The sequence below is a fragment of the Tursiops truncatus genome, chromosome 8 (assembly GCF_011762595.2).
Source record: "Tursiops truncatus isolate mTurTru1 chromosome 8, mTurTru1.mat.Y, whole genome shotgun sequence".
Taxonomy (NCBI): Eukaryota; Metazoa; Chordata; class Mammalia; order Artiodactyla; family Delphinidae; genus Tursiops; species Tursiops truncatus.
In genome coordinates, this window is record NC_047041.1 from 84,710,839 (window position 1) to 84,853,232 (window position 142,394).

The window sequence follows — 142,394 nt, forward strand, 5'->3', positions numbered from 1 at the left end:
CAAAGTGAATCAGCTGTACGTATACATATATCATCTCTTTTTTGGATTTCCTTCTCATTTAGGTCACCACAGAGCAATGAGTAGAGTTGCCTGTGCTATACAGTAGATTCTCATTAGTTATCTATTTTATACATAGTATCAATAGTGTATATATGTCCGTCCCAATCTCCCAATTCCTCCCACCCCCCTTCCCCCTTGATATCCATATGTTTGTTCTCTATATCTGTGTTTCTTATTTTTAGGGGGTTTTTTTTTGCATATCTTACCTGATTTTTAATAGTGAAGTTTTAAAATTTTGGTTGACCGACTCCCACCCTTCACCATTACATTGTTTTGCATTTGGTAGGACGATCAATTGAGATATATGTTTCATAGTTTAATTTTCCATAAAACTCCAAGCTAAGTTATCTCCCTGCAGGAGGGAGGAGAGGGAAGAGCTTGGCCTCAGTGAGCTGGAGCTGCAGGCTGAAGATGGCTCGGGGAGTTGGCTGCTTCTGTCCACTTGGTGTGAGGCCAGATCCTCGGCCTCCCTTGCAGGTGGGGCAAGTGAGAAAGATCGTGTGTGGGGCATTGGGGGGAGGGGAAGGTGTGCACCAGAGTTCGCTGGGAGTCTTTGGTTTAAACACTTTTCCAAACCCTGGCTTTCTGGTTACTTAAACCCAGAGACAAAGACTGTGAATCTCCTGTCTGGCTTCGGTTTTGGTTACAACCCTGGGTATGTGTTCACTGACACATTCCGGCATGGACATACTCTTCACTAACCTTAATTGGAGCAAAGCTCAATTTTGCTGAAAGGAATGAATTTATATATCTATTTTTTAGTGAAGTATCTGGTATCAGTCTGAGTGAAGTATCTGGTATCAATCTGCTTTGCTTTCATATGCTTACGTCACCTCACCAAAGGACTGATTTCCTCAGCAAATAAGAACGAGTGCAGAAGACCCAAGTGCCCAGAGACTGTGTTTAGACCTCTCAAGGTATAATTAATAAAGAGAATAAAGGATCAAAGGTGATTTTCAACTGACAAGGCCAGGCCCTTCGAATTGGTGAAAACTGCCCAACTGCTTTGCAATATTTTCTTTGCCAGGAGACAACTCCTCTCCTAAATGTTTAAGCGACTTCTTGTTGATCTGGTTTCGGAGGATTAAGTTCAGTGTAATTTCATCTTTCCCAGGTGTGAGACACTTGTGTGTGCAGTAATATGATTCTGTACTGTCAGGGAAAACAGTGTGTCTTTGTCAGCACTGTTTGACAGAGTCAAACCCCTGAATCACAACCTCACTCTCGACAGGCCTGAATTCTGTGTGGTTACCACTTGCCCCTCTGCTGAACGCTGCGAGGCTTCGGCGGATTGGCTTGCGGTCACACAGGTCAACGGGGCAGAGGTGGTGTGTGCCGGCAGCCGGGCTGAACTTCAGAAAGCATTTCCTGTCTGATGCCTTTGGATTCAGCGTCTAAGGGCTGAGCGATACTACCTCTATTTTCATCAAGGGTTAAAAAAAATGCTCAGTAATTAATTTGTGCTTGTGCTAGCTAGTAGTGAAGTGAAGTATTTTTCTGATTCTTTGGGTAATGCTCTCAATGATGATTTCCTGATGAATGTTTGCATTTTTGATATGTAATATGCACCCTGATATAAAAAGTATTAGCTACCGTTTATTAATAATAATAGCTAAATTTTATTGAGTTCTAAGAGTCACGTACTGTTCTATGTGCGTACATGGATTATTGCTTTGATGCCCACCACTGTAATTATCATGTCTACTTTACAGATTGGAAAGTGGAATACAGGGAAAGTTAAGTAACCTGACCAAGAGCTCAGGGCTGGTAAGTGCTGGATGTGGAATTCGAACCCAAGAGTCTGCGTTTAGCATTTTAGCACATCACCGCAAAGCTATCTACCATCATTTATTATATGCCAGGCACATGACAACCCTGAGAGGTGTTGATTGTCATCCCCATTTTACAAGTGGGCAAATAGAGTCTCAGAAAGCTTAAATAAGTTACCCAGGTCACACAGGTAGTAAATGGTTAATGCTACCTAGCTGAGATCCAGGTCTGAGCTCTTAACACACAAATCATGTGACCAAGAAAGGCAAATCTCTTCTTGTCTTGGTCCACGTGGAACCTAGCACTTGCTATGGACAGACAGAAATGGGCCGTATGGCTATTTGTCTGTACCTGTCCACACAGAGGGGGAATTGGAAATGGGAGACAATTGTATTCTGAGCTGGGGATTACAGAAATTTATTTTAAGTCTTGCTGTCTTACAGGAGCAAGGAGAATCTTAAGGGATGGAACCTTAAATATCGTAAGTCAAACCCCACAGTTTCACAGATGAGGAACTAATGCTTCAGAGACAGAAAGCAACTTATACAAAGTCACAGAGGAAATGTTAGTGGCCTTGCTGGGCTTAAAGCCAAAGTCTCCTGACACCCAGCATAGGGGGTCTTTCTTTTACACTTCCACAGAGTTTTCCTGACTCTTGTCCTACAAAAATACTGTGTGGGCCTGGTTCCTCACTGTATGGTTTAAGGTCAGTGTGTTCCTCAACATTGCACATTACAGTTCCTTACCTGAAGTCTCTATATAGGCAGCCCAGTCCACATGAATTTGCTGCTTTTATGATTCAAAAAGGTTGAATTTAGTCAGCTTCTTAAGATTCTACTTGATGGGTTTTCATTGAGAAAATAGCAACTAGCCTCGTCTGCCTTGAACTTAGCACATCAAGAAATCATATTCTCTTATTGAATTACTTCTTTGTCCAAAGGTTGGTTTTGTTCATTCTGCACCTCTAGCACTTAGCACAGTGTGCAGCACATAGTAGTTGCTCAACAAATACATGTTGAACGAATGAATAAACAAAAATAAAACCATAATACTTTGTTTTATTCCTGTCCTCATCATCCAGCAACCTAATGTTAGAATGTTTTATTTAAATTTAAATCCAACAGTGGAAATCTATAGGAAGATCCCATCTTAATACTTTGAGAGGCTCACCTGTCCCATGCCAGCCAATGACCTATACCAGATATCAATGTATGCAGAAGGCAGCCCTGGAAAAGACACCCCTTGAAATTTCTTTGTATGGCCATGAAGCCTGTATGTAGATTTAACTTAAAATTTGGATCTCAAGCTTCAGAGGGCTTTAAAACCCATCAGCTAGACATCACCACAAACATTTGGTCATGATGCTTTCTCACCATTGCGGCGAATATTCTGGCAACTTCCCTCACCACCCTGACTGGCACATATGCACACACAGCAGGGAAAAGGCAGACCCTGTGGTAAATCCAGCTATGTAGACACGGGCTGGTAGAGCCAGTCCAGCAAACAAGGGCAGGAGTTGGAAGTGAGAGGAGGAGAAATGGAAGGTCCAGTCTCCCCCAGTGGAGTTAGACCAACTGGGGCACAGTGGCAGATGCTCTGGAATAGATTTGGGACGGGAGCCCAGTACTGTCTAGACTTTCTTTGAGAAAATGATCTTACCCTAGAGTTAATCCAAAGCATGTCAGTGATTTAGAAGACCAAATCCACACAAATAACCTAGATGTTGCCATACCTGCATTCCAGAGTAGGACCTGACGTGAAACCTGGTGTCACTGCAGAGACTTTTAGTGATTGTTTATTTGCCTAAGCTAAGGCATAGAAAGAATGATCTTTCCCCAGCTGGAACAAGGACAGTGTGACCTTGCACCATAACTACTCTTAACCACCTTGTAATCTTCTACTTACGATCAGTATCTGCGGGCTGGGCGTACTAGATGTCTTTCCGCTGACATCTCATCAGGGCTTATGACCCGCTCTGCTTCTGCAACTTGAGAAAGCCAGGCCCTGAGAAACAGAGACAGATTGCTTGCTTGAGAAGCCAACTCATCAAACAGGACTTGGTTTAAGTAATTGGTCTAAGATTAGGTTGAATTTGACAACAGCACAGCCAGAATTCTCTGTCTCTGTCTTTTTACTACTGAACTTCTCCAATTAGTGGTCTATGCCTGCTTCTCAAGGCCTTCTCCTTGACCCTGTGACGTTAGCCTTCTAGTTTTCAGTCTTCCCCAGGTTTGGCCATCTCCTCATTTGGATCCAGGCTTGTTGGTTCTTTCTACACTTGCCCCTGCTGTTTCTCTTAATGGTTCCCTGCTACTATCCCTGCCTCCAAAGTCTAAGTAAGGGCAAGAGAAAAATATTTTGTAAGCTTCTAAATTGAGGTGAGTCTGATGCTTGTTTTATTCATATGCTGCCCTGGTTATGAGAGACAGAGTCCCATTCAGCTCCAAGTTCTGAGTTGTGAGGGCTACTTTGCTTAAATTCCCCAGCGCTGCAACTGAGCACATCCCCAAAGTTAAAAGGTTGAGGTATTTGGGCACTGAATGGGGGACCTAAATTATTATTACAAATGTCCCTTTTATTGCCCTTCTTCCTACATCTTACCAGACGGGTGCATAGTGGGAGATTCTCACTCTGAAGTACATAGACACTGGAAGGGAAGAACATATTGAATTTTGAAGCTTAAGGACTTTAGTCAAATTTCCTAGAATGCGCCAATTCTCCTTTTTGCCAAATTCAAAAGTGCCCCCAAAAAGCAAAATAAAAAATGAAACTACTATTTATTAAGCAGTATACTTGACACTTTGCATACGTGATCTCATTTATGCAGTCCTTAAAGGAGGCATTTCCATCCCCACCAAAGGCACATCACCAATAAATGGTGGAGGTAAGACTCAGAGTTATGTATCTCTGAGACTAGAGTTCATGTTTTTAATAATATTACCTACACTTTTTTTAGCAGCAGATATTTTATCTTTTCTCTCCCTTTGAAACTCTCACATCTTAAACTAAATGTTATGCTCTTCTGGTTTTCTACTTACTTCCTCTTTTTCTATTTCCTTTGCTGGTTTCTCTTCTCTCTTTTACACTCTAGAATGTGCCCAAAGTTTAGTGTTTCTCCACACCCTTGGAAAGATCATCTATACTCATGTCTTCAATGAACACTTCCATGATACCATCAGAGTCTAAATACCAGGATATCAAAGACAAGATCTGTCTTATTCACCGGAAAATCTCGAGGATCCTGCAGAGTGCTTGACACACGGTAGATGTTCAATAAATATTGTTGAATAAATGAATGGATGAATGGATGGAAGAATCACTGATCTGCTGAAAATTCTCCCATATTCTTTTTCCCAATGTCTAGACCCATATCTCTGGCTACCTACTGGATATTTTCACCATAGTTTCCTGCCGTTGCTATGAAATGGCAGTAAGAGTTTGGTGGAGCCGTTGAGGGTTTAAACAATTTTCTGGGGCAGCCACACCAATTGGACTCTCTCACCGTTTACTATTGGAGGCAGCCGTATTACTGTAGTGGGTTATACACTTTCTACAGGGGAGAATAGAAGCTTGGTTCCTGCCAATGGTGTGGGTTTGGGCTCCTTTGGGAAGGCCCCAGTGCAGCTGCTGGGTGGAGTCCTTGCTAAGTAGATGTGGATGGAGAAAGATGCTGTATCTGAAGCCACTTGTAGCTCATTTAAGGGTGACAGTATCACCACACTCATTGGGTAAATGCACCTTTGTGTTCAGCGCCCAGGGAGACTAAATGCCAGGTCAAGTCTAGGCATGGAAGAACAATGAGCTTATAGCCACGAAGAGTCATGATCCTATCAGGGCCTTCAGATCTGACTCTTGGTTCCTCTTCCTGCTACAAGTCCTCAAATGTTCCTGTAAACCTTGGCCAAGAGTGCCAAAGTTGGTGGCTGTCCTTAGTTATTACGGGTGCAATCAACTGAAGATTTGTTTAGTGTGAAATAATTAATCAAATGACTTGTGGGAGGTGCTATCAGAGAAGCACATAGAAGCTGGATGACATCTACTGCCTGAGTTGTCCTGTCCACTTAATTGTCTCATACCTGTCCTACAGTACGTGCCCTGTGGTTGGCATTACCATGTGATTCAAAAATCTTTACACTTCATGCTGCTGTCATAGGTCTCTCCTTATGCTTCTACCTCAGATCAATTTGATCCCAGTTTTTCAGTCTTTCTGCTTCAGGCACCTGAGCAGCCAGCCAGGCCATTTGCCACTGCCAGTGAGTCTGTATATATTTTAACCTTGAGCCACTTCTTTTGTCCAAGCAAAGTGGGTGACCACATTCATCACCTGACACTCTCCCCAGGGGAAGAATCTTTGCCTCACCACTATTTTTCTAGGTTACCCCTGGGTGAGGATACAGTGCAGTCTATGGGTAATTTTGACTTGTACGCACATGCTAACTTAACCATACATAAGTCAAGCCCAGGCTTTTTCCTCCTCTGTCAGCTGGTTATGTAACTCACCACGTGACCATAGGTATGAGATAAGGGAGAAGTGCTTGTGCAACAACAAATGTATAAAAGCCTGAGCTCTCTGCTATTGCAACTGCCTCGTGACCTCTAGCCCAGCTCATGCTTGACTCCAGGGGTACCACTGCCACCTTATGAACTGTGGATGTGCTTAAGCGACGACTCGGTGGGTCTGACGAAACCCAGCTCATGATGATGATGGGTGTTCTGGATTCATGGTCACCTGATGTATCAGTCAGGGTTCTCTAGAGAAAGAGAACCAATAGAATGTGTGTGTGTGTGTGTGTGTGTGTGTGTGTGTGTGTGTGTGTGTGTATATATATATATACACACCCACACATACATAAACACACATATATGTATATACACATTATACATATACACACACACATATGGACATGGAGAGAGAGATTCATTTTAAGGAACTGGCTCACACAATTGTGGGGCTGTCATGTCCAAAATCTGCAATGCAGGCCAGCCAGCTGGAGACACCTGCTAAAGCCAATGTTGCAATCTTGAGGCCAAAGGTCTCTGGAGGCAGAATTTCTCTTTAAAGCACTTCAGTCTTTTCCCTTAAAGCCTTCAACTGATTGGATGAGGCCCACCCTTATGTGGAGGGTCATCTGCTTTACTCAAAGTCTACTGATTTAAATGTTCATCACATCTAAAAATTACCTTCAGAGCAACATTTAGACTGGTGTTTTCCCAGCCCTCTGAGCACCATACCCTAACCAAGTTGACACATAAAATTAACCATCATCCTTGGTGTCTCTATGAGACACACCCAGGAGCACACTGTGGTTTTTCAAAAGGCAAATAATCCTCCATTGCAGAAGCCCAGGACCCGCATAGTGATTCTCCCACTGGGACTTGCCATAAACTACACATGATATCTTTTTCTACCATGAATTCTCAAATATCATAGGGTCCTGTGGGTCCTATGGCCCAAGTAGCAGGGCTGCTTCCACCACAAGCTGGAGTTGCTGCAGAATTCTTTCCTACTCTGGGTGTCACTCAAAGCCTTCTAAGACAACCAGTGTATGTGCTGGAGTAGTATTCCCAAGTGTGGAATATGTTGCCTCCAGAACCCAAAGAGATCTATGAGGTATTGTGCTTCCTTCTTCCTAGTGGGAGGTATAAGATGCAAAAAATTGTCTTTCACTTTGGATGGAATATGCTAGCATGCCTCTGACCATTGGACCTTTAGCATTTTTCCTCATGTGGTAAGCTCCTGAATCTTCATAAGATTTATCTTGCACTGGAGCAGATGCTAGTTAGCTAGTTCTTGCTCACCTGGCTCATTTAGCATAATGTCATCAATGTAGTGGGTCAACACGATGTTCTGTGAGATATACAGAAAGTCCAGGGCTTCCCTGGTGGCGCAGTGGTTGGGAGTCCGCCTGCTGATGCAGGGGACACGGGTTCGTGCCCCGGTCCGGGAAGATCCCACATGCCACGGAGCGGCTGGGCCCGTGAGCCATGGCCGCTGAGCCTGCACGTCCGGAGCCTGTGCTCCGCAACGGGAGAGGCCACAACAGCGAGAGGCCCACACACCTCAAAAAAAAAAAAAAAAGAAAGCAAGTCCAACCCTCTTTGGACTATATATTGAGTGAGCGCTAACACAGCCCTGGGTTTGTGATCCTCTTTTCTGATATGGAAATTGATGGCTCCATAACGTGTATCTGAGGCCACGTTCATCTTCTTTAGCAAAGATGCCATATCTGTCATGGCAGCTGCAGTTGGGTTTGTGATAGTCTATTGTCATCCTCCAGGACATATGACTGATTTCTGTAGGGGTCCCAATGGATGAATTAGGTGGAGTTGAAATGGGGATCTCTACCATATCCTTTAGATCCTTAAGGGTGGCATTAATTTCTGTCATCCCTCTGAGGATATGAATTTGTTTTTATTTAATACCTTGGCCGGGAGCAGGATGGGAGTACGTAGCAGTTTCAAAGGCTTCTACTTGGTCTCCTCTACTCTGATAGATGGTTTTTACCCCACAGGCCAAGGATCCAGTGTGAGGGTTGTATCATCCCCCAACTATGTCTGTTCCAACTATGCATCTGGAATATACAATGGGCCCACAGTCAGCCAGAGCCTGTCAACAGTCTGTTTGTAGCCGGCTCTTCTGAACCCACTGTAATAGAGGCCATGATACTGTGGGTCTCTAGCTACCAATGTTACCTCAGACCCTGTGTCCAACAGTGGTTACGTGCTTGAGTATTCCCCCTTCTCCTGCAAAATAAACCAACTCTCCCATAACCAGTCTCACATCCCAGCTTTCTTTGTCAAGCACCCTTGGAATTCATTCCCACAAAACTCCGCTGGCTCCTGCTAGTCTCTGTAGCTCTGTGTTGCAACTCCTTGGGCATCCATTTCCTGTCTAACCTGACCCAGCAAAAACCCTGGCTGGGTTATTCTGTGACTTAACCCTACTTATGCACCTCGTGGCCAAGAGGCGAGGTAGGGACAAATCCTGGGGGATACTGTCTTGAGGGGGGAGAGGCAAGGGAGGAGTGCCAGCTCCTAAAAGGGAGGAGAGTTCACTTCTTCAGGATCAGAACGTTCCGGGTATCTGGGAATTAAAGATTTTCAGGGACATCACTACTGATTTCTCCACTGGATGTGTCGAGGTCCCATTCTTCCCTAACAAGAGCCTTCACCTTGTTATGGCAGACTGGCCTTAACTGCGAGTTGAATATTCTTTGAATCTGAGATACTCTGATAATTAAAACCTGGACCTGTTCTTCAGCTTGCTTTGTTTTGCTACTGCAGGAGATGAGAGTCTCCTGGCTACCAAAGAAACCCTCTGGCTTTCACCGTTGGCTTTCAGTTGCCTATTAATCACTGTCAGCATTTTGTTATCTTTCACTGAAGCAATTATCACAGTAGCCACCCAGTCTCATTGTTATGGTGACTATTTCCTCCATAATTTTCAAATGTCTGATATACCATGTGTGCTAGTGTTTTCTCTTCCTTGGTATGCAATCCTACTTTACCATTGGTGAAAGTTCACAATTGGACTGTCCCCTTGTGTCAGGGGCTATTTGCTCCAACTATCACTCGATGGGGTCAGCAATGCCAACGTGGTGGTAAGAGATTCAGCTCTAAAACTCTATCTTATACCTACTTTCTCAGATCACCCTTGCTACTAACTGTCACAGGCTGAGTACCACGGGAAGCAGACTCTGAGACTTGAGTTTGGTGTACAGGATATTTATTAGGTGGTGTCCTCAGGATCAACACATGTGGTTAGGGTGACAAATTCATCCTGGTTTTCCTGGGACATTTTTAATTTTAGCACTGAAAATCCAGCATCCTGAGAACTCCCTCAGTCCTTGGAAAACCGGGACTGTTGGTAACCCTACCTGTGGTAGAGAGGGGGCAGAAGCAGGGTTGAATGAAGGGAGAAGCCAAGCTGTAATCCAGGCCTGATGGCCTCAGCTAACCCCATAGACAAAGAATTCTGGAATTAAATTTTCGCTTCAGACATGTCCAGCATCAGGCTAAAATGGTCAGGCATTTATACTCCTGTTGCCTCAGACATTGAATGTGGGCTGCCCTGGGAAGGGCATGGCCGTGGGTGGGCAGTCTCTGAATGGGGCTGACAGCTAAAGCTATCTGCTGACAGCACTTCTAGGAGTCCGGGCCACAAACCCTTCCATGAAAAGGGATCTGTGTGTTGCATCCCTGTGTCTAATACAGATGTATGTAGATATATTCTTATATTTGCATAGAATATCTGTGGAGGAATGCACAGGAAATTGGTATCAGTTGTTACCTCCAAAGAGAGGATATAGGTGACCAGGAGAGCAGAGTGGAAAGAGGAAATGCTCTAAGGAGATAGTCCTTTGTACAGTTTGAATTTTTCTATCATGTTAAATGAATACGTACATTGCAAACATGAACTTGAGTTGAAATATCAGTAAATAAATAAAAATTGAAATAAATTAAGAAATAATTCAGAACCTAAGGAAATAAAATGTTTTGTTTCTAAAACACTTTCATTTGGCAGGTATTGATGGAATACCTATCACATGCCAGGATCCTGGAGACCCAAAAGTGAAATATAGACAAAACCCCTGTTCTTATGGATCTAAAAATATACCACATCCCTAGTTAACCAAATGGGTACAAATATTTAATTCTACCAAGTTTATATTCTTATTTTTCAATCCAAACCAACATATCCATTTGGGTTGTATGAATAGTAATATTAATAAACTGGTTTGTTATGGAATTGCCACCTGATTTTACACAAAATCCAAAGAGTATATCCACAACACAGTGTTTTACAACATTCGTTTTGTTTTAGCTTTAACATTAACCTTTGATGTTAATGCCTGTGTTTCTATTTCTTCCTTTCCCTCCCTGTTCCCCCACATCATCTTATTATGTAAATTTTATATGGTCCTGAATCTTTTTCAGAATGAGTGTGGGTATATATAAATGAAATATAAATGCTCTAACACCGTATTTATGGTCCATGCTGTGCTGAATATAATAAGGCATATGGGATCAACAAGGTTGAAGCAGAACACTAAAAATTTATGGTACCCTGTAACCAGAACACCAGTAAAAGCAATACTACTACTAATAAAAATGCTAGCAGTTAGCTTTCTTCCAGTATTTGCACCAAGCCTCACTGTTAATCATTTACTTCCTTACAATTCCATGGGGTTTAAGACGTAGGCCTTAGAGAGCATTTGCTTCTGAAAGACCCTGTTTTCAACAAATTTAGAAATCTGATCCAGTCTGAAGCCTTCACACTTATTTGTAAGTTTGGTGAGTCAGAATCACTGTAATTGCTAAATGGTAATTCTTATGAAGCTACCTGGGGGAAAAGTATTATCCCTCACATAACACAGCAAGGTTTTAATAGGAATTCTTGGCTGGGAAGGGACACCATTGGAAGTAAGAATTCAATTTTGCTTTCTGGATAAAAAGAAGTAAAGGAGAAAATTACGATAGGTTCTGAAATTTAGGAAAATGGAGGAAAGAAGTTGTTTCCAGAGACTTTCTATAAAAAGCACATGTGATTGCTGATATGACATTGATGAATATAGATTGAAATGAGTTTATTCACTCCATTTTGTGATGAGATCACTCACTAGTTAGAGATGCCATGCAATTAAATTAAATACAAACTTGCTAAAAACAAGGAAATTGAAAGGGCAGAATTCTACCTGACATCCCGTAACATGAATGGCTTTGAAAGTGTCATTGGAAAGCGTCACTTAGGTGCAAATCCTTAGAGGTTGGAATTTAAAAGAGAATGAACACATTTCTAGGTTACATGAGACAGAGGTTATCAGGATCCTCATACCCATGAAGAACTATTAGAAGAAAATAGAAAGGGAAGAAATATACAGGTTCATCAACTTGTATAAGTTCATTCTTAAATAACAATAGTAAATAACTATTCAATTAAAAAAAGGTTAAAAAAAAAGAAAACAGATAAGTCAATCTGAAAATGTCCCTATGTACATTATCTTGAACAATTAAAAAATTTAGGAATCAAATGCATATATCTACATTTGCTGAGAGATATTTGTTCATCCAGTTTGGGCAAATGTCACAGAATTTAGAGTCAAAGGCCTAGGACAAATTCCCACCTCTACCACTCACAGGGCTTGGACAAGTTAACTGTTTGGAACTTATGTTTTCATTTGTAACAGGGGGAATTCTTCAAGAAACAAACATTTTTGATCGCCTTACTACATGTGGGCTCAAGGATATGGAAATCCACAAGACATGACGTTGGTCTGCCAGAAGCTTGTATTCTTTGGCAGATGGTGATACTGAAATCACAGGATTGTTGAGATGACTAGAAGAGTGAAAGTGTTTGCTAAACTATAAGATTTTATGCAATTGTTATTAATGAATAAAGTGATTCATAGTTTGCTAATGGGAAGACATAAAAATTAGGCATTTAATAAAGAAATGTTAGATAAACTTTATTGCCTCACAAGATTTTATAATCCTGTTCTTCCCAACCCCTTCCTTTGCAATGTAATATAATACTGATTTGTTTATTTATAACTCTCCCTTTCAATTCTGTTCCAAACAGGGATTTAAGACTTTCCCAGTCCTACTCCATTAACCACCATGACCAACTATGTCCATAATATAAAAGCTAACATGACATTCATTCTTCCCAGGCTCAATTCTTTCTCTGTGGAATTGGGAGGACGAGGTGAGGCAGACATTTCATCTTACTCCTAATTCCCATCTGCTTTAATATTGCTGGGATGCGCAGAGTCATTCATTCAATGTCTCTTCAAATCTACTTACTATCCTAGGTTTGCAGCAGTATCATTTGAGGGGTAACGATTTCCCATTTGGGCAGGAACATTCAGTGCCCTGGGGATGTGTATTCCATTCTCTTGTCCATGGTATATTCTTGTGGCATCTTTTAGATCATTTATATCAAACTTATAAGCTCACTGATGGTCATCAGTGCTTCGACTGGGAACCTTACATTTGACACCAAACAACTGCCTGCTTCAGGAGAGTATTTGCTACCCTAATATGTTGTTATTTCCTTGGGATATGGTATTTTGGTTTTCACCCAGTTTTTTATAAAATAATATGAGCCTAAATGAGCATAAGATTTTTGTATTTAGAGCATGGGAAAGAAAAGCTTATTAATTGGAAAGCATGCATAAGGGAAGAGGACGGATCTTAGCTAGCCAGTGAGTTCCAATTATAGTGGTATTGAATCATGTTAAAGTTGACTTAAAGGGGTCATACACCAGGGCAATCCCCCCTTTTCCTTACTTATAATAAAAATGATGGATGCAGTGAAATCAAGAATGAACATTTGTGAAACCAGTGGAAACATTTGTGGGTAGTTTTAAGACACAGTGTTCAAGTAGTAGATAAATGTTTGGTGATGGCGTGATCAATATCCTTAAGAAAGGAAACAAGTAGGATTGAGGGCCATCGATAAACACGTACTATTGAAAGAATGAAAGAAACTAGGTTAAATTCACAAATTACATGTATAAGACTATATGGGTGATTTAAAGGATTTTTAAAGGTAATTTTGACTATTGGAGATTTTCACTTTACTCATTAACCTTCAAACCTAAGATAAAGCTCCGCTGTATACCAATACAAACAAAAAACAAACCAATTTCTTGGTCTTGTTTTCAAAGATGTGGCTCTAATTGCAATAAAAAACAATATCAAGCATGAAAATAAAAGGTACTTAGTAAAATTATAAGTAAAATAATGGAAGAGAATATTTTATATTTTAAAGGGTAAAAGTTAATCGTGCAGTTGAATAATAAATGGAAACCCAATGCATGATTAATAAATGGTCCCCGGGCTTCCCTGGTGGCGCAGTGGTTGAGAGTCCGCCTGCTGATGCAGGGGACACAGGTTCGTGCCCCGGTCTGGGAAGATCCCACATGCCGCGGAGCGGCTGGGCCCGTGAGCCATGGCCGCTGAGCCTGCGCGTCTGGAGCCTGTGCTCCGCAACGGGAGAGGCCACAACAGTGAGAGGCCCGCGTACCGAAAAAAAAATAAAATTAAATTAAAAAAAAAAATGGTCCCCAAAGAAATTTTGGGAACTATTAGGTCAGTAAAGCCAGAGAAGCTTCTTTTCCTAAGTCCCTAATGCCTATCTCAGAAGCTACATATGCTTAAGGAGGAAAACTCTCTTTACACCCATAAGAGCAATTAGTATCGTATTGATGAGATAAAACTGAGTTGACGTGGGAAAGTGCAGAGGGCTTGCTGGGTGGTCTTGGTAAATTTTTTACTTGGGTAGTTTAACCTCTTAATTTAATTTACCTCATCTATTAAATGGGGGTAATAATACCTTGAAGGGCTATTATGAGAATTGGGTGTAATGTATTTAAAGGTCCTTACCATAGTGCTTGGGCTCCTAAAAAGTAGAGACTGCTATGATTATTACATTAACAGCTGGCCTGGGCTTCCCTGGTGGCGCAGTGGTTGGGAGTCCGCCTGCCGATGCAGGGGACATGGGTTCGTGCCCCGGTCCGGGAAGATCCCACATGCCGCGGAGTGGCTGGGCCCGTGAGCCATGGCCGCTGAGCCTGCGCGTCCGGAGCTTGTGCTCTGCAACGGGAGAGGCCACAACAGTGAGAGGCCCGCGTACCGCAAAAAAACAAAAAAAACAAAAAACACCTGGCCTGGGCTGGGCACCATTATGATGACTTGAAGAAATTCATTCACAACCTTTACTTCTAAATCAGAAAGTTTCAAGAACAATCATAGAGGAGATTGATACAATATTAATTAATGCAATATTTAATCGTCTTGCTTATTCTCTGGTTTCTAAAATTCCAATAATAAAAAATTATAGAATTTTAAACAAGAAGAAAATAAATGGAGGAAAACTATATTTTTTTCTTTAGTCAGGTTTATTTAATTTTCAGAAAATATACTTTCAAACAATAAAATTACACGATTAGTGACAACTATGACAAAGAGATGAGCACAGCTTATAACTTATAACCACAAAAGAAGAATACTTAGTTCAGTGATTATCATCCGAAACGTGATGACTCAGTGATGATAGATTATAGGGCAATGAAACAAAAGCCAAATTCTGTTTGTCTTGTAGTGCTGTTTTAAAGAACTTTGGTGGGAGAATTCTTATTGCTTCTTGGAAAGTGATATCGATGTTATAAGTCCCATATCTGACTACCTTGACTGGAATTGCTGATGAGATATGGCAGTTTTCTTCATCAAAAGGGAAGTATTTGAGCCAGCTGAAATATAAGATGAAACTCTCCTTAAGGTTATGACTTTACTGTTCTGATTGTTTGGGACATTCTTTGGGGAACTATAGTATTTTGAGTTGCTTCTCACAAAAGAGAGCTGGGTTGGACCAGAAGGCTCTAAAATCATTTGAGAAACGAATAATATACTCTTGACTGAAATGTTAATTCCTTATTCAATCTGGGAGTGAATGGAATGTCCTGCACTTAATGAAATAAAAGTGTTTGATTTAGATCTCTTACCAGTTTAATCTTTCATTCATAACCCACCTTTCCCCTCCTTATTTAAAGAAGTGGGGATAATTGAGAGAAAAACAGTCATAAGGGCATGCAAAGAATGTCTATTGCTCCCTTCCACAAATATTCACTGAACACGCATGTGCCAGACGCTGAGAATAAGCCCTCCCTGAGCAGTATGTGTATCACCTTTGGACCTCAGCTTCTAACAATCACATTATAGGGATCATATTCTTCTTTAACAACAACAACTAACTAGGAGATACAGACTTCCACCAGCTACCTGTCCCCCCCACCTCTAAATCAGGTTTTGCTCATCTTTTCGGTGTGTATAGTAGTAAAAAAAAAAAAAAATACAGTCAGAGACAGGCTGTACTACAGCACAGCTTAAATGACTTACCTGCATTACAATTACCGCGAGGGTAGCTAAGTGAGGGGTGTTTAGGAAAGGAACTTTATAGTTTGAATGCACTTCTAGTATATGATAGGCACTGCGGTAAGCAGTTTACATCCTTTCTCTTAAATTCTACATATTATTCCTATCTGAGCTTAATTTCCTCATCTAAAAAAATGGGATAATACTTCGAAACCCTCTCAGGAGGATTAAATGGGACTTATAGAAAGGAAGGTAATTTTTATTGAATAACTACTATGGGTCAAGCCCTGCGGTTTGTTCCTTCACATACTTTATCTCTTTCATTAGCTCCATCTTAAGAAAATGAGGTTAAGCAGAAGTGACAAAAGCTATTTTTCCCCAGTAGAGGAACCTTCACCAAGAACCCAGAAAACACATATTTACGAAGTGCTTATAATGTGTCAGGCATTTTTCTTGGTTGTAGTGAACAAGACAGAGGTCTGTCTCAAAGAGGTTTGGCATACTCATTCAGAAAATGTTTGGGGCTGAGAGGGGGCAGATAATGGCTCATACAGAAGAAAAATCAGTGGCACTGTTTTGGGCCAAGGTACGTTTCAGATGCCTATTAGACAGCCAACGGGTGAGGCTAGGAGGTGGAGAGATACGTCTGGAATGTAAGGGAGACATCTGGGCTAGAGATAAAACACTGTGAGTCATCAGCACATAGATAGTGTTTAAAGCTATGGTGCTGAATGAGATTTCCTGGGAAAAATGTGTAGGTGGAGAATACCGTTAAGGGCAGAGAGTCCCGAGGCCCTCCAACAATTAGTCATCTGAGAGACGAAAAGTATTCAAGAACCACAGAAGTGACCAATGAGGTAAGTAGAAAATCGCATGAGTTCAGGGTCACGGAAGCCTAGAGAAAAGTTTCAAGGAGGGAGTCATCACCAGTGAGGCTACCTAAAGGTGCATAAAATACAGAGAACGGGCCACTCATTTTGGCAAAAAGCTACCGTAAAGGCGCATAAAATACAGAGAACTTGCCATTCATTTTGCCTTTCACTGAACAGGTATTTATTGAGTACCAACTCCGTACTAGATACTGCTCAAGGGACTAGATAACTGCTCAAGGGACTAGAGTAGAGATACACCTGTGAACAAAACAGAGGAAAATCCCTGTCCTCATGGGTTTCACATTCTAGTGAGGGGGGAAAAAGATAATTAAATTATAGTATGCTAGTTCATTCTGAGCCCTTTACAGGAAGCGCAAGCAGAGGCGAGCGCTCTGGGTACGGAGAGTGGGGCTGCAATGTCAAATAAGCACAGTCAGGCTCTGGACTGGGAGCTGGCACCTGTCTGTCGTTACATCAAGGAAGGAAGCTTCCCTTTGCTTCTGAACGGCACTCGGTCTCCTTCAATTGACTTGAAGGACACCGGGGTTGGGGGGAGCGGGCGGCGTGTGTGGAGTGGGGAAGGACCCTTACTGGGGCCCTACTTGAAAGATTCAAACTTAGCAAATGGAATCTTGCCTAGAGTGCTGGGAGGGCAAGCCCTCCTCATTGTGTCGCTGGCAGTCAGAGGAGGATCTAATTCACACAAGGAAGACCTTTAGAAGATAACCGTGGAGCCACACATGGGAAGAGCATCCCAGGGAGAGGGCCCAGCAAGGGCAAAGACTCCGAAGTTACGGAGCATTTAAAAAAATAAAAAATAAAAAAATAAAATAAAATAATCAGGGAAGACAGCACAGAAGTGATCTGTGAAGTCCTGAATGAGCAGAGGGAATGAGAGAGGCAGGTGTCTGGAGGAAGAGGTTTAAAGAGGGAAGAACACGTGTGAAAGTGCCTGGGAAGCTGTAAAGACTCAGGAGGATGCCAGAGTGGCTGCGGCAGAGTAGGTGAGGAGGAGGGTGACTGAATGAGGCGAGAGGGGATCGGAGCCTTCATTGTGAGACAGGAAGCCCGGGTTTTGAGCAGAGGAGTGCCATGCAGGCTACTGTGTTGAGCAGACACTGTTGGGACCAGGGATGAGAGTGGGGAGCAAAGGCTGAAGCAGGGAAATTAGTTTAGAGGCAATTGCTATAATTTAGGTGAGAAATGGTGGGCCTTGGGCCAGGTGGTAAGTGAATGCAATGAGAAGTTTAGAGCAGGGGTCCCCAACCCAGGTTCCAGTCCGCAGCCTGTTAGCAACTGGGCCACGCAGCAGGCGGTGAGCGGTGGACAAGCGATGGAAGCGTCATCTGCCGCGCCCCATCGCTCACATTACAGCGGCCTGAACCATCTCCCACACCCCGACCTCCTGCCGCCCCCGTCCGTGGAAAAATTGTCTTCCACAAAACCGGTCCTGGTGCCAAAACTGTTGGGGACCACTGGCTTAGAGACTAGTCTCAATGTTAAAGCTGATGGGATTTGCTGATTAGCTGGATGTAGCCTGTGAAAGAAACCGCCAAGCAGGATGCTAAGATTATCTGCCTGGGCGACTGGAAGGATGGAGTTAAGGTGGGGAAGACGCCAGGAAACTGGGAATTGTTTTTGGACTTGGGAGATCTACTGCTTAAGGGGAGAGGCTGGCCTCAGTGGGAGTCATGGCCAGTTCTTCACGAGAGTATCTGCAGGCAGAAGAGGAAGCAAGTTCTTTCTTGGTGGTTTCTATTTTTTTCAGTAACATAGCAGTCAAGGTCATCAGCCAAGAGGGAGTATGCAGGGAGGTGTCTGAGGTTTGAAGAGAGACACAGTTGTCGAGGGGAGGAGGGGAATGAAGAAACCGGGGTAACAAAGTAAAATTCACCAGCAGCATTAAAGGCCCACTTGACCTTGACGTGGTTGCGTTTCCCTTCATCCATATTAAGGTGCACAGGTATGGGTTTGGAGTTGCAAGAGAGCTGGAATCATCTGTGACTGACGGTTTGCTGAGTACAATGGAACAAGGAGGAGGGGAAAGACATTTAGAGTCCAAGGAATTCACTCACCTGACTGCCAGGGGTAAGAGAGGAAGTGAAAACAACCACCACTGACAGCTTCAGGGGAAACTGTATCCCCAGGGGAGAGACAGGATTCACTCAGAGCAAAGAAAGCAAAGGAAGCATTCAAAAGGATAAGGATGCGGGGGATTTCTTATTCTTGGTAAAGCAGTTTCAGTGGCCATGATGCCGCTGGATCGGAGTGGGTCAAGGAGCAAGGGAGAGAACAGAAGTTGACAGAAAAGCAGATCACTATTTCAAAAAGCGTTGCTCTAAAGGCGCTGGAGTTAGCTGAAGGGTGGTTGAAGGCAAGGTATCTGTGTGTATTTTAACGTGAAAAGTATTACAGCATGTTTTTATACCAGTGGAAGAGGGTAAAAAATTAACAATGCAAGAAAGAAATGGGATAAATGTGGGGATCTTTGCAGAAAGCAAAGCCCTTGAGAAGGTCAGCGGACATTGGATCCAAGGCATAAGTGGAAGAACGAACTTAGAATTCGGCAGAAGGAAAGAGGCAAAGAAAGCTGAAGGCAGGAAGGTTGATGGAAACGTGAAATGGGAAGATTTGTTAGTTCTTGGGAATGAATCTACTTATCTCTGAAAGTATGAGGAGGTTACCATCTGAGAAGTGATGGGGGGAGGAAGATTGGGTATTTGATGTCAGATAAATAGCTGTGAGGAGAAATGGTCACCAGGTAGGGAAAACGAACTAACTAGGGAAGTGTAGTAGGTTTGTTTGACAGCATGGAGTGCCCACCTGAGAGGTGTGGTCATAAATCTGAAGTGAGATCAGTCAACATAGTTGTGTACTTTTTCCCATCAGGCCTGGCTGCTTTGGTACAGGTGCCAAGTAACTGGCTCACAAGGACTGTGGGTTTTGCCAGGTGAGTATGATGGGGGGGGTAAGATACAAGGGGGTTAGGATGTTTCCAATAAAGTGGTGAAAATGCTGGGCCATCATCTATGCTTCATAAGGAAGGAAGCAAGGATATGAAAGGAGTCATGGACAATGACAAATGGTAAGATCAAGGGACTGGAAGTCTGGATGAGGTTAAAGACTTGCTGGAGTGAAAGAACTGGGGTAAATGAACTCAAATGGTTCAAGACGATAAACCGAGAGGGGGGTGTATGAGGTTATAATTTAGAAGATGGTGTATTAGTTTCTCTCCCAATTAAATAAAAGCATTAACCAAATAAAACCTTAAGATCAAGATGGTGTTGCTTTTGGCTACATTAAAAAAAAAACACTTTCTGATTACATCTCTGGGTTGGTCACAGTTTATTTGGCTAGGAGAGTTTGAGTTAATATCACTTGATTTGAATTTTACAACAGATCCCAATATAAGATGAGTGCCCTGGGTTACAATACAGGCAAGCACTACAGCATATAGGGGAAATCTATAAAATTGTTTTGACATCAACCTTGAGGGATATATATGTCCTTGACTTTTCATATAAATTTATGATATCAATATTAAAATAAGAAAATGCTCATTCTGTAATTAAGTAGACATTTTCCAATGAATTCTATTATCCTAACAACTTTAAAGAGTAATAGGAATTCTCTGGGAGTATATATAAAAAAAATTAAAGGAAAATATTTTGCTGTTAAGGGGTTTAGAAATAAACACAAAAAACATTCACTATAAAATTTTTATTCCATTGTATTGCCATTTAAAATACAAGAATAGGGCTTCCCTGGTGGCGCAGCGGTTGGGAGTCTGCCTGCCGATGCAGGGGACACGGGTTCATGCCCCGGTCCGGGAAGATCCCACATGCCGCAGAGCAGCTGGGCCCGTGAGCCATGGCCGCTGAGCCTGCGCGTCCGGAGCCTGTGCTCCACAACGGGAGAGGCCACAACAGTAAGAGGCCCACGTACCGCAAAAAAAAAAAAAAAAAAAAACAAACAAAAAAAACAAGAATATAAGCAAATATCATCCAGTTGTCAGAAGATCTGCAGCATTTAGTGACAAATCAATAGCTTCATGGAAATTTTCAATTCATTAAAAAAAATACCTGAGTCATTTAAGTAATAATTAAGATGAGCTTTGTCTCTACGTATAATAAACTTCCACTTGGCTTATACAATTCCATTTTCTCCAACGGGAAGCTGTGTAGGATCCAGTCCTACCTTCTTCATTGATACGGCAACATCAAATAAATAGTCATAACACTCACACCTGTTAAAAAATAAAAGCAAAAAGAACTAAAAGTGTTCAGTGAAAAGAGAGTTCTCCAATCCTAACAATCACATTTTTCCTCTGCATCAAGTTAACCCTGTTCCTAGCAGATTTTTTTTTTTCTTTCCTCAATTCTAGGCAAAGTTTCTCTTAGTCTGTCTCCAACATTATTAAAACACGGAATCATACTGAATCATGCCACCATACTATACACTTCTCAGGAAATAAAAGGGAGTTTAAAATATACTACTTATGTAAATTTAAATTTTTTATTATGTGCCATTTTTTGAAATAAATACAGCAAATCTTAATGCAACTTGGGTTAGCTTTATTCTAGCCCTCAACTCAGAGAACAAGATCTGTATCTCCTTCTTGGTATCAAAGAGCATAGTGCCTTGCCAAATAACAGCTCATCTGAAAAATATTTCTTAACAAAAGAATATATAATACAAATAAAATATCTAGAAATAATTAATGATAAACTATTTAAATTTAAACCAATTTGACCAGTAACACACAAAAAAATCATACTCCGTTTTCAATCATAAAACACATTTCATTCTCTTTTAGAGTGTGGTGACTTGCCCCGGACGTTCTTTGGTTTCGGTTTACACTTACATGCTTTTAGCCTTCTCCCATGTCTCTCCCCAGACATAGACTCCATGCCGTCTGACTAGTACTGCACAGGAGTCTGGGTAATCATTCATTGCTCGGGCCATTCGCTCTTCGAGGTCTTTCTCCTCAGGTGCATTCTCAATAATGGGTACTACTAACATATCATCATATCTATTAAGACAAAACAAGCCATTTGCTTTCCTTTTTAAAACAAAGGCATTCATATATAAAATTTATATTTCTCTCAAATAACAAGTTAGACGTTCTCTTTATATCTGAAAAGCCACTCCAAATTAGGAACAAGATGTTGCATGTTATTCTGTGTATCTTGTATAAACAACTGTATCAAGAGACACCTTGGGAATTTGGCAGGCGTTGTTACAATCCTAAGTATAAGTGGCAGAAATTTGTACAGGATACCAAAACCTAACAAAGAAATTATCAAGATCATACAAGTATTTCCCTGAAGGATAGAGAATCACAGTAGTTTTAACAGGAGATGAGAAATGATAAATTTCAGAATTAGAAGCATAGGAAGGATTAACAATTGAACTACGTATTAAGGCAGGAATTTCCCAACGATACAAAATCATTCTGTTCTATCTCTGCAGGACCCAAAAGTGTCTTGGATAGACAAATAAATAAATGCAGGTGTGGTTTATGGCCCTGGGATAGCAAAAACCTTTTGGAGCTAACTATTAAAGGTATGACAATATTTTCAGAACGTTCTCAAATCTGTGACATTAGAACTTCTTTACCTTATTTTTAGTAAGTACATGTGATGAAATCAGAATATGCATTTTTCATTTTTGTTTCTGCAGTAATATTTAAGCAAATAGCTTGTTACTGGTAAAACTATGTCTATTTGTGAGGTCATTTACAGCCAATCAAAACTCAGACATGTTTTCCTTTTAACATGAATTTCTCTTGCCTTGTTAATGTTACATCTGCTTTTCAACTACCTCTGTGATGGCTAAACTTAACCAAAATAAGTTCTATCCATATATTATCAGAAGTTACTACTTTAGGGAAGGTACAGACTGAGTAGCTGTCATGTGATAAAGAACCTGGCCAACCATTATCAGGAACAGTACGAGGTTGCCCATTACTTCACTTAAGTAAAATAGAGGTAATTATAAAATATCCTTAAATGTGGAAGGAATAAATTGCTAGTCCCAAATCTTTCCTAGTATTGGCCAGGAGAACCACAAACTTATATTTTCCTCTACCATATACCGAACAGTCAGAAATATCTCCAGGTGCAAAATAATTCACAGCAAAATAAGACCTGAGGAACAGAGCCAGGGTAGTCCTTTGACCATCAAACAGTATTCTTTTCATTCTACCATAGGCATGTTGCATCCAAAAGGTACAACAATTATAGTTAACATGGTAACCTCCCCCGATAAGAATTAGGCATTTGAAAGTTATTATAATTTTTTTTAAGATGGACTTAAAAATTTAAAAAGTAGAATAGAAAATGTAAAAACTCCATTCTTTCTTACTCATCCACCTTTTATTGCCCCTTCTTTTGACTGGACACTTAGGATTCTCCCCAAATACTGATGAAGTATCACTGCCCCTGAGCTGTGATAATGACCCTGTTACTGATTTCCCAGCCAGGTTCAAACAGAATTGCAAAAGCATGTCAAAAAACTTTGTACTCTTTAAATTCTGAGACATTCAAAATAATATATAAAGTGTATACATTGTGATGCATAACAAATGACATCTTTTCATTCATGGCATTTGTTTTTCCACAAAATTCCAAAGGCTCTCTATTGTGCTCCGCTCCTCTCCACCGTCTCACACGTTCTTCTGACTTTTTTTTTTTTTTTTTTTTTGCGGTACTTAGGCCTCTCACTGTTGTGGCCTCTCCTGTTGCGGAGCACAGGCTCCGGACGCGCAGGCTCAGCAGCCATGGCTCAGGGGCCCAGCCGCTCCGCGGCATGCGGGATCTTCCCAAACCGGGACACAAACCTGTGTCCCCTGCATCGGCAGGCAGACTCTCAACCACTGCGCCACCAGGGAAGCCCCTTCTGACCTATTTTTATTTCTTCACCAAAGCAATCAAATGCCGATGAAACTGATAGCACACATAATTGCCTCTCCTTCAAGACCCAGATATGGAAAAGGCAATATGCGGCTATGCTTTTTTTAGTATGTACACTTTCATAATTTAAATATTTAACTTTTGTAAATAGGTGTTTCCCAGTGCTGAGGAATGCTTTAGGCACACAATAAATATTAACTAAAATCAAGTCCAATTAACTTCTCAGCACACTAGTTTAAACACATACAGTCTATTATGTGCAGTAACAGTAAGATATTGATGTAAGAACACTTCAGAAAAACTGGCACCCTTTTCCTCTAAACAAGGCAAAGTGGATTCAGCCCCTTTAGGAAATTGGGAAGGGTGAAGGCTCAGGAACAAGAATGCCTGTACATTCAAACAAAATGCCGAGCCTGTCCCTGAGCCCTGGGAACGTGTTTCTTCATGTCACTACTCTAGATTGACGAATAATTGCTACATTTTTGTGGGCTGGTGGGTTTAGCTGATTTTATCCAGAAGGCCTCTATTCTATACTATCTATGCCAGTTTCCACACTGAAAAATTATAAATGTATAGAGATCTACTTAATTAAAATAATTATAAAACTTTTTTAAAAATGAAAATATTCCAGAAATACTACATGAGATCAAAATGAAGCATAAGATTTAGTCAGAGCTGAAACTTCCTGAAGACAAAGTGAAGGTGAGGAGAGCTTGCTCTTGGGGTTTTTCAATAAAGGAACACACTCTTTCCAGCTCTGTAGATATCTCAGCCAGGATTTTTGCATTTTACTCTGACAAACATTTAATTATTCATGTTGGCAATAATTTACCAAGGCTGGGTTGGGGATGGGGAAAAGGAGGGGAGGCATCTGATTTGTGTCACTGAGAATAGATCTGGAAGTATAATATTAAGGGGGGTACTATCTAACACAGATCTACAACATCTCATTAAATACATAAAAAGATCAGTATCCTGTTTATTACAAGAAGGAGAAATACTGTTCAAATTTTTTTTTTTTTTTTTTTTTTTTTTTGGTACACGGGCCTCTCACTGTTGTGGCCTCTCCCGTTGTGCAGCACAGGCTCCGGACGCGCAGGCTCAGCAGCCATGGCTCACGGGCCCAGCCGCTCTGCGGCATGTGGGATCTTTCCGGACTGGGGCACGAACCCGTGTCCCCTGCATCAGCAGGTGGACTCTCAACCACTGCGCCACCAGGGAAGCCCTGTTCAAATAATTTAAGCAAAAAATAGGGGAAAATACCTGTAATACCCTCCTGAGATACATTTCTTTATTCCTTTGATCATCTCTTGATGTGTAATTTTAAACTCCCTTCCTGGGAAAAGAAGGGTGGCCATGACAGCAGCTTTAGAGTGGGTATGAATCACAGCACCTGCTCCTGGAGGGGGAAGAATACAGTTATATGCTCAGTGAAAACTAAATTGCACCTTTTAAAGAAAAAAATATATACACATAAACACACACACTTATTTGTATATGGCTGTGGACTCGTTTTTCTTGGCATGGAATAATAAGTTGGCAGCGGGTAGGAGGGGAGAAAGGAAGAGAGGAAAGAGAACTACTGATAGAGAAGTCAGAAAGCACAAGGAAAAAAAATTAAGCTTTATCCAGCATCAGGACAACGCACGATACTTTACACATGCTCAAGAAATATCCTTTACATGGTCTGAAATACAACTATAATGACTGTGGAGATCATAATCATAATACTACCACCACTCAATTAGGGATTCCTATGTGCCAGGCACTGGGCAAATCCCCTTTATAGATGTTATCTCTTCGTATCATCACAACAACCATCTCCCCCATTTAATGGTCAAGGACATGAGGCTCAGAGATGTTAAATAATTTGTCCATGGTTATTTAACTACGTTGTCCAACTAGACAGTAGTTGAAGAACTTGGATTTGAACCCAGTTTAGTCTGTCCCTTAATCATCAAGATATGCTTCATAGTGTAGGCCATATCTTAGTAACATAAGGGGATGGTAGGAATTTTAAGACATAGATGCAAGGGATTTACCTAAAAAAGAATTTGTATGCTATAAAACTCAGTAATGGCTACTTTTGCAATGGGAAGTTTATTTAGCTTTTTGCTAGGAAAGATTCTTCATGCTGTTAGAATCTGTTGCTGAAGTTTCATCCTTTCAGTAGTAGCTGATAATGTCTGGGAACAGCACATGGCATGATTACTAACTCTATATTGATTTTATTCAGGGGCTATACTAAAGCATGGTCCTAATGACTTCATTGCTAAGGCTGAGCCAGTACTTCAGTTATACTTTCCTATTTTTACATTGTCCTCTAGGTTCAACCTTTCCAGGTTGGTTTTCTACCACAATTTCTGGGAATTAAAGTAAGAGTCCTATTTTTATCATAAAGTAAATTTTTCAATCACTCCTACTGAAGTGAAGAAAAGGTCATGATTTTCCCTCATTTGTATTTTGATTAACTTCTACTACAAGTTCCCAGAGATATAACTCTGAACTAAGAGTAGGAATTGGATTGTAAATATAATATTTAGTTGGCTAACTTGACAATCTAGTGGAATCATATTGATCTAGGTTGGAATTCTGGCCCCAATACTCACTGGCTGTTTATTTTGGGAAAATCTTCCCAGAGCCTCTGTCCTCTCATATATAAAATGAGGTAATAATGGACCTCCCACAGAGGCTGATGTGAGGACTGAATGAGTTAACATATTTAAAGTCCTTGCACATAGCAGGTATTCAAGAACTGTGAACTACAACAACAATTGCCATTATTTACAGGAGCCTACTCTGAAAATATTCTTTACGTTGAATACATTTTCTGCCTACCTCTCATTATGTAAGCATTCATGAAAAGAGGAGTACACTGGCTTTTTTTAAGATTCTTATATGGTGGAGGTCCACTTATGTCCTTTTCATTGATGTCACAAACAAACATGTCTTCAGGCTATTTAGAGGGGGAAAAAGAAAAAAAGAAGGCTTATACAATATCAATTAGAAATGTCCCCTTTCTTGTGTGTGTGTGTGTGTATATATATATATATATACACACATATACACAATCCCATTTATATATAGTATATATAAACAGTGCTAATATATATACATATTTAACTCATATTTTAAATATTTATATAATTATAGTTTCTCTCTCAAAATTTTTTAGCCATTTTGAAAAATAAAAAAATGTTTTCTACTAATAAAAATCATCTCAAGAAAGTTAAAAAAATCGACCTTTAGAATTTGAAGAAAAAAGTGATATGGAAAATTTAATATGCATGTAATGATGTTGATGTCATTTCATCAACTTAGTTTCTCAGCTTTGCCATGTAATTTCACAACTATATTTCAGAGAGACTATATATAATCATTTTAGAATGGGTGTTATAATTTTTTTCACATTTCATAATATAAGAGGAAAAATACAGAGTAAAATTTTCTTATCCCTTGAGAAACTTAACTGCTACTGAGAAATGTTAATCTCGATGACGTACTTTATTTTTAAAGTTCTAAGGAATTATGTAGATCCACAGGTTTTTCCTAGTAATACATGCATATCTCTGACTTGTAACTTTCGTTTACCAGAGTTTATTACAAACTACAATATAAATGTTTTATTAATGAAGCACTATGCCTTAGACAGAATTAAGTATTATGTGCTTGTTTTAACTCTATTCTGGGTTTATTCTAGCATTAATACAGAATGGGTCTTCTCAAAATGTTGATACAAAGTTTTATAACTTTAAATTGAAAGAGCTTTGCCATTATTAAATATGAATCAGTTTGGTCCATTTGAGACCACCAATCTGATTACCCTATTAGCCTGATAAAGATGGTGTTATAATGCTGCAAAGTTAGAATCATTTTTTATTATGACTTAAGATTGCACTATTCGCTTTTGCCCTCTAGAGGCTGAATGAGAATTCAAAACACCTGATTGCAAGCAGGATACTTAACACCTTAAAAAATTTTAATAGTTACTTAACAAATGTTTGTTGATTAGTATTTAAATCATCACAATATAACCTCCCTTCAAAACTAAGATTTCTTTTAATATTAATTCCATTTCACAAAACAGTAATCAAGTAGAGAAGAACAGACATTTGGGTTTAAGAAGTATCCCTTTACCATACCTGAATGCGTTCCTTTTGCACTCCTGAAGGAGCAATGTAGATTTCATTGCTGGTAACACAAAATACAGAAATTGGTATTTATTTAACTCTAACGTTCTGCTTTTGCAAAAAGAAAAGTATACCCTTGCAGTCCAATCATTAATGATCTTTATAAATCAAGTCATACAAATAGCTGCTTTATTTAATTAATGGTGTAGGCTGTATAGAAAGAATACCAAATTAATTTTATAATGCTGGTGACACAGTAAAATGTTGATAGTTGCTTTTGTTACATTTTCATATATATTTCTTTATTTCCTTTTATGGTGCAAAATCAATGGTAACCAGGCTTTTATCTGGTTAGGGGAAATACAAATCTGAAAACATAAGTCTTTAGCATCTTTAAGCATGAATAAGCAGAGTTTATCTTACTATACATGGAACACAGTTATTCTAAAGTCCAATCAGGGGAAATATGCTCACTTGGAGTAGATCTCTGCTTGCAAGAAATCAGGGTTAATTTTATTGTTTGAAATGCTCTTATTATAAAACATGATGCTCAGAGACCTCTGCTGGATGGTTTGTTAAATTACAGCATTAACACTGGGCTACTTTTTGGGTGGAACAGTATATGCTTCCTAATTGAAAAACACTTCTATTTTGTGAAAATATTTGGTAACAAAGCCAGAACAATTGCAGAAAGTTAGAAATATAAAAGGCATGGCTACATCTGGAGATCTCTGTGTTACACAGCACATTGTGCTAAGGGAGATGCTATAACAATACCACTTACCACAAAGTGCTTTCAAACTTGCTCTGGAAATTAATCTAAAATCTTCTCTAAATTCTCTCCACCCTCAACAAAGGTCCTTTGGCTCATGTATCAGTTTCAGTTGCTGCCAGAGGGCGTTAAAGAACTGCCACATAATGCAAATGAAGGAAATACCAGCACCTGCGCGCTCCAGCATCTGCCACCGAGGCATGGACATAGGGACACTGAATAAATATTAACTGTTTCCCAGTGAAAATGAGGATGACTGCCTATATTGAATTGAGCTATCGAAGTTGGGGTTACTAATAAACCTATAGACTAGGAACTTAAAAAAATTTAAGAAAGCACCTTTAAGGATCTACTGGTAAATTAAGGTCTAGAAAATAAATGCCTGATAATGGGAGTGAAATCCAAAGCAGAGTAAGCTTTGTTCAAGCATTCATTTTCACAAAGTGCCTATTGCTTTAGAACTTTGTTGCATAAGAAAACCATAAAGTGGCACTCCTCTGGAACCAGTGGGAATGCATAGGGATCATTACTGTTAAAACGGCCCCTTATAAATACCAGGGATCCAAATCTTTTGTCCTCATGTAACATGAAAGAGACTCTAGAATCATGTGTGGTACCTAGTCCAGTCACCTCCGCTGGTAAGTGGACTTGTAGGTCTTCTTGTGTGCGGAGATATTTATGCAGTCCTGGGAACAGACTCAAATAAAGTTCGAAACAGTCTGCTGGTAAATAAACTCCACCTACGAAGTGGGAAAATCCAGGGTTTTTATTCAGTTTGTTCAAATAATTTGGGATGCTAAATGTCTTTTCTTTTTTTTTTTTGGCCATGCCACATGGCTTGTGGGATCTTAGCTCCCCGACCAGGGATTGAACCTGTGCCCTCAGCAGTGAAATCGTGGAGTCCTAACCATTGGACCGCTAGGAAATTCCCTGGTATGCTAAACCTATTTTTATTACTGCCTTTATAAAATGGAAATCAGTTTAGACTTTGATCAACTTTGAGTAATTAAAAGATTAGCTAAATAGGTTTTAGAAAAAAGTATACCTACAAAGAAGGAGATACATGGATAAAAATATTAATACAAAGATGACAGAGCCTTTATTTTAGGAGGGAAACATGCCAAAGACTAAAAGTGAAGTATTTACTTGGTACTGTAAGCCACAAACAAAAGCATTTTGAGTTTCAAGGTATTAAGCTTTAGAATTTATTTTCTCCATACTCCCTGCTCTTTCACAATGTGGTAAGCAGGTGAACAAAACACAAGAGTTTATAATACATGTTCAATTTTTATTTACTTAAAAAAAATCCTTTAAACCTTCCTATGATTCAATTATCTTGTCTACAATATAGGTTTATTAATTTTAATTCTAATAGCATACAACAGGATTAGTGTCTCTGACACATAAAAAAATAATGCTGTGAAAGACAGGAAACCAGCCTAAGTACAATGGCTGCTTAGTATCCTGGAATTGCCTTGATTATATTTTCTTGGTCCTCCATTTCTTCCTTCTGATTTAACTGTTATATGTGTCTTAAGCTATCTTTTTTTTTTTTTTTGCGGTACGTGGGCCTCTCACTGCTGTGGCCCCTCCCGCTCCGGAGCACAGGCCCCGGACGCGCAGGTTCAGCGGCCATGGCGCACGGGCCCAGCCACTCCGCGGCACGGACCCGTGTCCCCCGCATCGGCAGGCGGACTCCCAACCACTGCACCACCAGGGAAGCCCAAGCTATCTTTTATTATATACATTTTTGGCACCATACACCAATAGCACAAGCTGAACTGATAGTAGCCAAACCTTGGAATCAGTAAATAATTTCATATTCCCCAAAGGGCTTATTGCTAGAATTATTCTGGAAACACAATCTATTGGGTTTGTGCTTCATTCCAAATTTATTCGCTCTAAGCATCAGATAAAGAAAACCAAACTTTCACTAACATGAGAATAATACTGCTGATAAAATTATTGATATGGGTCTATGAAGTCATTTAAATATTAGGGAGAAAATTCAACATGTTACTACAAATTACCCACTCTACTCTGTAAAGCAAAAATTTAGTAAGATTCCAAATACAGTGCCATAAAACTGTGGCTGTTTTCACCTGTGACCTCCAGGAGGCTCCTCACCAATTAAGAAGCTGAGGAAAAAGCATTTTACAAACACAATGCAACTTCCCTATAAATTGACTGTAGTGCCATAAAACCAATTAATTTTAAGAGCTGCCAGTGAGTGTTTTAGGGTGACCACACATAATTTTAGTGCATGGTTCTACAAAGAATTTTAGTTTTACAAAGAATATAGTCTTTTATTTCTTTATGATCAAAAATATTCCCTCTTGAGATCTGCAATGGTCCCTTACCTGCATTCTATTTTTAACTTAGCTGTTTTTTTTGAGCCAGTTGGAAAAGTTATTTTAACTCAGTTTGGTAGAAAGCTCTCTTTTGTACATATACAAACTATTTCTGCAAATGCAAAAAAAAAAGCAGTTAACTAAAGGCAATGTTTAGAATATAATTTATTATAAGTAATACAGGTGAGAAACCAAATTACTAGGACTCAACTCCTAAATGAATAAATGAAACAACAAGTGTTGTTATTATAGGACTTTGCTGTGAACAGATCAACTTGAAAGTTTTGGCAAAATAACTTGAAAACCTGCAAAATGCTGATTGACACATTAGCACTGGGTTGATGGTAAGAGAGGACGCACATGACGGATGTCCCATGTATTGATACCATGTGGAACAGAACGTTTCCAGACTGAGAGCCTCCCTACACATGAACTGTGACATTTGTTTACTAAGGGCTCCCCTGTCATTTCCCACAGTTTAATTAATATTTCATGAATTCCTTGGTAATTTGAAGCAGATGAAATTTCAATGGCATCATCTTGTGGTATGCCATAAAATCCCCTTTGTTCAAAATGTTCTGATTACATTTTACATTCCGTTCTTTTCTAAACAATTCAACATTACATAAATATTGTAGTAATCCAATTTTGTTAAAGAAAGTGAATTAGGATAAAGAAATAAATCAAGTTACTCAGTTTTAACATTCAGCCTCCATACAATATTATTCCTAAAATATTTCAGGAGCAAATACATTAATCCTGTTCCAGAAACACTTAAGAGAGTGAGATTCCACAACCTCTATTTTCATTGTTAGTAGGTTACTTATTTCTTCACCCTCTTAAAGGAAAGACAGTGAGTAAGTCTAAAGAACAATTAACTACTATTCATTCCTTCTGTTTCAAGGCCAGTACCTCTTGTTTTGTCCTGTGAACAACATGGACCTGCAGGTGCTATGTCCATTAATAATGATACATGCATTTAGAAAGGCATATTGCCTTTTTTTGGACTCAAAAAAATGTAATTTTTAGCATTTTAGGTGGTTAGTAATCTATATTTAAGTGACTTTAAAATATGTATCTGAACCTTTGAAACAAATCCTGTCTATCCCGAGGGGACCCTTGGTAGTTCCAGACATATGAACATACCCAGCAACATGTTATTTAACTTTGGTACTCCATGGACTGGGGACCAAATTATTCTGATTAGAAATTATGGTTCTTAAATCCTTAGATATTTATTATATCTGCAACATCTGCACAATTATTCCATTCAGTTATGCAAATACCTATTTCTCTATTTAGAAACTAAATACCTTCAGTATCATAAAACTGATCATTGGTTGTTCTTTGTACGTAATACATGTTAGGCTCTCTGTGGTCTACTTATATGGAGAATTCTCAGAAATGAAATCAGCCAGAAACTTACCCGTGCTTCAAGCTGATTCCTCCTCCAGTCCCAGTGACCCAGCCCAAATGGTAAAACTGTTTGCAGAGCTCTGGGATCAGGTATTTTGGATGTTCCTTGTCCTTAAAAAGAAGATAATGATTTCTAAAATAGACATTATTTTATCAAATGACTATTCTAGATGATATCTCTATTAAGAAACCAATTTAAGGAAGTTTAAGAAAATCTACCATAGAGAGGTACGGGGAGGGAGAAAATTATTACAAAATATATTTTGTTTTTAATGTTTGGAATGTGGATCTACTATATTATTTTGCAACCAGGAATTATTCAGGGCCATACAGTCTAATATTATGGAACAGGTTGCAAGAACAAGGTGGAGAAATGCCCAGATTATATTACAAAGTATCTACTGAAATGGCTGAAATAAAATAGGATCTAGTGCTGAAAGGGACATGCTTCAGTCTGTCCAGAAAATTTCTTTACACATAACATCTTATTCAATTAAGGCATGATATACATGATATACTATGATAGTTATTTGTTTATTATCTGTGTTGGTTCAATTTTATTTTTATTCTAAAAATGTCCTTTTTTTCATAGCAATTGTATTGTTTTCTCTTATTACAAAAGCAATATATATGTATTATGGAATTATAAAGTCAAGAAATAATATAAAAAGCACTCAGAAACAATCATAATTAATACTTTCTAGGCCCAATCCTATGAAGATATATGTTGGGATAAACACTGAGCCTTATTTATTTATTTATACTGAGGTATAATTGACATAGAACATTATATTAGTTTCAGGTGTACGATATAATGATTCCATATTTGTATAAATGGTGAAATGATCAGTACGATAAATCTAGTTGAAATAAGAGCCTTACTTTTAAATGTCTAATGATTACCTCTTTAGAAAACAAAACAAGGCGTTTCCCCCTCTGTTTTAAAGCTAAAATTAATGAAAACAAAAACTATAATAAAGAAATACAATGAATTCCATTTTGGCAGTATAATATACAACCTTACCTTGAAAACAAGTAAAACTGCTGAATAAGTCATTCAAAAAATATTTCAAAATATACTGCTGAGCTGGCAAGAAAATAAGGTTTCACAGCCATAAAAGAAACAAGAGTGAGTCTACCTGGGAGGGAAGTGAGATCCAAAGCCCTAATTTCCCTGAAGGTATTTGCAAATCTCTGGTGACCTCTTCAATTTTGATAGCTATGCCTGTCACTAGAAACACAAGATAAAGCCTTGGGTGTGCTCAGAATAGGGCATCTAATAGAAAATCCCTACATACACATGGGACCCCAAGGGGCTATACCCTCCAGGTGAAAGTGAACAAGAAGTAGTCACACTGTGCAGAGAAGCACAGCTAGCAAACCTGCATATATAAATCTTGGCACTGGGTAAAGGGGAAAAAAACATCTTTGAGTCCAAAGAGGGATTATTATTGAACAGACTAAATTTTCAGCTATTTAATTGGATTTCTGAAATTATGATATTTTCCCAAATTCACTGTTAATATTTTACATACACATTTTATTTTAGATAAATACTACGAATGATCATTTGATGGAGTAGACTTAAATATATAAAATTAAAAACATGGGAATGTTGACATTTTTTAAAAGTTCTGATTGAACACAGGCTTAGGAGTTAATGGACACAAAGGCAAATCTATATTATACCTTTTATTGCTTACGTGACCTTGGGCCTCAGTTTACTCATCCATTAAATAAGAACATTATGAGGATTAAAATGAGATATAATGGATACAAAGCATGAAGCACAATGTGTGACACAGTCAATATTCGTTTTCTTCCCATTTTAACGAGTTAAAAATTCCTGAATTAAAATTAAAGTTATATTGGTCTTTCTTACATCTTTCCTTATGAAATCTAGCCAAAATTACCCATGCCCTGTATAATTTGCTATTTCCTTTTTTAGGGATATAAGTGATATTTTAATTACATATTAAATTACAGCTAATGAGAAGACTCCTGCAGTTTTCCAATCCTTAACCATCAACTTGCAGGGCACGTTGCAAACATTATAGAAAACAGTCTGTTATTAAGGGCCTCCCCTTTCCCTTTTGTCTTTCCAGTACTGAGGTATTAGAACAATTGGCCTGCTTCATGCTACAGGAATAACAATGGTAAGGCAGCTGTTGTTAATAAAGTTTCATTCAATCGCTCAAACCCACAAAATTACAATTTCAAGAAAAATAATCACTTAGCAGCAGGAACCAACAGAGATATTTAGTAAAAATGCAGTCATTTAAGTTATCCAGAATAATAAGAAAAGTAAAAATTAAAATATGTATTTTAATAAGAATTCACAAGAAAGAAAAGGTTTAGTTAGTATTTAGCTCTTCCCTGAATGTCAATATTACTTGCCTGTTATTGTTAGGTCTGTTGGAATAAGAATTTTGAAAGACATATCTAAAGATGGATTACAATCAACTTCTTACAGTAGAGGTTCCATACAGTGAGGAAGAAACATTTAACAGTATTTTGTATACACTTTCAAAACACTAAAGCCTAAACAGTTTTTGAATCAATACTTCATTTCCCCAATTTTTCAATCTAGTTATTTTAAGGAAATCAGCCTCGACTGTCACTGAGAGATACCTGCTCACAGCCAACAATGGCTCTAATCCCTTCCCCCACCTTTTCTTTCAATTTAAGCATAATAGAGGCATTATTCCTCAGGTAGAGGTTTTCCCAAGGGACTCTTAACAAACATAAAATGAACACGTGTCAAATGTATTTAGCCCATCAATTAAATGAGGGAACCAAAAAGATGATACAACGGTGTCCAAAGAGAATTCAAAACACACACACATAAAAATAATCAGGAATCCTGGATTTACAAATAAATGATATAGAAAAACTGGACAATATCCGCTGAAGCAATAAGTTGAATCTCTATAAGACAACTTGCCTTTCTATGAAAAATAATCATCTGCATTACTGTCAGCATTCTACAATTCACAGACCTGTAAAATAGCGTAAAGATAGCCCCAAGACACCTAGTGGTCTTTTCTGATCATTTCAGTCTTGCAGAATTTTTCCTCGCACTGGCCTAAGAATGGACTGTATACAGGCACAGTCAAAGTGTCAGCATTTTCTCTGTCTCTGGTCTTTGTTTCCTTCTGCACTTCTGATTCATTCTCCTCGTTGCATACTGGTTTTCTCTGCAACTTCACCTCCACTCAAAGCCCTATTTCTCCCTCCTACCTTCACTACACTTAAAAACTCTTCTTACGGGGCCTCCCTGGTGGCGCAGTGGTTGAGAGTCGGCCTGCCGAGGCAGGGGACACGGGTTCGTGCCCCGGTCCGGGAAGATCCCACATGCCTTGGAATGGCTAGGCCTGTGAGCCATGGCCGCTGAGCCTGCACGTCCGGAGCCTGTGCTCTGCAACGGGAGAGGCCACAACAGGGAGAGGCCCGCGTACCACAAAAAACAAAAACTCTTCTTACCAGTTAAGCACTGACTAGAAATCAGAAGACAAGGAGGCTGGCTTTAGCTTTGACCCCCACTACAGCGAGTCTGTGACCCTTTCTGGCTATCAGTGTCCTTATTTTAATAATCTGGATCAGTGATTCTTAGACTTCTAAATTTCAAGACCGGTAGTTTTTGTTGCTGCTTTTAAAATTTTAGGGACTGACATAAGGTTACCAGTTAATGACATTGGTTATATTTAACCATCCATTATCACATTTTTCAAAAAGGAAAGTGTATTTTTAACATAAAAAAAGTAGAAGGATAATGTTGTAATGAAACATAGTCCTTTAAATGAATGCAATTAATTTTGTGAAATTCACTTTACCATCGTCCTTATTTTTCTTATTTTGTAAGAATTGAGTAAAAGCTCTCACGGACACATATTTGGGGAGGATTAAAGTTATCTTTTCCTATTTGGTCTCCTTGCCTACAATTTCTCCTTTTTCTTCTTCTCCGGCTTACCCTTCACTCTATTATTAGTACAAAAATAATAACACTACTTTGATCACTGAACTCCCTTCCTCAAACCATTTAATGTTCAAATATCACCCCCTGGGTCTCTTATTTAAGTCCATCTGCTTTCTTGCTCCAATTTAACTTTTCACATATTTTCTTTCACTTTTTTACATACATCTCTCAGTTCTAGTCAACCTAGTTGTGGTAATCAACCTCCAGGATGGCTCTCCCTGCTTCCTGGTATTCACATCCTCATGTAGAGTTCCATCCCACATTGTACCAGGCTGGTCTGTGTGAAGACAGACTAAGATGTGACAGTATGTCACTTCTGATGGCAGGTTACTAAAGCCTACAGCTTCTGTCTTGGTTGCTCTCTCTTGGATCACCTGCTCTGGGGGAATCCAGCTGCCATGTTGTAAGGGTACTCAGCCTACGCAGAAGGCCATAGAGTGAAGAACTGAGGCCTCCAGCCAATAAAATGTGAGGAACAGAGGCCTGCCAATAACTTTGTGAGCTTGGAAGCAGATCCCAGCTGCAGTCAAGCTTTGAGATACCTGAAGCTCCAGCTGACAGCTTGACTGCCAACTCATGAGAAACCCTGAGCCAGAACCCTGAGCTAAACTCTCCTGGATTCCCAATCATCAGAAACTGTGTGAGACAATGATTGTGCATTAAGCCTAAGTTTTGGGATACTAGCTGTGCAGCAATAGATGACTAAGACACATTTTCTTGCCAGCCAAGAATACATCTTTTCCTCTTTGCACTGTTATTGCTCATGCTGGATCTCCAATTATCCCACCTCTAGCTGTCAAACTCTTGCTTGTCAGCCTTTACACCAGGCTTCCTACCCACTTCCCCTATGATTCCTTCTCTCATCTTCTCCGCAGGAAGTGATACTTCCTCAAACTCTGTGCCATGGCATTTGCACTGTGTACCTTTTTTTGGTATCTATTATATAGCCTCTCATTCATTCATTCAACAAACCTTTACTGAAGGTCCTGAATAAATAAATACGAGTAAGAGAAAATCCTTACCCTTGAGGGTTCAAACTCTAGTAAAGAAGTTAACAGCTGTGAAACGACAAAGCAATATATAAAACAAGATGGTCCAGGGCATTATGGGAACAGAAGCTACTGGTGGGAGGGGGCAGGAGTTGGGAAAAGCTTCATAGAGGAAGGGATGCTGAGCTAAGTTTTAATGAAGGATGGCCAAGTATGCAGGTAGGTGAAGAGGAGAAAGGGCATTTCAGTCAGAGGGAACTCTGAGTAGTTGGAACCGGAATTAGGTTCTATGGGATGGAGGGGGGAGGGAAAAAGACTGTAAGGACCTTTCATCTAAGGACCAACCATCTATGCTATAGATGGCTGATAACTGCTGAGTAGTTTTAAGTAGAAGATGATAGGATCATACTTTGTTTTTGAAACGTATCTACAGTGGCAATAAAGAGAAGAGGCTGAAGCATGACAACCAAGGAAGCAAAAGACCAGACCAGAAGAAGGATGTGGAAATAATTCAAAATGAAATGGTAAGGTGGTGATGGTGGAGATGGATCTGGAAGATAATTAAGAAGTTAAAAAGAAAGGGTGGGCTTTGGGTGAGAAGACTGAAAAAAAGGAAGGCTTAGAGGAATTCTAAGTTTCAGTTGGCTGAGTAGCTAAGTGGGTAGTGATGCCAGTCATAAGTATTTCTTGAGTGTCTATGTACCAAGCACTTCCTGGGAATTCAGCCATGAACAAGACAAAGTCTCTGCGCTAAAGGAGTTTATACTCTAGGGGGTAGTTTAAAAAAAAACGATGTCGACTGAAAAAAAATGCACAATGTGACAGTTAAGTTTAATTGGGGGCAAAATAACCCGGGAGGGAGCCTCTCAGCTCATAGGAACTGCTCCAAAGCGGTGGGGTGGGGGGGAGGTCAGTAGAGACGTGATTTTAGTGAAGGGGAGTTACATGGAATCAAGCACAGTGAGAGGCCCGCGTACCGCAAAAAAAAAAAAAAAAAAAAATCTGAAGTCCTGTTCTTCCTCGAACATCTCATTCCTAACTCCTCTCTGAACTCCTTTCAGGGTGTGTTGAAGGTCAACCACTCCAGTAGATAGTGACCTAAACCTTGCAGAGGCAGACAGTGTACGACAATTTTAGTTGGCAGTGAAAAGAGGAAAAAATAAATAAGCTGTAATAAGTGGGAAAAAGGAAACAAGGGACTTTGCTAATCTGTGTTAAGCCACTTATTTGCACAAGATAGTGGTTGACAAGTATTTCCCAATAAAATATGTCATGTTACTACTTTTTAATTGGGGCGTTCAGCCCCGAAAGAGAATAACAGGAGGAATAAGGACTTTCCCTGTATCTTAAGCAAGGCTTCTCACATTTTAATTGTTTATTCGTCTAGCTCTCCTCCAAACCCCAGGCCATGGTCTTAATCACCACCCTGAGCACTTGGGTGTTCCATAAAATTCTTAGTGCGCAGAAGTGAATGAAAAGTTATGAGCAGCCTGAGGGTGGATTTTCCTTTGACTTCTGCTTAAGGAAAAACCCTTTTCACGATCATCCCATAATCAATCTAAACCGAGACAGGCAAAGAGCAACTGTGCAGATGAAAAGTGCCGGCTACAGTCCACAGATCTGGCTCGGAGTACGTTTCCGAGTATCTACTGGGCGGCAAACGTCGGGCTGGTCGCCAGCGCGCAGAAAAGAAGCTCGAGACCACAGTCTTAGCTTCATTTCCACTCCAGAGCTTCACGTTTCCCAGCTTGGTCTGTCTTCATGTTAAGTTGTTTTGAAACACACACGAAAGACGCCCGACGCTCTCCTCCGTTATTTTTCCCTTTTCAACGTTTGGTGCCCAACCCCCGCCATCCAAGAATCCCATCGCTGGAAGGAGGCCCGCCTTGGGGCCCGGGGCCTCAGGTCTGCACGAGGAACGGAAGCGGCGGCGCGCGTGGGTCGCGTCCGAACCGGCCTGAAGCCCCACCCGACCTGCACCCCGCTTCCGCCGTCGCGCAGCGCCAGCGCCTCGCCTCCTGGGAATACAGTGCCCCGCCCCTACCTGCGCGCGACACTGCAGTGAGCAACAGTCTCCCTCCGGAGCGTGACAGCTAGACATGGCCCGGACGAGGGGTACCCGCGCCCTCCAACCTTCTCACAGCTTTGCTTCTGGCGCTCCGCCTGGGTTGACGCGGCAAGGGCCGAACTGCAATCAGGCGGTCCTGAGGGCACCCTGGGGGCGGGGCGGACAAGGCGAAAGGCGGGTCTGGGAGGGCCTCGCTGCCTGGAGACCCAACCGCGGAGCCGCCTGACCGGGAGGCGGGGCCAAGCTGTTGGAGGCGGGGCTAGAAGAGCTTGATTCCAAGGCTCAGAGGGGCGGCTGGCGTCCAGGGGGCGTGTCCAACAGGGTGGGAGGCGGGGCCTGAGAGGGCCTTGATGACTGGGCGATCAGGCTGTGCAGAGGGCAGCCCGGGAGAAGGCCGGGAAGATGGCGGCCTCCTGGAGGCTAGGCTGTGATCAGCGGTTGCTGCGTGGGCTGGTTAAGGGGGCTGCTGTGTGGTCTGCCGGTCGTGGAGCTAGTTGGAGATGGTTTCACAGCACGCAGTGGCTGCGAGGTGAGTGGCTGGGGCTCGCACAGCTTCTGTGTATCTGAGCAGTGGGCCTGGGGCTGGAGCTTTTCGATTGAAGGCCTGCATCTGGGTGTGAGTTGCCAGGGGCTCACTGTTCCCTTGGCTTTTTCTCGGGGAGGAGTCTGCTGACTTGGCCTACTGCATGCCGCAAAGGGCTTTTGGGGAAACTAGGAGAACTTGATTCCGTCCCTGGCCGCCTGGGTGATATGGCTTCTCCGTGACCTTGCCTTGGAATTTGGGTTGTGAGGCGTCTCTCGGGCCTTTTCCCAGTCACATTTCAGGTTTCTTTAGAGTTGTTAGGTTGACCAAGTTTGTTGAGATTTAAACGTCACCGTTAGCCGTTTTTATTCTTTCTCCTGACCTGTTTCTATTGGGAGACCTTCGAGGACAGTTGGGTTGCTCCACGCGACGACTGTGGTAAAGGACCCAATTTGTAAATGTCCAGCCATTAGACATAGGTCGGGAAGAATGTTTAACCAAAACATGAGCCTGAAAGAGTGAAAATTTAGGAGTGGAATCTTACCAAGAAGATGTCGACTTAAAGACATACAACATAAGAGTTGTGAGTTAAGTTTTATTCAGCGGCTTACTGACGATTATAGCACGGGAGACAGCCACTCAGCTCCGAGGAACTGCTCTGCAGAGGTAGGGGGGAAGCCAGATTGTATATGAATTTTTTTGTCTAGAAAATACATACAGTCAAGCATATATCTTGGTAAAAGATTACTGCTAATCACAAAGAACAGATATCTCATGTTAATGGTTTTAGTGTATTTCTACGAATAGGAAGATGTAAGAATCCAGGGTCATTGAAATTCTTCCTGAGATATGCTTCGAACTATCTAAGGGCCTGTTTATCCAAAGCAGAGTGCTTCATCCTGAATTACTCTCAGGTCGCACTGTGGCTGGGCAACTTGAGTGGGTTCTGACTTAACCCTTGTAGAACTGGATAGTCATTGAAATTCTTCTTTGTTCACAAAATTTATTATAGAAAGTTGTCATTAAAGAGTGGTATTGACACAATTAACATAATTCTTACAGTGTTTAATACTATGTAATATAGTGTGCCCGGCATTATTTTTCTTCACATGGGTGGCGGGCAGGTACTGAGTGTATTACTACCTGCGCATCATTCAATCACTCCACAGGATGAATTGTAATATAAAAAATTAGGTGCAGTAGGCATTGCCTACATATTCTGAGCTACTTGAGGCTCAGAAAAAAATGTTACACGAAGTTAATGTTAAGATGATTTCACTGAGATTTTAAGATCCAGTGATGAGACTTTTTTTTTTAATAAGTGATGTAGTCTGATAATATCTACATTGTGAAATGGTATTTCAGCAACCGTCATGATAGCATTATTTTAAATAAGGCACTAAAATTCCAGACTGTGTATAAAGGATGGTAAGACCATTTAAGAGTTAAAGTATACGTCACTGACCTCGCTGTAAGTTTCTAAGATGATATACTCTTAAATACACCTTATTGTTGTCTTGAGCATCATTTGCCTTTGCGAAAAAATGTATAAATCCCCAAACTCTTATGTATGTGTTCATTCTTTTCCTACACTCTTGAGTGGTGATTTCTTTTTGCCCTTGTTCCAAGATTGCAGAATAAACTGGGATTCATGTAGAATTTAAATTTTATAGTTTAATACCAAGAAGACCAATATTGCAAGCTGAAACCTCTTCTGAAGTGTTTGGTTTATTTCATCCAGAGAAAATAGTTCTGCAGCCATTCTGACATACCTTACAGTTCCAGCAGGGTCTTTATAAATGTATCATTCAGTGCTAAGTGTATGAAGGAATCAACAGATTCTGTAAATAAAATGGAGTGTATGGTAACTCTTTTTATTTTTTGTACTTGGTGAGCAATACATTTACTATAGCTGGTGATCTACTGGATACTTTTCTTCAATCAAGGCCTTTCTTGTGTTAATGAAACATTTCTAGGGAAGAATTAAGGTTGGTAAATTTAAATTCAGGCGAGTTTCTTTGGGAATCTACTAGCACTGATTTTTAGAGAGGCGTAAACCTATTTGAAAACTGATAAAAGCTATACCACTTCTTCAGAAAAATGCATACATGCAAAATTTTGTATGTGATTCTAGGGAACTTGTAGGTCTCCCTGTAATTTATCTATAAATGCCACCTAGTCTCCAGGCTATTACCATGAACATTTTGGTCATTTCCTGCAGAAAATAATTGTGCTACTTTGCAAGGGTGTTTGCCATATCTGAGAACAAGAAAGATGCATTTTAATATAGGGTTTCGAACTATAAACAAATGACTCTTGGATACATTTACACAAGTGACTACAACAAAGGCAGTTATCTGGAAATTTTGATTCATATCTGGGTTTGGGTTAAGTTTGTGCGTTTAGGCTCATCCGATCATTCACCTTTACCTAAACATCTGTACTTCTCTTTCCTTTCTTTGCTCATATTGTTCCTTCAAATGGAGTGACCTTCCTTGTGGTTTGAAATTTTTCTTGTTACTTCAATGCCACCCTCTTAAATCTTTTTACAGGCTCCTGGCAAGGGAATCGATGACACTCTAGAAATGGGTAATTTGAGGAGAGTTTTATAAGTGACTATTTTTGTGAATTTAGGCTGTAGAGATGGTGCTGTACTAATGGGCTGTTTTTTTTGTACTTCTTTTTTTTGCGGTAGGCGGGCCTCTCACTGTTGCGGCCTCTCCTGTTGCGGAGCACAGGCTCCGGACGCGCAGGCTCAGCGGCCGTGGCTCACGGGCCCAGCCCCTCCGCAGCATGTGGGATCCTCCTGGACCGGGGCACAAACCCGTGTCCCCTGCATCGGCAGGCGGACTCCCAACCACTGCGCCACCAGGGAAGCCCTAATGGGCTGTTTTGAGTAAGGTGCTGTGACCACCTCTTGGCTTGAAGAGGCATGGGAAGCGAGCACTTCCTGGAACTGGGGAGGAGGGAGCCTGTGGGAGGACCTCTGATGGAGCTGTGCCCTTCAGTTAAAGGATCCAGCCAGGCCAGGCAACCCTTCAAGGAGGGGGCTGGGGAAAAAAATGTCCTGACCTCACTATTCTCTCTCCTTTTGGTCTCCTGCTTATTCTGCTCATTGGCAGAACCCAACTGGAGGCCAAAGCAAGGAGGCCTGTTGATGTAGCCCATATAGTAGTATGGGGGAGGGTTGATGAATAGATCTGGAAGGGCAGATGGGAGATGCCTCCCCAACCCACCTGACTTACCCATCAGTCATTACACTTTATATTGATGCCTCAGCTTTAGCACTGATACGATCAAGTCTTGGCTCGTGTGTGTCTGTATGGTAGGTCTCATGCTAACAGAGGGGAAGAGAGCAATTGTAGTTTCTACACTTGGAAGAATCAAATGTAGTTTCCTTGGGTTGTTTCCCTAGGCCAGTGCTTTGCACAAGAGTAAGCACAGGCTCTTTATAACTGACCTGATTTTTAATGGGATTTTTCTTTCTACATTTGAATAGCTGAATAGGAATCAAGTCTATGTAGGCTTCTGGGGCACTTTTTTTTTTTTTTTCCGGTACGCGGGCCTCTCACTGTTGTGGCCTCTCCCGTTGCGGAGCACAGGCTCCAGACGCGCAGACTCAGCGGCCATGGCTCACGGGCCAAGCCGCTCCGCGGCACGTGGGATCTTCCCGGACCGGGGCACGAACCCGTGTCCCCTGCATCGGCAGGCGGACTCTCAACCACTGCGCCACCAGGGAAGCCCCTGGGGCACTTTTTATAGAAAGAAAAATGTTCCTTTTGGAACTATGGCATCTAATTTGCATTTTGGGGTTTTTTTACTTGTACTCCTAACTCGAGTCATCCTTGACTCCTGACTTTCGTATGCCACATCCAAACTATCAGAAATTGTTGTTGACTCTACCTTTTAAATATAATCTGACCACTCCTCACCACTTCTGCTACCAACTAGACTGGTGCAAGCTACCACCACCTCTAATCTAGATTACTGCAGGAGTGTCCCAATAGATGTCTCTACCACCACCCTTGGCCCAGTACCGGCCATTCTCCATGCAGCTTTCAGAGTGCTGCTTTTAAATTATAAATCAGATCATGTTACTCCTCTGCTGAAAACCCTCCAAGAGCTCCTCATTAAACTCCGAATGAAATCTGAAGTCCTTAACTGTGGTTTACAAAGCACAATATGATATGAATCCTCCACCTCTCTGAGTTCAGCTCTGACCATGCCTCACCTCACACTCACTTCACTCCAGCACACAGGCTCCCTTGGTGAGTTCTGAACATACCAAGCATGCTCCCTGCACATTCTTTTTTTTTTTAACTTAAAAAATTATTTTTAATTTATTTTTCTTATGTGGGTAAACATACAATTTATTTTTTCTATGTTCTTTTTAAATATTTTTAATTTATTTATTTTTGGCTGCATTGGGTCTTCGTTGCTGCATGTGGGCTTTCTCTAGTTGCGGCAAGCAGGAGCTACTCTTCATTGCAGTGTGCAGGCTTCTCATTGCGGTGGCTTCTCTTGTTGTGGAGCATGGGCTCTAGGTGCATGGGCTTCAGTAGTTGTAGCACGTGGGCTCAGTAATTGTGGCTTGTGGGCTCTAGAGTTCGGGCTCAGTAGTTGTGGCGCACGGACTTAGCAGCTCTGCGGCATGTGGGATCATCCCGGACCAGGGCTTGAACCTGAGTCCCCTGCATTGGCAGGCGGATTCTCAACTACTGCACCACCAGGGAAGCCCTCTGCTCATTCTTGTGCTTGCTGTTTCCTCCGTTTCGAAGGCTCTCCATCAGAGATTTGCATGGCTTCCTCCATTCAGCTCTACTCACTTTGTCAGAGGACGCCTTCTCTGATCAAACAATAAAATAGTTCCTCTACTGCGACTGGGTCCCCTTACTTTCCTTTCTTTTCTTAGAAGGATCTGGTCCTTAACATGCCTTTTCAGTCTCTCAGGACAAGTGTTCTAAGTCAGTAAAGGAGAACAGGTAACATGTTCATGGGTATCTTCACTTTGTATTTAAAATCCCATTATTTTAGCTTTTCTGCAGGGTTTATAGTTGTGACTGTCTCAAAGCATGTGCAGTTTTTCTTCTTTTCTTTTTTGTAAATTATAGCCTTGTGAACATAGCCATGTCTGTGGAACTGTAAACAAGTTCAATTTTTTTATTGTGGTTATTTATTTTACTCACTCGAAATTTTTTTCATGACTTTCCATTGCTATTTAAATAATGTCAAACCCATTAACTAGGTATTAGAGTGTACTAGAAGGTACTATGGCTACCTACCATAAGTCAGTAGTCCCAACATACTTTTTTTAACTTACATGGCCTACCTTTCATTTTCATTACATTCTACTCTTTAGCCAAACTAAACTGTAATTCCCACCTCTTTATTAGCATATGATGTTTCCCTCACCTGGAATATCTCTGCTGGTCCCTCACCTTGTTTTATTTGCTCAGCAGATTTTTTAAATTAAAAGTTATTTTTTATTGTAAAATATATATAAAATCTACCATTTTAACTATTTTTAAGTGTTTAGTTCTAGGACATTAAGAGTGCTCACATTGTGTGCAGCTATTACCAGTGTCTCCAGAACTTTTTCTTAATCCTAAACTGAAACTCTGTACCCATTAAACAACAACTCCCCATTCTCCCCTCTACCTAGCCCCTGGTAACCACTCTTCTTTCCCTGTGAATTTGCCTCTTCTAGGTACCTCATAAAAGCAGAATCATAAAATATTTGTCTTTTTGTGTCTGGCTTATTTCTCTTAGTATAATGTCTTCAAGTTTCATCCATGTTGTTGCAGATATCTGAATCTCATCCCTTTTTAAGGCCAAATCACATTTTATTGGATGTATATACCACAATATTTTGTCTATGCATTCATCTATCCATGGACACTTGGTCTGTTTTCACCTTTTGGCCATTGTGAATAATGCTGCTGTGAACATGGTTGTGCAAACACCTGTTCGAGTTCCCGCTTTCAGTTATTTGGGGTGTATACCCAGAAGTGAGGTTGCCTGATCAAATAAATGGTCATTCAATGTTTAATTTTTTGAGGAACCATTGGGTTGTTTTTCCACAGAAGCTGCATTGTTTTACTTTTCCACCAACAGTGCACAAGGGCTCTAATTTCTCCACATCTTGCCAACACCTTGTTTTCTGGTTTTTTTTTTTTTTTTTGATAATAGCCATTCTAATGAGTATAAAGTGGTACTAGCACACAAATCAAGATTTCCTTTTTTGAACAGCTAGAATCTCGACTCTCAGCTCTTTGGCATTCTCATAGCACGTTTATATGCTACCCTCTAGTACTTATGTATTTGTCTTGACCTCCCATTTAAACTATAATCCTTTGAGGTCAAGATTCTGGTCTTATGTAGGTCTAAGGCTAGGATAGCAGGAGCTCAGAAAGCATTTGTTGAATGCCTAATTTTACCCTTTAGCTTTGGTAGTCAATATGACAGTACCACAGAAAGTAAAACATTTGCCAGTGACATTAATGAGAGTTTGGTTTTCAAATGTGCAATACAGTTAAAAGAGAGTTCAAGAGTTAGTGTACTTTAGCAATGAGGACAAGGCTGAATAAGGTAAAGAGTAGAAAGGAAACCTTCATGTTTAGATTGGGAAGGTGAAAGGAACCTGTGAATCCATGGCTCATTACTGAGGAAGGATTTGTAAAGTAGGATATTGTGATACATCTAGCCAACTGGCTGCCTTCAGAGTCTACTCTTAACCATTTCTGTGCTGCCTATTAATAATAAACAGCTAACAGTTTTGAGACTTACTTTTTGCCAGACTCCATTGTAATGACTTGGCATGTGTAACCTTATTTAGACCTTACCAAACTCTTTATTTTACAGAAGAGGCAATCAGAGCACAGAATGACTAGGTAACTTGTAGGTGCTGGATTGATAATTTGAACCTAGGCAGTTTGGCTCCAGTGCCTGTTCTCTAAATCACAGTGGTGTGCTGCTGCTTAAGTTAAAAAGAAAAAAAAAAGTCATTTTATTAAATAATAAAATATTTTAACACAGTCGTGCATGCATATAGTTTAAATAGTCAAATGGTACTAAAAGTCTTATAACAATACGGTGGGTCTCTGACCCATCTCTCCCTGCTCCCCCCAGTCATATTCCTCCTTAGAAGCAACAAGTTTTGTCTCTTGTTGCTTCTAAGTGTCCTCTGGCATTTGTTCATCTCTCTATTTTATGTTATATATTATATATGTTATATATTATCTGTGTATGACTTCTGATCAGTCATCCCCGTTTTCCTTCCACCATTCCCCCAATGTAGTTATTTTGCAATTCTTAATTAAATCTATATTCAGTGCTTACACCAAACAAATAATGCTTAACTGAGAATTGTCCTATATCGTCCCATATTATGATTGTTACCTTTCTTACTTTTTGCTTTTTTTCAAGTCGTTGCCTTTAAAATTTTTTCTTCAGTTTTCTCTGTAACTATTACTAATTCATCCCACACCATCTAATAGCTTTTTAGCACAATTTCTGTTATTGTCAGTCACTTCAGCTGATCTCTCAGTTAACTTACTTTTGCACTTTCTATATACAGTATCTCCAGGTGTGTAGGTTCAACCTCTGTTCCAAAGGTCTTCTCTTTTACCTCTGCAGAGGAAACAACCTCCAGTCTTCGGTTGAATGAGGGTTGTGTTACCCAGCACTTAAACAGCATTTACCCAAACCTGCCACCCCACCACCCCCAGTGTTTCCAGAGGTCCTCAGTACTGCCAGTTCTTGGGCCTTTGGGAAATTCTTGTATAAACCAGGTTGATTATCTCAGCTTTCTCCACTTCTAGTTTAGCATTCAGCTTTCTAGTCAATTATTACTATCTACATTATTTACTTTTCTGCTTCCAAAATTGTGTTCTATTGTTCCTTCTTTTCTCCCTGTTCTTGTGGGTTTTTGTTTAAAGGTAACAAGAAACAAAGAAATAAAAAGCAGGTATAATAAAACCATCAACTAGAGATAGGTACTATTGTCATTTTGGAGTATATCCTTTCAGTCTTTGTGTACATACAAGCTAAGCAGGTAGAAATTGGATTATGCCATATATACTGTTTGTGGGCGTCTTTCATTACATTTATTACTCTAAATGATATTTTCTCACAAACTATTACGCATACATTTTCTATTGTTGTTCATTGACATTTTCAATGTATTCTTATACCAAAATAAGTATTTGACATTTTCAATCTATTCTTATACCAAAGTAAGTATTTGTGACATTTTCAATCATTCTTATGCCAAAATAAGTATTTGAACAAAGAAGACCCATATGACAAGCACTTATCTTTTAAAAAATTGCTTTACCTTTATTCAAAACTGCAGTATTAATATTATTCTATGCCCTGGTATTGATTTTGAAATTACCTTTACGTCTTATGGCTTTATTTCATCCAGCCTGCAGATGGCAGAATTGTTTTATTTAAGCAGAAATTTTAAAGGTCAATTTTATTTAATGAGTTCTTGCATTAGAAAAGAGAGGTGATTAAATGAGCAGCATCTCTTCCTATTAAAAAAGAAGCAAATTAATATAAGGAACAGAGAGCTGCACTAAAAAAGTACAGGGTAATTTATTTCTTCAATTTATCTGTCTTCATTTCATGATTTTTGTGTTTGGATTATAGTCGTATAAATGGACTAGAGCATGACGTCCAAGCAGTACCATAAGTAAATTGTGGAATTTCCTTAATTACTTCAGTCAGAGTAATGGGGCTTAGATCTGTTTCATTATTAGCCACAAAGCTATTTGTTCTGCATTTGTATTTTAAGAGTTTGCTTATATTAATCTTTTTTTTTTAAATCTGGAAACCTTTTAGAATTGATGTATAGATCATCAGTTTAAAGCTTTTATAGGTTTTGCTGAAGTACGAGTGTTTTGAGATAAAAGAAATCCTCTAGAGAACAAGAAATTAGATTAGTGTAGTTTGCTGTAAGATTCAGTAATTGATCATTTGCTCATGTGCCTGAGAAGGAAGGTAAAGCAGCAATATACTGAGTGAAAAATTTCAACTTATTGTGTCATTATATTGAGGCAATAAAAAAAGAGATTAAGACAGTTGTGACGGATTTGTGAGACCCTGCTGTTAAAATCAGTATATTTAAATATAAACTGGAACAACGAACATTACGGTAGTTACCTTAAAAGGTTTTAAATATGTTTTTTAACTGCTATAGAAGGGCAGACTTTATAAGCCGTTAGGTATACTTTGTTAGCTTGATGAAAAGAAACAGAATTCTAAAATGACTACAAAAGGGTTAAAGTCTAACAAAATTTGGGGTATTTTTTGAGTACTAATTGAAATAACCTGTATGACCAGTGGAGTAAAAAACTGCATTTCCTTTATTCTTACTATAGTTGTGTCCAGTTATGAGTAGGAACTGTAATTGGTGCCCATTTCAAGGCCTCCTCAGTTTGACAGGAAAAAGGTAGAATGTACTGCTTATTGGAATGAGAAGGGAAGCTCCGTATAATTCCTAATGAAATTAAACAACATTATGTGTAGGTTAAAATTCCAAGGAGTCTAGAAAAGCCCACACTATCTTCAGTAGAATTGATGGCAGCCATAAAGACCAGATATTAGTTATATGCAGCCCTGTCATTCAAAACTGATATTATGATTATATAATTACTTTCCCACTGGAAAAAATATATTTGGAAAAGATGTATATAATGTTCAGGTTGAAAGAGGATATACTAGAATGAAATATGCATTATTATTAGTAAATTAATGCTTCCTTTTAAAAATCATTTTCTAGCATGAGCATCTGAGGATAGGTTAGTTAGATTTAGCAGAAAATACATTGCACATTGTGCTCTCCATATAAGTCAGTATAAGCAATCCAGAGATAGTACCGAATAATGGAAACGTCCAAAATGTCTTTCTTTGGTTTTTGTCACCTTCATTTCGGAGTAAGGATAATGATCTATTACAGAATTTTTATATTTTATTGTCATTCAGAGAAGCAGTTTCAACTCATCTATGAAGGGTGGCTGTATGAGGAGTGATTCTGTTCTTTTTATTTTTAAAATATGAAAAATTTTAAGATTCTTGATGTGGTAATTCATAAAACGCAAAAAGTTTCATAATGAAGTACTTAATGTCAGGAAAAATGTGAAGGTCTCGTAGGTGAGAGATTGTAATAGGAGAGAGAATCATAAAATAAACATTAATTGTATCATGGCAACTAGAACCAAGGTATAAAAATACTGAAGAGAGACTTTGTTTTGAGAGAACTGAGTTGATATTTGTCATAAATTGGAATCTGGACATAGAATCATAGAAGTTCATTTATTTTGCTTCTTTGTAGTGGAACTCTATTTGATGTATAAATTTACTGTGTGTATGATTTTGAAATATTGCATCTTGTAACGCCAGGCTTGAACTTTTTGATAGAGAGGGATTGTTAGGCTGCTTGATTGGACACGTGAAGGATGCTCACATGGATTTGATATGTCTGGTTCTGTTTGAATTTCTGGATGAATAGGCTATAAATAACCAATGATTAATTAGGTGATAATCCATATTGGTAAGGATAATCAGTTAATGATGAGCAGCAGTACAGTGTAGGAGAGGACAGCCTTGAGAGCTAGGCAGAATTCAAATCCCTGAATCAGTGGATTGTAGTTTTCTCATTGATGAAATGGGTGTGTTGACTTAGAATTTGGTTCAGGCTCTATCATTGTTGGGGTATTGAGAGTGATGATTCTACATTTCTATCCTTGTAGATTGGTACCAATTGAGAAGGCAAAAACCAGACAGATGGAGATCAGAGTAACAGTTTTAATGTTGATGGTTTTGTTGTATTGGAAAATGTGACTTAAATCTGTGGCCTTCTACAGTTGGACTCCTCAGCACAACCCCTGTTTAGACTTTGGGCTTTTGTTTGAGAGAGACAGTTTGTGTATACAAAGCAAACACACATCCTGAATTGCTTCCCAGCACCCACTGGGCCCTGATGGCAGGAATAGAGAGAGGTGGGCTTACTATCTGCCTTTGAAAGGCAGGTCCATTCAGGCCTAGTGCATAGAAGAACTGAAAGGAAAATACAGGTTCCCTATAGGCAGACAGGTCTTAAAATGAGGAAAAGGCTGAGGCAGTTGTATTTGCCTGGATCCTTTTCCCAGTCCTTTAGAGGGGAGTGAATGAACAGTGACGGGAGGATAAAAGCTTCCTTCCAAATGCTTCAGAAATGGTACTTCTTTACCATGAAGCCATAGGAACTCTCCATTTGAAACTACAATAACATTAGTTCAGTTCCCCAAAGGAAATATTTAACTACATTTAACATTAGCATTCAATTCCCTTATTATTATTTTTTTTTAAGAAGATGTTGGGGGTAGGAGTTTATTAATTAATTTATTTTTTTATTTTTGCTGTATTGGGTCTTCGTTTCTGTGTGAGGGCTTTCTCTAGTTGTGGCAAGCAGGGGCCACTCTTCATCGTGGTGCGCGGGCCTCTCACTATCGCGGCCTCTCTTGTTGCGGAGCACAGGCTCCAGATGCGCAGGCTCAGTAGTTGTGGCTCACGGGCCTAGTTGCTCCACGGCATGTGGAATCCTCCCAGACCAGGGCTCGAACCCGTGTCCCCTGCATTAGCAGGCAGACTCTCAACCACTGCGCCACCAGGGAAGCCCCCCTTATTTTTTTTTAACACATCTTTATTGGAGTATAATTGCTTTACCGTTGTGTTAGTTTCTGCTATATAACAAAGTGAATCAGCTGTATGTATACATACATCCCCATATCTCCTCCCTCTTGAGCCTCCCTCCCACTCTCCCTATCCCACCCTTCTAGGTGGTCACAAAGCACCGAGCTGATCTCCCTGTGTTATGGGGCTGTTTCCTACAAGCTATCTATTTTATATATATGTCAATGCTGCTGTCTCACTTCCTCCCAGCTTACCCTGCCCCCCACCCCCATGTCCTCAAGTCCATTCTCTACGTCTGCGTCTTTATTCCTGTCCTGCCCCTGGGTTCATCAGAACCTTTTTTTTTTTTTAGATTCCATATACATGTTAGCATACGGTTTTTGTTTTTCTCTTTTTGACTTACTTCACTCTGTATGACAGTCTCTAGGTCCATCCACCTCACTACAAATAACTCAATTTTGTTTCTTTTTATGGCTGAGTAGTATCCCATTGTATATATGTGCCACATCTTCTTTATCCATTCATCTGTCGATGGACACTTAGGTTGCTTCCATGTCCTGGCTATTTGTAAATAGTGCTGCATTGAACATTGTGGTACATGTCTCTTTTTGAACTATGGTTTTCTCAGGATATATGCCCAGTAGTGGGATTGCTGGGTCATATGGTAGTTCTATTTTTAGTTTTTTAAGAAACCTCCATACTGTTCTCCATAGTGGCTGCATCAATTTACATTCCCACCAACAGTGCAAGAGGATTCCCTTTTCTCCATACCCCTTCCAATATTTATTGTTTGTAGATATTTTGATGATGGCCATTCTGACCAGTGTGAGGTGATACCTCACCGGGTTTTGATTTGCATTTCTCTAATGATTAGTGATGTTCAGCATCCTTTCATGTGTTTGTTGGCAATCTGTATATCTTCTTTGGAGAAATGTCTATTTAAGTCTTCTGCCCATTTTTTGATTGGGTTGTTTGTTTTTTTGATATCAATTCCCTTATTTTTAACCCTAAAACATCACTGGGGGAAAAAAAGCCCTATTCTACCCTTTTCCACATTTGAATTATGTCAGATGTGGTGTATTTTGCTTTTTTGGGTCAGAGAGTTGAATAATCTGAGGAGAGAATAGGTTTTGTGGAAGATTTCAGGCAATGTAATTTGTTACTATGGCTACTGCTAAATAAGAACTGGAGCACTCTGAACTATTTTATTAGTATAAACTTTATGTAAATTGTAATCTAACAGCTGTGTGCTCTTTAAGTATGGTTCTGGACAGTGGAATTATCGGGAAGCACATCTGGCCAAATATATAGCGTGTCTCCTTTTTTGATATCTAAGGAAAAAGTGGCTATGCTTTATTGAGAGGTCACCCTGGTTTGAGTCTATCTTTTTGGATCCGTAGCTGAACTGTGGTATGAAACACAATCTGAGATTAATTTAACTACTTAAGTTCACTTACCGTATCATTCTTAACAAAGCAAACCTCTGCTTTTCACACTTAGCAAGAACCTTTGATTTCTGAATAGTGTAATATTAGATTAAAGTAAAAACACAACCAGTTTCTAAAGTTTAATCTTGATTATTCTGTTGTAAGTCTAATAATTCTTCTGTTGTAGGTTATCAGAACTCTAGTTTTTTTTTTTTTTTTTTGTCTTTTCCTTTGGTCATTCTACTTGTAAATATTTTTTTTCAGCAACAAAAGGGGAAGGAGAAGAAGATGAAACATAAATCAGCTTTTCTTTTTTTAAATCTTGTAAGCACCTGCCTTGAAAATATGCATAGAGGGCTTGGGGAACTATGAAAAAGGAGTTGAAAATATTCCGGAAAAGATTACTGAACACTTAGTTTGACCAGTTGGGTGTCTTTCAGACTGTGGAATATTTTTTTTCTCAAATTGAATTAGATATTAATTTACTTGAACTTGTTGTTGCTGCCTCATGAGGTGCATTATTTTTTGTGTTTAATCTTTCCTTTTTTCAATTTCAGCTGATCCTATTACGATACTAATGCCATCACTGTCTCCTACAATGGAAGAAGGGAACATTGTGAAATGGCTGAAAAAGGAAGGTGAGCAATGCATTTCTAATACCTGTGTTATTTGATCATTCTGGTGTTTTCCTAATCAGGTGGTTTACACAATACATGATATACATGAAATGATTGGTTCCTTTGCTTATTAATCTTAATTGTTTAAATAAAAATTTCTCATGGTAATGTAGCAAAGGTTTTCTGGGTTCAGCCTGTATCTCTTCACAAGCAGAGAATGGTAAACTATTTTAATGCTTTTTTCCAAGTTTTAGTTCTTATTCTTAGCTTTTAGTTTCAACATCATAAATTTGTCAATCCCCTAAAGTTAATTTGTGACTTTATAATGATTCTTTGTGTCTGCTTCCTGTAGCTAGGCAAGCTGATTATAAATTTCATTGGAAAGAATAGATAAGTAAGAATAATAAGAAAAACTCTCATTAAAGAAGAGCAGCAGAGGAGAGCTGTAGACCTACTAGATATTGAAACATGTTATTAAGCCTTTATAATAAAAACTGTGGTATTGGTGCTTAAAAAGACAGACTAACAGAACTGAATGGAAAATGAGGAAATAGACATGAATATTTAGTGTTTAAATAATGAAGGAAGACGATATTAGATTTAGTCTTTGTACTATCCCAATGATAAATTACAAGTGAATCTGTCACTTAATATACAAAAATGAAACCAGACGAGTACTAGGAAAAAGGCTGGTGAATTCCTCTGAACCTGGAAGTGGATAAACACCCTAACTACAACTCAAAATCCAGATGCAATAAGGGAAATATAGATAAATTTTATGGTAAAAATAACAACTTTATTATAGCTGAAAACATAATAAATAAATAAATAAAGTAAAAAAGATGACAAATTGGAGAAGGATATTTGCAGTTTTTAATCACAAAGGGTTAGTATTTCTAAAAAATAGAGAATAAGAAAACTATCAACTCAGCAAGAAAATGGGCAAGATATACGAACAGATGGTTTGCAGAAAAAGAACTGCAAATTGCCTCTAACATATGAAAAGCTATTTAATATTTGTACTAATAAATATGCAGATTAATACTACACTGATACATCATTTCTTACCAATCATATTGACAGAAATTAAAAAGTTCGACAAGTTATTCTGTTGATGAGACTGTGGAGGGAATGGGGGGAAGCAGGCACTCTCAAACATTGCTGTAGGAAATGCAAAATGGTATAAGACCTAGGGGAGAGAACTTGTCAATACCTAGAAAACTTACATTTATATTTACCCTTTCGCCAGGCAGTTCTATTTCTAGGGATCCTATCTAAAGGCAAAAATAAGAAAAGATGCACATATGAGGCTATTTATCGCAGCAGTGTTTGTAATAGCAAAAGTTAGAAACGATCCATCTGTTGGTCAGTACACAATTTGATGAATAACATATACTATATCCACAACTATAGAAAGGAATGAAGAGTGTCTCTTTATACTATTGTAGAGTGACTTTCAGGGGAAGAAAGCAGGGTGGTGACTAATAGATATAGTGTGTATCATTCATTGAAGAAAGGGATGGGAATACTAATATTTGGAAATTTTTTTAAAAAAAGGATAAAACAAAAACTTAACAACAAAAAAATGGTTATTTGGAGTGTGATGGAGGAAACAGTGTGGTGGGTGGAGAGAGGAGCAGAAGCTAGACTTCTCTGAATACATCTTGTTTTGTCTCCTTAACTTGGAACCATATACATATTTTGCATAATTTTAACACAGAATTTAATTTTAAAAGATCCCTAAAAATGGAAACCAATTGAAACAGAAGAACCTAATTATATATTGAGTTGCTGATATAACAACCATGCAGGGAGGGGCTATTTCAGATGTCAACAAACTTGACTATCGCTACTAGATTGTAATTAAAGGACAATGACATCTCTAAAAATATCTTAAACTGTTTAGAGTAATAGTATTATAGTGGTTATGTTGGTATTGTTATTCTAAGGTTTTTAAAAATTATGGGATAAAGCAAATGAGTGGTTAAGATGATATTATTGGGAATCCAGCCTTTGAGTGTGGTTTAAAGGAAAAACAGATGAAAGATAGCTAAGGTTAAGGAAAGATCCTGTGATGGTAAATTTTCTAGCTCTTTTTCATGGCAGGGCCTGGAAAAATGACAAACCCACTAGCAATGAGCACCCCTAACAATGAGACTATAGTATCTAATGTCATTTCCTACTAAAGTAAACCAAAGCTCCTTGGAAAATAGCTATTTCCAGGTCTGGGGCAGGAAATGTACAAGATGAGCTTGTAACATCTTGTCAATTTAGAAAGGAAAACAGTTATCAAAAACTCCTGAGGGCGTCTTAAAGGACTCAGGAGCCAAAAATGGGACAATTTGAGGATCAGTAAGAATAATATCTACAGTGTATTGAAACACATTAAATATATTTAAATTTGAAGCTCACAATAATACTAAAGAAAAATACAAATAGTTGGTCTGCTTTGGGGGATGCTAGTAAATTAACTCATTTTGAAAACTGGTAATAAGTGGAAAGACTCAAGTATTTTTCCCTGCCTTTCCTATATGAACTGTAGCATAGAGTAACCAAGTAGTTGGTGATGATAAGTTTCTAATTATTGGCATATCCCAACTCTTAAAAGATGGAGGAATGATAGAATGTCACTGTATCACAATTTTGCAGTCTCTAATGAATTAAGGGATATAGCCAGTGACCATCAATGGTTGCTAATATCACAGAAAGAGAGAAAACCAGATAGTACCACCAGCTATAAGGTTGTCTTGCCAGAAAATTGAGCTGAATTGATCAAGCCTGTAGTTCTTGCTACCAATTTCCAGGAAATATAGGGGAAAGAGGCATGTATCTAATGACACCGTGAGGAATATATCAGCATAACCCAGACTGTGGGGATTTCTACAGGCCAATTTCGTCAACAAATAAATGTCAAGGGATGGGAAGATGGGGAAAGGAAGGAGGTAGGGGAACCTATAGCTTCAAGGAGATTTAAGAGACCGGTTCCAATGTAGGGAACTTATTTTGTTGATGATTCAAGCAAATAAAACGTTTGGGGAATTTGAAAATTATATGTTTAATTAGATTAAGAAATTAATCATTTTAGAGGTTTAATGATACTATGCTAATAATTTTTAAAATCTTATCTATAAGAGATATGAGTTGAAATATTTATGTATGAAATGATAGTACATCTGGCCTTAACTTCACAATACCTCTGGTGGGAGGATAAGAGTATAAGTATTCATGAGTCAGTTGACAGTGTAATAGTTGTAAAAGTTGGTTCATTAACTTTCCTTATAACTTTTGTATATGTTTGAACTTTTTGTACTAATATATATTTTCTAAAGTTGTCCAGTCAGTAGTCTTTGGGATATAACTTGGAGTGAGAAACTACTCTTTCCTCAGCTTTCTATAAGCTCCAAGTGAATTTGAATCTTGCTGTTACTAAGAAAATACTTGCTACAATACTACCTACAAAGCTGTATTAATCTATTGTTTATAGCAACCATTTTGCCAGATATTTTTAAATTTATTTTTTTACTGAGGTAACATTGGTTTATAACATTGTCTGTTTCACGTGTACGACGTTATATTTCTACTTCTGTATATGCTACAGCATGCTCACCACCAAAAACTTAGTTTCCGTCTGTCACTACACAGTTGATCTTCTTTGCCCATTTTGTCCTCACGTCCTTCCCCTGGCCCTTCCGCTCTGGTAACCACTACTGTGTTCTCTGTAGCTACGTGTTTGTTCCTGTTTGGTTTGCTTTGTTCATTTCTTTTGTTTTGTTTTGTTTTGTTTTTTATATTCTACATATCGTGAAATTCTACAGTATTTGTCTTTCTTTGACTTATTTCATCTAGCATAATACCCTTAAGGTCCATCCATGCTGTTGCAAATAGCGAGATTTTCATCTTTTAATGGCTGAGTAGTATTCCATTATATATATGCATATATCTCACATCTTTTTTTTTTTTGGGCAGTGCGCGGGCCTCTCACTGTTGTGGCCTCTCCCTTTGCGGAGCACAGGCTCCGGACGCGCAGGCTCAGCAGCCATGGCTCACGGGCCTAGCCGTTCCGTGGCATGTGGGATCTTCCCGGACCAGGGCACGAAACCATGTCCTCTGCATCGGCAGGCAGACTCTCAACCACTGCGCCACCAGGGAAGCCCTATATCTCACATCTTTATCCGTTTATCCATTGATGGGCACGTAGGTTGTTTCCATACCTTGGCTATTGTAAATAATTATTTTGCCAGATTTTAATACTTAGTATGGTGCTTAAAAAATAAGACTAAGCATATGAAGGCCAAAGAGATAAGGATGCTACAGCGCTCATGGTGCAGAAGGAGGACAGAGGAAAAATTACTGTGAAGGAAGCTGGAGAAGGAGACTTTTTATTTTTCTGACAGCTGCTTTCTTTTCCTTTTTCCTTCCTCTGGTCATTGCCATATGTGTCTGTAGAGTAACCAGGTACTGACTGTGGGATGGATTCTTTTAGCCATCTCCCTATGCTTTACTCATTCTGCAACATGTTAAACTTTTGGGGAGATGAATCTCCAGTCCCTTATTAGGGCTCATTGGACAGATGCACAGAGAAATTGACCAGATGAGTTCCCCATAGCCATTATTATGCTTCAGCGTGAGAAATGGTCTGGGAGGATTTGACTGATTCCAGAGACTAGCCCTGGCAAGGACTTCTGGGGTCTCTATATGTGATTCAGTGGGCATGGGAGGTCATCCAGGCAAATGTTGGTATTGAGTGGTCCAGGCTAGCGCTCATAAAATTGTATAGATTAAAAGCTTTTGCACAGTAAAGGAAACCATAAACAAGATGAAAAGACAACCCTCAGAATGGGAGAAAATATTTGCAAACGAAGCAACTGACAAAGGATTAATCTCCAAAATACACAAGCAGCTCATACGGCTCAATATCAAAAAAACAAACAACCCAATCCCCAAATGGGCAGAAGACCTAAATAGACATCTCTCCAAAGAAGATACAGATTGCCAACAAACACATGAAAGGATGTTCAGCATCACTAATCATTAGAGAAATGCAAGTCAAAACTACAGTGAGGTATCATCTCACACCAGTCAGAATGGCCATCATCAAAAAAATCTACAAACAATAAATGCTGGAGAGGTTGTGGAGAAAAGGGAACCCTCTTGCACTGTTGGTGGGAATGTAAATTGATACAGCCACTATGGAGAACAATATCGAGGTTCCTTAAAAAACGTAAAACAGAACTACCATATGACCCAGTAACCCCACTGCTGGGCATATACCCTGAGAAAACTATAGTTCAAAAAGAGACATGTACCACAATGTTCATTGCAGCACTATTTACAATAGCTAGGACATAGAAGCAACTTAAGTGTCCATTGGCAGATGAATGGATAAAGAAGTTGTGGCACATATATACAATGGAATATTACTCAGCCATAAAAAGAAACAAAATTGAGTTATTTGTAGTGAGGTGGATGACCTAGAGACTGTCATACAGAGTTGAAGTAAGTCAAAAAGAGAAAAACAAAAACCATATGCTAACACATATGTATGGAATCTAAAAAACAAAAAAAAAGTGGTTCTGATGAACCTAGGGGGAGGACAGGAATAAAGACGCAGACATAGAGAATGGAACTGAGGACACGGGGAGAGGGAAGGGTAAGCTGGGACGAAGTGAGAGATTAGCATTGACATATATACACTACCAAATGTAAAACAGATAGCTAGTGGGAAGCAGCCACATAGCACAGGGAGATCAGCTCGGTGCTTTGCGACCACCTAGAGGGGTGGGATAGGGAGAGTGGGAAGGAGACACAAGAGGGAGGGGATATGGGGATATATGTATGCATATAGCTGATTCACTTTGTTATATAGCAGAAACTAACACAACGTTGTAAAGCAATTATACTCCAATAAAGATGTTAAAAAAATTGTATAGAGAGAACTTAGGCAGTGAGTAAGAGTTCAGAGTCTAACAGAGTTATGCTGTGATTCTAGGAGATGAGCCGTTCATGGCAGTGAGGACAAATGTTGGGCATTGGGAAAAAGGCTGCAAGTATTTAGTAGCTTGGGAGTTTGAGAGAAGGTCTCGGTTCTTGCAGGTGGGGTGGGCAGGGCTGGGGTGCTAGGAAACTCAACAAGAGAAATTACAGAATGGGCCTCACAGCAGGAGTTTGGGACTGTGGAATGGGCCACTATAGAGGATAGGAGGTATGGCACAATGAGGCTATCCAGATGACAATGACTGGTCCTTGATGTGCTATGTACCACCTCTGATTGGAAGCACAAGTTAATTCTGTTCCTTAGTGGTGAACATGTCTGAGTTTTGATGTTTCCTTTTGTGGTTATAACTGGCATATTAATAACCAATAGAACAGACCCAGCAGCTCTGTAAATGGCTGATCAGTAAATATATTGGCAGAGGGGAGAGTAAGGCAAGAGCAGGAGATGTGACAGGCATCAAGAAGGCTTTACAGATGAGGTACTATTTGAGTTGGTCCTTATATAATACATGGGCTTTTTTTTTTAAAAAAAAAAGAAGGACATTATAAGTAATGTAAACAATTTGTCAAAATCTTGGAAGTGAGATGTCATGACATATATTTTGGCAACCGTAGGTAGTTCTGGCTGCATTAAGGGCATGGTGGATGTGAAATAAGATAGGTTATAGGAAGGATCTTGAATATCAAGCTGCAGTTTATCAGTCTGTGAGTGTCCTTATCCTAAAGCCAAGAGGTAAGGACACTCATGGTTATTTTGTAGGAAGTGGTCTTTACGTGCTTTCTTGAGCCCTGACAGTAGCCTTGCACTAAATGGAACAGGCCCTGGGAGTGCTCTGGTATCAAGAGCTAACTGTAGGCAATTTAAGTAGTTCCCTTTACAGGCTCACATTGGAAAGGCCAGTCCTGAGGACTTCTAGTCAGTATGACCATCTAAACAGATGCGGTCAGGGTTCTGCTCACTTCGGGGTAGAAAATTATAAGACAGATTTTTTAAACGTAAGTTGAGCTTAAACACAGGAAAGAGGAATCACCAAATCCAGCAATGTCCAGAACGGTGAGCAGGAGTTGACTACATGCCCCGCTGGGCCTGAGCTGGAAGGGTGGAATAACTGAGATTGGGAAACAGTGGTGTTTTTTTGTGGGCAGGTGGGGAAATTGAGAATTAGGTTCAGGAGGAAACTTGCAAAAGCCTCTTAGTCTCATCCACCAGAGGGCAGACAGCAGAAGAAAGAAGAACTCAAATTCTGCAGCCTCTGGAACAAAAACCACATTCACAGAAAGAGAGACAAGGTGAAAAGGCAGAGGGCTATGTCCCAGATGAAGGAACAAGATAAAACCCCAGAAAAACAACTAAATGAAGTGGAGATAGGCAACCTTCCAGAAAAAGAATTCAGAATAATGATAGTGAAGATGATCCAGGACCTCAGAAAAAGAATGGAGGCAAAGATCGAGAAGATGCAAGAAATGTTTAACAAAGACCTAGAAGAAATAAAGAACAAACAAACAGAGATGAACAGTACAATAACTGAAATGAAAAATACACTAGAAGGAATCAATAGCAGAATCACTGAGGCAGAAGAACGGATAAATGACCTGGAAGACAGAATGGTGGAATTCGCTGCTGTGGAACAGAATAAAGAAAAAAGAATGGAAAGTAATGAAGACAGCCTAAGAGACTTCTGGGACAACATTAAATGCAACAACATTCTCATTATAGGGGTCCCAGAAGGAGAAGAGAGAGAGATAGGACCCGAGAAAATATTTCAAGAGATTATAGTCAAAAACTTCCCTAACATGGGAAAGGAAATAGCCACCCAAGTCCAGGAAGCACAGAGAGTCCCATACAGGATAAACCCAAGGAGAAACACACCGAGACACATAGTAATCAAATTGGCAAAAATTAAAGACAAAGAAAAATTATTGAAAGCAGCAAGGGAAAAACAACAAATATAAGGAAACTCGCATATGGTTAACAGCTGATTTCTCAGCAGAAACTCTACAAGCCAGAAGGGAGTGGCATGATATACTTAAAGTGATGAAAGGGAAGAACCTAGAACCAAGATTACTCTACCCGGCAAGGATCTCATTCATATTCGATGGAGAAATCAAAAGCTTTACAGACAAGCAAAAGCTAAGAGAATTCAGCACCACCAAACCAGCTCTACAAAAATGCTAAAGGAATTTCTCTAAGTGGGAAACATAAGAGAAGAAAAGGACCTACAAAATAAACCCAAACAATTAAGAAAATTGTCATAGGAACATACATATCGATAATTACCTTAAACATGAATGGATTAAATGCTCCAACCAAAAGACAGAGGTTCGCTGAATGGATACAAAAACAAGACCCATATTTATGCTGTCTACAAGAGACCCACTTCAGACCTAGGGACACCTTCAGACTGGAAGTGAGGGGATGGAAAAAGATATTCCATGCAAATGGAAATCAAAAGAAAGCTGGAGTAGCAATACTTATATCAGATAAAATAAACTTTAAAATAAAGAATGTTATAAGAGACAAGGAAGGACACTACATAATGATCAAGGGATCAATCCAAGAAGAAGATATAACAATTATAAATATATATGCACCCAACATAGGAGCACCTCAATACATAAGGCAACTGCTAAGATCTATAAAAGAGGAAATCGATAGTAACACAATAATAGTGGGGGACTTTAACACCTCACTTACATCATTGGACAGATCATCCAAACAGAAAATTAATAAGAAACACAAGCTTTAAATGACACAATAGACCAGATAGATTTAATTGATATTTATAGGACATTCCATCCAAGAACAGCAAATTACACTTTCTTCTCAAGTGCGCACGGAACATTCTCCAGGATAGATCACATCCTGGGTCACAAATCAAACCTCAGTAAATTTAAGAAAATTGAAATCGTATCAAACATCTTTTCTGACCGCAATGATATGAGATTAGAAATCAGTTACGGGGTAAAAAATGTAAAAAACACAAACACGTGGAGGCTAAACAATATGTTACTAAATAACTAAGAGATCACTGAAGAAATCAAAGAGGAAATCAAATAACTAGAGACAAATGATAATGAAAACATGATGACACAAAACCTGTGGGATGCAGCAAAAGAAGTTCTAAGAGGGAAGTTTATAGCTGTATAAGCCTACCTCAAGAAACAAGAAAAATCTCAAATAAACAATCTAACCTTACACCTAAAGGAACTAGAGAAAGAAGAACAAACAAAACCCAAAATTAGCAGAAGGAAAGAAATCATAAAGATCAGAGCAGAAATAAATGAAATAGAAACAAAGAAAACAGTAGCAAAGATCAATCAAACTAAAAACAGGTTCTTTGAGAAGATAAACAAAATTGATAAACTATTAGCCAGACTCATCAAGAAAAAGAGGGAGAGGACTCAAATCATTAAAACTAGAAATGAAAAAGGAGAAGTTACAACAGACACCACAGAAATACAAAGCATCTTAAGAGACTACTACAAGCAACTCTGTGCCAATAAAATGGAGAACCTGGAAGAAATGGACAAATTCTTAGAAAGGTATAACCTTCCAAGACTGAACCAGGAAGAAATAGAAAATATGAACAGACCAATCACAAGTAATGAAATTGAAACTGTGATTCAAAATCTTCCAACAAACAAAAGTCCAGGACCAGATGGCTTCACAGATGAATTCTATCAAACATTTAGAGAAGACCTAACACCCATCCTTCTCAAACTCTTCCAAAAAATTGCAGAGGAAGGAACACACCCAAACTCATTCTATGAGGCCACCATCACCTGATACCAAAACCAAAGATACTACAAAAAAGAAAATTACACGCCAGTACCACTGATGAATGTAGATGCAAGAATCCTCAACAAACTACTAGCAAACAGAATCCAACAACACATTAAAAGGATCATACACCATGATCAATTGGGATTTATCCCAGGGATACAAACATTGTTCAATATATGCAAATCAATCAATGTGATACACCATATTAACAAATTGAAGAATGAAAACCATATGATCATCTCAATAGATGCAGAAAAAACGTTTTGACAAAATTTAACACCCATTTATGAAAAAAAAAAGACTCTCCAGAAAGTGGGCATAGAGGGAACCTACCTCAACATACTAAAGGCCATATACGAAAAACCCACAGCAACCATCATTCTCAATGGTGAACAGCTGAAAGCATTTCCTCTAAGATCAGGAAGGAGGCAAGGACGTCCACTCCCCTCACTGTTATTCAACATAGTTTTGGAAGTCCTAGCCATGCAATCAGAGAAGGAAAATAAATAAAAGGAATACAAATTGGAAAAGAAGAAGTAAAACTGTCACTGTTTGCAGATGACATGATACTATATATAGAGAATCCTAAAGATGCCATCAGAAAACTACTAGAGCTAATCAATGAATTTGGTAAAGTTGCAGGATACAAAATTAATGCACAGAACTCTCTTGCATTCCTATACACTAATAATGAAAAATCTGAAAGGGAAATTAAGGAAACACTCCCATTTACCATTGCAACAAAAAGAATAAAATACCTAGGAATAAACCTACCTGAAGAGACAAAAGACCTGTATTCAGAAAACTATAAGACACTGTTGAAAGAAATTAAAGATGATATCAACAGATAGAGAGATATACCATGTTCTTGGATTGGAAGAATCAATATTGTGAAAATGACTATACTACCCAAAGCAATCTACAGATTCAATGCAATCCCTATCAAATTACCAATGGCATTTTTTACAGAACTAGAACAAAAAATCTTAAAATTTGTATGGAGACACAAAAGACCCCGAGTAGCCAAAGCAGTCTTGAGGGAAAAAAACAGAGCTGGAGGAATCAGACTCCCTGACTTCAGACTACACTACAAAGCTACAGTAATCAAGACAATATGGTAGTGGCACAAAAACAGAAATATAAATCAGTGGAACAGGATAGAAAGCCCAGGGATAAACCCACACACCTATGGTCATTCAATCTATGACAAAGGACGCAAGGATATACAATGGAGAAAAAATAGTAAGTGTTGCTGGGAAAACTGGACAGCTGCATGTAAAAGAATGAAATGAGAACACTCCCTAACACCATACACAAAAATAAACTCAAAATTGATTAGAGACCTAAACGTAAGACCGGACACTATAAAGCTCTTAGAGGAAAACGTAGGAAGAACACTCTTTGACATAAATCACAGCAAGATCTTTTGATCCACCTCCTAGAGTAATGGAAATAAAAACAAAAATAAACAAATGGGACCTAATGAAACTTAAAAGCTTTTGCAAAGCAAAGGAAACTACAAACAAGACGAAAAGACACCCCTCAGAATGGGAAAAAATATTTGCAAATGAATCAACGGACAAAGGGTTAATCTCCAAAATATATAAACAGCTCATGTGGCTTAATATTCAGAAAACAAACAACCCAATCAAAAAAGGGGCAGAAGACCTAAATAGACATTTCTCCAAAGAGGACATACAGATGGTCAAGAAGCACATTAAATGCTGCTCAACATCACTAATTATTAGAGAAATGCAAATCAAAAGTACAATGAATGAGGGGGCTTCCCTGGTGGCGCAGTGGTTGAGAATCCGCCTGCCGTTGCAGGGGACACGGGTTCGTGCCCCAGTCCGGGAGGATCTCGCATGCCGCGGAGCGGCTTGGCCCGTGGGCCATGGCCGCTGGGCCTGTGCGTCCAGAGCCTGTGCTCCACGGCAGGAGAGGCCACAACAGTGAGAGGTCCGCTTACCGCAAAAAAAAAAAAAAAAAATCCTACAATGAGGTATCACCTCACACCAGTTAGAATGGCCATCATCAGAAAATCTGCAAATAACAAATGCTGGATTTTTTTTTTTTTTTTTTTTTTTTTTTTCTCTGGAAGCTACGCGGCTGGGGACCCTGCTGTGGCTACTCCAGTCACGAGGGTCGGACGACAGCTGGGTCGGCGGCGAGTAGCCTGCAGCATTTGCCCACTACTGCAGCAGTAGTCGCGATGAGTTTGCCCCTCAATCCCAAACCTTTCCTCAATGGATTAACAGGAAAGCCGGTAATGGTGAAGCTTAAGTGGGGAATGGAGTACAAAGGCTACCTGGTGTCTGTAGATGGCTATATGAACATGCAGCTTGCAAACACAGAAGAATACATAGATGGAGCATTATCTGGACATCTGGGTGAAGTTTTAATAAGCATGCGGGATCTTAGTTCCCCGACCAGGGATGGAACCCATGCCCCCTGCAGTGGAAGCACGGAGTCTTAACCACTGGACCACCAGGGAAGTCCTGACATTTATTTTTCATTAAATGTCTGATGACAAAGATGAACTGTATATAACTGGAGAACAGTATCAAAATCATATTTTCTTCTGGAAAGTTGTGGAATATTTGGAATAGGACATTTTAATTTCAAAAGAAGAAATGAGCATTTATACTTTTCACCAAACACAATTTTTAAATCAAGAAAGATAATCTGGTTACCAGATCATAGTCCATATCATCATCTAAAAAGAATTCCGAACTGTCTTCTGAACTGATACTTTCAGCTCGGCTGTAAAAGAAAAAGAAAATGCCTGATTTCTGAGCCACTTTCTGTCAACAGATTTGCTTTCATTTCTAAATTGTCTTTGGAACCTAACGGTAACATAGTTCTTTTCAATAGCCTGTTTAGCCTTTTAGGGAATTGCTGATTGCAGGAATCCATGGATTCCATGAGTATGCAAAAGAAAATCAGATTCAGTCCCAGACAAGGGTGACATATGCAAACAGACCACAAGGAAGGGCCATGCCACATGATACCAATTATTTGAGGTGCATCTATAAAATTTCAAATTTTAAAAAAATTTAGAAAAAACAAACACATGACAATCTACATTGCTACATCTGCTTTGTCCTTTTTAAGGCAGTATTCTTGAGAAACTAAACATGTGCTCTAGTGCTCAAAACAAAACGTGTGTTCCAAGTAACACAATATTTGTCTTTTTAAGAGTAGATTTTACCTTTTAAAATATCTTCTGATCAGGCTGAGGAAATGTTGGTTGGGGGTGGGTGGGTGATGAGGTACATCCTTAAAGAATAATTATATGGCTTGCAAGGTGGCTCTGGAAAAATCCTTTAAGAAGGATAAATTGAAAATGATTGGAATATTAAAAGGGGCAGGGACTAAGGAGAGAGTAAGGCGGCTGTTGGTGTGATCTAGGTAAGTAACACTTTCAAGTAGAGGGTAGTGATGATGGGAAAAGTGAGTAAATGGGTGGGGCTTGGGAGGAGAATCTAGAGATGCATGAAAGAAAGAATTCATGGTAACCAAGAATAGAGCTACTGGGGCCAAAACAGAAGAGACAAAGATGACTCCAATGCTTGTAGTTTGTGAGCCTGGAATAATGGAGGTTGCACTAACAGGGAGGAAAACGGTTAAAGGATGGGATAAGAACAGGATTAAGATCTGCTTTGTTCATGTTGAGTTTGAGGGGACAAAATAACCTACCTGGAGCTGCCCGTTAGGCAATTGGAAATAAGTTGTAGGAAAACTGAGAAAGGGCCATAGAAGTAAATGAATATTTGGGAAACATCCCCTGAGAAAGCATTTGGTACTGCTGTCCATGCCACTCTTCTTGGACTCAGTGATAGCATTTTCTAATCAATCTCCCACCTCTCTGATACTTTTACCTTTTGGGGTTCCTTTTCTTTGGGTCTCTGGTTCCTCAGCCTTCTTGCCTCTCATTCTAACCATTCTTTTGGGCTGATCTCATCCTCTCTCACAGATTCAACCACTGCTAATATACTAACTCTCACATCTCTCTCTCTTTCTCTTGAGCTCTGGACTTCAATGGCCAGCCTCTAACTGGACACCAGTATCCACTTGGGTGTCCCCTGGGGAGCTCAAACAGACACATCCAAAATCACACTCTTTATCCTCCTGCCAGGCTTGCTCCCCTTACTGTGTTCCCAATATCATTGAATGACAACATCATACACCCGGTTGCCACACTAGAAATTTGGGAGTTGTCTGTGGCCACTCTCTTTTCCTCACACTTCCCCCAAAGTATAGGGGACGCCTGTCAATACCACTTCCCTGATGTGTCCCACAGCCTTTCCTTCTTCGTTCCCGCTGCCACTGTCTGGTTGAGGCAGTCCATTATCTCTCACCTGATGAACTGTGACAACAGGCTCCTAACTGGCCTGTCCATTTAGGAGTTTCATCCCTGTCCATTTTATTTCTAGTTTCATCCCTGTCCATTTTATTCTTTAAAATACCACCATATCCAATTTTCTAAAATGCAGATCTGATTGGGTCTCTGTCACACACTTGCTAAAACCCTCAGTGGCTCCCCAGGGCACTTGGAACAAAACATAGACTCCTTTGGATGGCACCACTGCTTCCCTGTTCATGATGCAATACCTATTTACCCCTCGAGCCTCACCCACTTGCACCCTGCGGCCCAGCCGTTCTGAACAGAGCCAAACGCCGTCACCCCTGTCCCAGAAGGCCCCTCCCTCTTCCAGAGTGTCCTCACTGACCCCTCCTCCTCACCAGGAGCAGCGTAGATGCCACCTGATCTGGAGGGTGTTCACTGATCCCGCCCTTGCTTTCTGAGTCTCTCACCTCTCATCTGGGCTGAGAGTCCTTCCTTTGCATGCCTGTGGCACCCTGAGCTTATCCTTCCAATGGCCTTATCACATTATAGTGTAACTGACAAATTCCTCGTCTGTCTCCCTCACTAGATGGTAAGCCCCTGGAGGGCAGAGACTGTCTTTTATTTATTGCTGGCCCTGCAGGGCACTCAATAAATATGTGCTGAGTAAATGAAAGAAACTAGGAGAGTGGTGAGCTTTCTGAGAGAATGAATGTGACGTTTGAGTATTACTGTGTGCATCAACATGAAGAATCCTTATGATATTCTGTATTTGATTGTGTCTTGACTCTGTTGATGTCAATATCCTGGTTGTGATATCATATTACAATTTTGTAAGATGTTACTATTGGGGGAAACTGGGTGAACTGTAGTGGGGCCTCTCTATTTTTTTCTTACAACTGCGTGTGAATCTACAATTATCTCAAAATGAAAATTTAATTAAAAACAAAAAAAACAAAAAAAAAAAAAAACAAATGCTGGAGAGGGTGTGGAGAAAAGGGAACCCTCTTGCACTGTTGGTGAGAATGTAAATTCATACAGCCACTATGGAGAACAGTATGGAGGTTCCTTAAAGAACTAAAAATCGAATTACCATATGACCCAGCAATCCCACTACTGGGCATATACCCAGAGAAAACCATAATTCAAAAAGACACATGCACCCCAATGTTCAGTGCAGCACTATTTACAATAGCCAGGTCATGGAAGCAACCTAAATGCCCATCGACAGATGAATGGATAAAGAAGATGTGGTACATATGTACAATGGAATATTACTCATCCATAAAAAGGAACGAAATTGGGTCATTTGTAGAGATGTGGATGAATCTAGAGACTCTCATACAGAGTGAAGTGAGTCAGAAAGAGAAAAACAAATATTGCATATTAATGCATATATGTGGAACCTGGGAAAACGGTACAGATGAACCGATTTGCAGAGTAGAAATTGAGAGACAGATGTAGAGAACAAACGTACGGACACCAAGAGGGGAAAGCGGGGTGGGGTGGGGGTGGTGGTGGGATGAATTGGGCGATTAGGATTGACATGTATACACTGATGTGTATAAAATGGATGACTAATAAGAACCTGCTGTATATATACCAAAAAAAAAGCTGGAGAAAAAAAAGAATTAGGTTCGGTTTGGATGTGGTAAAGTTTGAGTTCCTTATTAGATATTCAAGGGAATGTGTTCAATAGACAGTTGATTATAGGAGTTAAAGTTTAGGAGTGAAGTCTGACTTGATAGACATTTTAGAGTCACCACCCTATAAATGGAATTTAATGCCATAAAATGGCTAACAGACAAATATATTTATTTGTCTTGGAATAAAAATGCTTACCTTGTTGAAAATGTTCTCTCATCGGCATTTCTTCATGAGGCTTTGGTGTTCAGATTTGTGGTATTTGCATTTTCTGGAAACCCATACGTAGAGGTAAAGTGGTCCTGGGCTGATAATCTTCCTTGGTTACTTGGCAGAAGCCATTATTCTGGAAGAACATAGTCTCTAATCCAACTCACACAAGATTCCCAGATAAAGTCCCACTTAACCACAGATTCACAGTTCCAAATTGAATAATTGACATGGAAGCTGCCCTTTAGGGGCAAACGTTATTAGGCATAACAAGTAACAGGATTAGACCTCCAGGAACTTCAGCTAATTGGAATTACTAGATACGTAAAAACGTATGTTTGAAACGACAAAACGTGTAAGAGAAGGAATTGAAAATATGAAAAAAGACAAACACTATCCAAAAAGTCCAGACAGGTTTGAAAAGAACAAATAGAACTTCTAGGAATGAAAAATGTTGTCTCTAAAATTAGAAAATGAAAAACTCAAGGTTGGATTAAGGTGTGATTAGACGTGTCTTACCAAAGGATTCGTGAAGTTCAACCTGTTAGCCTGCATGCAGTAGCAGTAGAGAATATAAAAGAGAAGCTAAGACACGAAGAATAAAATGAGAATCCTCTGCTAACCCAATAGGAAGAATTCCAGAAGGAGAAAAAAGAGAGAATGAGGAAGAGGTAATATTCAACCAAAAAATGGCAGAGTTTTCTAGAATTTGAGAAAGACACATGTCATATAAATGAAAGAGACAGTGCTTCATTAGGAAGCATTTTGAGCAATCGGCTCTGCATGGCTGCTGCGATCTTCTAAAATAATTATCAGTATCTAAGAAAGTTTCACCTTTATAAATAATGCAGTCAGTTGGAATCTATTTTTAAGTTTTTTTCCTGATGAATTACAGAGCTTTGGCTATTTCCATATCCAGTATGACAGAGTGTTGGTGTCATTAAAGAATGATTCAGACACAGACCAGCCTTTTAGGATTATTATAAAATGATTAAATTTCTTCACACTTTGAGACCTTGATAGGCAAGTAGATAGGAGGATTCTTTGGACCACATTTATCTCTCAGACTTCTAGCTCGCTGGCAGTCTGATAAGTTATTCACACCCATTAGAATATGGTGAGTATAATGCAGAGCCAGGAGACAAATGGTTTCATCATTCTGTTCTTTTTCTTTTGATTACTTGTGCTATTTTCATGCAGGACAAGCCAGGGTGTACTTTAAGCCCCTGGAGCCTGTTTCCTTGAAGGTTGCTTTTAAAATTCTGTGTTCTGCCAACTCAGGAGAAATGTTGTTTACCAGTACACATAAGTAATTGAGAGCAATCTAAATCGTTGGTTCTCTGTAATTCACTGGCTTCATTTTTAGTTCATCACCTTTGTGATTTTTTTGAGCATAATTTAGTTCCTTTTTTAAGATTTTTAAAAAAATATTTATTTATTTATTTATTTGGCTGCGCCGGGTCTTAGTGCACCACACGGCGTCTTTGTAGTGGCGTGTGGGATCTTTAGTCGCGGCATGTGGGAATCTTTTAGTTGCAGCATGCAGGCTCTTAGTTGCAGGATGTAGTTCCCTAACCAGGGATCGAACCTGGGCCCCCTGCATTGGGAGTCTTAACTACTGGACCACCAGGGAAGTCCATCGTAATTTAGTTCTTTAACATTTATGTATTGTTACACATGGGTATGACTATATATGTCTAAGTATGTTTGGTGCTTGGTACATAACTTGGTTCAGTCGTTATGTATTAAAAACATTTATATTCTACAAGAAAACTTTTTTTTTTTTTTTTTTTTTTTTGAGGTATGTGGGCCTCTCACTGTGTGGCCTCTCCCGTTGCGGAGCACAGGCTCCGGACGCGCAGGCTCAGCGGCCACGGCTCATGGGCCCAGCCGCTCCGCGGCATGTGGGATCTTCCCAGACTGGGGCACGAACCCGTGTCCCCTGCATCGGCAGGTGGACTCTCAACCACTGCGCCACCAGGGAAGCCCCCTAAGAAAGCTTTTTATATACCTTTTTTTCTTATTAGCTATGTTTTTAAAAATTTTTATCTTGAGATCTTTATTGTATGGTCACTGTTATTTAAAACTGAGTTTAGACCTTCAAACATTAAGGGGATTGAATTTTTTTCATGAAAATGAATAGTGTTGTATATAATTTTGAATCTAGTTTATTTTTAAGCTAATGCTAATGATCTGATAACCTTTAGTGGATGGCAGTTCGGTCTTACAAATCTTTAAGATTTCTTGAAAATCTGAGACTCTGTAATTCACAACTGTTACTAATGTGTGTGTGTGTGTGTGTGTGTGTGTGTGTGTGTGTGTGTGTGTCTGTTTTAAGCCAAGGCAATAAGGGTGCAGTGAAAAGAACTCTAGTCTAGATTTGTCCTTTGGGGTTCCCACTCTGTCATGAAATATCTGGGAGTGAGTTGAATTAGATGATTTCTAAGATACATCCTTGACTTTAGAATTCTGTGATAACTCAGTTTCCTTTTCTTTTTTGAAGTCATAGTGTTGTATCACAACCTCCTCAGGAGCTTCCTGGGTGTAATCTGAAATCGGCCTCATACATGGAGGATAGGGAGCGATGGCAGAAAGAGGCTCCAGGTTGGTAGGTGGCAGGTTTAATTAAGCAAAGGGACTTTCATGGGAGGAGGCCTTAACTGGGCTTGATCACGTATACTGTCCAGGTGGTCTCAGCACCACAGTACTATCTCAAGGCTATGTCCTTGGGCAGCTTCCAGCACTGGGAAGGCAAGCGGAGCACACATTTCACAGATGGGGAGGGGGTGAGGGACCTCCAGTTACTCTTGCCCAGCTAAGTGGTCACGTCCTCTTGATAACCTGTCTCATCACATGGAGACATGCAATAATATAGCATGTAAATTATTCCCATCTTCGTTGATCTAATGAATGTTAGAAAAGTAGTTTTGTAATGAATATTAGAATACTTAATTTCAGTCTGAGAGGATTAAGTAAAGAATATGCATTATTAACTTAGTAGAGAAAACAGTTCAAAAATGCCAGGTAACATGTACAGTTTCAAAACCTGAAAGGTGAATTGAGCCACATTCCACATTTTTATTACAAGCTTGTTATTTGGAAGGGGAAGTGTGTGTCAGATTATTTTTAGTTTAATTAAAGTGTATACAGATTGTTTTTTCATCAGTTGTAAGGTCATATCTATTAAAATAACAAAAAGGAAGAAAATATTCTTGTTCCACCCTTTTGTGAGAGAATATTTGAGGGTATGAAAAACATTGTTTTCTTTCTTGAGATATTTAAGAGCTTATCCTGAAACACTGGAACAAAACTAGACTGAGATAGTTACATGAGGTACTTGGCCGCACATTGTCTGGAACAGGCGTAGAACTTGCTTCATTAGCCATGTTACTGCTGCTGCCCTTGGTGTTTGTTATCCTTCAGAGACTGTCATTTTATGTGGGCTTTCCTTTTTTCATGGGACTGGGAATCTTGAATATTTAAAACAATTTTTGTGTAAATCTTAGATTGTATAATTAATACAGTGTGTAAAATTCAGAAGTAAAACTGTCTTAAAGGTGTTGTTCACTATTTGAATTGTTATCACCAGGTGCTACTAGAGAGTTAAATGGGTCTCTGGCTTCTATTGTAGATGAGGCTTTGGTTTCTGTTATTTCTGGGGATTTGTATACATGTTTGGATGCTAAAATGGAAAATTTCTGAAGTGTGCATTTCACAAATAACTTCAGTGTTTTTTCAGTACACTACTATTTTAACAGCTTTTGAGGTATAATTTACACACTATTAACAGTCACCTATTTTAAGTGCTCAATTCAGTGATTTTTTAGTGAATATATAGAGTTCTTCAGCCATCACCAAAATACAACTTTAGAACGTTTATATCACCCCCAAAACTCCCTAATGCTTGATTGCAGTCACTTCTTTCTCTTATCCCTATCTTGATCTGCGTTCTATCTCTAAAACTTTGCCTTTTCTGGGCATTTAATGTAAATAGAATCATGTATTATGAAGTCTTTTGTGACTGGCTTCTTTGATTTAGCATGATTTTGCAGTTCATCCATGTTGTAGCATGTATCAACATATCAACAGTTCATTCCTTTAGTTGCTGAATAGCATTCCATCATTATGCTTTTTTACGTTTATTGTTAATATTTCTATTATGTCAGAATTATAGAATTGGTGAGTGGAATTGGTGAGATTACAGTATTATTCAATAGAGCTTCCTGTAGTGATGGAAATGTTCCATGTCTGCACTGTCCAGTGTAGTAACCACGAGCCACATGTGTGTTGGGCACTTGAAATGGGTAATGCAGTGAAATTTAAGAGCCAGAAGGATGTAAGGGAGGTCAACTTTGCCTAGCAGTTTCCTTCTCAAACAACTACTCCTGCCTTGAGTCCTCAGAGCAGGATGCCCTAGGAGCCGGGTTGCCTGGGGTCTTGGGCCATGCAAGTAATATCTTTTCGTGTGTGATGGAGAGTTGGCAAACACTGACTAGGGCCCCCTTCTCTATCCTCCCACGCTGCCGTAGGCACTGACTGTATGAGATTGGCATTGCCTGCTTGTTTGTACTCTTCCTCAGTCAGACTTTGTCTTATTTTATCATTATTTTTACCATAGGGTCTTGCACAGTGTCATGCACATAGGGGCAGCCAGTAAATATTTGTTGATATACGATTGAATTATCTTTGTCTCTAATCATCGGTGTCATTATGGTTTACCTTAGCACTGAGAAGAGGTTTCTTTCTTTAATGTTCATATAGATGTGACTTGGCCTCCCACCATTACCACCACACACACCTTTTAAATAAAGACTTTTATTCTTTTTTTTTTTTTTTAAGACTTTTATTCTTAACTTTCGGCAGAACAAGATTATTTTGTGAAAGTCATAGGATGTGCTTAGTTGATAAACATCACCATTAACTGTGTTTGATCAAGACTACACTTCATACCCAGAATTTACAAGAGAAAGGGAAGCCTCTGTATACTCCAGTCCTCAGCTCTGGCAGCTGCCCACCTGGACAAAGGCACAGGATGATGATGATGCTGGCTTCGGTGCTGGGGAGCGGCCCCCGGGCGGGCCTCTGCTCTGGCCCCTCCTGGGGCCCGCACTCTCGCTCCGGGCCCGCTCCACCTCGGCTGCTGACACGCACCACGAGGAGATGGCACAGGGACACGCAGGAACACGGCAAGGCTGCCATCTCCTTCTACAACCAGTCAGCCCTCAACGTGGCAGCTGAGGAGCCGTCTGTCACCTCACACCAGCCATGATGCTCTGTGCTAGCTTCTAAGTCTTCTTCTCTAGACTCTGAACTTGTTGTGAACAGAACCCTATCTTATTGTTTTGTTTATACCCAGTGCCTACCTATAAATGCCTTATATACTAATGTATGCTGAATGGTCTGTCTGAAATGATGGCGTATGGAGTAGGGAGCTAGAATGAGTCTTGGTTCTTAATGGTTATTAATAACATACATAAGTTTTTAATCTAAAGATGTTGTGAAGTGTTATTTGAAGAGGTTTGTGAAGAGTTAACATTTGCAGTTCCATGATTTTTTTTATAATAGCTGCACATTCAAAACTTTCCTTAGAGTCAGAGAGATTAAGTAATTTAGTCAGGATTACCAGTAAGTGTCAGAGCTTGGAATAAACCTGTGTCTGAGTTGGAAGAGCTCCTCATAACTACTGTGCCTTGCAGGTTTTCCAAGATACAGCACTAAATTGTTGACCAGGGCTGAAACTGAGTATATTTGAAATCTTCATGGCTCGTTATTTGTCTCAAAATTTTTCTTTGGCATTCACATTATGTTTGATTATTGACAGATAGAACCCTAGTTTTGTGATATTAGGGGTAATGTGCCTTATATAATAATACAATGTTTTAAACCTTGCTGTGGTTCCTGGGGAAGGTTCACCACACAATAGATGCTTTTCTCTATGTTTCTTTACATTTTATCTCTCTCTCAGGATTCTCATATAGCTAATATATATATATATATATATGTTTTGTAAATAGGTGTACCTTTAATTAAAACAAAATAAAAAGGAAACAGGATACCTAAGTTTTTAAATGTCAGAAACATGCTACAAATCAAATGTTAGAAGTGAAAGAAACATAAAGGACAGTTTGATGTATACCTTATGAGGAAATGAGGACTTGTGATATTATAGCAATTTTTTTCTGAAGTGTTTTAATCTCAAACTCATTATGTATGAGGCAATAGCTGGAGTCCTAGGGAATGAGGTAGAATGTAAAACACTTAAACTGTGTCCTGTTCCTATTATGAAGAAGCTCATAGTTTGGTAAATAGAAGAAAACCAATTTTTAAAAAAGTAATAGAAGTTAACATAACATTTCATAGTACAATTTGTGATTCATTTCAAATTAATTACAATTACTATAGGAATTCAGGAATAGGAACAAAATCATCTAGGTTGATCTATGGCTGAGGTAGAATTTGTGAATCGTTCTCAAAGGGTGTTTGGAATTTGAAATAGGCAAGCACAAGTGATAAAACATTATTTTATTGTTTTCCTATGGGCAGAATTTCTTTTCTAGGTGTCCAAAAGAAGTATTTAATTGCTAGGTTGCCTGGTTCAATTGTTTTTTCCATGGTTACAGCAGAAACATATTAGGGTGTGATTCCTTTCCTTTTGAAATATAATCTGTCTTAACTGCCCTAGGACATCTGTCATATAAAGAAGTGATGTGAGATTGTATAATCTGGCACCGTAGCTTTCTCTGTATGACAGACAAGTTTCCTTTTTGGGTGGGATTCCTGCTTACCTCACCAGCCTAATCTCTCATCACTTCTCTCAGGTAGTATTAGCCAGATCCTCCGAAGTTTCCTGTTTTCTTTCGCCTTGAGAGCTTTGGGTGTGTTGTGCCTTCTGCCTGGATCACTTGCCCCTTTACTTGATTGTCTCCTCCTCATCTTTTCAGGCTCAGACTAGATGTCTTTTTTTTTTTTTTTTTTTTTTAAGGAAGGCTGCTCTCACCTTTCAAAAACTGAATTAGATACCCCTGCTGAGTGTTCCCGTACCATCCTGACTTCACCTAATTCCACTGTTATTTCCAATTAATTTATCACAAGATAGTGAGGATGCTTCTTGAGGTCAGAAATCTTAACCACTTTTTTCCTCCCACTGCTGTATCCTCAGTGCTCTAATACATTTTCAATAAATATTGGTTGAGTAGGAAAATCTCTTTGGGGTTAGACTGAGCACCTTTCAGGTGTTTGATAAATATCTAACAGATAAGTTTATTTCATTAAAATAGTTTGTATTGGTGGTTCTGAATTATTTTAACTGAGATATAGTATAACCATCTGTGTGAAAATCTTGATACACAGTGAAGGAGTTTCAGTACAGTGAACTTTTAGAGCGTATTTGTTATGTCAGCGCTTTAGATTTTCCTTCATGTTCTTTTATTCAGTGTGCCTATTCATATTGCTGTACCAGCTGTTTTTGGTGTGTATGTGAGGGGGTGTATTTGTATGCTTCACATTTTTCTATATCTTACTTTTTATTCTGTTTTTGTTTATGTCTGTCTCTTATAAGCAACATTTAACTAGATTTTATTTTTTTATTCATTTTGATATCTCTTTTAGTCGGTGGTTTTAATCCATTTATGTTAATTGTAATTACTGATGTGTTTGGACTTCTACCATTTTTGTGTTTTCTGTTTTTATCCTTTGCTTTTTTCTTTTCATGCATCTGCCTTCAACTGGATAATAGTTTTTGTTATTTTCTATATTTCCTGCTTTTATGAATGCTGTAGGTTATGTTTCCATTTTTATATTTTTTGGTATACACCATTAAGTTTTTAGGATACATATTTAATTATATTTTGCCAGTGCAGTCTAGAGTTATCCAGTATTTTCTCCTCCTATCTGTATCAAAGTTCTTAGCATGTTTTATCACCTAAAAATATCCTTATCCGTCTTATTGTTTTTTTTAATGTTTGAGTTGTAAACTTTTTTAACCCCTCAGAAATTACCTTTTAAATGATTAAATGTTAACACTTTATCGGTTTCTATGGTAACTTGTTTTGTGTAGCCCATGGGTCCCCTCTGTGTCTACCTTTCTTTTTGATAAACTGCATTTTGTAAGAGCTCATCAGTAAGTGGTAAATTTTCTTAGCTTTTATGTCTGAACTTTTCCTTCGTTCTTGAATGATGGTTTGGCTGCATATAAAATTCTAGACAGTTATTTTTCCTCAGCTTTTTGAAGATATTACTCCGTTGTCTTCTGACCTCTATTGCAGCTGCTGAGAAGTGTGCTCTCAGTCTGTCATTCCATTGAGGTAATCTATTTTTTTCCCTCTGATAGCTTTTAAAATTGTGTTTCAATTGTTGAAAGTATGTAATTTCTATACAGTGTATGATGTGGAGTCATGTTTATACAGTCTAATACTCTTTTTTTCTGTTGAATTCTTTTTATCAAGGTATTACCTGCACAGTGTAAACTCAATTAATTTTTACAAACACATATATCCAGGTTACTAATACCTAGTCAAGATACAGAATATTTCCAGCAAGTTCCAAGGCTCCCTGTGCCCCCTCCTAGTCAATACACTATAGATAACCACACTCTAAACTCTTTCAATGCTCTTTCATTTTGAGGATATATATCTCTTTTTAACTCTGGGAAATTCTCAGCAATTATCTCTTCAAGTATTGCTTGTCCACTATTCTCTCCCATCTCTTCCCTTGGAACTCCATTGGACAAACACTGCAGCCTCAATTTATGTCCCTTAACTGCTCTTTTCTACTTGTCCTTTTGTCTGCCCATATTAAGTTCCGGGTAGTTCATTGAAGCTGTCTTTAATTTACTAAATCATTCTTTCACTATGTCGACTGTAGAATATATCCCATTGATTGTTTCTTGTTATTTCATTAATTGTATCTTTCATTTCCAAGATTTCTAATTAGTTTTTTTCCTTTCAACCTGATGGTGCTTTATGTCTGTACCTTATTTTTCTTTTTTATCTCTTGTTCTTGTGATGGATCTTATACCTTCATTTCTATTTCTGAACATCCTTAAGATACTTATTTTAAAATCTTTGGTGGGTTGCACTAAATAGATTGCATCTGAAATGAATTTCTGTTCCAATTACTGATTTTTGTGGTTTTCTTTCTTAGCATTAAATTTCTTCATGTTTTGGAACTTTGTTTTGCAATTTACTTTTGAGTGGAATGTTTCTGTTTTAGTTTCGATGTCTTCCTACCTGTCCCCTGAGTCTCCCTTTCCACGCCCCTCAATCCAGGGATTTTGCTATTGATATTTGGGATATTGGCAGATAAAGTAATGGAACCAGAGGGTGGCTTGACTCTGTTCTGGTACTGAGGTAGTGTTTTTGTCCCCTACCTTCTTAGACCCTCATTTCTGATATAAAGCCATAGTTCTAGTCAAAGGTTTTGGTTGCAGCCAGCCCTAGCTTTAAGCAGAGAATCGATTTGAGTCCCCTGCTTCATCAGGCCACTTTTAGTTCCCTTTGCTCCAAAGGAAACTACTGTACTTCACCCTTCCTCCCCACAACCTGCTTTTAGCTCCAGAAACCAGCAAGTCAGGTCCTGCTCAGCATTTTTGAATATCTATACTGTTTCTGTTGCACAGAAGTGTTTCTTATTTGACCTTAGCTATGTCTTTGATTTTCTCTCTTTATGCTTAATATGTTTTTATTCATTTGTGCTCTGTGGTGCAGACAGGGTTTCTGAACTCGCGTACAGTGTTAACCCGGAGGTGTTATTAATTGTAAAACTGTCTTCTTAAGGAATAATAATCAAAATATATTAAAAAGGAAGAAATATGGGGTCTGGAATTGATTTGTTTGGAGGAAGATACGCATCCCTTTCTATTCTCTATAAAATGCGATTTCATTTTTAATGTTTGCTTAATAATCTCTATAATCACTTTTTTATTATAACATATAATTTAGGTTCATTATTGAGCTTTTGGGAAATGCAACAAAGCATACACATATACACCACAGAAACACACACACAACATGAGAATTACTTGTAATTCCACAACCCAGAAATAGCTGTTGAGTGTTTTGGTACTTATTATCGTGTTTTACACACTTTACACACACCATCTCACATAACTAATATTCATATTTTAAAAAACAAAACAAACCCAGTCTTGTTTTGTAGGTGAAGCTGTGAGTACTGGAGATGCCTTATGTGAAATAGAGACTGACAAAGCTGTGGTTACCTTAGATGCAAGTGATGACGGCATCTTGGCCAAAATAGTGGTAAGTTTTTATTTTGACTGTCTTCAACAGGATGAAGATTTCTTAAATGTAAAGTTCCTTGAAATTGAGTTACTGTTTATTTTTACCTCTTTTTTTATAGTGTTATAGTATACATAATACATTTTAAATTCAGATGTTTAAAATATTTTAGTGTTAAGGTCTAATAGTAGCCAGTAATGATCAAACAACATAGAACTATTTCAACCATGATAAAGATAACTCAGTGTTTTGGGTTCCCTAGTGGAAAATGAGAAGCATTCTGGCCTGAAGGATGAGAGAAGTGTATTTGAGGTGGAATTTGAAGACAAAGAAAGCAATAGGTTAAAGCTTAGAGCTAGTAATTTCCAAGTTTATAGTTGGTAAAATTTTTAAAAAGAAATGTTTTACTCTAATCTCATGAAAGCAAGAAACCCTGTCTTCATCTATCCCCAGGACTCCGAAACCTAGAAAGTGTATAAAGTGACTGTCTGCTCAGCTCCTTTCTCTAGATGAGACTATTTGAAGTTGTCCTATGCATAGTCTTGCTTGTGGGTTTCATAGCCACACTCAGTGTCCTGGTCTACTTCTTACTCTTTCTTACGGTTTTATTCATCCTTTACATTTTTATAATTATTTAAAAATATAATTATTTAAAAAGATATGTGTATGGAATATTTCATATACTTGAATGTAGTTGACAATCTTATCTTTTGATAGCATATTTTCTGCTTCATGAGCAAAAGGAAATATACTTGTGGGGCTAGCAAAACCAAAGTCATTTCCTTTTAGATCTAAATTTTAATACATTGCAGTAATTTTCAAGGCTCTTCTCTGAACAAACTTTGCTTTATAACTAATTAAAAATATGAAGCTGTAACTTGGATACTTTGGTGGCATTATTACAAGCTGAAGTTAGTACAACCCTTCAACCAAAATGTGTAGCAATACAAGAGAGGTTACTTAATTAATGGAAGGAAATACGGAATATCATATAGCCAATGAAAAATTGTTTCTAGGAAAAAAATGTGATTTCTTTGTAAGTTAACAAAAATTCAAAAAAATTTTGGAAAAATGCTTTTACAGTTGTGTGTGGACAGTGATTACAATCTTGTAGAACTTTAAAAACATAAATACAGAAAAGATTAGAAAGAAGTGTTATAAAAATTTGAGTATGTGTCTTTGGTTAGTGGAACTAAGTGATTCTCCTGCTCTGCTTTTTTCTGTTTTTCTCTATATTCTAAATTTTCTATAATAGGCATGTTATTTTTATAATGGAATATTAGAATTTTTGTGAAAAGTAAAGTAAAATGAAATGCTTAAAGCCTGTTTAAGGTTACATGGTATACTCACTGATGGAGCATGTTTGTTTCTTAACATGTAGGACATTTAATAGACAGCATGGTATAGCAGCTAAGATTGTAAGCTCTGGAGTCACACTGCTGCCTGATTCATATAGCTAATAAGTTCTGCGGGTTACTAGTTATGTCATGATTAGCAAATTCTTTTACCTTCATAATAAAGTGGAGATAACTATAATACCTAGGTCATGGGGTAGTAGTAGAGATTGAGTGAGATAATGCATATACACTCATCACAAGACCTATCACCCACCAGGTGTCAATAAATATCACTGTTCCCATTATTACTACAGTTATTCATTCAGTCTTGGTGACCATAAGCCCCCATTTCAGTCTGTATATTTGTCTAATAATTTGTGTTGGTTGTGACTAGACACTAAGCATCCATTTGTGCCTCTGTAGTTTGATTTGTACAGATAAACTGCACGTCTATTAGTAGTCCATTGTTGATGTGGTTTTAATTCTGGGCTACCAGCTTACCTCTGCTTTGACCATGCATATAATGCCTTCCTTCATACATTCTATTCAAAGACCATACCTTGGGATGTCATACTTGATATTTTATCTTTTACATTCTAATTTGTCAAACTTCCTTGTCATCTTCAATATTAATAGCCATGTTAAAACACATTGTTGAACATACTTCCTAGGAGGAAATGTGAATGGAAGGGTAAAATTTCTATACCTTTATAACTAGGAAAAAATAAATGTTCATACCAAAAGTAGTTTCTTTCACTAATTTATGCAGCATTTTGAAATGGAAAAAGGTTGTTTGAATTACCATATGTAATAAACGCAACTACATTTTATTGTGTGTGCTTTTGGCAAGCTGTGTTTTTGACCCTAGTTCTGGATTGTTTGGCTGTGAAAGTCTTCCAGAATTGACAGCATTTTCCACTCAGGTATTTAGTAATGCATTTCAGATTACTAATGATGTCATAGGTCAGTAGTGACTGTTCATCTGGCCCCAGAGCTCTGAAGCGGTGTGGGGGGTGTGATTGACGGCAGCTTTAGCGGCACAGATAGCTATTTCCTTGCCAAAGACTGTATGTAGTTTAGGGCTTTGTGCTTTATTATTATTCCACATGCATTTTGGATAATAGGAATAGGAGTATATTCATGTCACAATGTGTGCAATTTTATGGGGAAAAAATGGAGAAAAAAATTACGGTGGTTTTACTGATAGTGTTTGGTTTTTGTCTTTTTTTTTAGCCTTTCACCCCGCTCCATTCTCAACCACCCCACTAGCAAGTTACAACTTTGTCTTTCAATGTGGAATAATCCTCATATTTTAGCACACATAATAAATGATTTTTAAAGGGATACATATAAGAGATTTTTACTTTCAGCATCAAGGAGTTGGATAATTGAGCTTGTTAAAAGGCAGGTGATGATATAAAACTCTAGTTTTTAGTTTGCCCACATTTTGAAAGATTAGGAATTATAACCTATTTTGCTATTCATAGGGATTTACTTCCATAGTCTGTGAGAGGTTTTTATACTCTCCCTCTCCTCCCAATCTTATTCTTTTCTTTGTACTCATAATTTTTACCTCTGAATTCCATTTTAAATGTAAAATAATATTATTACATTTCAATTAGAGCCAGAAAAAAAGCTTAGAAGCTCTTAATAATATTAATAAAGAATAATTGGTATCAGTGTAATTTTATGATTTATTTCCAATTAAGTTAATTGGAGAGTTGTTAAATTCTCATTTAATCACTAGTAAGTTGTCATGCAAAAACCTTACATTATTATACATATATCAGTTCATAAGTTTAGTCTTAAATTTATTCAGCAAATTGGATAGCAGGTGTTTTACATGGTAATATAATAGAATATTAGGATGACATTTTTGGAGAGTTTATTAGAGATTGTGTAGTTTGGCTTCAAATGTATTTAGGGTTACTATATAATTTGTCATACAAGTCAGGATACTTTTGAGGGTGAGGAGGGCGTAGGATGTTAGGATTATTTAAACTTATATAATTAAAAAAATATTTAAACTTACATAATTTTAGAAAATTTTAGTTTATTGACTGGCAATGCATTCATTGATAGAGTTTTATTTTATTGGTAGGCCATTACTCTTCAAAACAATTTTCAAAAACAGAATTCTTTCTAAAACCTACCATCCATGGATATTAAAACAGATTTTTAAAAAACTCTTTATCGATCATCTGAATATTACAAAAACAACAGATCATAATTATTTTTGGTATTGTTCGTCAAATTCAATCAATTTCTTGATTGTTTCCCACTCCAGTACTGTGTCACTGATGTTTTCAAAAGAATGGATTTTTTCAATAAGGTTTTATTTTTTTGTTAGATTCCCTCCTCCCCTCCATTATTTTTTATTAAATGCCTGCAGTCTCCTTCAGCATTGCATTTTGTAGTTTGAAAGTTAATGGTTGAAATTTGAAATTTTAAGACCTTCAGTTGATTCTTCTCTGTAGACTATAATATTTTTAACTGAGAAAATACCCTCTCAAAGCTCAGAGCAAATTCTACTAATTGGGAGATACTCTCAGTTCTAATTTTTTTAATACTGAAATGGGTAAATGACATTGAAGTAGTAAATGAGTCTATGTTCCCCATGAATTAAAAGCTAAATCATTTATAATCTACTCTTCCTTTCTAAGCTTCTTTGTAAAAATAGTAGCAATGTCTTGAGGTGCTGTATGATCATTTTGATTGAGTGAATATAATTTACAGATTGGGTACTGATCATATTGAATGTTGTCTCTAGTGTCACACTGCATTGACTCCTTGCTAACTAGCCCTGTGACCTTGAGCAAGTTATTTAACCTTTCTCTGCCTCAGTTTCCTTATATGTAAATGGGAATAATAATAGCACTTCATAAGGTTTTTAAGAGAATTAAATGAGTTAATACTGTGCTAGAACAGTGCCTGGCACTTGAGTACCAGGCAAACTGGTATTCAAGGACTTAGTGGATGTCTCTCCTCCCCTCTGCATTTTAGCTTGTTATTGATTTGTTTTCTGCTTCATTGTTTCTATGTGTCTTCCTTTTAAACCAAAGTTCATAGTGTATATAAGTTAAATATATATATTAAAGAATAAAAACAAGTTAAAACTGTATAATGGTTCAAACTATGATGGAAAATCTGTACTGTTTGCAAGCCAACTAAGCCAGTCATGTGACTCAGCTTATCTCCACTAACCATTGTGCATGTTCCTTCAGTACTCACTTAGCAGCTCTCAAACTGTTCTGTTTTAAAGAAGAAAAATATTTAAATAATTTCTTAACTTACTGATTATTTTTTAATGCCAGAATCAAAGCAGACAGTATTTACCAGCACCTTTAATGGAATGAACCCTCTCAAACAATTTCTCTGTTGCGAAATACTGCTGTAGATATTTTGTGTCTTTAGCATCTCATATCCTTGGGTACACTGGAGCTTATTAAGGGGGCTGTATTTAGCACATTTGCAGATAATACATTTCAGCTTTGGGGGATGTCTCTGGTAGAGAGGACTCATACCAGGGGTCTGCGCCTAGGGATAGAATTCAGACTCTATAGGTATATGTATATTGAGAAATAGTTTGTCACAGAAATAGTTTGTATCAATGTCTCACATGTCGCTGTTTACCCAGCCTCATGCTGGGCCTTTCGATATGAATTTTCAGTCCTTCCCAATGGGGACAGTCCTCTGTAGTTCAGTCTTGATCCATGTTGAGTATATTTTTGTTTTAAAAATAACTTGGAGGAAAACAACACCGCAATCATAATAATAGCATCTTTCCAATTTATGTAGTACTCACTAGATGTCTGGTACTATTCTGAGTGTCTTGTATATAACTCATTTATTTCTTATGATAATTCTGTGAAGTAGTTAGTAGTATTATTTCCATTTTACAGATGAAGAAACAGGCATGGTGAGATAAAGAAACCTCACCAAGGTCACATAACTAGTAAGTAGCAGAGCCAGCATTGAAGCCCAGGGAGCCTATAGAAAACTGCGAGGGAAGGCTAGTAGTTTAAATGACAGACTCCAGATCGAATATTTGAGCATTAACGGGCTGTTTTAGCAGAACTAAGTGTAAAAATCTTGCATTTAATATTAAATCAGTGACACAAGAGTAAGGGAGAGTTTTGATCAAGTAAGTCAAATGCCTGGGAAAAGACCTGGGCCTCTGAGGTGTCGCAAAGCTCCAGATGCTGTAGTGGAGCAGAGCGCATCCACAGTGCTAACTTAGAGGGAGCAGTAACAAAGGCTCATTTGGTTTCTCAGCACAGTTTTGAAAAGAGCATATTCTTCTGTTACTGAGTCTACACAAATTTTAAATATTTGCTGACCACAACATAAGCAAATATCTACAGGAAACTAGCACGCCTCTAAAAGATCTCTTGTTGCACTAAGGGAATAGAAAAAGAGAAGTGATTTTAAATTGTATAGTGATTTTAATGACTTTAAATGGAACTATAATAGGCATTATTTTCTTATAACTTCTATTAATATGTTCAAGTTGTGTGGTAGTATATCATTGTTCATGGTATTTGGATTTCATGTTTCATCGTGTCATTTTTTAATGGAAAAATATGAGTAGTTAAAAATAAAATCTACTTGATATTTAGATATGGTAAAAATGGAAATGATACTAAATGCTCATTATTGCCCACTTGTGAAGGTGTCAATAAGTAGGGTATATACGGAATCATTTATATGATTTATTGTAGTAAATGAAACAAGGTGAGGTGTCAGTTTCAGATTCTACATAGTATCTGATTCAGGTTTTAGAAACCTACTGATATTTTTAAAATAAAACTTTCCTTTTTTTAAAGAATGCTTTTTATTTGAGTGAGGTTCTTTGAACTTGGATATTGATCCTATTTCTGGTTCAGTTTTGATAGGAATTAACATCAAGTGTACTTCATATCACTTAATGCTTTCTTCTATCAATTTTTTAAGAAAATTGATCATTTTACTTTGTGATTTTGAGTTAGCAGTTCATAAGCAGGTAAATAGACATTTTCAGAAGAAGAAAAAGTGTTAACCCATTAGTAATCTTAACTCATCTTTTTGACATAGTAAAGAAAAATGAGCAATCCACAGAAGTGAAACCTTTTAGTATGTGATGAACAACTAAACAAATTGTTCTTGGGTTGTTTAGCATTTTTCTTTCCTCAGCCACAATTCATTAAACATCCTTATTTAGTTTTACGTACCCATTTCTTTTATATATTTACTGTTCTTCTCCATCAGTAGTTAGTAAACTTAGAAACCTTCCTAACTCTCAGAATTTATGCCTTATTATTTTAATAGTGCACATATTAATAACCATGAAAATTACTGTTACTTAGAAAATGTCAAACCCATTCTAAGAGTTACGCTTTTACTTATAATTACTATACTAGTGACTGTCCTGCAGTCTGTCATTCTATTATTCATTAGATTACATCTCTAATGAACCTTATTTAAAGTAATTGAAAGGGAACAATAGAAAACTTTGAAGGAATGACATTTTCTTCCAGTACTGAACTTATATTATCATCTGAAGGTTCTCTAGGGACTTCTTTTAATAAGTAAATAAGAATCAACTCTTTCTTTATAAATTAATGCTGCTGAAATGCTTCAAATATATTTGAGTTTAAAAAAATCATCTTCGATCTTATTTATGTTTTTAGTTGGCAATATCTATGAAAAAGTGGTCAGCTGAGACACCACCATGTTTCTTACGTACTTACAGAAAATTCATGAGGTTTTTATTTTGTTTCTTAGGTCTTTCAAATATACATACAGGGAAGAAATTAAATATAGAGAAATGTGGAAAGTATATTTAACATTATTAACCACAGTAGTTAACCAATTCTGTCTATACAATGGGATGTCCTTTTTTCCAGAGACTAAGTTTACTGAAAAGATCTTACTTTAAATTAATTTTCATAAATATGACTTATTTGAAGGAATTAATCCCTTATGAAATCTTGGAATTCTCTAAGCCATTGTGGAAACTGTCTGGGAAAGACCAATAGTTAAGATATGTTACTACAACTCCTGTTTTGGATTTGTACTGAATGACATCAAGAGGAAGATGGTAATGGTAGCTCTTATATATTTGAAGCCTGTGGGAAAGAGAAGAGATTCTAGATTTTTGTTTTTTTTTTTTTCAGGAGGTAGAATCAGTAACTGGAAGGAGGAGAGTAGTGAAAAAAGGGGTAAGTGCGGGAAGGTAGGCAAGGCACATGAAAGGCGGAGGCAGGCTAGCTCAGGTGTAGATTTTAGCTCACGTTAAGAGAGATTTCTAACTGGTACAGAATTATCCAAGGAATAAACTACTTCATGAAGTCATGAGTCTTTCCATCTCTGCAATTATTTTCTTTTTAAAATATAGGTTGCAGAAGGATCTAAAAATATACGGCTAGGTTCACTAATTGGTTTGCTAGTTGAAGAAGGAGAAGATTGGAAACATGTTGAAATTCCCAAAGATATAGGTCCTTCGTCACCAGCTTCAAAACCATCAGTGCCTTGCCCTTCACCAGAACCACAGATTTCTACCCCTGTCAAAAAGGAACACACACCAGGAAAACTACAGTGAGTATGTTTATTTGAATGATGTTATTAAAAAAAAAAAAATGTTACAGCAACTTTTTGAGTATTTTAATCATTATCCTTTTTAAAACTCCTTTGTACATTAAGTAGGAAGTTGCTGCTCTTCCCTTTTTTTCTCTTAGGAAACTGAGGTCTAGGAATGATTATTTTACCATCATTGTTTATTCCACAGACAAATAGTATTGAATACCTACTATATTCCAGGTACTGTGAAGGCCCTGTACACCTTGTGGAGAAAAAGACAAACAGCCTGTGTCCCCACTGAGCTTGAGTTAGGCTTTAGGATTCCAGAATGGAATTCAGTGTACCAAACTTCATATTGTGTTCTCATTCGTGGAATCCTAATTACTGTAATGTGAATTACAGTTTCAAATGTATAGCTGATATAAAATGAAATTAGCATTTTAACATACCTTCTTTTTCTAACTACCCTGCATTTGAGTTTCTGACATGTATTAGAGCTCGATTTTGTCCAGTTGTTCTGTAACAACACAGATACTTAGTAAACATCGTTTCACTTTAGCTTTCCATAACTTTAATCAATGGACTCTGAAAATTATGTTTTATTTATTTACTTTAATATTCTCTATAATTATATGAAATTCCTTTTTTATTGTAAAAAAAAGTTCTTTTTAGAAAAATGGTCCTATTAAGAATGCTTTTGAGCATAAATAAAAATGCAGACGCTTTCATTTTTATATTTTTTTCCAGTTGTTTACCATTGTCAGTTCTTGTTAGAAGAAGTTGCCAGTGTGTTTGAAGTACTGAGTTTTAACTTTCCATTATCATACACAGTGTTTCTGACTCCATTGCCTTGACTCTTTATTTTCCATGAAAATCACAAGGTAGGCTCATGGATGCTTGGTACTTAATGCTCTTTTCCCTTTTGCAAAGGTAGTATACTCTGTGATTTTGTTAATATCCAGTGTTAGAAATTTTCATGGGTCTGAAACCCCATGGTGTAGTTTAAAAACAGCTGACCTGTGAACCTGCACAGTGTTGGCCCATGTAGTGATTTAAAAAAATTTTTTCAGTTGGTTTGTTACTAGCTAATCTTACATTAAAACCTAAAATTTCAGGGCTTCCCTGGTGGCGCAGTGGTTGAGAGTCCTCCTGCCGATGCAGGGGACACGGGTTCGTGCCCTGGTCTGGGAAGATCCCACATGCCGCGGAGCGGCTGGGCCCGTGAGCCATGGCCGCTGAGCCTGCGCATCCGGAGCCTGTGCTCCGCAATGGGAGAGGCCACAACAGTGAGAGGCCCGCGTACCGCAAAAAAAAAAAAAAAAAATCTAAAATTTCAGTTTCTCTTGAAAAATCTGAAGATTTGGTACCATTGAGCCCATATCAACTAGAGCTGTTTCCCAGAAATGCAGAAAATTCCACATTTGTTCCTCTCCTTTTCGGAGTTATAAACTTCTGGATCTAGCCCGTTTTACTCATTTTTAAAAATATGACTGTGTAGTTATTTGTGTTTGCTATTAGGCTTAAAGGTCTTATTTGAAGAGTAGACACTTATTCATGTGACCTATTGGTGTGTGTCTCAGTTTCCTTGTCTGTAGAATCAACATAATTGTGTTTGCCTCTCTTCTTTATATATGAAGTAAAAATGCTTGCATGTAAATACTAAGGACTTGAAAAAATATGTTAAGATGTAATTCAACAACAAAACAACCCAATTTAAGTGGGCAGAGGACTCAAGTGTGCATTTCTTCCAAAGAAGATGTACATATGGTCAGTAAACACATAAAAAGATGTTAGGGAACTGCAAATCAAAACCACATTGAGATATCACTTTGCACTAATTAAAGTGGCTGTTATCTAAAAACAAGAAAAAAAAAACCCCAAAACAGAAAATAACAAGTGTTGCTGAGGATATAGAGAAATTAGTATTTCTGTGCACTGTTGGTGGGAATGTAAAATGGTGCAGTCACTCTGGAAAACAGAATTGCTGTTCCTCAAAATATTAAAAATAGAATTACCATATTATCCAGCACTTCCTTTTCTGGATATACTCAAAAGAATTAAAAGCAGGGTCTTGAAGAGATATTTATATACCCATGCTCATAGCAGCAGCATTCACAATTGCCAAAAGATGGAAACATCCCGTATGTCTAAAATGTGCTATATATATACAATGGAATGTTAGTCTTAAAAAGGAAGGAAATGCTGACACATACTGTAACGTGGACGAACCTTGAAGATATGCTAGGTAAAATAAACCAATCACAAAAGGACAAATGATGAATGATTTCACTTATATGAGTTACCTAGAGTAGTCAAATTAGTAAGGATAGAGAGTAGAATGATGGTTGCCAGGGGCTGGGAGGGATGGAGAGTTACTGTTTAATTGGTACAGAGCTTCATTTTGGGAGAATGATAAAGTTCTGGAGATGGGTGGTGGTGATGGTTGTACAACATTGTAATTGTACTTAATCCCACTCAATTATAACACCTAAAAATGCTTAAAATGGTAAATTTTACATACATTTTACTATAATAAAAAAAACATGAAGGAACAACATAGTTTCTTATTGATGTATGTGGTGAGGAGCCATGTGAAAAGTGATTAGTCAAAATAGAAGCTTTCTCCCTATGAATATTTATTCTTATTAAAAGTGTTTTGAAATAATAACTAGTTAAATTTGTATGAAAATGTTTTCATAGTAAAATAAACCAGGTTAGTACAGATTAATTTATTTGACTGTCACTATGGGAGTCATTTTAGCTTTATTATGTTTTAATTTTTCTAATTCTCAGCAAAACTGTGGACATTTAGATATATTTGAATCAAATATAAGTGTTCATTGGTTCCATTAATTTTCATGTTTTCTTTAGGTTCCGTTTAAGTCCAGCTGCCCGCAATATTCTGGAAAAACACGCACTGGATGCTAACCAGGGCACAGCCACTGGCCCTCGGGGGATATTCACTAAAGAGTACGTGTGTGCTTTTTGTAATAACCAGTTCCATTATTTATCATGATCATCTTTTTCTGAAAGTATTTAAAGAAGGGCTTATTTAGTGTTAACATTTAAAAGGAAATACACTGTTCTTTTGTACTTTTAATTGCTTTTGTCAGCATAAAATGTATTTTATGCAAGGGTTGTTTTTTGAATAATTGCAGCGTTACTGAAAAATAGTTCTAATTTGATAACTAAGCCAGAACCTTAGAAATGATGATAAATGGAGAAAATTAGAGTGCAAAATGGTGAATCTTTATATTGTTTTTAAGTTTGTATGAAATAATCATGCAATCACATTTAAATTTCTGAAGCATAGTTTAAGAAAAAAATTCATTCTTAACCCATTTGGATTTTGCTCACGTGTACGATCAAAGCAATTTCCATAGGCAGTTGGGTCTCATTTTAGATTTTCTTTTCTATTCCGTTTCTCAGTCTGTCCGTGAATTAGTACCTCACTTTTTTAGGACCACACTACTAATTAGAAATATTTTATAGTAAGCTTTAAAATCTGATAGAGCTATCCTTTCTCTTCTTTTTCAGTAAACCAGTTTTCTTGGTTTATTTTTATTTTACTATTCTTCCAAATGAATTTTAAACAATTTGTCTAGCCCTACTGGTGGGGTTGGGCAGGAAGACTATGTTATTTTTATTGGGATTGTAGCACATTTTAAATTAACTTTGGGAGAAGTGAAATCTTTATGATGTTGAGTCTTCCTGTTCAAGAACACTATGTGTTTCTATTTGTTTAACTTTTGTGTCTTTCAAGAGTATGTTAAAACAGATGACCCCTGCTCTATTGAAAATTAGTCTGGTGAGGAAGACAGAGGTTAATCAAATAGGCATATGAGCTAATGTGAAATTGCTATAGTGGTGTCTGCCACATTTCTACTAGAGTAATATTAAATTTTCAAATTGAGTTAATGTTTTAAAGCAATATGCTTATTCCCTGTTTATCTACTATTGATAAAAGTGATCAGTAGTATTGGGCAGAAATTTTTACAAGGTGAGGTAGAGCAAAGTTATGAAATTATTAAGTGGCAAACCAGGTGACTTTTCTTTCTTTTCATTGGATTATTTTACTCTTCATTAAAGCATTGGTTTATTGTTGGATACTTCTTTTAATGAAAGCAATACCCTTTAATTCTTAGATATTCTCATTTATCTGTACTTCAGCCTTACTGATTTGTTAATCAGACAGGTGTGTGTGGTTTTCTTAAACATATAGTGTGAAGTTTGTGCCAACATACTCACATGAGTTGGAAATCAGCTGTTCTGACCCCTGGCTGAAACGCAACATCCTGGACTGTGGATTTTTAATTAAAAGACTTCAAAGTTTCACTTAGCCATAAAAAATTAAAATAAAGAATCCTGATAGGTAGTTAAGCCTAGTTTTTTCCCCCACATTAATCCTTATTTAGTATATACTACTTGTATCTTAATTTTGTTAATCTTCTACCAGTCCATACCTTATGAAAAAGTCTCTGTCTGTAAAAATGGGAGAAAACAACTTCCTTTATAACATGGTAGACTTACCCATATATATCTGAGGGATAAGATAAAGAGTCTATATTTAATTCATTAATTGTTGAAGATTTGGTGAAATGTAAAATAATCATAGATGTAACTTAGATCAATTTTGCAAATTTGTTGTTCACTTTTTTTTTTTTTTTTTTTTGCGGTACGCGGGCCTCTCACTGTTGTGGCCTCTCCCGTTGCGGAGCACAGGCTCCGGACCAATTTTGCAAATTTGTGAAAGATAAATTGCAGCAGAAAAAGACTTGAGGTAAGGAGATAAATTAATAGGCTCATAAAGTAGTCTAGCTAAGAGAGAATGAATACTCAAATGTGGGTAGGAACCTAAAAGAGAGATCACTGATGGATACAGCATTATAAGGAGAAAATCCAGAAGCCTGTAAAGGATAGAATGTAGAGCACAGACCAGGATAGCAATGAGTCAAGGGAAGAACTTGGGATTCTGTTCCAGGTGATGACATTTTGGCCCCATAAATAGAAATAAGGGATTTGCAGAAGCATTTGTCTTGGTGGAATAACTAATGTGTTTGGTTTGAAGCTTATTGTCAGTGCTGACAAACCAGATTCCAGATATTAGAATCAGTGAGGTGAAGATGCATCTTGGGAGATAGTTTGGTACTAGAGAGGAAGGTTTGATAGATAATAAAGTGATAGTTACAGTTGAGATCATCAGTAGGTAAACATTTTAGAAGGCAAAAATTTCTGTGTTGGAGGATATCTAGGAGATGGATATAAGTCAGGGAGGAAGGGCTCTGAGAAAAGGCTCTTGAAGTTGGTGATTAGTGACCGTTTAGAGGGCAAATCAGTGGTGTGACGGCAGTGGGATAAAGAAGTAGAGTTTTCTTTTTCTTTCCCTTCTCTTTCCGTATGTGCTTAATACATATACGATGAACAAGTATCTTTTTTAAACCCAAGTTTAAAAGTTGAAAGTTATCATAGTAGTCTGACATCTCCTAAGGAGGACAGAATGGTGTTATCTTGTTGGATACCCTAAGGAAGCACTATTACAGAGTTATGATTTTGATATCTTTGCTATCTTTGTCTGCCTATTACCCAGTCCTTTCCCTGCCCTTTAACTCCCTACTATAAGAGGGTCACCCTTCGGTCTTTAAAATATGACATATTACAAAAGATTTCATGAGGAAAATGGATCCTTAAAGCATGCATTATTGAGAATATTTACTTTGTATACTACTAAAGATACCTTGTTTTAAGTTAAACACTGAGGTGAGCTTTGGAAAAAAAATTTGTCCTCGTGTCATCTACAGAAATGTCATCTTCTGGTAAGACTGACAAATTGCAGCCTTCAGCATAAGCTGTGCCCCAAATACCTTAGCACACATTCTTGAAATAATGAGAGACATCCTTCCTTCTTACCTTGTCAACTAAAAGTGCAAGTAGAAGAGAAAAGTCAGTTGCAAGAGCTGAGGAGGTGTCTCTGACCCATTGTATTTATGAAGAAAACCGTAAGTGTCATGGTTGCTATTTTAATGTTTCATGAAAGCAAGCATATTGCTCAGAGTATATGTTGTGCAAAAGCATGTAGACTTTGCTTTGCCTGTACATGTAACTGTTTTAGGAAAACAAGTGCCAGAGACACTGTTGGAGGTTCTTGGCCTATAGCCTAACTTCTTTGGCATATCTACGTCTTAAGTCATACTTGTAGCTAATGTTTGTGTTCGTATCACAGCATCACAAATATAGTAGGCATGACAGTCATGTCTAGTATGTTTTCAGTGATACTTCTTTTTAAAACTAATTCATAGCACACCCAAATGACTTAAGGGATCTGGTAGAGAAGGTTCTGCCTTAAGTGAATGCCCAAAGCAGAAGTGAATGGTGTATCAGTTTTTCTCTAATTTTTATAGCTTTTAATATCTACCTCATTCTTCAAGCTTAGACTGATTAATTACTTAATGGACAGAAATCATTAAAAATCTTTCTCTGCATTACAGAAACTAAATTATTGGCTGTTATTAAACAATAATTAACATTCATACTTTATGAGGTATATAAGTGTAAAATCAGCAATAAAAGTTTACTGTGAGCCCATGGCCAGAATTGCTTTTCTGCTTGTTTATGATTGATGACTCCTACTTACTTTCAGGGATGAACCTCAACTGCCTTTTCTTGATAAAAATAGTAAGTAATAGTAATGCTGATAGTGAAATAAGAATATGTCTATTTAGTGTGACCAACCTTTTTTAAAGTAGAATGTATTCAGGCATTATTTTAGATTTTTTTAGTCTCCTCAAGTGTTCATTGTTTTCTGTTGTTGTTGTTTGTTGGTTTGTTGGTTTTTAACCGATTACTGCGGGTACACTAGTGATCCCTGTATAAAGAAATCAGTGTGTTTTGTATATGCCATCTGATGCTAAACTTTAAAACCCAGATTAATAATAGATTTTGTTAGAGAGGTGTATTTAATTACCTTATATGATGAAAGGGGACTAGTAATGTTAGACTGTAACAGCTCTTAAACGCGAAATATCCTTTGTTAAAGGCATTTTTCTAAAACAAAAGGCCTTATCTTATATCAGTGCTCACACTTTTATCTATGTGGCCAAGGTTTTGACTCATGACATAAATCCCCAAGAATTGTAGGGCAGTCATTTACTTCACATGTAAATATTATAACAATTAACTGGGAAAATGGTGCTTTGGGTTATAAATATCATAAGTAAATTTAAAATTAACTTCCAAATAGGAGTAAGCTTGCTGTTAAAAAGCCTTAAGAGCACATAAGCTCATTCCCCAGGACACTCAGTCTTTCTGCCGTTACCATCAGGTTTGTGGCTCACCCTTGGAGAACCAGGCTTGCCTCTAGTTATGTTCCTGTTACTTTTTGTGTGGTAGGTGAAGGGCCTTTGTCTGGAGGTCCTACTTTTAGCTACTTCAGACTGGGTAGATAACTATTCTTCATTCAATCACAGAATTGCTGTTAATCTGAGATATGCTCATTTAATTCTTTCTATTCTAGCCTTTTCTTCTGAGAAAAAATTGTTCCGACTCTGCCTAGTTTAATTGGCATACTCTACACAGGTATTAGAAAGGTAGTAGGAAATACACAGGCTTTGGAGTTGGCCATACCCAGGTTTGGTCCCAGCCCTGGCAGCTCCTAGCTGCCTACCTCTTCAGCTTCACCTTTAAACCCTCTCCACTTTGTTCACTGCCCTCCTTCTACGCTGGGCTTCCTTCTGTTCTTAGAAGCCCTAATTTCCCTGCCTTTACACTTGCTGTTCTCTGCCTAGAAACATGCTTTTCCCAGCTGTTGTTGAGACTTGCTCCTTCATGTCCATCCACAGAAATATTATTTCTTCAGTCCTTCCCTGACCGCCCTGTTTTAAAGTAACACCTCCTCTCACTCATGACGCTCAATCTCATTACTCTGCTTTATTTTCTTCACTATCTATTCATTTGTTTACTTGCTTAATGTATGACTCTCCTATAGAATAACACTCCTTGTTGAGAAGTGTTTTAACATTATATTTTCAACACCTAGAGTAGAGTAGGTGCTTGAGAACTACTGACTTAGAAATGGAATTTAACCTCTTTGAACCTACTTACTCATTTATAAAGTGGGAATAATAATACCTCCCTCACATGGCTGGTGTAAGATTACATGAACATAACCACAGTACATACACAAGAGGCTCACTTTTCCACTTCTATTCCCTCTTTCAGTACTTAAAGATCAAGGATGATACAACCTTTAAGATTTCTTTGTCAGTCTGACCTCTTATCTTAAATGTCAGCTCTTTAATTTTGAAACAAGTAACTTACTTGCACTTAATGTTAAGTTCATGTGTCCCTTTCTGGACCTGATATAAAAATCATAGACTCTCCTTCCTTAAAAATGTACCAGTACACATTGGGAGATCCCTCCCATGATGCCACCCTAAGCTAGAGCATTCCTGCCTGTGTCAGTTTTCTATTGCTGCATGACAAATTGCAACAAACTTAGTAGCTTAAAACAACACCCACTTATTATCTAACAGTGCTGTGGGTCAGAAGTCCTGGTCCAGCATGACTGGGTTTCCAGCTCATGGTCTCACAAGGCTGAAATCAACGTGTCAGCCAGGGCTAGGGTCTCATCTGAAGGTTGGAGCCCTCTTCCAGGTTCACATGGTTGTTGGCAGAATTCAGTTCCTTGGGGTAGTAGGAGTCTGAGCCCTGTTTTCTTGCTTGCTGTCATCCAAGGATTGCTGTCACCTCCTGGAGGCCTCCTTCAGGTCTTTGCCACGAGGTCACCTCCATAGACAGTTCATAAATGCCTGTTTGCTTCTCCAATGCAAGCAGGAGCATCGCCATTCAAATTTCTTCTTTTTGGAATTCCCTGTTCCTTTTAAAGAACTTATCTGATATGTCTGACCCTTTCAGAATAGCTTGCCTTTTGATTAACTCAGTGTCAGCTGCTTTGGGACCTTAATTATGTCTACAAAATCCATCACCTTTGTCATGTAATGTAACCTAATCATGGCAGTGACATCCATCATATTCACAGGCCCACCCACACTCAAGAGAGATTATATGGGGTATGTACACCAGGAACAGGAATATTGGGGCCATCTCAGAGTTCTGCCTAGTATGTGATAATATCAAATCATTAACTGTGTTTAAGAAATTATAAAAATATAATTTGCCTTTAGATTTGTGTTACCCTGAAGTTGTTTTTAGACTGTGTAAAACTTTTTCATTTAAAAAAATTTTTAGATTTAAAACATTTTTAAGTACTTTAGAATTGTCAGATTAAAATTTTTGAAAAAGCTGTTTTGTTTAAGGAAGTACATGACTTTATACCACTGTAACTTCGAATGGATTGAGAGTTTGAATAGTAGTCTAATTATATCCTTGTAATAAACAAAGACACCTTTGTTTTGCAGAGTAATACAAAGGCAAGTCTGTTACTTGTTTAGTTATTTTTCATTCTAAATGCTGCTGTGGCTTAGGTTTATTACATTAGATTGTGCTGATAGCATTTGAGGTATGATTTCCTGGCCATAAACAAGCTAATTTGTACCAGGATAAACAATGCTTTAGTAAATATTCTAATGAAAGTCATAGGTACAGTAAGCTTGACACTTTCTGAATGCTATATGAAAATTATTTCACAAATGCCATGAATGAGGGTATAGCTTAATTTATGAATTGCTCATCTACCAAAAGACACTGCCCCCAGAAAAAAAGACTGATTTTCCTTAAAAAAATAACTGTCTACACCCAATACTTTGATAAAATCTGTTTGTTGTTTTATTTTAAAAATGTGCAAATATTGTAGCCATTGGACAAATATGAATCAGTAGAACAGGTAAGAGACAAGATTTTCTTGTCTAGCTCAAATCGTTTTGCATTGTAGCCTTGACATCAGTGTATTTCTTTATTTTCCCTTCACATCTGGCCTCCATTTTCTGAACGTTCTTATATTCCTGGTTGCTAATCATGGTTATCTAACTCCCTTCTTATCTCCAGGGATGCTCTCAAACTGGTCCAGTTGAAACAGATGGGCAAGATCACTGAATCCAGACCCACCCCAGCCCCGCCAACCATTCCCACAGCGTCTTTACCCCCACAGGCCACAGCCAGCCCATCTTATCCCCGGCCAATGATCCCTCCAGTATCAACTCCTGGACAGCCTAATGTAGCGGTAATGTCATCTGAGTAGATTTTTATTTTTCAGATTTAAGCGAGAGAGAAAATAAGAACCATTACTCTATGTTTCATGAGTTCTTTTAGCAGTCCATTATAGTAGTAGCTCAAAGTGATGAAGACAAAAATTCTCTAAATGTTTTGTTTTGCATATTTCCATAAACCAGATTTGTTTGTACAGTGCTAATAACTTCCAAATAGAATTATGATTCAATTTAAATTTGCCACAAGTTCCACAATGTCAGTGCCATGTATATGCTCTATAATCGTGATACTTTTCATATCTTTTTTTTCTTGGGTGTGATACTAATAATTGGTAGCTGATACCAGCTCCCTTTTGTGCATATGTTTTATTTTTTGACTAAGGGAGTTGATAGTCTTACTGTGAAGAACTATAGAGATTGTATAGCTAATCATTCTTTACTTCTTGGATACATGTAATAGCCCTTTTTTGTTTTCAAATTACTCCATTTTGCCTCTCTGTCTCCCTTTCTTAGTACCTTTTATGTCATTTGCTTCCCATCAGAAGAAATGCAGGATAATCAGGATTGTTATAAAGCTGAATGGGCACTGAAAAAAATAAATAAATAAACCTACACTGCTTTTTCTGATGGAGAAATATATTCCAATATAGTATTTTAAAAGAATTAAAAACAGTACAAGTTTCATGAGAAACAGATTTTTTAAATGTACATTAATGATTCGTGACTACATACACAAAAGTTTATGAGTAATCAAATCTTATTTCTTTAAAAAGTAAGTTATTCAAATTTGAAAGATAAACCTTTAAAATTCTTACAGTATGTAGACAGCATTTATTTTATTTGATCAAGTATTTTGCTAACATAAGATGTTTAATTCCCACAGAAAGCATTTATAAAAAAAGAAGTCAGCTGTACTTTTGGCTGATTTGTATTATCCTAAGTGATTGTAATCCAGTCCCAGAATGGAGTGAAGGACAAAGAAGGAATTAGACATAATTTAAGGTCCATCATATTTTTGTTAGAGGTTCAAGGAACAGAATGGAAAAGCTACAGTAAAGTTACAGGAAGATTTTATTATCCCATTCATACTTTATGAGTTTCTTGGAAATAAGATGCTCATGTGATTTTTTATTTTTAATTACAAACCAAAATAGAAATAATTTGGCAGATTATCTAGTATTTTGAATTACCTTTTTCTCATGTATGCCATTTTTACAAGTAAAAATTGCCTGTAGTTGTTGATTTATTGATTGCTTTGAGTTTTATTAAGAAGTGATGTTTGTAACAGAAGCTACTTACAGGCTTGTAGGTGATATCTCAATAAGCACACCCATGAGGGGTTAATTCATGATTTGGTACATTTCTTTTTAATCATCTTAAACATGGTAACATAGATGTTCCATTCACAACTGAAACATGAATTTTTCTGCTTTTTTTCTACAGTCATATACTATAAAGTTGAAATTCCTCAGATTTCTTATATTTCTTCTTATACTAAGAATTTTTCATAACAGTTTTACTGTATTAATTTTTATTTTCATAAGTTAGGTCATTGAGACTGGATTTCAGTTACAGTTTGTTTGCTTGTTTTTTCCAATTCTATTTATGGTTTAACGGACATGTTATTCTTTGCAGGGCACGTTCACTGAAATCCCTACTAGCAATATTAGAAGAGTTATTGCCAAGAGGTTAACTGAATCTAAACGTACTGTACCTCATGCATATGCTACTACTGACTGTGACCTTGGAGCTGTTTTAAAAGTTAGGCAAAATCTGGTCAGAGGTTAGTAAAGTTGAGTTTATTTAATGTAATACACATGCTAAACTAACTATTATGAGATCTTTTATTTATGAAATGCACATTGTGTAGCTTTTTCCATCAGTTTCATCATCTGGGCATATTTTAGCCCTAGAAGAGAATTGGTTCTCTTTTCCTATAATAAATTGGTTATATAGTATTGAATACGTCATACTTTTTGGTACGATATCTGAAGAAGCAGTTCTTAACATTTTAGAAAGTATAAAATCCAAAACTGATTTAAGAATGTTTTAGATTGTAAATATATCTTAGATATCACTCTGTACATTTTAACTTTTAGTTCCTCTTCAAAATGTACTTTCATGTTATTAAATTTGTAATGTTCCTTTTCCAAATCTATTAAAACTAAGGTTGCTGAGAGACATAAATTTTTAGAATGATCTGATGTTTTATTTTTTTCTTTCCAATCTGTATGGCTTTATTTCATTTTCTTGCCTTATTGCACAGTCTAGGACCTCTGTTACAGTGATCAGTATGTGATAAAAGCAAACATTCTTGCCTTGTTCTTGATCTTGGGGGAAGGCATTCAGTCTTTAACATTAGCTGTTGATTTTTTGGAAGATTCTCTTCTTCATGTTGAAGAAATTTGTATTCCTAATTTGCCAAGAATTTTAAGCATGAATGGATGTTAAGTTTTTTCAAATACTTTTTGTGTATCTTTTGAAGTAATCTTTTCTTTCCTTGTTAATATGATGAATTACATTGGTTGATTTCATGTTGAATCACCTTTGTTTACATGAGTGATTCCTCATTAGTGAGTGAGATTAAAATTCATTTAATTATTAAAACTTTTCTCATATATTGCTTGATCCCATTTTCTAAAATTTAGCTAAGAATCTTTACACCTGTGCACATGAGAAATACTAGTCTGTCGTTTTTCTTTTATTGAGTTTTTTTTTTTTTACTGGGTTTGTTATCACAGAATAAGTTGGGAAATGTTTCTTACTCCTTTATTTTCTGGAAGAGTTTGAGTAGAATTGGTTTTACTTGTTTTTTAATTGTTCGGTAGAATTTACCAATGAAGCTTTTTAGGAATGCCATTTTCTTTATGGGGATTTTTAACTACAAATTCAACTTTTAAAATAGATTAAGAGTTATTATTTTTTCCTGAATGACCTTTGGTAGTTTGCGTTTTTCAAGGAATTTGTTTATGTCTTCTAAGTTATCAAATTTATTGGCATTAAGTTGATCGTATTACCTTATTATACTTTTAACATCTGTGTATACAGTTGGCCGTTCATATTCACAGCTTCTGCATCTGTGAATTAAACCAACCATATTTTTTTTTAATTCCTGAAAGCTCCAAAAAGCAGAACTTGAATTTGCCATGCACTGGTAACTATTTACATAGCATTTACATCATATTAACTATTACTAGTATTCTAGAGATTTAAAGTTTACGGGAGGATGCATGTAGGTTATATGCAAATACTACACCATTTCATGCAAGGGACTTGAACATTCTCGGATTTTGGTATCCAAGGCGTGTCCTGAAACCAGTTCCCCTCGGATACGGAGGGATGACTGTAAAGGAGATGAGATTACCATTTTTTATATTAGTAATTTGTCTTCTAACTTTCTTGGTCAGTCTGGCTAGAGGTTTATCAATTTTATTGATCTCTTTAAAGAATCAGTTATTTGATTTTACTAACTTTTTCTATTTCTATAATTTTGTTTTTATTGATTTTTACTCTCATCTTTATTATTTCATTTTTTCTATTTGCTTTGGGTTTAATTTGCCCTTTTTTCCCCTAGTTTCTTAAGGTGAAAATCGATGTCAATATAATATAATAAACTTTATTTCTAACGTAAGCATATGATACTTTTAAGTTCCCTTTAAGCAGTGCTTCAGCTGTATCCCATAAGTTTTGGCATGTTTTACTTTCCTTCCTACTCAGTTCAAGATGTTTTCGAATTTCCCTTGTGATTTCTTTTTTGATTAATCAGTTATTTAGAAGTATAAGTTTAATTTCCAAATATTTAGGGACTTTTCAGTTTTCTTTCTTTTATGATTTCTAGTTTAACTCCACTGTGTTTAGAGGAGACACTTTGTATGATTTAAATCTTTTTAAGTTTGTTGAGATTTATTTTATAGTCATAATGTTACCTGGTCCAAGCTCATACTGCTCACTGCACAACAGGCCAATAAATTGAGAGACGAGATGTTAGGGCAAGTAATAGCACTTCATTCAGAAAGTCAGCAGACCAAGAAGATGGCAGACTGTGTCCCAAAGAACCATCTTACCCGAGTTAGAATTCAGGCTTCTTTTATACTAAAAGGGTAGGGGATGTGACTGGTTGTTGCAGTCTTTTTGGTGCTGGAATCCTTTGTTCTTACAGTGCCAGGGTGGGTCTGGTCACAAGTTCCTGTAAACCTCCAACAAGGCAATTGCTTTCTGCTCTGCAACTTTTTATCTCTATGTGAATGGAAAAGTGTTACACCTTTAAAGTTCAAGCCTCTGCCTGCAGAGCATTGAGAAAGGGCTATTATGTATATTTCAGGCTATAGGCAATATTCTTTTACAAAGATGCAGAGCCAGCACAACTAAGCACAGGCAATGGAGCACAAAGGTTAGTGTCCTTGAAAAGAATGTGTGTCCTACTTTTGAGGAGTGTTTTATGAATGTTGGTTAGGTGAAGTTGGTTGATACTATTGTTCTTACCTTCTGTAAACTTACTGATTTCCTGTCTCTTTGTTTTATTAATTCTTGAAAGACAAGCGTTAAAATCCTTAATTATAATTGTAAATTTCTCTGTTTCCCCTCTTAGTTTTTATCAGTTTTTGCTTCATGTATTTTAAAGGTCTGTTATTAGGCATATACACATTTAGGATTTTTATGTTTTCTTGGTGAATAGACCCATCATGTTATGTCCTGTCTGTTCCTGGTATAATATTCCTTATCCTCAAACCTCCTTTGCCTGATATTTGTATAGGCATTCCAGATTTCTCTGATTAGTGTTTTTCTATTATGTCTTTTTAGATCTTTTTACTCTGAATGTATGTGTATCTTTATGCCTCACAGATATCATGAGTTCAGTTCCAGACCACCACAATAAAGCAAATATTTCAATAAAGCAAGTCACACTTTTTTGGGGGGGGGGGTTTTCCCGTGCATATAAAAGTAATGTTACACTATACTATAGTCTGTTAAGTGTGCTGTAGCATTATGTCTAACAATACTTTATTGCTAAAAATGCTAACCACCATCTGAGCCTTCAGCTGGTGGAGGGTCTTGCCTTGATGTTGAGTGCTGTGGACTGATCAGGGTGGGAGTTGCTGAAGGGTGGGGTGGCTGTGGGCATTTTTAAAAGAATAAGACAGCAGTGAAGTTTGCTACATTGATTGACTGACTCTCCTCTCACAAACGACTCTATGTAGCAGCGATGCTGTTTCATAGCATTTTGTCCACAGTGGAGCTTCTTTCAAAAGCGGAGTCAATCTTCTCAAACCCTGCTGCTGCTTATCAACTAAGTTTATGTAATATTCTGAATCCTTTGTTGTCATTTCTACAGTCTTCACAGCATCTTCACCAGTAGATTCCATCTCAAGAAACCACTTTCCTTCCTTATCAGTAAGAAGCAACTCCTCATCTGTTCAAGTTTTATCATGAGATTACAGCAATTCAATCATATCTTCAGGTTCTACTTCTAATTCTAGTTTTCTTGCTGTTTCTTCCACATCTGCAGTTATTTCCTCCACTGAAGTCTTGAACCCCTCAAAGTCATTCATGAGGATTGGAATCAACTTCCAAACTCCTGCTAATGTTGATATTTTGACCTCTTTCCATGAATTACAAATGTTCCTAATGGCAGCTAGAATAGTGAATCCTTTCCAAAGTTTTTCAACCTACTTTGCCCAAGTCCATCAGAGGAATCACTATATATGGCAGCTATAGCCTTATGAAATGTATTTCTTACAAGGACTTGAAAGTCGAAATTATGTTTGATCCACGGGCTGCATAATGGATTGTTAGCAGGCATGAAAACAACATTAATCTTGTTGTACATCTCCGTCAGAGCTCTTGGGTGACGTGGTGCATTGTCAGCGAGCAATCATATTTTAAGATGAATCTTTTTTTCTGAGCAGTAGGTCTCCACAGGGAGCTTAAAATATTCAGTAAACTGTTTTGTAAACAGTATGTAAACTGTATGCTGTTATACAGGCTTTTTTGTTCCATTTATATATAGAGCACAGACAGAGTAGATTTAGCATAATTCTTAAGGGCCCTAGGATTTTCGGAATGGTAAATGAGCCCTGGCTTCAACTTAAAGTCACCAGCTGCCTAACCGGAGAGTCAGCCTATCCTTTGAAGTTTTGAGGCCAGCACTGACTTTCTCTAGCTATGAAGTCCTAGATGACATCTTTCAATAGAAGGCTGTTTCATCTACATTGAAAATCTGTGGTTTAATGTAGCCATCTTCCTTAATGTTCTTAGCTAGATCCTCTGGATAACTTGCTACAGCTTCTACATCAGCACTTACTGCTTCACCCTGCACTTTTATGTTATAGAGATGGCTCTTTCCTTAAACCTCATGAACCAACCTCTGCTGGCTTCAAACTTTACTCTGCAGCTTCCTCACCTCTCTCAGCCTTCACAGAATTGAAGAGTTAGGGCCTCGCTCTGGATCGGGCTTTGGCTTAAGGGAATGTTGTGGCTGGTTTGATCTTCTATCCAGACTACTCAGACTTTCTTCCTATCAGCAATAGGGCTGTTTTGCTTTGTTATCATTCATGTGTTCTCTGGAGCAGCACTTTTAATTTCCTTCAAGAACTTTTCCTTTGCATTCATTTGCAACTTGGCTAATTGTTCAGCACTAGAGGCCTAGCTTTCGGCCTACCTTGTCTTTCAACATGCCTTCCTCACGAAGCTTGATCACTTTTTGCTCTTGATTTAAAGTGAGAGATGTGTGACTCTTCCTTTCACTTGAACACTTATAGGCCATTGTATGGTTATTAATTGGCCCAATTTCAACATTGTTGAATCTCAGGGAATAAAGAGACCTGAGGAAAGGGAGAGAGACAGGGGAACAGCCAGTCAGTGGAGCAGTCAGAACACACGCAAATATTTATCAATTAAGTTCACCTTCTATGTGTGTGGTTCGTGGCACCCCCAAACAATTACAATAGTAACATCAAAGATCACTGATCTCAGATCACCATAACAAATATAGTAATAATGAAAAAGTTTGAAATATTGAGAGAATCACCAAAATATGACACAGAGACATGAAGCGAGCAAATGCTGTTGGGAAAATGGCACCAGTAGACTTCCTTGAAGCAGCGTTGCCACAAACCTTCAATTTGTTAAAAAAAACAAAAACAAAAAAACCCCATCACAATATCTGCAAAGGGCAGTAAAGCAAAGCACGATAAAATGAGGTATGCCTGTATTTAGATGGTTCCTTGCAGACAGCATATAATTGGTTCTCACTTTTTTAATCCAATCCTGTGGTTTCTTTTTATTAAGATTTAAACTATTCACATTTAATGATTTGTTCTTTGTTTTTCCTTTGTAAAATTTTCTTTTGTACCATTTATTGTCCTTTGTTTTTGTCCCATCATTCTTTCTGTTTTTCCTGTTTCTTATCTCATTTTGGATTATTTATGATTCCATTTTATTTCTTTTTACTCTCTCTCCTCTCTCATTATTTATTTATTCATGTTTGTTTATTTTTGTGGTTCCTTTAGGGTTTACAGTATAATTCTTTATCACATCTACCTTCATATTTTTATTGCACCACCTCATGTATAATGTAAGCACCTTACAGTATGCCTGTATTCCCTCCCTCATCCTTTATGCTGTTATTCTTATGCTTTACTTCTACATATGATGTCAGCAGAATATATGTATAATTTTTTTTTACTTTAGCAAATCAACTATATTTTAAAGTTTTAAAAATGAGGGGGAAAATGTCTTTTTATACTTGTATGTATTTTTACCAGTTTCATCATTCTTCATTTCTTTGTACAGAACCAGAGTGCTAGCTATCTGCTATCATACTTCTGCCTGAAGAACTTTCTTAATGTTTCTTGTGGTACAGGTTGGCTGGCAAAAAATTCTTTCAGTTTTTGTCTGGAAAAGTCTATTTCTCCTTCATTTTTTTCCATCCCTTGAATTATGAATTCTGGTGAAATATACCTAACACAAAATTTACCATCTTAACCATTTTTGCGTATACAGTTCTGTGGTATTAAGTACATTCATATTGTTGTGCAGCCATTGCCACCATGCTTATTCACAAAACTCTTCATTGTGTAAAACTGAAGCACTATACCTGTTAAACAGTAACTCCCTGTTCCCCTTTCCCCTCAGCCTCGAGCAGCCACTATTGTACTCTCTGTGTGAATTTGACCACTCTGTATCTCATTTGAGTGGACTCATACAGTACTTGTCCTTTTGTGACAGGCTTATTTCACTTAGCATATTGTTCTCAAGGTTCATTCACAATGAGCATATGTTAGAATTTTCATCCATTTTAAGACTGAATGATATTCCATCTTATGTATATTCCACATTCTATGTATTCATTTATCTGTCAATGGACAGTTGGTTGCTTCCATCTTTTGATTTTTATGAATATGCTTCTGTGAACATGGATGTACAAGTATCTCTTTGCATCTCTACTTTCAGATCTTGTGGTTGTATCCCCAGAAGTGTTACTGCTGAATCATATGGTAATTCTAACTCTAACTTTTTGAGGAACTCACATACTGTTTTCTGTTGTGGCTGCATCATTTTATATTCTTATCATCAGTGCAAATCAGGGTCCCAGTTGCTCTATATCCTCACTAACACTTGTTATTTCTGTGATTTTGATAGTAGTCATTCTAATGGGTGTGTCTCCTTCATTTTTGAAAGATTCTTTTGCTGGGTATAAAATTTTGAGTAAATAGGTTTTTTTCCCCCAGTATTTTTACTTAAAGATACCATTCCATTATCTTCTGACTTGCAGAATATCTGCCGCCATTCTTAATCTGTGTTTCCCTGTATATAATGTTTTCTTTCTCTCTGGTTGCCTTCAAGATTTTCTCCAATAGCAGCTTGACTATTATATGCCTAACATTTTTTGTTTTTTGTTTTTTCCCTATTGCATTTATCCTGTCTGGGTTTCTCTCAGCTTCTTGGATTTGTGGTTTGTTGTCTTTCATTAATTTTGGAAAACTCCCAGATACAGTTATTTTTAACTATATCTTCTGCTTCATGTGTTTTCTCCTTGGAACTCTAATTATAAATGTTAGACATAATTGTAACGCTTAGATGTAACCTCAGCTCCCTAATAAGCTCAAGAAAGTTATGATTTTGTAGTTTATGTTGCTTTTCCTCCCACCCTATGTGGATGGGCACAACTTTCTCTTGTGGCTTTCTGCATCCTAAGTGAAAGCAGAACTGAAAAATCAGTATAGGTACAGGCTTTCAAACCTGACAGATTTTAATAGTCCAAGGAACTAAATGGAAAGCTGTTTTAGACAGAGTGATCAATATTCAAAAAGTTAACCCTGAAAGCTCCCCTTACAGGTTTCAAATCATACTTGCTAGTTATGATATAGAGGTTATTGTGGGAATAATTTTCCTGATTCCTTCCTCTCATGAGGCAGGAAAAGTACTATTTCATTGGAGGTATGGATTAGTGTAGTATCTTTGCCTGGACCAGGTTTGGTATGTCCTTTCAATTAGGGATTTTTTGATGAGTCTTCAAAGGGCCCACATTAAAGGTTATAGTATATAACATTCTATAAGTATGTTCCACACTTTGTTTTGTACCAGTATGCAAAGGAGAATATTTGATATTCCCTCACAATGTATTTCCTACTCTCTTCTTAATAAATGTTACCAATGGTCTTTCTGTATGTTTGAAAATGTCCACAAAAAAAAAAAAGCAAAAAAAACTTTTCTGTAAGTTTTAAATTTTATTTTAAAATAAAGGAACTTGAAAAAAATCTCCTTTGCACATATTAGATTTGAGATGCCTATCAGACTCGTAAGTAGAAAATGTCATGTGAGAAAGAGGGTGTATGAGTCTGAAGCTCCAGATACACCAGGATTCAAGATAGAATTTGGAGGAATCATTATCATATAAATGGTATCAAACTGAAAGTTCTCACCTGGCGAGATGTCAACATTGAGAGAAAGGGACTGAAAGTAAGTAAGCAGAGAGTGGAATAAAACCAGGAGAGTCTGTGACACAGAAGTCAGAAAGAGAACATGTTTCAAGATGAAGAAAGTGGTCAAATGTAGGAGTATGATGAGGGCAGGGAATTTTAAGTGAGGCCTATGGACTTGGGCAGTAGATTTGGAAACCATCAGCTGGTAAATGGTTTGGGAAGTCTTCACTGTGGACACCTATGGATAGTAGGTAAAGTGAGAAGGAGGCAGAGGGAGGCATGAGAGGTAAGCAGAGTGTGTTCATAAAATATTCTGTCTGCATATTTGAATTTATGCAGACCAAATTTTCTGTATGTGGGTATCATTAAGTCTCTAAGCACTGGAAATCCGTTTGTTTTTCTGCTCCCAGAGGAGTTTTAAACAAACAAAAATGCTTGTGTTTCAGGAAATCTGAATTGTAAGAGCTGTGTATTAGAAGAGCAGCTGACAGTTACCATGACAGTTTGATAGTATTCAGGTTTATGGTAATACATCTAATCCCTTTCTGAAATCTTAGCATGCCTTTGGAATGAGATATCATTCATGTAAAATTCCATCATAGTAGAGTAACAGGATTTGTGTATCCTACCACATACCATCAACTGACTAGATACCATCTTAAAGTCTTTTTATAGAAGCCGTTGCAATAAAGAATCAAATGTAGTTTACATTTTCAACACTTTCATACGCACTGGGAAAAGCAGAGGTATAAACCAAATGCTTTCATTAAGATCAGCTCTTTGGGAAGGGAGGGGACCCCAGCTTTATCTTAAAACATTATACTGGAAGGAAATTGATTTAAATGGATTCACCATAAAACTAGACAGAGAACCTCATTTTATTCATTGCATTAAGACCCACGCCAGCATTGCTTCATCTTTGGCATTTGCTATATCCTGTTTTGTTAAGTTAAAAAGCAGCTCTTATTTAATGCAGTGATCTTAAATTTATTGATTGTACACTTTGTTAGTAAAAAGAAATTTCTGAACATCCCCGCTCTGAACGCTATTTAAAATTTGTTTCTTTAAAGTGACTACAGCTACCACTGTTCTAATATAATCCATGTATTATAAAGAATACACAGAATACGGACGTTTGAAAAGGATGTGGGAAAAAAATGAATCATCTTGTAAACTTCCTGACTATATATGCCATGGACAGACCATTTGTCTTTTTCAAGACATGGAACTTGGATCTTTTCTCTCTGATTATGGTTGTCATGTGTCTTTTAAGTTCTTGTGTATGCTATCTGAGCAGTTTAAAAGAACTGTAAATCAGGATCAGGAGAAAACTTTTATATTCATGGTTAATATTAATCCAGGACCTCATATAATGCAAGTTTTTCTACTCAGAGGAACCATGACTAAGCGAACAAAACCTGTAATATTTTTTATCATTGTTTGTCAGTGCAGTCCATAATTTAAAAGTTTGAAATCATAATGGTTAATTTAAAAGTTTTATTATGAACATTAATTTTAATACACTTGTTTTTCTTTCAGATGACATCAAAGTATCAGTAAACGATTTTATCATCAAGGCAGCAGCTGTTACCCTTAAAGTAAGTAGCAAACCCCAAATAATTTTGGCTTCCAAAGTAGTCTCACATCTTGGGATTTTAGATAATAAATAGAACTCTTATTTTTAAGTGACAAAAATTTTACAATTTTAATGCTAAATATATTCTGTTATTTAATCTCACTCAGTTTTGCAGATGGAGAAACTGAGAATCACAAAGGCTTACAACTAATTACAGCAGAATAAAGACCATTTATTCTACAAATACTAATTGATCCCCTAGCATGTGCTAAATACTAGAGATATAATAGTGAGCAAAAGCCTGCATATTTTCTGCTCTCATGGGGCTTATATTCTAGTTGGGAGAGGCAAACAAATATATATGTCAGATAGTGAAAGTGCTGAGGAGAAGAAGAAAGCAGGTTAAGGGAACAGAAGAACTAGAGGTGTTATTTTCAAAAGTTAGCCAAGGAAGGCTTCTCTGGCAGGATGATAATTGAGACAAGTCCTGTGGAAAGAGAGGGAGAAAACCATGTAGAGATGTGGTAGAAGATGCTCCAGGCAGAGGGAACAGCAAACACAGAGGCTGTGAGGAGTGGATCGTGTCACCCAGAGACATGGTGCTGGGGATGAAGTGTGCCTGGAGTGGAATTAGTGAGACTAGGAGGGTAAGAGATGAGATTAAACATAAAAAGAAGAGGGAGAGGGGCTAAGGGGGTCCCGAAGTACACGAGGCCTTGGTGACCGTGGGAAGGAGGAGGAATTTTATTACAAATGAGAAGGAAGTCTTTGGAGGGTTTTGAGCGAAGGATTAACATGATCTGACTTAAAACTTTAAAAAGAAAAAGGAGAGCCTGCTGCAGCGGTTGTGTGGAACACAGCTTGCGGAGAGGCAAGGGTGGAAGTGGTTACATTTCAAAGGCAGAACCACCAGGGTTTGCTGGTGGATTGGATGTGGAATGTGAGAGAAAGAAGGACAAGGGTTTTGGTCCAAGCAGTGGAAGGAATGGAATTTCCCATGTGCTAAGACTGGGAGAGGAGCAGGTTTGAGGCAGGGAATCTAGACTTCAGTTTTGGACAAAGTAAGTTCAGGAAACCTCATAGTGTCCCAGTGGGGTGGCAGGAAGGCAGGTGAACGTCAGAGCCTGCAGTTCAGTGAGGTGTCCGACTGGAGATGTAAATCCAAAGCCCAGGCTTCCTGAATCCCTGCTCAGCACCATTTGCTGTCATGCCTTCTTTCTATAACTACGCTATTTTCTGCATCACTGCTTACTAAGTGCTGTATTTAAAGTATTTTTGTAAGGAGTTTATTTTTAGTTCTTGGAGAGCACAACTATAGAGAATTTTAAAGGCATGCCTTTTCAGTCGTTTGGTATCTCAGTGTTCGTATGTTTTTTCTCTTTGGACCAAATAATATTTTGATTTATATTAACGATCTTCTAATTATGAATCATTCTTGCCTTCTTCAAGTGAGTCTCTAGTGGTCCATTAACTATTTGTTAAGATTTCATTTTATAATTTTGTATCAGAAACCATAAGTAATTGTAATTTAAATTGTGTGCTTGCTTTTTCAGACTTTTCTTTTTTCTAAATCATTTGCTTCATAAAATGAATTTGGTTGTGTTTTTCCCTTTCCTTTCTCTGTGCTTGTTTCAGTATCACAAAGATTTGTATTTCTTGAAGTTTTATAGAATTGACCAGTAAAACTATCGGAGCCTAGTGCTATTTTGAGGAAGGGGCCTTGGCAGCTTTCCCATTTTTTTCCCCTATAATTATCAAGCTGTTTGGTTTTCAGCTTTTTCTTGAATCAATTTTAGAAATTTACATATTCCCAGGAAATCATTCATCTCACCTGGATTTCCAAACTTATTAGCCTAGAGTTATTTGAATTTGTTTCTTATAATTATTTTAATGTCCTCAATGCCTGGGTTTATTCTGAACTGTCTCACTTTTATTATTGCATATTTGCTTTATCACTCCTTTTACATTGTTTCATTATGTGTTCCCTCCTTCTTTTCCCTAGGTTTATTTTGGTTAGAAATATCTTGTTAGAAACTTGAATGTGTAATTCATTATAATTATTTTTTATTAATAAGAAAGTTTAAGATGAATTTTCCTTTGAATACAACCTAGGCTTTATCCTAGAGGTTTTTGTTACATAACTTTCTAATTAAATTTATTTGCCAGACGTTCTTCATTTGTGAGGGTTTGTTTGTTTTGTTTTGTTTTCTTCTTTTACTTCATTGTCCATGAAGAATTTAAAATCTTCTGGGAGATTGGGACTTTATTATTTTGACACAGTGGCATTGTTGAATGAAAGAGTTGAGCCTTGAAAGAAGAAGTGAAAATTGCAGTTGAACAGTGGTGAAATAGAAATGAGTGTAGCATAAGAATGAGAAGCCTGAGTAAAGTGGAAATTCATCTTAGGGGAGTGGTCAGGAGTAAAATTAGATTGGATGGAATCAAATTGTGGATTGCCATGCTTAAATGACATGCTGGGAGGCTTGGGTCTCACTCTGCAGAAAGCAATGAATTTTTGAGAAGAGAAATTAGTTTTTGATATCTGTTTTTCAGCATCATTTTCTCCAGTGATGTCTGGCAACATTATCAATACACACTGTTTCCAGGCATTTAGTCATCTCCCGGTTTTTTTCATCCTCAGTGTAGTTGTATGTATATTAAATATATACATGCTCATATATAGTATGTAGCATATGTTTATGAAGCCTAGGAAATCTCTCTTAAATAGGGAAGTCATTTATTAAGGGCCTACTAATATTTCCCAGGGCTGCACTAGAAAGTCAGGCTTCCTCATGCCATAGAAGTAATGTGGTTGGATGTCACTACCCCTCTGCCCTCCCCTCTTCTCCTCAAGATCATGTCGGTCATCATATGAGACAGGAAGGTTAACAAACGTTAAATACTTCCTAGCAATTAGGTTTAACAAAGGAAGCCCTTTTCTTAACCATGATATAAAGAGATCAAAACATGTGTACATCATCAGAATTTCCTCAGGCTTGCTTCAAAAAGGATGGTATGTTTAATTATTCTTCCCAAACATAAAAGATATTTAATATAGAGGTCCAAACCACTTTTTTCAAATCGAAGTTTTATTTATTTCCTTCAGTCTAGCTATATTCCCTTTCAAAACTACATAATAATGTTAGTTATTTTTCCATAACAACCTTGGTCTAAAGCCACTTCTTTAGCAACATTTTTCTCTACTTCTGCTTTCTAGCAAATGCCGAGTGTTAATGTAAGCTGGGATGGAGAGAGCCCAAAGCAACTGCCCTTTATTGACATTTCAGTGGCTGTGGCAACAGATAAAGGGTTAATTACACCACTCATCAAAGATGCTGCTGCTAAGGGTCTGCCAGAGATTGCTGCCTCTGTGAAGGTAGGTTAGCATACTCTGCCACGCTGTGAGATCCTTGCGTGTGCATGTGCGTAATGTATATTTTTGGTATTTCCAAGTGCTTATCAGTTACGTATATAGACTTTTAAGCTTTTATCCAGGTACAACCCATTTTAAGAACATTTAACATTTAAAAATTCAGAAATAACATGTGTACAAGTTAAGGCCAGCTGTGTTCAAGTTGGCTGCTTTGTTTCCCAAAGTCTATAATGCAACTCTAGAGATGGTATTTTAGATAAATTTTAAAATTAAAGCTGAAACTATATCTCTATCAAAGTGGTAATGGACAGACCTCACTTTTCACAGCATTTTATTCTTAGAAGTTTATTCATTTCCTCTCTACAGTCGAGACCACTAGAAGTACTTGGTATTCCAGAAGCGAAAACGCTTTCTTTTTCCTGGGGTCCAATATGGAAGAGTCGGCTCTCACCAAAAACATCACATTGAATGGCGGAACGCAGGCAGTAGGCCAGCTTCAACAGTTTTAAGAGGCAGAGGCAAAGTTTAGCTCCTTAGTACCCAGTAAATTTGTTGAATAAATTAGTAAGGCATGTGATATATTTTAGAAGTATTTGCTAGTCAGCTTGTATTATGTCTTGTCAACTGGATGGTTCAGGAAACATGAGCTTTGATTTTTACGTTCACACTCCCGGGAAATACCAGTGAGAATTAGTTACTTTCAAAACCAATGATCCTCATCAGAATCTATTCTTATTCCACACTCTTAGGCATTCGTTGACAGGAATATCCTGCTGATGTTTTGGGTCTATAGAGATTTTCTTAAAGTGTATTTATTACGTGTGCTTATCATCTGTTGTTGTTGTTTTTTTTTAATGAATATGTTTTTTATTTGTTGTAGCCTGGTAACTCATCAGGATGTGTTATGATCATCTGCCTTTAGAGAAATGCCTTTTAAAGTTCATGTGATACGTGCTTGTTCAGATCATGTGAAGTTATTATATTGCTTAAGGCAGGAGAAATGCATTTGTAGATTGTCCTCTCTACTTCTAATATTCCAAGGACTATACAAGTCTAAATTCATCTCTTATTTTTTTCATTCTGGATCTAAGTAGTTTTGTAAGTAACTATATCCAAATAATATAAATCTGTAATCGATTCATTTGGCAGTAAGTCACAGTGATATGTTGAGATCGTTTTTTTGATTTTTAAAGAATGTTTTATTTTTCAAAAATTAAATCATCTATGGTTCAAAATTAAGTAGTTTTCAGTGGGGATTGTAATTGTACCTTTTGTTAGCTATACAATATAGAATATTAAGTAAACCCCAGATTTATATCATCTACCCAATGACAGTAGCTTATCTCTGTTGTCCCCCTCATAAAGTAATTCTTCATTAATTTTTCGTATGTAAAGACTCAGTCTCTGTCCCCTTGCTTTTGAAGCATTGAAAAATAAAAATTAAGATGTGTGGTTAATTCCAAGTAGAGGGAAATTCAACTACTTTTCCTCATATAGCTCTCAGAGTGTTATCTGTCTTTCGCTCTAAGGTTTTAGACATCAGTTTTGTCAAGGGTGTAGTGAAATTACTACATTTTTACATTCCTTGTAGCAGGGTAGACTAGCTCACAGGAAATGTTTTAGCTATAGGATCAAGAACCAAAAAAAAAAGTTCATTTTCTAGGGCTTTGTAATTCCATTTCTGAGAATTTATATGAAGGAATTCAAAAGAAACAAATGAACCAAATTACAACACTAGGAAAATGACTAAATTGTGGCAGGTGCAGTATTTAGAATGTTAAACAGACATTTAAAAATCAGTTGCAAAGACTAACAATACAGAAGATGCATATAATACTGAAAAGTAACTATAAAATTCTCTGGTTTTTTTAACAACTGTTTGAAGTTATATATATGTTATGGGTGAAAAAGAAGCAAACACTGAAATGAAAATCGATGCATTGGTTGTGAGATTGTTGCCGTTGAATAATTTATTTAAAAGCTACTAGAGTAACAAGAAAGGCTCTTCTAATACTTTGTCTTACAAGAAAAAATTTTATAGGCAAAATGGAATACTTCACTGTATATATAAAAACCACTGAAACATTCTGCATAGTGTACAAGGTAATTCCAATATTTGAAGAATTTTTAAAGGGAAATGATTTTTCTAGAGTTCTGATTCACATGTGTATAGCTTCTTGGATTATCTATGCTCTAACTTACTCATTTTTTTAAGTGTGTTAGAGAAAATTTTATATATATAATTTTAAAATATATATATATATATATATATATATATATATATATATATATATATATATATACACACACACACACACGTATGTATATATAGTCTCTTATAAAGTCAGGTCAAGGCATATCAAAGATGAGAGTGTACCCTATAAACATATTTTTAAGTGACAAAATCAGCCATATAATGTAGTGTTGGTTGTCATGCTCTGTTTGTATTTTTCTCAGGCTCTATCAAAGAAAGCTAGAGATGGAAAATTGTTACCTGAAGAATACCAAGGAGGATCTTTTAGGTAAAATTTAAACTTAATTATTTGTAGCATCAGACATAAGACTTATGAAGTCCTTGTTAACCTGTTTTCATTTATTTTCTGAAGCATTTCTTTAAAAATTTAAGCTAAATATCATACTTTATTTAGACAAGAGAATATGTGAAAATGTTCTTCAGACAGTTAGTCTTTGATATGAATCAAAGCTAGTAGGAAGCCATTAGGGTTAGCTAGTTAACCCATTTAGATGTTCATAGAATGACATTCAGGGTCTGACATACAATAGATTTATAAACGTCAACTATTTTTTTTCTACTTGTGATTTATTTTAAGGTCCTTTGGGTTAAAATATTAACACATAGACTCCTGAGTTATTATCAGCTCTATTTTTGTTTATAACTTACAGTACAGTACACAGAGTGTAGCTGCAATGTTTTATAAAGTGAAGAAAGCTGTGTAACCAACCAAAGCAGGATAATAAACATTATCTGCATCCCATAAGCCTCCCTTTACCCTTCCTAATTCTCACCCCCTTGAGGGTAACCATGATTCTGAAAATTATCACCGAAGTTCTTGTTTTGCCAACTTTGATCTTTACATAAATACATATTTTTCAGTGTCTGACTTCTTTCGCTCAACATTAATGTCTGTGAGGTGAACCATGCATGTAGTTGTGTGAAGCAGTCATTTATTTATTATTGCGTTATAGTATTCTGTAGTATGCTGTATAAATATGCTAGTGTCCATTTCACTGTTGGGCATTTGTGTTGTTTACAGTTTGGTGCTCGTGAACATTTTTGTTAGTGTCTTATGGTGACTATATGTACATATTTTTGTTGTATAGACCTGAAAGTAGAATTGCTGGGTTTATAGCTTTGGTAGATCCTGCCAGATAGTTTTCCAAAATGGTTCTACCATTTTTTTCTTCCATCAACAGTGTATGAAGAATTCCCGTTGCTTCATATTCTTGTTAACTCTTAATATTATTAGGTTTTAAATTTTAATGAATCTTGTTGTGTGTAGTGGTACTCTTTGTGATCAGAGAAATGCAAATTAATGATGTTGAATACTGTTTTCATTTATCTGTCAGCCATTTGGGTATCTGGTAACTCATCGGATAAAATACCTGTTGAAGTCTTGTGTCTATTTTTAAAAATGTTTTATAGTAGTTCCTTTTTCCTGATACACAGACTTTTATAGGATATATATTATTTGAAATACCTTTCCCACTTTGTACCTTGCCTTTGAAACTTTCTTGATGGTGTTTTTTAATGAACAGAAGTTCTGAATTTTAATAAAATCCTATTTATCAGTTTCTGAATTTTAATAAAATCCTATTTATCAGTATTTTTCTTTATAGTTAGTACTCCTTGTTTTCTGCTAGGAATTATTGTCTATCCCAGAGTCATGAAGTTATTCTTCTGTGTTAGCTTCAGAAGCTTTGTAACTTCTCACATGTAGGTTGCAATTCATCTGAAATTAGATTTTTGTCTTTGATATGGAAGTAAAGGTCACGATTCTCTTTTTTTTCCCCTTTGTGGATAATTAATGGACTAAGCCTCAATTATTGAAAAGATTACTACTTCTCTGTAGCATTGAGAAGGTAACCAAGTGTGTTTGGTCCTTTTCTGTATTCTCTCTCCTTTTCAATTGACCTGTTTGTCCTTCCCTTGCTTAATACCAGCAAACTATAACTTGATATATGATAATGAAAGTCTTCCAAATTTGTTCACCATCAAGATTGTCTTTCCTGGCTTTGTACTTCCAAATAAATTTTAGAATCAACTTGTCATTTTTCACACACACACACACACACACACACACACACACACACACACACTAATCTTGCTCAGATTTTTATTGGGATTGCATTGAATTGTTTGATCAATTTAAGTTTAAGGAGAATTGACATCCTTATAGCGTTGAGGCTTCCAGTGAATGAGCGTGGTATAAACCATTGTTTACTTGTTCTTTGATTTCTTTCAGTTGTGTTTTATAATTTTTTGTTTAGAGGTCTTATATATGTTTCATTAGATTTAGTCCTAGATATTTTGTATACTATTGTAAATGGTATTATTTTCTAATGAAAGCAACTTGTATATAGATATAAATTTTTATATTGACTTATTATCTAGTGACTACGCTAAATTCATTTATTAATCTTACTAGTTTATCTATAGAGGCTTAGATTTTCTTTGTACACAATCAGTTCATCTGTGAATAATAAAGTTTAATTTCTTTTTTCTAGTCTTCATACCTTCTATTTCTTTTCCTTGCCATATTCCTCTGCCTAGGACTTCGAGTTCAATGCTGAATAAATGTTTATATTAGATACAATATTTGTGTGTTGATACTTGCTTTTTTGATCCTACTGTAAATGGTATTCTTTGTCTTTGGTCTTTGAGTAACTTGGAATAAGGTTCTGTGGCACAGTTTTTTAATAAAGTAAAAATATATGACTCAGGGAAAGGGTTCTTTGATTAAGGACATGCCATCTTCAGAGCTTTTTGTTTTCCCCTAGTATTTCCAATTTGGGGATGTTTGGCATCGATGAATTTACTGCAGTGATCAACCCTCCTCAGGCCTGCATTTTGGCTGTTGGGAGATTCCGACCTGTGCTGAAGCTCGCTCAGGATGAAGAGGGTAATGCCAAACTGCAGCAACACCAGCTCATAACGGTCACAATGTCCAGTGACAGCCGAGTGGTAGATGATGAACTGGCTACCAGGTTTCTGGAAAGTTTTAAAGCAAACCTGGAGAATCCTATCCGACTTACCTAATCCTCAAAGATGAGAAGTTGGTCTTTGGCTTAGTTAATTGTATCATTGTTACTGAGAAACATACACTATAGGAAAACAATTAGGTATTTAAGTGTAAAGTGAATGAAATGTTTATTTAGGGTGAAAGAGTTTGACCTGAGTTGTCTTCATTTTCAGTTTGGGTTCAGAGTTATATAAATAAATAACAAACTGTAACTAATGGAAGGAAGAGAACATTTGGTTAGTCAGATGCATTTTTAATTTAACCACTGGTGCTGTACAAAAGGGATGTTCAGCTAGATGTAAATTAAATTAGATATTTGGCTCATTGGAGCATTTTAGAATATTTGAGGATGTATGATAAGTTGTAAAAGCAAAAAATTTTAGAACTCTACCTTAATTGTGTTGAAATTAGAAGTGGTCTTCAAAGAGATGCCCATTAATGTAGCAGTGGGACGTCACTTTTATAAGCACTGCTCTAGATGTACTTGAACAATTTAGTATGTACAGAAGTTTATTCTGGATACTAGCAGATAAATAAGAGTCACTCTGTATTAGGGGTTGTGGCAACATTATTGAATTTTTTATGTATATAAAGCCATATGTTTTAGAGTGGTTTCTATCAGTCTTATTTTACACTTCTGTGACACTGTGAACTAAAGAAGAAGAATTAAAAAGAATCAAAGCTGAAGAAAGAGACCAAAATATTTTGTTTGCTTTGATAATAAACTACAGTGAAAACATCTAAACCTTCAGAAATAAACTGCTCACCTTCATACTGAGTTGGGATATATTAAAGTAAGTTATGCTATTTCCTACCTAACATTTTAAGTTAGTGTTGATTTAAACACATGTTGTTACTTAGTGCATTTTAATCAAGTTTATACTGTGCAATAAAATATGAGAAAATATAAAAATTTCTATTGTATTTTAAATGTCATGACACAGAAGTTTAGTACCTGGATGTATATTAGTAATTTCCCTGGAATAGCTTAAAAGGGATTCTGCAGGAGGAGAGAAGGAATTTAAAATCACAGTTAACCCTTGTGAGGGTGAGGGGAGCTGATCCCAAGCAGTTGAAAATCTGCGTTTAAGTTTACAGTTGGTTCTCGTATCCATGGTTCTGCATCTGGGGATTCAATCAACCGGGGATCAGGTAGTACTATACTAGGTATTTACTGAAAAAACTCCACGTGTAAGTGGACATGCACAGTTCAAACTCGTTGTTCAAGGGTCAACTGTAATATGACATTAGGAAAAAATGGATGTGAAATGTAAAACTTCAGAAAGAATAGAAGGCCTGTGAAGCAGGTGAGAACTATCCTTTTTATTCCATTGATAATATGAAAATTTGACTAATTGTTGTAAAGGTTAGAAGAGCTTATTTCTCTCTTTTAACAACTCTGCTACGACTGACAAGCTAACTGTAACTGGAATTGGATGGTGATTTAATTAACTAGTCACAGAGCCATGTTACTCTCTGCTGATGAGAATCACCAGAAGAAAGACTATGTGGTACAAGTTGTATGCTATGACATGATGAACTACTTACGCTCTAACAAAAGAGCTTTCTAAAATAGTTAGAGCCCCAGTATATCAATTGCTAAGAAGTTGCTTAATCCAATTAGTTTTGACAAGCTATTCTTTAAAAATAGTCTTCAAAACTTTTGTCATATTACTGAAAATTGTAACCAAATGCTGTTTTCAAAATAACTTTCATGAGTTACATTATTTTCAATCAGTTTTAACTGAAATTATTAATTTTTTTTTTCTAATTTTTAAATCTGAGCAATAGAACGTGAGACAGCTGTAAATCACCCTTGGCTTGGAGTTCTGTTTTTCCAATGGACTGACACGCTTAAACTGTAGTGCATCTGTTTCCCTGTAGGTGAAATGGGTGGTGATACCCGCCCCTGCCTGCCTTACAGAGCTGACATGGACTGCACAGGAGAAATGCTCTGTAAATTCAAGACATTTTAATTCTTCATGGACATCACAGCCAGGCTTTTCATATAATCAGTTGCTTCTCATGGTTTGACTTTTCATGGTTTGACTTCTCAGCTGTTGGAACAAATGCCCGTTCATTCTGACCAAAAAATATTTTCTATACTATTTCTATACTGCTTAGGTTTATGTAAGAAAATCGTCATTTCTAAAAATAGTTCTGTTGCAGCGTGAGGTCAGAGAATAACACTGATTTGAGAAAGGGGTATGGTGTCTTGACTGGGATCCTTAAACAGAGGATGAACTGTGTGCTGTATGAGCAGGCTGTCTTCCACGTTATAAATTTATACTTACTTGTAGTACTGATAGGGATCACACTGAGAGCATATGAAAATGAAATTTTATACCTTTTTTTTTTTTTTTCTTATTTAAACAAGGAAAATGACCAAAATGTTGGGAAGACTTCTAAGGAAAAGGCAACACACATTCTAGTTAACGCTTGGGCATGAAAATATCAATGAATATTAAAATTTATAAGTCAAAACGGCCCTGCTTCTCCCTGATTGCGACTTCGAGTTAACATCTTCAGGCACAGTTCACTGTCTATTTTGTGGCAGATTAAAATCTTCAGTATACTGCTGGCCAGACTCCTTTGTTTGAAACATTACTAAGAAATTGATACATACTGGTATAAGTGTTTTATATACATGTCAAATGGAACTTCTATTTTCAGATTTTTTTTTTTCCTTCCTGCATTTTAGACTTAATTTCACACTAAATTGTACAGGCCAGATATTTGGGCATTATGCTAAAAGTAAAACTAGTTTCCTAACCTTTTATTGAAAGATAGGTGGTGCTGTGAGTTAATATATTGTAGTTAGAGTGTGGGAGAAAAATAAAACTGACAATTCTCAGTTTTCAAGGAAAATTTGTCCTTATTACTCATTGCATCATGGTGGACTTTTTCTCAGGTGAAGTGAGGAAATGAAAGAACCAAGCGTATTGCTGGTAAGAATTAACCATTATTTTAAATGGTGACGTTATTAATGGGAAACTTTTGTTGACTTTTGAAAAAGGCAGTAACAGGGCAGAATTACTTTCAAGTTAATCTGGCCACAATATGCAAGGTAGGTCAAAATGGAGAGGACAGCCATCAGCAGGACCAGCTGGAAGCTTTTGCTATAATGAAAGTGTCCATTGGTTAGATTCTGTACCAGGTCAGGGGCTTTAAAGATGGGAGAAACTTAAGAATATTCGACATGTTCATTTGCTGTGTATATTATGAATATGTGGGGTTGGTGTGTGCTATCGGATAATGCAGCAACAGTGATGCAGTTTCCCAGTCCAAAACACCACCCTCCGTGGCCCCCATCACCAGTGTACAAAAGGTTAAGATTCTGATAAGTTATGTACAGCAAGTGGTATATTTCAGGAAACATTTAAGCTTTTTGTAAATGGGAAACACAACAGTTTTCTAATAAAATCATTTGAAATAGTTTTGTGGATTTTTAAAATTTATTTTCTAGTGTCTGTTGATTTCAAGAGATGGGGCCGGGGAGGACTGAAGGAAGGTGTGGTTTGTCTAGACTTGTAATATTGAAGACACCATTGAATTGAAATTGTAGGGTACAAAGATGTATTTTGAAAAACCATTTGCCTCTGTTAGTGGCAGTCTTTTATTTCTTTGACCATACAAAGTTTACTTTCACATTTACTTACTTATATTTTTTGCAACAAATCCAAGCAACCTTATTCTTCCTAGCAAAGTGGCTACTTTTTAAACCTCTAATTTAACCTCTTCTATATATGATATATACAGTTAAGAGAAACTTGGGCTTTTATTAAAAGTTGAGAAATTATAGCAAAATCATTAATTAGTCATGATTTTCCTTTATTCACACCTAAAGTAATTTATTTTTTCTGAAATTTCTTAGTCTATGAAATTACTACTATAACTAAAAAAATAGGTCTTTTAAAGATAAGGCTACTGTGGTCAGATTAAATTATATTAGTCATAGCACTTTATAAAGCGTAAAGTATTATATGAATATGTTAAATTTTTAATCACATAAATTGCACTTGTTCTACACTTATGGCATTTATCAGGCAGCTATAATTTATTATTTACTTAATAAATTACTATCCTTATCGAATGGAGCTACTGGTCTTTAGTACATACTTCATTTCCCAAGTTTGCATGCTTAAGTCAAGAGTATTTTAAGCCTAGTTTCAACTTTATCTGTAAACTACTGTGCTTTTGGTAAAAACTTTATCTCTGTGCCTCAATATTCTCTTACCTATAAAATGAGGAAACAGGAGGGAAAATCATACTAATGGTTGCTTACCTTGTTTAATCTTCTCAGTTTTATAAGGTAGGTATATCTTACTTTATAACCATCATCACAAGACAGGATGAGGAAAGAAACTCCGGGATTATGTTATTTGGCCAAAGGCACACAGCTCAGAAGCGCCACAACTGGGATTTGAACCTAGGTCTTTGTAAGTGCCAAACTTCAAGCTCACCACACTGCAGTATATAACTTTCTAGGTTGTGTTATTGCTGCAGGTATAGTTCTGTACTAACAGATAGCATATTCTACTTGCAATAATTGGAAGGTCCTGTTCTTCAATAATAAAATGTGTCTACTACATGGCCACTCTTTTTTTTTTTTTTTTTTTTTTTTTTGCGGTACGCGGGCCTCTCACTGCTGTGGCCTCTCCCGTTGTGGAGCACAGGCTCCGGACGCGCAGGCCCAGCGGCCATGGCTCACGGGCCCAGCCGCTCCGTGGCACGTGGGATCCTCCCGGACCAGGGCACGAATCCGCATCGCCTGCACTGGCAGGCGGACTCTCAACCACTGCGCCACCAGGGAAGCCCTCCCTACATGGCCACTCTTAATTCATATTTCTCTGTAGTGTAGTAGTTCACTTTGTGCCTTTCTGGTGATTGATGCAGAAAGTGCTGAGGAATTTTTGTTTTCATTATGGACAACTATTAACCTGCAATGCTGAAGTTAAGGGTTGTAACTTCTATCTCCAAATAGAAGGCTTAGGAAAATAGAAGCTTAAAAAAAAATTAGGGGCTTAGTTTCTCTAAGGATAAAAAACATGATATAGGACATTTTACTTTAATAAATATCTTTGGTCCGAGTTCAGAGCCAAAGGTAATTAATTACCTCAGTTTTTATTTTGGAAGCTCCAGGCTTCTATATTGACAACTGTATCTCAGGGTGAAGCCTTCTATATTGACCCACCTTATCAGTCAGCATCCAGTATTTGCAGCCCACTGGGTGTTGGAGAAGTTCATTGCATTGCCCAGGACAGATCTGTCTGCAGTCGCCAGGGAACTATGAAGCCACCCTCCAGGGCGCGGGTCAGCCTCAGCTGAGAGGGTCACCGTGCCACTGCGGGTGGGAGGCCTGGAGCACCTGCTGTTTGTGTGGGGAGAGCCATGTGGGAAGGTAGTCATCAGGCTGAGCTGGGGCTGCCATTCTGGGCACAAGGCAGGGGCAAAGCATCACTGGGTGTTCTACGCCCACTGAGCAGTCCGGCAGCAGCTAGAATTTGGCAGTGTCTCCCAGGCGCCTTCTCAGAAACACTGTGCTTGCTGTAAAGGAGAACTGCTTAGAAGAATCATCGATTAGTGCAGAAGTTCAGAGCAGGCATTGAAGGGTACAGTTGAATCTGAGAAATTAATTAGTGGCTGTCACAACAACCCAACCAGATAGGCTGGGAAATAAAATGCGATCTTGTAATTTGGAATAACTCCAAATGATAAGACATCTTAGTAAGGGATAGCAGTCTATGTTAGGTCTACTTTGTGGGTAGGAGTTATTTCAAATAAATTCCCCTGTTAGGTGAAACATTGATTAAAATGTGAAACAAAAGAAGATGTTGAGATATTATTCATTCAACAATGGTGAGCATCTACTGTGTGTCGGCACTGAGGATTCATAGTAATGGCTCTTACCCTCAAGCAGCTTAAACTACAGATAAATGAAATGCAATTCAGAGTTGCAGTAATCAGAGTCTGTGCATAGGACCTGGGCTGAGAGGCCAGTGTCACAGAGGAGGTAACATTTGAACCAGGTTTTTACATTACTGGTTATGACCAGCTCCTTACGGTTTCTGGTTTCTCTAATTTTAGTAACCAAATATTTAGCACTTGTTGTACAAGCTCAGCAGTTCATTTTCCATGACCTTGACTCAGTACCTGTACCTATTACTATAATAACTTTAATCCCAGCAAAGCTTAGAAACTTAGTTGGGAGGAAAGCTACCTAGTGGCAAGTTGCATGGGCAGAGAGAACTTTACACACTACTGCTCGCAAAGAAAATATTCTTTGCCAGCTCATCATGCCTAAAGAAAGAGACTGAGTTTGGAAGAAACGGTCACGCTTTGTATGATGGAAATGTGTTTCATGCCTCCACTCCTCCTACCTCTTCTCCAGGCCCGACTTTTTTGAAGGTGTCTTGTGTGTGCAAACGCATTTTATTAATAGAATAAGTCATCTGCCAGGACAGCCACTTCTTTAGGTAAATCTTCACGCCCATTGTTTTGCTTCTCAAGGGACCATCAGTCGGATTTATTTTCAGAGAATCAGGATCCTATCTTTTGAGTTCTCCAGCTGAGCAAAAACATAGGAGCAGGTAAAAATCAAGTTTTACTTTTACCATTCGGTATTTCTAATGCTAAATATCAAGGTAGTTTGTTCTTTAAATGTATTAGTTGAGAACGAATGCTTGTGAAGTGGAAGCCAACTTTACTCAGCAGTGAGCACATGCAGCTCTTGCCGTGCTACACAGCCACCACCGTTAACTAGGTTTCATTACTTAGTAAATAATTTGTGGGCATTCCATTTTGACGCCAAATCATCTGTTAATTATTGATGAATTAATAAGAATGTATCTTATCTCAACCTGTTAATTAAATACTAATTAGAATATCATGATGAGTTTCCAGGTATTCTCTTTATACCTATGCTTTGATGCAACTTTAGAAGAATGGAAATAGATGCTAAGATATATAGATGTAAGTGTTCCTGAGAGCAAACTCTGTCCTTTTAAAATTTCAATTTCAGTCATTTTTCAGAGAATGCTTAAAGTCATTATTCCTTGCAGGTGAGAGTATATGAGCCTATGAATTAGGCAAAATTGGAAACTTAATATTCAGTGGGGTCACGGGGCTTTTGTATGTTTTGTTTCCTGAATGAGTCATCACAAGTTTGGAAAATATTGGGAGGAATAGCTTCCTAAAAAGCCTTAAAAATGGAAAAACTGGTAAAATAAATTAATGTTTTAAAAGGATCATTTGAGAAATTCTCTACAGTACTCTTATTTTCTAGGTAGATATTTCAATATAATTTTCTGGTTACCTAGTTAACTTCATTCCCACTAAGTAGATACAGACCTTTTCTTCAAACTATACGTATGCTGACCATGAAAATATAATAATACAATAGTAATAGCTAACTTAGTGTGTTTCAGGCACTGTTCTCCATGTTTTATACATGTATTATTAACTCAGAAGTTTTCATCATAACCTTGTAAGATAGGTATTAGTATTATCAGCATTTCACAAAAGACATGTTAAGTAACTTGTCTAAGATTACACAGCTAACAAGCGGCGATGACAGGATTCAGACAAGCAGGTTGGTCCCAGAGCCTCACAAGAGATTCTTCTTTTAAAAACATCAATTTAAAAGGAAATCCTGGAGGCTAGCACATTAAAAAGACTTACGAGTTGGGGAAATGCCTCTCTATTGTAGTGAAAACACCTTGCTGAACTTCTCGGTAGCACCTGCTACAGGACTATAGAAATAAGAATATTACAGAAATAAGTCTGTAGCTAAAGCCTCAGAAATCTTAATGTCCTCTAGATTTTAATATTAATGAATGATACATTCCTTTAACCTTCCGATTCACAAAGAGGTGGTAACTGGTGTGGATTAATAATTAAGGGTCCAACAGGAAAACACCTCAGTGTTCTCACTTAGAGGGCAAGTTATTGAGTGATGACCAAAAAGTTCTTTAGTTTTGCTATGAGATAACGAGCTATGGAAAAAGAAATGTCTAATAAATTTTAATTTAGTAAATGTCTCTGTGGTTGAAAGTACATGTTCTTTCTATACAGATACCAGAGCTTGGTAAGTAGAAATATCTCCTCGATTTTCCCCAGATTGTTTTGCAAGTGTCTTGAATATGTTTTTCTTTGAAGTGTATTGCTCCTCCACCCTCATCCTTACTACCACCAATGCAGTTATTAGTTTGTAAAATATAACACAAGGCTCATACCTTGTAGGATGCCAGGCTGATTGGGTTTCTCCCACTCTTCATCTGTCTCAGCTTCTAAATGTGTCAGTTTAACCTTCACCAAACACATTCCTTTTTTAAGGACCTGAGGAATCTTGTTGGAGCAGTTCTGTGCCTAGGTTTCAAGAACATACCGATTAAGTAGAAGTATTAGCATTTGTCAGGACTAGCCCATAACCTTGTGTTTTCTCTAAGATGTTCTGAGGCCAGTTTCCCTTTTATGGTGGGTAAATATGTGAACATTTTTATGACGGTAGCATTGACTCACCTTCTATTAAGAGGTTAGAGAAGTCTTTTTGTGCATTTATATTTGCAATACCATAAGGCATTCAAAAGGAATTTACCGGAAGACTCCTTATCTGCATCAGTTGTGTTTTTTCATAATTGAAAAATTACACTTTAATTGGAGGATGACTCTTTAGTAGAAGTTTCTACCACATGGTACTCAGATAAAAATAACAGATATTCGGTGGACTTCTGCTTCTTTTGTTTTTAAAGAAAAATTAAGAAGTTGGAGGGGGAATAAGACTGTGACAAATGTAAAAGTACTCATAATATTGAGTAGATTCATGGACTAGGACACACCAGTAACATGGACAGTCAGAGATCTGATTTGATTAGGGACAGATTTTGTTAAAAGAAACCTTTAAAGTTTCATTGCAATTTTTTTTTTTCCAGCACTGAAGGAAACTCCTCAGTAGTTAGTGTTGGCTATTGGCAGTGGCCTAAAGTTTCAAACAACAAGATTACCACGCAACAGAATTTTTAAAATTTCTATACATCTTGGTTTGGTAATTGCATTTTATTTCACCTTTAGAAAGATATGTTTAAATCATAAGCAATGACAACATTCGTGTACACTTTGCTTGGTGAAAGGTGGAGATGCTCACTGACCCTCATGTCCCCCAAACATGTTCCAAATTTGACAAAAGATCAAACTCCTTGTTCACTACTTTGACGCCTCTACCCACCTCTCTGCTCCCAAGGAGCCATTGATGTGGATTCAAGGGGGAGGACATTTATTAGGCTATGGTGCCAAGACTGCCTGCCACCTGTTAGGATTCTCTTATCCTTTCCACATGGCATGTGTGGTCAGATCAGCCTAAAGCCGTCCCTACTTGGAAGGCAGCCTCCTTAGGAAAGGCTGGATTAGGCGGATTCACTTATCTGCTTTGCATCTTCAGGAAAATCTCTTTTCCTTTTGATTTGTGTTCTTGTACAATTCTTTGTGTTTTTCTTGACAGGGGAATGGTAAACTGAAGAGCTGAGATAAGGGCGTGGACCTATAGGATAGAAGGCATAGAAGCTGTTCAACCTGTTTTTGTTCTTGGGTTAGGCAGTGGTGTGCTGGTAAATGTTTTAACAACCAGCTCTCTGGAAAACAAATGTATATACATATATAATCAAATGTAAGTCTATTAGAAATTCTACTGATATACAAAAAATAATTTATACAATTTGCAAGTTTAATGGAATATACAATACTATTAAACAGTATATTATAAATACAGTAAGAATTCAATAAAATATACAGTTCACACACAATAGAATGTACAATACTCTATTGTAAATTTTTTATAGCTCACCAATTCTCCAAGAATGCTTTCATTGATTTTATGGAAGCCTTGTATCTGTAGCCAAGCTATGATTGCAGTTGATGAATAAGTGTGGTTCCTGACATGAATGCTGGTTGATGTTTTTCTTTACATGAAAGAGTAAGATGATAGTTAAAACAACAAAGATGTCATATTTTGGAATTTCGCTTGTTTGTTAATGAAGAGAGTAGCATCCTTTCTAAAATCAGACAGTTTTCAAATATTTAAAGAACATTTCCTCAAATTTTGTGCTATTCACAATGTACCAGCTACAGGCATTAAACTTTAAAGTTTAATCTGCATTATTTATATTTTTCCATCACTTTAAGTCTATAGACAACAATAAATCAAGCCCCAATTTTTCAGCGTTTGCCGATTTCCATGATATAAATGTTCTGATCTCAAGCTACCAATGTGTTGTCACTGAACATGGAGTTGGGAAGAGATGCATGGCCATGCACCATTATATAGCATTTCCCACCAGTGCATATACAACAGATGTAAAAACCTCAAGAACATAGATAATAGTAAAATGTAGTTAAGTGATTAGGACATGATGAGCTTTGCATATTAGCTTTGTTTTTGATATAATTTATTTAATAGTAAGCTTATATAATTAACTTTTGGTAAGGGTTTGCAAAATTCCTGAAAATTCAACAGTCAGCTTTTGTGAGCTGGTACAAGCCAGTTTCAGCACACTACTGGCCTTACACCTTCCAACTCAGATTAGTGGTCCCCTAATGCCAGTGGTGATGGGGGCAGGAGAAGACATGCCAATATGCCATGCTTTTTAAAATACAGAATCCTGGCCCCCACCCCTGGAAATAAGTCTGAGATGAGACTTGAAACTGCAGTTCAGAACAAAACCAAACCTCCCCAGGTGACACTGATGTGCGACTACATTTAAGAACTGTCCCTCTGTAAAGAGTGCTTATAGTTCAAGCCAGCTCGCCAGGGGAGTCTTGAGTCAGGAATCCCGTTAACAGTATGTCTTTCTTTGCCTGGCCTTGCTCTCTGCTCATGTATTGTTTCCCTTTGGAACCTCAGCGGGGAGAGAGGAGAATGGGGTCTGAGGAGAGCGAGTTCTCTTTTTTGAGATTCTGGGGCTCAGCCACTTTTTCTTCCCCTGTTAACATGGGGTATCTTGGCTAGCACCACTTCGGATCCTACAGAAGTAGAATCTAGCCCGCTTTCTCAGTTCTTGACCAGAAATTAGACTCTTAAAAGATACTCAAAAAGCAGAACTAGATATGAAAGGCTGTGGGCTCATTAGTTGGAACCATGAGATCTTTGGCTGGCGGCTGACTCATGGGGAAGTTCTGTCTCAGTAGCCCCCATTTTCATGTCTTTGTTTAGTAAAGCTTAACAGCAAAGCGTGATTGGCTCTTGTGTTGGCGTAGAGCCTGCTCAAACAAATGTAAAACAATGGTGGCCTCCATCACTTTTTTGAAATTAATTCATGAAAACCTGAAATTAGAACACATGAAGTAGGGAATGATGTCATTGTTTCAAAAGGGCTTTTGCTTTATGAAAAGGAGAAAGTCACCTAGAAAATACCCTTCAGATAATTTTACACGGTGCTTACAAAATCCTCACTAATGTATATATTTGTGGAAATACTATAGCATTAAGCATACTGAACCTATATGTTCATTGTACAGTATCCAGAACCTGTTTTCTTATAGCTGGGAAATAGAAAATATGGTCCAATTGGGGCGGGGTGGGGGTAAGGGGGAGAATAGGGGAATTACATACTAGCATAAGTGTATCTTTGGAGACACTCACACCACCAAAACCTTCTTCTTTGCTAGGCTGAGAGTTATTTGCAGGCAACGAGACTGAGCCAGCAATTTTGAAACTGCTTTTGTCCCTGTAACACATCCTGGCCAATGAAATTACTAATGAAAATTAAGGAACCTTAGCTTGAGTGAAAGTTTTAAACTTTTCTTTTAAGTTCTTGAAAAATCCATCATAAAACATATATATGAGGGAAAAGATTATGGGTTGTGGAGCAGGGAGGCCAGTGCATGAAGTCAGATAAACCTAAAATTGCATGTACTCATAAAATTCTGTTATTTATTAATTCACTTTACCCAAAACTTCTCATGGACAATTTAAAAAGCCAGTGTCCAGGGGTGGGGGGGCGTGATCTGTCCAGGACCATTAGGAGTCAAATTGTTTTCCTCATCAGTTCCCAAGTCCTCTGGTGAGCCTTAAGTACATTAGGGCACATGAGCTATGCTACAGATAGAAGCGAAAATAGGAGATGATTAGGGCATTACATTTTTTTTAAGTAATGACATTTCTATCTAAAAGCTTCCTTAAGACCTGTGAATGCATAATTTCAAAGGGAGAATGTCTAACCTGATAATGACAGGCAGGCTGCTCTTGGGCATGGAGAACAGAGATTGGAAACAAAAGCAAGCAAACTATGTGATTGGTTTTACTGATTTGCTAGTGCCTCACATTTGTGCTGAGACCATTTACTCTATTTCCTTCTACCTTAGCTACTCCAACTTGGAAATGTGTAATGTTCTGTGCAGCAAGGTGGTCGTGGGACAAAGGGAACCAACAGATCTGATCCCTTTCACCACGTTTCCTACCTCTTCCCCTACCCCTCTGTATTTCACGTGTCACACGTGGGGCTTGCTGACTTGTGTCTCTGCCTCTGTGCATCCCCTATCTTCCCATCTACGACTGCTCTCTGCCACCTGGATCCCTCATTTCATGACCTTATGCAAAGAGATCTTGTTCCAGGAAGGCTTCCAGGATAATCACTATCCTGTAATCCTCTGCAGACCAGACTACAGAACAAGCACAGCTCTCCCTGAGAGCCTGAGGAAGGTCATTGCTATAAGTCTCTTGGAGAGGTAGACTGATGCCATGAACTGGTGGTAAGTCCTGACTGGTCTCCACATGCTCTGTATGCTGTCCCTGGGGCCAAGAAGCAATGCCAGATGAAGCAAATGGGGACACAGAATCTTATCATGAACTTAGCAGGGATATTGTCCTTTCATGATACCATTCTGTATTACAATCCTGCTGTCCCTTTCCTTCCGTGGCTCCTTTTTAAGATAAAGTTAAAATTTCTTAGCCTAAGGGACAAAGCCCTTCATGATCTGGCCATGACTCTCCAGCTTCTCCCTTAATTATGTCCCTCTGCTGCATCCACATAGATCCATCTGTTTTTTGCATTCCCCCGAAATGACCACTACTTGCCTTTTTTTTTTTTTTTTTTTTTGCGGTACGCGGGCCTCTCACTGCTGTGGCCTCTCCCGTTGCGGAGCACAGGCTCCGGACGCGCAGGCCCAGCGGCCATGGCTCACGGGCCCAGCCGCTTCGCGGCATGTGGGATCCTCCCGGACCGGGGCACGAACCTGTGTCCCCTGCACCGGCAGGCGGACTCCCAACCACTGCGCCACCAGGAAAGCCCCACTACTTGCCTTTTAAAGTAAAGTTCAGGCAAGCATCACTTCTTGGCTCTTGGATGTATTCTTCTGGGATCTTGCAGGTGGAGTCAAACAGTCCTCTGCACACCTATAAATGCCTTGTGGATCTTTCCTTAGAGTCCTTCTTGCTTTGTCTAATCATGACCTTTCTTATTCACCATATTGTGAGCTTCCTAAAAGCAGACCATGTTTTTTTTTATCTCCAGCACCCAGGCAGAAGTGCCAGGCACGTGGTAATTCCTCAACTAGTGGCTGAATGAATAAGTGTCCTGTTGCGCACCTGGAAATTAAAATTAATGAATATGAAGAGAGGAAAGAAAGATAAGAGATTATCTCTGAGCCCAACTCCTAAAAGACATCAGAATTTTAACACCGTTCAGTGACCCGTGGGAGTGACCCCCCGCCTGTGATTAATGAGTGCTGGCAATCTAACGACATGTGACTCAGGTATTCCTAGGAGTAGAAAGCCCTGAGAAAGGGCAAACACACTAGTCAGGAAGAGCTTGAAATAAAAATTATCATTAAACACTGAGGGAGAGCTGCCTTTGATAAGAGTAATCCCCTAAGAATGCATCAGGATCCAGAACAAATAAATCTAGATTAAGAATAGATTGTATCAAAAGGAACCTGTTTCAGTTAGCTGGAAAGGGAAGAGTGATTCATAGCTCTCCTGGGTTGACAAAGTACAGGAGGTGAATCAATGACATGGTAGCAAAGAACCTACAGCTTCTTATTACAGTGTACTTTTAGCTCAGGAGAAGAAAGGTATTTCATTCAGTTTGACAGCATGTATGCCACATGGCCATTTGGTTGATAAGGTCACAGAAAGTATCAATATATAGGACTTTTCCCAAGTTGGTGATAGTACCTATCAATGAGCACTAGCAGCCTGAAGCTGCATAAAACAGCATAGTTGTGTTGGTTTCCCCCCAAAAGGTAGTGTTTAACTTGTGGATGTGCTGGGTTGCATAAGGACAGCTGCAACCAGTTATACTGTGTTGTTCCCAGCCCAGCCCCACCCTGCTCCAAAAGGATTAATTATGGAAAAACCCCAAGGGCACACAAATAAACAACACTCCATTTAAGAAACTGTTCTATAGCAATTAACCATTGAAAAGAGGCCCAATTCAGGATCTTGGGCCCTCACGCTATGAGCTTAGAATCAAGATAGGATAAATTCTCATCACTACCTTTCTGCAGTGAATTGGCAAGAACTTTCCTGGTAGAGAGTCTTACTGGTAGAGAGGCTTACGGTTCTTACCGGACCTACTTTAAAAATGATCAAGCATGTTGTCTTTTCCTCGGCAAAGATCTTGCTGGACTGGTGTTGGGCTCGGTGAAAGGCGCTTGCCTTTGAGGAGGCTAAAGCTAGGAGTCCAGAATAGGGCAGTTAGGATCTCAGTGGCTTTGTTTGGAAGACCCCTGGAGACAGCTCTTTTTCTAAACTAGTCTGGAAAGTAGCTCTCTTTGCCTGGCCTCTTGTGTTCCCTCATCTAATATCATTTGACTGTTTCCCCCAAACCGCGTCAATGCACTGATAGGTCAGTAGGTGGCAAAGAGATCCCAGACTGATCAGTTTACGTTTTAATGATTTTAGGCTTCGCTGTCAGAATCACCCTAATTTACACCATTGCCATGAAGTGCTTGTGTTTGTCTATGGTAATGTGTGCGCTAAATAATGCAGGGGAATCCAGCAGGTGGTAGAGAGGGCACTGTCTACCTTTTGTCCTGGCTCTTTGTACATGCTGTTGAGGTAAACTGTGATTCTCACACTTCCTTTCTCACCTAAGCAAGCGAAGAAGAGGGAAGCTGAGTCCTCCAATCTGCTGGTTATCCTGTATCCATGGTTATAAGCACTCACCTTAGAGCCAGACTGCCCGAGCTCCTACCCCCACTCCACCACTACTGTGTAACACAGGGCAAGCTGCTCGACCTCTCTGACTTTACCCCATCTGAAAAATTGGGGTCATCATTATAATACCTTCCTCATAGGGTTCTAAAGAGGATTAAATGAGTTAATATATGTAAAGTACTTGAATGTTAGGTACTATTATTTTTAAGCCCTTCTGGCAGGCACAGATTCTCAGATCTTCAGCCTTGCCATTGCAAAACAGAATTTATAGCTGAAAGAGATAGGGCTGATTGTCTAGACAGCTTCTCTTTTTTAATAAAGGAGAAAACTTAAATCCAAAGAAAAGACGGGCCTTTCCTAAAGTCAAATGGCTGTTAGGGATAGAGGGAGGACTGGCATTTGGGCTCTCTGACATCCGAGGCATCTTTTTAGTGGTCCATGGCTCTTGGGCAGTGACCATAGAGTAAACTGGCTATTTCTCAGACTAACTAGTCTTGTTTGCTTAGGCTTTCTGAATGGGCATAAAGGGGAGGACTTTATAGTTTAAGAATATAATGCCAGAGTCAATGTGCAAACTCAGGAGACACAAAGATTTCAGAGGGCAAAATTATAGCCAGTGGCCAGGACTCCCATACTTAGAGGGCCTTGGAACTCTGCTTTGGTAGGAACTGATGGCTGCATAGGGATGAAGGTGGGCTGCATAGGAGGAGCGGGAAGTGGATTTGCCAGCCGGGGCTTAAAATTAAAAGACCTGTGGTCCATATACATATTCAGTTTGGCATCCAGGCAGTAAACTCAGTGTCTTTATTTTATAGTCCTGTCTCACATATTACCTACACAAAATCCTCACCATCCCTCTCCCAAGATCGTGACTATCCTTATCAATCAGACAAAGTGGGCATTATGGCCCTCTTTACTGCCTCGTCTTCCCCCTTCCCCCGTTTGTGGCTTCTTGACCACCCTTAGTGTCCACTTCAGTGTGACTGAACCTCAATAGAAAGAGCAGGATGAGGCACAGTGTGAACTGCCATGATAGGAAGAAAAGAATTAAAAATCCCCCTTTAAATAAAACTAGTCCACAGGCCCAAGCTGCAAGTGGTTACAAGGGTTACGCTATTTTTGTGTGTGGGGAGCTGTCAACCTTGCTGGTCAAGTGGTCTCCCAGAGCCAGGGACAAGGGGTTACCCCCAAGGACAGGAGGAGAGTTCCTCTCCAAGACTGCAGAGCACAGCATTCCTTTATTTTTGTTGCATCAAGATAGTCTCTTCATCCACCTGCAAGGTGAGGATAACTTACTGTTTATCTCTCGGGTTTCCAGGAGCTGGCAGTTACCAGATTTTGTCCGTTAATTTACTTAATTAATTCTTTATGCCTCTCTGAGCCCTGGCAGCTTGGGAAGTAAGTGTAGTGTTTTCTTCTGGAACTGAGCCTGCTGACCTTTTGAAATAGCCTAGGGCAGCTCTGGTGTTGGCTCCCAGGAAGAGGCATGTAGGGTTCCCTCTTTCCCTCTGAGGTTGGGGCAACCTCCAGTAGACCTTCTCCCCCTTTCCTTCAAACTAGGATGTTGCAGTTGAAGGTGAAGCTGGTATGAAAATGATTAGCCTGAGAAAGCCCAGCAGGATGTGAGTAAATTAAAGAATTGGGTTTTTTTCCTTTGGGTTTTTAGGCAGGGGGAACCTATCTACTATCAAAACTAAATAAAAAGTACCAACATGAATGAATGTAGGGGCAAGTCCAAAGCCAAGATACCATTTTTGCTCTAAGTAAATCCACAAAGGGAATTTCCTCCCTTTAAAAAAAAAAAAAAAGAGCAAACTATTAGAAACTCCTGCTTTTACCATTCTCTCTATGCCTAATTTTCCACTTTCTTCTGGGGTAGGGTGAGGGGGTAGGATGGGGGGGCTCTTGGAAGCTAATCAAGGAGAATACTGTCATTGGGCTAGATGGTTGGGGAAACTAATGACCATATATTTGGAGCCTTTATTGAAGGGGAAAGCAAATTGCTGCAGTTGACATGGGCCAAGGTGCTTGAATACAAGGCCAAGGTGACAAAATAAGGATGAGGCTGCAGTGAGGGAGTATACCACTATGTTACTAATGAGTCTGGCGGTCCCGATTTCTTAGAGGGAGGGGGCATCTAGATTTGGAGTTGCCTGCCTCAAGCATTAGAAAACATTTTACCTGCTGACTCTGTCCAGAGAGATAGAACTGGCTAAATATCTCAGTAGCCCAAATTCTAGGTCCCTGTTTGTTGAAAGAAGTCAGCCAGCATTCTGACCCTACTCAGGTTCCTAATTACTTTGAATTAGGTGGCCTGGAAAGCCCCAGAGATTTCACGTCTGATATCTGGAAGTCAGTTGAAAGAGAAACTTAGCAACAGGATCCCGAAAGACAATATAAAAGTCAGCACCTTCTAGCAGTGGGTTCTTGGTCTCTGGAGTTTGTGTCTACACGTGGCCAGCGCCATGAGGAGTCATGCCTCTTAGTTTGGGGAAGGGCACATGGCATCGTCTCACACTGGACAGTATAACTTTTACTTAAAGATTTGCCTGCCTGAGAGAGATGTTGCTTCCTTTATTGTTGTTGCTTTGAAACACAGTTGTCTTTTATTTTGGTCTTGCCATGGAAACTGTAATAAATAAAGAGAAGGGTGATTTCTTAATGGTCTTCATCTTCAGATGCACTTGGCTGCCTGATTACATCAGAGCATGTAGCTTATGGGAATGAAGAAAGGGGAGCGGGAAGGTGAGTATTGGCAGGACTAGGTAATACATTCATGTCTGGAAAACAGTGTACTCTTAGGCCAGTTTCTGACATTTGGTGTGGTTTTGTTTGCAAAAGGATGTGGTGCATTTATTGTACAATTTAAAAAAAATTTTTTTAATTGAGTTAAATCCAATTTTTTTTTTTGTATTTTGGCTAGCCTTCACGTAACTTTCTTTAGGGGGGTGGTTTTCAATTACTTCAGCGTGGTGTCGCACAGACTCATTCCAGTGGAATCCAGTTAGATGGTCCAAATGCTTTTGTTCCAGAGGTAGACATGTGTTTTGATTTACATTGTGCTTGGATGGACCATGTGTATGCTTCATTCCTATGGAAGACATAATTTGCAACAGAAGACTCAGAATAGCAGCATCCTGCTTGCAGAGCTATTGGAGGGGAAAAAAAGAACTTTCCGATTAATTCCAAAATCTAATACTGCTCTTCAGATAGGTACCATTTCAAGTAGTTAACCCAGTGTGATTCTCAATTCTGGGTCTACAACAACCTCACTTGAGTGCAACATTAATCCTGCCCACCCTTATTCTACCCAACCCCATCACTCCCAGTTCCAGAGAGTCCAGTCTGTCTTGGCTGGGGGCCTTGGGATAGATAGGTAGGTAGGTAGGTAGGTAGATAGATAGATAAATACATAGAGAGATAGATAGGCTGATTGATTTTTTTTTTTTTTTTTTTTTTTTTTTTTTTGCGGTACGCAGGCCTCTCCCGTTGCGGAGCACAGGCTCTGGACGCGCAGGCCCAGCGGCCATGGCTCACGGGCCCAGCTGCTCCGTGGCATGCGGGATCTTCCCGGACCGGGGCATGAACCCGTGTCCCCTGCATCGGCAGGTGGACTCTCAACCACTGCGCCACCAGGAAAGCCTGATTGATTTTATTAATTTTAATAAATAAAAATAAGTTTGAGCCTCAGCCATGGTTGAGAAACTGAGTTTAAAAATGTGGGGGGTTTTTTAAAGGCAATTTGCTTTAATGACAAATAATAGATAAACCTAAGGATACAAAAAGAAGGAGATGCTTACAGAAATAAAGACAGCCAAATAATGTCTGTGGTCACAAGGCATCTTGCTTTTATAACCAACTGCTCCCTTATCTCGTGGGGTAATTTGACTTTACATAAAGGTAAGTGCTATAAAACTATAAAATTCCATTATGTTTTTGAAATCAAAAGCATGGGAAAAAGTCACCTCGAGCCATTAAAAAAAAAGACTGCCATTTCACTGGGCTAAATCTGGCCTCACATACCAAGGTGACATGTATTAGTCTCCACATAAGGAGTGGTTAATTATCTGGAGAGTGGTTGGCTGGTTCCTGGTAAATACAGTTTCAGTTGGATATGGACCCAAGCTTTATAAGGATTGTTCGGTACATACAACAGATAACCTGATAACAGCTACTTACCGTGTGCTGGGTACCCTCCTAAGGCTTTATGTACATCACCTCCCAACATCTCTACAAAGTCGGCATTGTTATTCCCACTTTACAAATGAGAGACTAGGTACAGACACTTGTCCACATCCTCTCGGCTAGTTGGCAGGGATTGGAACTTGGATCTGTATGGCCCCAAAGCCGTGCTGCAACCACCAGACCACTTTGTCTCACCCCTGCCCTGTGGAGTGGACCACAGTGGAACAATAAAGACCATGGAGCTGACAGCTATGCAACCACTTCAGAGAGAGATGTCAGAGATTTACACCCAAAGATGTGTTCTTAAGACATGTTATAGCAAAAAACCAAATATTCTTGTAAATGTGGCAGTGATGACTGAAGGGTTTTATTAAAAAATATTAAGTATGTACAGTGGAGTGTTAACCTCTGTTAAATCCAGGTGGCTTTATTTACCTCTCTATTTTTCTGTATGTTTGAAATATTTCATGGCTAATCATTCTTGGGCAAAAGGAAATGGAAGAAAGCTGATAAGCTCTTCTGCATTGAGTTATTCAGGTAGTTTTGCATAAACTGGAGGGCAGATAATTGCTGATATGACCTCAAAAGAGCTAAGGAAGAGAAAGGAATGTTTGCTAATTAGCTACCAAGAAAAGAGAAATGTTAGAAATAATTAAATCACCTGGTTCTGTGTACTCCTCCAAAGTATTCTCCCTGTATGTCTCTTCTGACCTAATAACTAAGAGCAATCGGCCAACAATACACTCCGGGAGCAAAGAGATCTTGTTAAGCTTTGAGTATCATGTCAGTGATGCATGTATTTTTTTCACAAATTATATTAGCGCTCATGAACTGGAATTGCTCCACTTTAAACACTCAAAATTATGAGACTAGCTGTCCCTAGTGGTTGCCTGGTGTTTGGAGTGAACCTCAAAGGCGATCCTTGGCTAGGAAAGATTCTTCCAGATTCCAGCAGCTTTTGTTAAAAGCAAGGCATATCTTATTTATGCTCCCTTCCAAGTTCAATGTAACACGGATGGTTGTGCTTTGATTGTTTTCTTTTGGTTCATGGAAGTTATAAATGAAGTTTAATTTTCTAATCTTGCCCTTCAGAGCAGCTGACACATCTCAGCCAATGTTTGTGGTACGTGCAAAATATAAAGAAGGAGTAGCGGCTTCTCAGTGTATTTGGCTGTGGGACATTAATGTGCATGTCTTGTTAGTGGGAGCTGTTGATTTTAAGAAAGCTACTTAGATAAATAAGCTACGACAGAGGGAGTTCGTCCAAGTTTTAATGAGACATCTCAACTCTCCCTCTGCTAAATTAATACATCTACTTTGATATTTTACTCTCTAGGAAAAGTGACAACAGAAAGAGCAGTTGGAGAAACACTTCTTGTACACATTCAAGATATTTTTACAAAATCAAAGCTTTACTATAATTCCACTTTGTCTAAAAAAAAAGTGTATAAATGCAATTAAGGCTAGAAGAATATACAAACCAGAATGTTCATAGTGACTCATTTTCTCTTGAAGGTGATATTTTAGATGATTTTTATTTGATTTAACTTTTCTGTGTTTTCAAATTTCTCTGTAACAAGCCTATATAACTAGTTTAAAAGGAGAAAAAATACAAGAAATGTTTAAGTGTCAAGAGAAAAAGAAATATAAATATGCCCCTACATGTGACAGCTAGACCGTTTCTAGTGCTGGAATGTCCCAGGCTTCATTGCTCCCTTTGCAAATGAAGAACACAGTGCACCTGTGACAATAGCTACTGCGATGGCCAGGAGTGACTTCTGGCTGTCCTGCAGCTTCTGCAATGGAAAGAGTCTAAACAAATCTTCCTCCCCAAGGAAGCCTTTGAGGAGTGGAAGCTTCAGGAGGAACAGGCAGAGAGATGTATATATATGTATACATATATATATATATGTATATACATATATATATATGTGTGTGTGTGTGTGTGTGTGTGTGTGTTACACACACAGAGGTAACGAAAACTTGATTTACCATAAGATATTCATTTACAAAATGAAAAGATATCACAGGTTCTTATCTGCCCACACTGGTCCTGCCACTGTACTTGTAGTCACAGTAATATTACCTATAATTATACTGATGTCTACACATATTCAAAAACAGTATTAACAATGAGAATTGTTATCTGTGGGTACAGATATGGTTAAACAGAAAAGAGTGGCCCTTTCTACCCTCTTGACCACTGCACACATGTAGGCTGTTTTCCCCCCATTTTGTTATGAACATTTTCAAACAAACAGTACAGCTGAAATAATTTCCTAGTGAACACTCTGTATCCACCACCTAGGTTCTACCATTAACCTTTTTTGTTAGGCTTAGTTTATCCCATGTGTATCTATTCTTCTCTCCATCCATCAATCCATCTTATTTTGTAAATTACAAATGTCAATACATATCACCCTAAATATTACATCATGCATATTTTTAACTTGTTACTTTGAGGTAAAATTTATATACAATGAAATGCACAAATCTTATGTGCGCATTCACTGAGATTTGACAAATGCATACAGCTCTTTAATCCAAACCTACCAGGCTACAGTATATTACCATCACCCCAGGAAGTTTCCTCATGCCTCTTTCCAATCACCCCTGTCCTCACTCCCCAGGGCAACAAATGCTGTCATCTTTTTTCTACCATAGGTTAGTTTTGCCTTTTGTAGAATTTTATGCAAGTGGGATCATGCTTCCACTCAGCATAACTAACACTCTTACTAATGAGCTCAGATAGAAGAGTGTAGGGACAATTTACTTCCTTCTGGTCTCCAGTGTGTTGAGACACTCATTTGCTGCTGCTGCCACCCCGGCTGGCCACTTGATGTAGCAGCTAGTTGTGGGTCTTGCCACAGTCTGTGAAACTGATGATAGTGCCAGGCCACCATTCACTGGGATCAGAGGAAAATGGAAATCCTAAGTTAGGCATTTATGGAATGCGTGCAGGAAGCAGACACTGCCCAATCCTACTGGAGAGTACATAGGGAGGAGTCAAAACAGTCTGGCGCAGTGGTTTTTGTCATTAATCAGGGAGTGCAAATCTGCAACTCTCTTATTGTTTGATAATACTTTTATTTTGCAATAAATCTTCTGGGCAACAATGAGCCGATTTTTTTTTAACATCTTTATTGGAGGATAATTGCTTTACAATGGAGTGTTAGTTTCTGCTGTATAACAAAGTGAATCAGCTATACATATACATATGTTCCCATATCTCCTCCCTCTTGCATCTCCCTCCCACCCTCCCTATCCCACCCCTCCAGGTGGTCACAAAGCACTGAACTCATTTCCCTGTGCTATGTGGCTGCTTCCCACTAGCTATCTATAACTAAACTAAAAGTACACATTTAGTGAACAATTAAATACTAAGCTTCTGTATCTCAAGACAAATGATGATGAAAGTGTAACGTGCACAAAATATGCTTGGCATTTACTATCAAATCCCTCACTACCAAGGGTAAGATCCCTTTTAGTTAGGGTGTCATAGCCATATCACCAACCACTTGAAAACCAGAAGGCACAAATCTGCTGCAGAAGAAGCATCAGCATCTGCTTAATCCTAAGTGGATATTTAAAGAATGTGCCCATAGATAATGACTGCAGCTACAGAATGTACAGTTACAAATCACTTTACGAAGCATAGCATTTTCACTTAGATCAATGGAATATTTTCCTAAATTAATTTTACTTGTTTTCACTTTCAGGTTTCTTGTGCACATTTGAAAAGTAAAGTATTGGGCAACTGAGAAGGGAAAAAATGGAGAACTTTGCAAACAGTTAAGTAATTCCAATTTTACCACTGATACTTCAGATAGAAAATCAGTTCAGTTATTTTCTGATATTGGATTTCTTTTTAAAATCCAATTCATGGAGTCCAAGGAAAGCTTTGGAAGTTCATCCTGTCCAAAGGGAAACACTTGAGGATTTTTTGAATGTTGCTGTAAATTCAATTAAAATGCTTAACAACGATGATAAACTTATTTGCTTTTCCATTAATAATATAAAAGCAAATTTTGGTGAAGCATAGCCATATAGTAAAAACTGTTCTTACTGAATGAAAACAGCCTGTGGAGCCAAATTGTACTCAAAATTGGTTGGGTGAACACATAAGCCATAATTTTGTACAAACAAGTCACAGTATTTTACCAATTTTAAAAAAAGCTGTCATTGTCAAACTTTATGCACACACGTACACACCCACAATAACTAAACTACCAAATGTTTTGTGACAAGGTTAATGTTGAAATTTAAAAAACTCCAACACGTTGGCACAGTAATATGAGCTTTATCTCCTTGCTGCTCGTGATCAATCAGATTTAAAACATTTTTAAGTCTTTGAATTTTTATTTTATAAATCAGCCTGTGTCCCATAATGTATTGAATTTTTGTTTATTTAAAAATGAGAGCTCTAAAATTTGATTGAACTCAATTTAAAATCAGTTGGAAATCTTTAAAGTATGCAATAAATGGAAAGCTCCCAAAGTGCAACTTTTGAAACTTTTGGAGAACTGCCATGAATAAAAGCAAAGCTTGCAAACAAGAAGATCCTGAAATATTTTCTTATTAAAGCAAAGATGGAACTAAACAAATAAACTAATGATCACTCAAACAGTATATGAGATTTGATTTGGAAAATTGGTAATTGAGTTTGGAATGTCTCAACATGTAGGAAGAATAATTTGATGGGGCTTCTATTTTTTTTATTAGATAAATTGGTATTCTGTGCCAGAATGAAGTAAAAAAAAAAACCTATGATTTTTCACCATTTAAATCTGATGAAGCATTAAAAATAATAATAAATACAGGCAATCTTTACAGTAAATTTTGTCTTTAAAAATAGTTGTCAAAAATAGTTACTCCAAATGGAAGCTGAAAGATAGTATCTGAAATATTTAGGCTGAAATATTTAGTTCTTTCAATATAGAAAAATATTTTTGAGAATATCCTTCATCCAGCAAAAATCACCTTGCTCTTACCAGCATCTATAAGTTATTTTCTCAATTAAAAATATTTTTTTTACTACAAATGACTCAGCTGAATATGTCAAGAATTTCAAATTAACCATAAATTACAATTTGAAGATCTCAAAAATCTTATGAAAAAAATCCACGCAAAAATAGAAATATATTGAAGGGACTTCCCTGGTGGTCCAGTGGTTAAGAAGCCTCCTGCCAATGCAGGGGACACATGTTCAATCCCTGGTCAGG

The 142,394-nt window shown here is 37.9% G+C and overlaps 2 protein-coding genes, 1 long non-coding RNA gene and 1 pseudogene across 4 annotated transcripts; 3 read left to right on the top strand and 1 right to left on the bottom strand.

Moving 5' to 3' along the window:
• The first annotated feature begins 16,383 nt into the window (after positions 1 to 16,383).
• On the top strand, positions 16,384 to 29,882 carry LOC141279380 (uncharacterized). Its single transcript, XR_012333516.1, has 3 exons — positions 16,384 to 16,562; positions 18,533 to 19,527; positions 28,479 to 29,882. It is a non-coding gene; the product is annotated as an uncharacterized lncRNA (long non-coding RNA).
• APIP (APAF1 interacting protein) lies at positions 20,283 to 39,327 on the bottom strand. The gene is made up of 7 exons (XM_004330386.4): positions 39,170 to 39,327; positions 32,171 to 32,271; positions 27,634 to 27,682; positions 26,330 to 26,447; positions 24,755 to 24,890; positions 21,442 to 21,609; positions 20,283 to 20,823 (listed from the first exon to the last, which is right to left on the bottom strand). The coding sequence occupies exons 1-7, from the start codon at positions 39,224 to 39,226 to the stop codon at positions 20,724 to 20,726; spliced, it is 729 nt and encodes a 242-aa protein (XP_004330434.1). The 5' UTR covers positions 39,227 to 39,327; the 3' UTR covers positions 20,283 to 20,723.
• Positions 39,328 to 39,564: 237 nt separating this feature from the next.
• Positions 39,565 to 121,274, top strand: PDHX (pyruvate dehydrogenase complex component X). 2 transcript variants are annotated; one of them, XR_012333513.1, is made up of 12 exons: positions 39,565 to 39,722; positions 53,377 to 53,457; positions 79,572 to 79,672; positions 87,365 to 87,564; positions 90,418 to 90,516; positions 97,546 to 97,720; positions 99,342 to 99,489; positions 109,169 to 109,227; positions 112,423 to 112,581; positions 115,036 to 115,100; positions 117,598 to 118,633; positions 119,724 to 121,274. XR_012333513.1 is itself a non-coding variant. In XM_073808760.1 (11 exons), the coding sequence occupies exons 1-11, from the start codon at positions 39,596 to 39,598 to the stop codon at positions 117,854 to 117,856; spliced, it is 1,473 nt and encodes a 490-aa protein (XP_073664861.1). In that variant the 5' UTR covers positions 39,565 to 39,595; the 3' UTR covers positions 117,857 to 118,752. The 2 variants fall into 2 exon arrangements, 1 of the variants encoding a protein (XP_073664861.1); XM_073808760.1 differs by lacking the exon at positions 119,724 to 121,274 and having other exon boundaries at positions 117,598 to 118,752.
• Positions 65,285 to 69,074, top strand: LOC141279379 (small nuclear ribonucleoprotein F pseudogene; annotated as a pseudogene).
• Positions 121,275 to 142,394: the final 21,120 nt, after the last annotated feature.

Excerpts from the sequence above, each read along its gene's own strand:
- APIP (XM_004330386.4), bottom strand. The coding sequence starts at position 39,226 with ATGTCTAGCTGTCACGCTCCGGAGGGAGACTGTTGCTCACTGCAGTGT. Across the intron at positions 24,891-26,329 it reads GAATGCTTACATAATGAGAG|GAGCAGGTGCTGTGATTCAT; the intron begins GTAGGCAGAAAA and ends TTCCCCCTCCAG. Across the intron at positions 21,610-24,754 it reads ATCTCAGGAGGGTATTACAG|ATATGATGATATGTTAGTAG; the intron begins GTATTTTCCCCT and ends TTGTCTTAATAG.
- PDHX (XM_073808760.1), top strand. The coding sequence starts at position 39,596 with ATGGCGGCCTCCTGGAGGCTAGGCTGTGATCAGCGGTTGCTGCGTGGG. Across the intron at positions 79,673-87,364 it reads GCATCTTGGCCAAAATAGTG|GTTGCAGAAGGATCTAAAAA; the intron begins GTAAGTTTTTAT and ends TTTAAAATATAG. Across the intron at positions 97,721-99,341 it reads CTGGACAGCCTAATGTAGCG|GGCACGTTCACTGAAATCCC; the intron begins GTAATGTCATCT and ends TATTCTTTGCAG.